Here is a 144179-nt window from a genome sequence, read left to right on the forward strand (position 1 = left end):
GTCACCCAAACGTTCTATTCCTATATTCGTCCAACCTGTAAAGCCTCGCAGTGAGACCACCTCCTTTAACCCCTCACCTGACCAAAGTGGTGTGCCAGTTTGTTCTGCCACCCTAGCGCCCGATTTGCCTCCCTCAAACATGCCACCACTACTGCGGTGTGCGCAGGCCATTTGGGATCAGGCTTCGGCGTGTATAACAGCGGTTCACAGTTTTCTGCCAGCATGGCATCCCAATCTACCACGTACGCTGGCTCGTCTCTATCCGCATATACCACTAACAGCTGCAATGCCCAGTAATAGAGCCCAATATCAGAGACAATCAGATCTCCATCATACACCCCTCTTTGTAGCTTATGAAGTGCTATTCTAGGTGTATCTGCCTGCCATAGCAATTGCCGGGTATCTTCGGCAATCTTTTTGAAGACCGTCGGTGGGACGGGGTAGGGGGTGTTTTGCAGAATGTATAGCAGGCCTGGTAGGGTCATCATCTTAAAAAGAGCCACTCTGCCCGCGTGGGACAGCAGTAAGGCTCACCAATTTTGCCCGTCCATGGGGAGTCTCTCCAGCTGGGGGGTAAGATTCCTCTCCAGAAACAACTGTTGGTCCCAGACAATCTAAACGCCCAGATATTTAAAGCTCTCCGTGCCTATGGGTGCTGCTCACTTCGCTGGCTATCTCGGGGGAGGTGGGGGAGGCCCGACAGCGGCAACACCAATGATTTGGCCCAGTTTATAGGATACTCGGAAAGCTCCCGAATAGCTCCAAAATAGCTAAAAAATATGGAGTACCCTCGCGATAGAGTAATAGAGCCTCGAGAGATACAACAGAATATCGTCGGCATACAGCAATATGCAATCTTCCCAGCACCCTGGTGCCTCAATGCCCCATGTCATATGGTCCTTCCTGATCCAGTGCACCAGCGCCTCCAAAGCCAAGGTAAACAATAAGGGAGACAGGGGGCAACCCTGCCTCATACCCCTCCGCAAGTGGAACCATTTTGACAGCAAACGATTAACTCACACCTGAGCCATAGGGTCCTGATAGAGCAGTCTCAACCATTTGCAGAAGTTGGGGCTGAAGCCCAGCCTAGTGAGCGCTGCAAACAAGTAGGGCCATTCAATACTGTCAAAGGCCATGGAGGTGTCAAGCGCCGTCAGAGCTGTTTGCTGACCTGAGGGTCCCTTGTCATGTGCAGCACTCCATACAATCTGCGTAGGTTATGTTGGGTGCTTCTGTTGGGCATAAAGCTTGATTGGTCTCTGTGAATTAACATGGCAATGACAAGTATCAGCCTATTTGCCAAGGCCTTGGCCAACACCTTTACCTCAACATTGAGCAGGGAAATTGACCATTACCAGCTATATTGATCTGGGGGTCTGCCTGACTTGTGTATAGCCACAATAGTGCCCACTCTCTGATCAGAGGGCAATTGGGCCTCTTCCTGTGTCTATAGAAACATACTACGTAGTGGTGGCACTATTCTGGAAGCTAGGCCCTTGTATAGCTCAACTGGGAGGCCATTCGGGCCTATCGCCTTTCCTGCTTTTAAAGACCCCAATGCCTTCACCATACTCTTCCTCCGTTATCTCGGCCTCCAAGGCCTCACAAGCCTCAGCCGACAACACTGGCAGTGAGAAATCTCTCAGTAACTCATTGCAGTCCCTTTCAGATCTCGTACTCACTGGTGATTAAACACCCTCGTAATAAGATGCAAACGCCTCCGCGACGTCTACACTAGACGCTTGGAGTGTGCTGTCCTTATCCTTGATACAGGCCACCCATGAGTTTGAGTTTGAGTTTAAAACATTTGTAGAGCGCGCGTACACCTGGCGGTTTCATGGCGCTGTGAAGTGCTGAATGAATGCTCTATAGCGCGCTTCTCCAGCCAGCTTGGATTCCTTGTCCGCAACATCATAAAGACGATGTTGCACTGCCAGAACATGTGCACGTGCTGCACCTTCGGCCGCAGCTCTTAGTTTGAACTGACGCAGAGCCAAAGTATGCCGCATGTCTGCCTCCCCTCATGCCGTAGCTTCCTCCTCAATCCAAAGTATTTCCTGCTCTAAGGACCTCATGCGCATTGCCTCCTCCGTCTTTAGGCGCCCTATAAGTGCCTGAGCTTATAGGGAGGCAATTATAGGGAGGCCTCCCAGATTGTTTGGTGTGAGTCTACCGATCCAGCGTTCTCTTGGAAATACAAATCCGTTCCCTCCTGAAGTTTGTCTCTCAGCATTGGGTCCATCAACCGCCACGGGTCTATCCTCGGGAATGCCACCTTGTTGATGTGTGGACTCTGAATTGTGACTCCCACTGGACAATGGTATGAGACACCCCTGGCTATATGCATAGGTGCTAGAAAAGTCCCACCCTATTGCTCTGCGTAAATAGGTAATCTATTCTAGAGAACGAGCCGTGGCACACTGAATAGTATATTTATTCTTGCTGTTGGGGGTTCGCGCATGCCAGATATCCACCAGCCCCAGAGCGGTCAGGAAACTGGAAAGGAGTCTCTCACCCCCTGTCCTATCGGTGCACTCTAGCGGTCCAGCTCTGGATCTAAAATTGGGTTTGCATCACTCCCTACGAAGAGAGTGCCCACTCTTATGAGTATTTTGCTAATCGGTGGGAAGACGATCTTTTGGAGCCTCAGGGGTACATAAAACGATTAGAGGTTTATGATTCGTCCCTCCCATCTCCCTGCCACAGCCACACAGCAGTCCGCTTCATCAGACCAAACCCCCTCTATAATGAATGGTCATGCAGTCCGCACCAGTATTCCCACTCCTCTGGCGTCGGAAGTATACCCTGAGCGCGCCACTAATCTATATGCAAAGCAATCTATTGCCTTGTATTTGTTCCCTCTAAGGTGTGTCTCCTGCATCTTTATGACACCTGGGGAGTGCCTCTTAATGTGCTGTAGGACAAGTGTGCATTTGATTTTATTTTCCGAACTATTCACATTCCAGGTCCAGGCCCGGATTTGCACCGGGCTATCTACTGTCCTAGCCATGGTCCCCAAAATCCGTTTGCGTGCAACGCCCACCCCCCCCCCACCCCCCCACCATTCTTGCATGCCTGATACTTCTCTTTTGGTCTTGAGCAGGAAACATCAAAACAAGTAACAACAATTAAACAATACCCCAACCTCTCCTCCCTGCAACCCTGCTCGGTGAGTAGAAAACCCCCGCTTCCCCAACATGCAGTCTGCTTGTCGCCCTAACTGTGTAATGGTAACAAATAGTGAGGGGCGCAGGCCAGCCTCCAGCCTTAAGGTACCTCATCAAACAAGTGGATAAACAACACCCCAGTTCCCTTTATGAGTGCACCTCTGTGCATATGTCCCCAGTCCAGCATCCGCCAGCTTTCCCAGTTTCAAAGTCTCCCCTACTGCCCTCCAGAGTGAAAATCACTTTGCCTCAGTTTGATAACAGACTCAACTTAACCCTCACCCCCTCCCCCATGGGTAGAATGTTGTCCTTGACAGTCATGGTGCCCCCAACTGTTCACTTATCTGGTCTTTGTCGCTGTGTTGGGTTCTCAAGAACCTGGTCCTCCTCTCTCCGCTCTCCGTCCCGCTCCTTGGTGATGTGTGGGTGTGCCCTGGCTCCTTTGCGCCCAACTGTTCTCCAGCCCTCTAGCCAGTCGCTTACCTCTTCTGGCGAGTCGAAAAAGAAAGTCTTGCCCTCCGCAATGATTTTCATCTCAGCTGGAAATAGCTTCATATATTTGATATTTTGACCGTTCAGGGCCCTCTTCACCGCATCAAAGTACATCGTTGGCGCTGTACTTGGAGCGTTAAGTCAGAAAATAATCCGATTGTGGCATTTTCATATTGCAGATCCCCATGTTGGCGCACCGCTTGTAGGATTGTGTCCCTATCTCTGTAGTTGAGCATACGCACGATTATCGTACGCGGGGCTCCCAGTCGAGGCCGCGGTCCCAGGGCGCAGTGTGACCTCTTGACGGAGAAAAATTTTGATAGGCGTTTCGGGCTTCAGTTTATTTAGCATAAGGTCCTCCATACCCTCAGACACCCCATCACTCGAATGTTGTTACAACAATGTTCTGCACTCTTGGTCATCCAGGCCGGGCCAGGATGTCTGCCTGATTCTTGGTCAATTTCAAGACTTGCTAGTCTTGGACTGTAGATCACCAATGCTGGATTCCACCAAAGTGATCTTGTCCGTCATCTTCCTGAAGTCTGCCCTGAGCAGGTTGACCTCTTCTGTGACCTAGTCCAGCTTTGCTTCCAGAGTCCCACGCAACTCAGATATCACCCGCATTATATCCTTTAGTGAGGTGTCTGGGGCATGATCTTCCCCTCTGTTCATCAGCGTTTCCCCCACTGCGCCATCGTCACGGCCCATATTGACGGTGTATTTGTCGATTTGGTTCATTTGACCCGATTCTACTCCCTTTGTACGCCCCATCTGGCAGCCCCACAATGTTTTCAGCAGACCTGCTTTCCCCTTGGCCCTGGTGTGCTGAGTTGGAATCACTGAGGAGGGGGTGGGGGGGGGGGCAGTTGTCTCGCCTGCACCAACCGGGGTTCCTCAGGATTGTCCGATAGTATGACCTCTTCGGGCAGGCCCAGCCTTCCCTCTGTCTGGGCCCACTACCGTCTCACTGTGACTGTGGCCTACTCAATGTCCGGTTCAGGCTCTGGTCCACTCCGCAAGTCAACGGTACAGCTGTTAGGCCTTCAATCACCTACAAAGGCCCAGGGGAGTCACCATCAGCCGCCTCTCAGGCTCACCGGTCGGACAGGCACCTCCTCACTCGCACTCCTTTTGCTCTCGAGGGCCAACGTTTCGGAGTCCCCGTTTCCAGTGTCTCCACCCTAGGCCGATCAGACTTCTTCACTTAGGCGCTTACCTATTTACACTGCGCCCGCGGCCACCGCCACTCTGATCAGCAGAGAAGAAATGGGGAGGATTGATGGGGCCAGCACCCCGGTTCCAACTGCGCCAGCAATGCTTTACTCTCCAGCCCCCGAGCTCCAACAATATTGGGCCTCTTGCCGAGTCTCTCTGCCACCGCAGCGCCAACAGCCCGTTAGGCAGCGCCTCTCTACTTTTTTTACCCGAATCGGGTATCAGAGCACTTTACATAGCACCAGTTGCATTACATGAGGACAAATTCATTGTTGTTTTTGTTACGCACGGGGAGATTAAGTGATTTGCCCAGAATCACTGGATGTTCAGCCCCATTGCCGAGACTCAAACTCAGTTCCCTAGATTCGGGGTCGACCGCCCTCGCCGTTAGGCCAACTCATTGCTGATCTTGTCACCCCCAAGAGCACAGGCGGGGGGAGCCCTCACATCAGCATACACTGCATATTCGGCTGCGGCTGCTGTTCCGGGCCGTATCCAGTGCTCCAGCCCACGAACCCGGACTCCACTGTTTTCAGGCCTGATGAGACTGCGCCATTTTGCCTGCTCAAGCTCCAGCGGCCGCCGTCTGAGTCCTGGGTCCATCGCTTTCTGAGTGGCCCGTAACTCGTCAGAGGGGTCACCGCTTCGCTCACAGACCTCTCCTACCTTGAAGGTGCTCTCTAAATTTCAGGGTTGTGACAGATAATATGGGCCTTTCAACTGGCAGCTAGCACAGCTCTTTCAGATTGCGGCCATCTTAGCTGGCTGCTGGCCACGCCCCTCCAGCCACATTAAACTGGGCCCCTGAGGGCTGGAGGAGTGTCTGGACTGTAGTAATGTAATCTGATTGTCCTCCCACATCTGGCACTAATCTAGTTTGGGGCTGTCACCATACATACGATAAACCCAGAGACAGAAGTCTGGTACAAAAAAAGTAGGGTTTTCAGTAACAAGACAGAGAATACACAATAATTATTTTGCAACCTGGTTTCCCTTCCATTCCATTACACCCCAAAGTGTTACATATAACCCCAGTAGACTTGTTGTCAAGCAGGATTTGACATTCAAGTAGGATTTGACAAAGTAATGTAAAAAAACATAGGGGTCCATTAGGATGGCGGGCGGATTGCCCCCGCCATCCTTCCCTGTATTCCCCCCCGCCATATTAGAATGGCGGGGGAGACCACGGCGGAGCAAAACACCGCCCCCCACTTTTCCGCCCGGATCGCATTGCGGCCGGGGCGGAAAATGATTAATATGGTGGCGGTGTCTATGAGACACCGCCAGCCATATTACAATGGCAAGAGTGCAATGCCTTTCCGCGGCGGCAATGCCGCCACGGAAAGGCAGGCGGTGTTCACTCTGGGGGCCCACTGTGGGCCCCCAGAGTGAAGGCCCAAGGGGGGTGGCACACGGGGCGGTACCTGTGGTACCCCCCTGCATTTGCATAATCAAAGCGGCAGGCACCGCGCGGTGCCTGCCGCTTTGATTATGTAAATGATGCAAAGCATTTTTAGTATTGTGGGGGGCGGAGCAGAGAGCTCCGCCCGCCACAATACTACAAATACAGGATGTGCCCGCCACTGTGGCGGGCACATCCTAATAGTGCGTGTGGGACCCCCGTCCTTAGGGCGGGCGGTCCCGTTTTCCGATAGGATGGCGGGCGGATCCTAATGAGCCCCTTAATGTTCACAGCCCCACCTTGCATATTCTGTCAGTTTCAGAAGAGTGATCACCTTGTTAGCTCCTGGGATGCACTGTATACCTTTTTACACCTTTTCAAATGCTAATTGCTGGAAGGAAGAAGCGGGAAAATGCAAATTTAGTTCTCAAGGAACTTCAAGCATGGATAAGCAGTGAAGAGGGCTGTTGGGGGGGGGTGGTCCACCCCAGGTGGCACGAGTTCTGGGGGCCCCTGCCATAAACCCCTCTTCCCCCACTCTTTAGTTTGGCCATCGTGGGGGGCAAAGGCTTGGACCGCCACAGGCGGCAACGTGCCTAGCTACGCCACTGGGGATAATGGTAACTTTCTTAAAGTTACTTTTCCTTAATATTTATGTATTAATAATCCAAGTTCACCATTCAATTTGATTTGTAAAAGATATAAAAAATATTTGTTTAAATATTTTTCTAGTTACTCCCATTCCCTAGATACAGTATTAGGATTTTATGTGGTTTTCCACATAAGACAGGAAGGCCTACCTCAGTGAAAAGCAGCTTTTGGGTGCCAGTCACTGTAAGGACATGTTAAAATTATATTTCTATATGTCCCAATTGTAAATCTAGCTGCCTTTTGGTTGACAATACCATGCTAGCTTCCTTGTGGGTTCCTTAATAATATTTCCAATGGAGGTTTTGACATGTCAAAATGTTTTAATTTTGACAGGTTGCATTGCAGTGTTTAAACTGCTACAGTCAGGCTACAATGGTAGGCCTGAAGCCATGTTTTATGCTTTCGCTCCAGAGGATGGTGTAATATATACTGTAGTCCACTAGTGGCATTTAACTTAGACATTTTAGGTATATTTTGTGCCATATACTAGGGACTTACAGGTAAAGTAAATGTAGCATTAGGTACATGCCAATTTAATGATGTTCAAAGGGGGAGCACAGTCACTTCACCACTGGTTAGCAGAATTAAAGTGCACAGAGTTCTAAAGCCAACATTACTATAGGATTTAGCAACAAAGAGAAATATGGTTGACCATGCAGAGAAGGCAGATTTCCTTCAATGATGGACAGAGGTTTTGGATAGGGGTGCAGTTTTGAGCCATTTTCTGCAGGTATTCTGCGGCAATGCCCCAGCCGGCTTATGGACAGAGCAGATGACTTTGAATTTGATTCTGGCTTCTCGAAGTCAATGGACATCTCTCTTGGTGGGCATCTCAAGGTCATATTTGATTAACCCAGAGGATGGGAGTTTCGCAAGAGACCTCTGAGATGTGAGGAGACCTCTAAAGGTCGGATGTCGAAACTCGCCAATGGTACTCGAGCCAAGAACTATGGACTTTTGAATGTTTTTAAACAGTTTTGGAAGGGTAGAATGATGAACTGATGTGGCCCTTCCTTAGTCCCCTTCACCCCTTTGCACATTTGTAGGGGAAGATGTAACTGAGGTATATTTCCATGAGTTTATATCAAATAGTTTGGCCTGGTGTCCTAGGAAACTATTCAAGACTCGTTGTTTACTTTTTCATGTTAATTTTTTGTATTCGCTGATCATCTTTCTAACCACTGGTGTGGATTGGGGAGCACTTCTGATTACCCACTTGGGTTGTGACATTGATAGTGTATTTATTTTTCAGAACTGTTTTAATTATTTGTAAATGCTGTCTTTATATCGCTGCATTGTGCTGTGACCTATTGTGTTCAAACATACAAAACGCCATAGTAATTGTTTCATTCAATGTTGTCAGGTAATTTATTTACATAGTATGTCTGAAATATTCAGCTCATACCTGCTTATGATGCTTGTAAATGATCAGGCATGGCCCATTTGTGTTGTTAAAAATCCAATACCCATAATGGCGGGCCACCACTGCTCTCCAGTGCTTAGTACTGAAAACCTATGGTAGGGGAGTCGGCAGGAGTCCCCTGAGATGTGAACGGGGTTTCTGGCCAATGGCAAACGCGGGAGCATTGGCGATATCAATGCGACCTTAACTTGTTCTACCTTGTAGTATGTCACAATAGTGTGCATTTTAAGTGCTGTGGTGCAGGAGAATGAAAAATGAGGCTGAAGGTGAGAGACAGAAAAAAAGATATGGAGAAAGAAAGCGGTAGTAAGTGAGAAAAGAATTTGAGAAAAAGAGCGAGAGCAAGCTAGAGAAAATGGGAGCTAGAGTGTCCTGGATAAAAATTGAGGGGCATATTATCAAGAAAACTATTGCCGCTATTTTGGCACATATCGCCAAAAAAACAGCGAGTTTTTCTTTGCACTATCTACAAGAACACGCTAATATGCTTCATCGCGTGTTTTCTCAAGATAACTGCTTTTTTTTCCCTGCTTTGCTTGTCAGCGATATTTATCGCTAATGACATGCAAAGTAGCCGTCTCCTCATCAATACTACCTGAAAACAGTTGCAAACCAAACATCGCACTATTTACAATCCTGCCCCGGACACGCGAAGCGATATGAAAAGCCGTGCTAACTGCGATTATCGCAGGAATCTGACACCTGTTTCGAAGGTGACTTGACCACCTTTTGCATGGGAGGTGGATTGTCTGGTTAGGTTCACACTTGCATATTAGCAAGCATTTCATTAGCGCTGAGAAATCAGCGCATGATTTCTCACGCTATTGCTGCTTATTGCCGTATATCGCTGCTTTTGACATCGCCTTTGAGCAAGGCGTTGCTAATACGCCACTAACACGGCGATGTCAACCAGCGATAGACGGCGATACAGGAAAACGCGCTAAGTGCGATTTGCTATTATTATAGCATTCCATTGCTAATATGCTAAGGGTGGGCGGCCAGCTACGCTCCGTGCACGGAGTGCACGGAGTGCCGTCCCCTACGCATTTTGCGTAGCCGGCGTAGCCAGGCGACACTACGCGCGCTCCGCAGACGGTGCGTAGCCGGCCGCCACCCGCCTCCCTCCCGCCCTCCCTAAATACATAAATAAATGAATAAAAAGCTTTTAAAAACACTTACCTTGTCTGCCGCGTCCCCGGGGCTCCCTCTCGCCGTCCCGCGATGCGCGCCGACATTTCGGATCCTAATGCGCATGCGCGGGCGGCCGCACATGCGCATTTCTCGTGAGGAATGCGCATGCGCAGCCGCCCGCGCATGCGCATTAGGATCCGATTCGGTGGCGGCGCAAATCGCGGGACGGCGAGAGGGAGCCCCGGGGACGCGGCAGACAAGGTAAGTGTTTTTAAAAGCTTTTTATTCATTTATTTATGTATTTAGTGAGGGCGGGAGGGAGGCGGGCGGCGCGGAGTGGGGCTACGCGGAGTGCGTGGGTGGGCGTAGTTGTGCGCCCAGTTCACGTAGCTCCGCGGAGCCCCACTCCGCCCACTACGCCCAGGGTTATAATATGCCCCTGAATATTTTGTATTCCCCCATAAAAAAACACACACTGTAAGAAGCATGACTGCATTTGATCTAGAGTGACCACAAGTCTCCATGTCATGTTTTCAGTCCTGGGTGTGCACGTAAAATTCGACTAACATCCCCTTAATAATGATTTAAGATAGGAAAGCCTAGGACTGGAAAAGTATTCCTTCAAAAAATAGAAGAATGCCTGCCAGGAATGAGAGGCCTGTGCTTCCTGCTGGCTTTACCTGGATCTGCCACTTTAATCTTGACTGCAGCTCCGACAAGCTGCGCCTCACCTGTGCATCGCACGGTTTCGGAGCAGGAAGCCAACCTCGGGGTGGGGGCTTTTTCCGTGGTTATCTTTAGCTGCGGTCCCTCGCTGCACTTTCATGTCTGCAAATTGTTCAGCTCGTGTTTTTGGCAGGAGGAACGGAGAGTATCACTTTCATCTCAGCCTGAAAGCTGGTGGTTTTCGGTGCAAGGTTTTGTATGCAAACAGTGTTCGAAAATAGTGTGCAAACAGGCGCCACCCTGTTAGCTGGCCCATTGTTTACAGCCACGACGTACATTTTGTTCAGTTCTCCATGGCTTTCAGGTATGAATATATATTCCCTAAACAAATCTAACCTTGAAAGGTCGACTAATTTGTTGACAATTTCTTCGCCTTTAAAAAACTAAGAAGTCATGAAATTAATGTGTTAAGGTGATGCCTTCACTTCATGTTCCAACCCCAACTTACTAAGTCAATCTTAACTTTTGCAACTGTTGTCACTTGAGAAAGCTTGAAATAAGATGTGTTAGAGAGAATGTTTGGTGTATGCAAGTGTGATGGTGTGTGTGTTGGACATATGAAAGTGGGTGTTTTGGCATATTGTGGTGCGTCTGTTGATGTATGATATGTGGCTATATATATTTTATTGTGTGTTCTGGCGTCGGATGTAGTTAGTGATGTTTTCTATTGTGTGATGCATTGCTTTTTGTTTGAAAAGATGTATGATGTGGCGAAGACCGGGGTCCTTATTTACAAGAAGGTAACGCAGAGCAGTACCGCAAGCCATTTGCCTGCGCCGTGCGGCATCACTTTCGAAGCACTGGGATGCGTCATATTTACAACAATATGATGTATTGCTAAGCTCTCTCTGTATTGGCGCACAATTGTCTGCCATGCGCCAATACAGGCACCCTTGCGCCATTTTTGTGCAGGAAGGGACCCCTTACTGCGCAAAAACAATCACAAAAGGTGTTTTCCTCTTTATATGTATGCTGCAGAATAAAGCATTATTTACAACAAGGGGTGGTGATGGACAGAGTCTCTGAATTAAGCAGAGTACTCTCACCCAGTCAAGAGATCAGGGCTAGATCCAACACCGTTTTTTAGCTCATTGCACCATCCCAGTTTCAGAACCTGGCTGTATGCAAATTAGTCTGTCCCTGGCCCAGTGCATCATGGGAACAGGGCAGACCAGACTACAAAAGCCAATTCTTACACTGGGAAGGAAACAAGCTTCCGGGGACCGGTTTCTGGCATTACAGCCGTCTTCGGCCCGGCTTGCTTGAATCCTGATGGTGCAATGAGCAAGGGACTCATGTCTGAGTATACCCTTCCACGCTTAGGGTGGACAAAATTATTTACAACAAGGGGTGGTGAGGGACAGAGTCTCTGAATTAAGCAGAATACTCTCACCCAGTCAAGAGATCAGGGCTGGATCCAACACCGTTTTTTAGCTCATTGCACCATTCCAGTTTCAGAACCTGGCTGTATGCAAATTAGTCTGTCCCTGGCCCAGTGCATCATGGGAACAGGGCAGACCAGACTACAAAAGCCAATTCTTACACTGGGAAGGAAACAAGCTTCCGGGGACCGGTTTCTGGCATTTCAGCCGTCTTTGGCCCGGCTTGCTTGAATCCTGATGGTGCAATGAGCAAGGGACTCACATCTGAGTATACCCTTCCACGCTTAGGGTGGACAAAATTATTTACAACAAGGGGTGGTGATGGACAGAGTCTCTGAATTAAGCAGAGTACTCTCACCTAGTCAAGAGATCAGGGCTAGATCCAACACCGTTTTTTAGCTCATTGCACCATCCCAGTTTCAGAACCTGGCTGTATGCAAATTAGTCTGTCCCTGGCCCAGTGCATCATGGGAACAGGGCAGACCAGACTACAAAAGCCAATTCTTACACTGGGAAGGAAACAAGCTTCCGGGGACCGGTTTCTGGCATTTCAGCCGTCTTCGGCCCGGCTTGCTTGAATCCTGATGGTGCAATGAGCAAGGGACTCACATCTGAGTATACCCTTCCACGCTTAGGGTGGACAAAATTATTTACAACAAGGGGTGGTGATGGACAGAGTCTCTGAATTAAGCAGAGTACTCTCACCCAGTCAAGAGATCAGGGCTAGATCCAACACCGTTTTTTAGCTCATTGCACCATCCCAGTTTCAGAACCTGGCTGTATGCAAATTAGTCTGTCCCTGGCCCAGTGCATCATGGGAACAGGGCAGACCAGACTACAAAAGCCAATTCTTACACTGGGAAGGAAACAAGCTTCCGGGGACCGGTTTCTGGCATTTCGGAAGCTTGTTTCCTTCCCAGTGTAAGAATTGGCTTTTGTAGTTTGGTTTGCCCTGTTCCCATCATGCACTGGGACAGGAACAGACTAATTTGCATACAGCCAGGTTCTGAAACTGGGATGGTGCAATGAGCTAAAAAACGGTGTTGGATCTAGCCCTGATCTCTTGACTGGGTGAGAGTATTCTGCTTAATTCAGAGACTCTGTCTCTCACCACCCCTTGTTGTAAATAATTTTGTCCACCCTAAGCGTGGAAGGGTATACTCAGACATGAGTCCCTTGCTCATTGCACCATCAGGATTCAAGCAAGCCGGGCCGAAGATGGCTGTAATGCCAGAAACCGGTCCCCGGAAGCTTGTTTCCTTCCCAGTGTAAGAATTGGCTTTTGTAGTTTGGTTTGCCCTGTTCCCATCATGCACTGGGACAGGAACAGACTAATTTGCATACAGCCAGGTTCTGAAACTGGGATGGTGCAATGAGCTAAAAAACGGTGTTGGATCTAGCCCTGATCTCTTGACTGGGTGAGAGTATTCTGCTTAATTCAGAGACTCTGTCCCTCACCACCCCTTGTTGTAAATAATTTTGTCCACCCGAAGCGTGGAAGGGTATACTCAGACATGAGTCCCTTGCTCATTGCACCATCAGGATTCAAGCAAGCCGGGCCGAAGACGGCTGTAATGCCAGAAACCGGTCCCCGGAAGCTTGTTTCCTTCCCAGTGTAAGAATTGGCTTTTGTAGTTTGGTTTGCCCTGTTCCCATCATGCACTGGGACAGGAACAGACTAATTTGCATACAGCCAGGTTCTGAAACTGGGATGGTGCAATGAGCTAAAAAACGGTGTTGGATCTAGCCCTGATCTCTTGACTGGGTGAGAGTATTCTGCTTAATTCAGAGACTCTGTCCCTCACCACCCCTTGTTGTAAATAATTTTGTCCACCCTAAGCGTGGAAGGGTATACTCAGACATGAGTCCCTTGCTCATTGCACCATCAGGATTCAAGCAAGTCGGGCCGAAGACGGCTGTAATGCCAGAAACCGGTCCCCGGAAGCTTGTTTCCTTCCCAGTGTAAGAATTGGCTTTTGTAGTTTGGTTTGCCCTGTTCCCATCATGCACTGGGACAGGAACAGACTAATTTGCATACAGCCAGGTACTGAAACTGGGATGGTGCAATGAGCTAAAAAACGGTGTTGGATCTAGCCCTGATCTCTTGACTGGGTGAGAGTATTCTGCTTAATTCAGAGACTCTGTCCCTCACCACCCCTTGTTGTAAATAATAAGCAGAATAAAGCACGCATAGAAAGAGGAAAAAATGAGGAGAAATAAAAGTATTTCTCCTCGTTGCACATCCTTACGTCGAATAGCACACGTTATTTTGCATGCATTTACAACACATGGCGTTACAACGGGGTCGTTAAAACGACCTCGTTGTTAGTACGCATACCGTTACAACGCAAGTCGGAACAACGACTTGCGTTGTAAGGGGCGCTGGATGTTGGAATAGAATAAATTACTATTCCAACTCCAGTCTGTGTGGACAGTAGGGAAGGTGTTGGATTTTAAACCCAACACCTTCTGCCCCTTTCAACGCAAGTCGTTGTTCCGACTTGCGTTGTAACGGTATGCGTAACAACCGCGTTGTAACGCCAATCGTTGTTTCGCATTACCCCTTACGTCTCCCCTAGGGAGGCATAGGATTCTGACATATTCCCAGGTTTACGGAATGTTGTAAATCTCAGAATGCAGCAGAATCCATTAGTGTTGCATGGTGGTATACCCACAGCAACACCCATTGCATGCCCTTTTACACAAAGTGCTGTGTAAAAAAGGTCTGTACTTAGAAAGCCATGAAAAGCCACGCAGGGTGGCTTTACGGGGCCTTGTAAATATAAAGCACCACATTGCGCCGCAAGTGGCTTGCAAATAAGCCCCAGGATGCTTTGGATGGGAGCTCAGGTTGACTTATTATGTGCAACTGGGACAGGAGCTGAAGGTAGCACCTTTTTATGGCAAAGCCACTATTAACCTTTGAGTCAGACTCAACTCTCTTTCAATTTTTCTGTAGAATTCCATGGGTGTTTTTCTTCACTATTTGTTGATGAGCTATGTGTGGATTAATGATGGTGGATATGTTCAGCATATAATGTTGCTTATGTTGATGTATGATTGTGGAAGTATTGATGTACTATTCTACTTCTGTGGACATATGAAGGTGGGTGTGTTGTTCCATGATACTGGTTGTGTGGACACATGGGCTTGTTGATTGTGTGGACTTATAATGAGTGAGTGGGTGTGTGAGTGGCCCTTTGGATGAGTGAGTGGGTGCGTGCGCAGCTCTATGGATGAGTGAGTGAGAGCGGAAGTGGTTGTATGGGTGTGTGTGGGTGGGAGTCTGAATGGGTGTGTGTATGTGTGATTGGATGTGTGAGTGGTTCTGTGGATGATGTCATCAGTGATGTCATTTGAGATGTCATTAGTGATGTCATCAGTGATGTCACTAATAATTTCATGAGTGATGTAATATATAAAGCCATAAGCAGTGTATTGTGGGGCATAGTTATAGTTAGCTAAGGTGACTATAACTGTCTATAGTTCTGTGCATGTATGATCTGAACCTAACTATAACGTCCCTGTAACCTTTGTTTTTCTTTACATGAATTTCTAAGATATTTCCAATTATATTTCCTAACTATAACCAGGGCTACTGGAACTATGCATCAGGAGTGGGCCAAATTATGCAGCAGGGTACAGTAAATTATGCAGAAACAAAAGGCAACTTATGCAATGTAATGCAACACATCTTTTACTATTATTACTTAATTATTTTGTACTTTTTACACTTGTTAACACTGTCTGACATTGGGTATACACCATTAGTACCGGCTTAATGCCCAAAAATAGCATTAAGCAACAGAAAGGTGACCAGTCAACCTTTACAAAAGGCATTCCACTGCACGGCAACACATGCAGTAGGACCTATATCATGCCCGGCTTTTGGTAAAATTGACCCAATGTCTTTTAGTCCCGTTCTTAACGAGTCTAGACCACCCCCCCTTGAAGCGTTGGATAATGCTCTGGACAGCTTTTCCAGCCGGAGTAAGAGGTCGGTGGGTCATCTCTGCCCTACTGTCCTTCCTAAACTTTCCAGAGATTCCCCTTCAAAGCCGTGGTTCACGCAGGAGCTCAAGACGCAGAAACAACTCTGCAAAAAATTGGAACGCAGTTAGCGGCTGGACTACTGCCCCTTGGTAAATAGGAACCTCAGGGTAGCACAGAAGGGGTATTTTTCCTCTATATCCCAGGCCAAGAGCCTCTACTTTGCTGATTGGATTGATCTGGCTAGAAATAATGCTAAAGAAATGTTCTTGATCGTCCGGAGTTTTACGGTCCCTGGGCAGAATCTATACCCATTCATTTTTCCAATGCTTGGTATGAGGATTTGTCGAATTTTTTTGCTGACAAAATTTGTTCAATCCAAGCATCCTTCACACTAGGCAATTATGCTTCGATCAGGCCCTTGCCCGAGGAGAAGCTACCTACCGTAATATCCTCCTTGGTGGTTTTCTCTCCCATCGATCTTCCAGAGTCTTTGAGAGTGCTTAAGGCCTTAAAATCAGGCTCTCCGGCTGATCCTTGTGCTGCCAGACTTTTGGCCTCGGTTGCTGAAACTGTTAACCCTGAAGTGAACAGATTGATTAACCTGTCCCTCCAAGAAGCCTATGTTCCTACAGTTTGGAAAGAGGCTGAAATGTTGCCTCTTTTAAAAATACATTGTTGGATCCATTGGTTCCACGCAATTATCATCCCATCTCCCTTCTTCCTGCTATGGCGAAAACCTGTGAAAAGGTGGTCAACAGGCAGCTTACTGACTACATCAAGGGGGCAGATCTTCTCCACCCAGCTCCATCTGGTTTCAGAGCCTCCTATAGTACCGAGTCGGCCTTGGTGGAGGTCTCAGAGTCTATTCGGAAGTGCCTGGATTCGGTGGGTTGGGCTGATCTTATTATGCTGGATCTCTCGGCAGCATTTGATGCGGTCCCCCATGCTTTGCTGCTTTCCCATTTGGCGGATATGGGGATTGCCGGTGCTGTCCTGAGCTGGCTCAAATCCTATTTGGAAGGGCGCACTCGACAGTTGTGGCTCCCCCCTTTCTCCTCGGCTCCTCAGGAGGTATCCACAGGGGTACCTCAGGGGGGTGTCCACAGGGGTACCGGAGGGGTCCTCCCTGAGTCCGCTTTTTAAAAATCTTTATGTCACTCCCCTGATTTATTTGGATGAAGAGTTAGGAGCGAAAATAATAGCATATGTTGATGACACCCAGCTTCTGTTTACCTGGGGTAAATCAGAGTGCTCGCCATCTCAAGTCAGAAAATGTGTTTCAGCTGTTTTTCAGTGGCTGTCTTCATCCCAACTCAAGTGCAGTGAGGACAAGTCAGATATTCTTCTCTATGGGTCCTTTCACCCCCGTTCAGGGAATCCTTATGGGCAGATGATTCCCCCTTGCCAGCCTCAACGGGGCTCCCCGCCAAAAATCTTGGAGTCTGGTTTGAGGAGAACCTTTCTTTCTTCGCCCAGATAAAGAAGTTAGTAGGAAAATACATTGGAATACCTAAAATCCTGAGAAAATTCTTCCCACTATTTCTCAGAGCCGGGCCTTGATCCTTTCTCGGATCGATTATGCAAACGCTTTGTATGTTGGTCTTCCGGGCCACCTTCTCAGCAAACTACAGGTTGTTCAGAATGCTGCCACATGGCTGGTTTTCAATATTCCAACGAGAACCAGCATCCAACAGCATCTGTGCTCACTCCATTGGCTCCCGTGGCTCAGCTAGCGTAGTTTAAAGCCTTGGCCAATGGCCCACCTGGCTCTCTATGTCGGTGATCCCCCTTATCTACGGAAGTGATTCCAGTTTTACACCACCATCAGACATCTTCAGCCTTCCTCTTACCTTCTGGCCCATATACTTCATTTTCGACTTTCAAGAATGGGGGGGTTGCTCTCTTACTGTTAAAGCTGCCTCTGCCTGGAACTCACTTCCTCTCGCTCTCCGTATCACTCAAGACTTCTGTCTTTTCAAGAAAGATTCTGAAGACTTATTTATTTGTGTAAACGCTCTAGGCTTCTTCTCCTCTTGCTCGCGCCGGAACACTCCTTGGAGTAGCTGTGCGCGTTATAAGACCTTGTAACATAACATATTTATAACATTGTTTTAAATATGGTGTTCCCTTTTGAAGTTCTTCCTCACTGTTTGAGAACCAAATGTATTTAAACTTGTGAGCAACGTACCCTCTCATTTACATATGATGAATTTAGGTCGAAACGCGTCATGTTGTATGCTATACCTCCTGGAATTAAAATGTGTTTGACTTGTTCCTGAGCAGATGGACTTGTTCTTCACACAGCATATATGCGTGTTTTTACTGATGTTATTTATATGCATATATATATATATATATAAAACTCGCCCTTACAAAGCTATTTTTTTGCCCCTTTGGAATTCATTAATTTAAATGTGCACTCGATACTTTACTCCTGGATGCAATTTGTTAAGAGTGCAATGTAGGCCAAAGAACGCTATGCAACAGAACATCAAACTGGCCACGTTTGCACTATCAACACCGGTGCATCTTGGAACTTGAAGTGCCAGTATGAAGGTCACATGACATGTTATTTAAGCACTTGCATAATAAACCTCACTAATTCCTACCTGTGATCAAGGATTTATTAAGCCGAAATGCATTAGTACTCGAGTGCCTGAGTGGAATTAAAGGACGTGTTATGTTTTGAAACCGGGTTCGGCTACCCTTCTTTTAATATATATTTATTTTGATCCCTATTGATGATCTTCTTACATTAGGGAAACCATGGTACCGCAACAAATAACATTCTTGTGTGTAGACATAGTATATAGCACAGAGAAATCAAACCAGAGGTTTGGAATGACATGTAATAGGTTTGATTCTTGGTAGTGCTGTTTAAAACACAATCTTCAATATTCAATTCAATTACTTTATTCAAATACATATTGCATCCAAAAAAGTACAATTAAAATTCATACAATCTATTACATTAAAAAAGAAAAATTCTTAAACATATACATGAAATATAACTTACAATAATTAAAATGTGCCCCCCCCCCCATCAAAAGTACATAAAGTGCCTAATCATACATCAGACCTATACAGTAGTCATGGAGCAACATGCTCTTAAGCTGCTTTCTAAAAGTTGCCCAGACAAATACTTTTGTCTTCATCTACCACATGGAAAAACATCTAATGTATCTCTCAAATGTCTGACTTCACGTTTCTTTAAAAAACAAACCACAAAATGTTTACAATACATAAGATAAAACTCACAAAAAAGTAAAATGTAACACATGCCGCTGAGTTTTTCATAACCTTTGAAACATTTGAGCTGGAAAAGCATTTTGTTTTGTTGAAATTTGTATGATTATACAACTCTTCAACATCATCAATGAGTTTGCCTAACCCACCAGCGAGTCTACTGACATTCCTCCCTTTATAAGACCTCTGCGACAAACTCAGCACCTTCTTCCACCACAAAATCAAGAGCATCTAAGACAACTTCGACGAAGACTACCAAAACACTGAACCCTCACCAACCACCCCCGACACCCGAAAACCAGCGATTGATAACTGGACAGCCCTCACCACCGAAGACACACTGAAGACAATGTAGTTAATCCACTCAGGGATGCCCACGGACCCCTGCCCCACCACATCTTCAACAGAACCTCCAACACCATCGCACCCACGCTCTGCCACCCCATCAACCGCTCCCTGGCCACCGCCTCGTTCCCAGAAAACTGGAAACACGCTGAGGTCCACCACCTTCTGAAGAAGTCCTTGGCGGATCACACTGACCTAAAAAACTACAGACCCATCTCCCTGCTCCCGTTCCCAGTGAAAGTCATTGAGAAAGCCATCAACAGCCAACTCGCCACATTCATCGAAGAGCACAACATACTCGTCTCCTCCCAATCCGGCTTCAGAAAAAACCACAGTACGGAAACCGCCCTCCTCGCTGCAACAGACGGCATCCACACCCTACTGGGCAAAGGAGAAACAGTAGCCCTCGTCCTCCTCGACTTCTCAGTGGTGTTCGACACAGTCTCTCACCGCACCCTAATACGCAGACTCCTCAACGCAGGGATCCAGGACAAGTCCCTCGAATGGATCCGTTGCTTCCTCTCTGGCAGGACGCAGCGGGTCAGACTCCCCCCTTTCATCTCAGACCCTACATCTACCACCTGTGGAGTCCCCCAAAGCTCCTACCTCAGCCCAATGCTTTTCAACGTCTACATGGCTCCACTCGCACCCATCGTCAGAACCTATGGAGTCAACATTGTGTCAGACGCAGACGACAGCCAACTCATCCTCTCCCTATACATCGAACCCAACACCGCCAAACACAACTTTCGAGAAGGCATGGGAGCCATCTCCAAATTGATTAAAAACAGCTGCCTACAACTAAACACCAACAAAAAAGAAGTACTCATCATGGGCCCAAACCCGACACCTGGAGTGACACTTGGTGGCCACCCTGCCCTCGGAAACCCTCCTACCCCCACGGACCACGCACGCATGCAACCTGGGACTCATCCTGGACTCCGAGCTCAAACTGGACTCCGTATCATCTTCCTGCTTCCACACCCTCTGCCTACTATGTAAGACGTTCAAATGGATCACCCTCAAACACAGAAAGAGCATCTCTCACGCCCTGGTCACCAGCAGACTCAACTACGGCAACGCACTCTACGCCGGAATAAACAAAAAACCTCACCTCAAGCTACAGAACATCCAGAAGGCCGCCGCAAGACTGGTCCTCAACCAGCCAAAACACTGCCACATCTCCCAGCACCTGTGCACACTCCACTGGCCCCACATCGAGGAGAGAATCATCTTCAAGATACTCACCCACGCACACAAGGCCCTCCATATCACCGGACCAGCATACATGAACAGCCGATTCAAATTCCACGTACCCCAAAGGACCCTACGATCAGCCCAGCTCTCCTACACTGTGGTCACCCGCACCAGAAAGACCAGATCGGGAGGCCAAAGCCTGGAACGCCCTGCTGCTCCACCTCAGACAGACAAGATTGCTCCCCCTCTTTGCAAGAAACCTCAAAACCTGGATTTTCGACAGACCCCTCCTTGATGGAATCAATCCTGCCCTTCCTACCCCCGCGCCTTGAGACACTTACGGGTGAGTAGTCACGCTTAACAAACCCCTGATTGATTTATTGATTGATGATGGCAAATGGGGTAAATCTATAAGTATGCAAAAATTGCATAATTCCAGTGGCACTGATTATAACGTCCCAGTAAACTTTGTTTATTTGTTTTTTCAGTGAATTTCTACTTTTTTTATGTTTCTTCCTAACTACAACGACCCTGTAGCATTTGTTTGTTATTGAATTTCAAAGGTTTTTTAATGTTCTTTCCTAACTGTACACTTTGAGAGTGGGTGTGTGAGTGGCTGTATAGGTCAGTAGTAGGTGTGTGAGTGTCTGTATGGGTCTGTGAGTGGACGTGTGAGTCACTGTCTGGGTGTTTGAGTGGGTATGAGGGTCTGTGTGGCTGTGAAAGTGAGTGTGTGACTGCTAAATGGGTATTTAAATGGGTCTGTGAGTGCCTGCAAGAGTGTGTGAGTGGGTGTGGAAGTATTTGTGAAAGTCTGTAAGTGGTGAGTAAGTTTATGCATGGGCCTATGAGTGGGTATATGAGTGCATGCATAGGTTTGTGAGTGGGTGTGTGAGTATTTGCATGGATCTGTGAATGGGTCACTGAATGCCTGTGTGGGTCTGTGAGTACATTTGTTAGCGCCTGCATGGATATCTGAGTGGATCCTAGACGCCTCCCAATCTGGATTCCGCAGCAACCACAGCACAGAAACCGCCCTCCTAGCCGCCACTGATGACATCTGCATGCTACGGAACTGGGGACACACGGCGGCCCTCATCCTGCTAGACCTCTCCGCAGCTTTTGACACTGTTTCACACTGCCCACTCACAGCCAGACACCACAACGCGGGGATACAAGGAGCCGCCCTCGACTGGATCCAATTCTTCCTCGCCGGTCGAACGCAGAGGATCAGACTTCCTCCCTTCCTCTCCGAACCCACCGATATCAACTGCAACTGCAGAGTCCCAATCTCTCAGCCGTACGCTCTTCAACATCTAAATGGCCCCCTCACCGCCATCGTCAGACAACATGGGCTTAGCATCGTATCCTACATTGACGACATCCTTTCTCTCACGAAGAATCCCAAGGACACCAGACTCTGCTTCCAGGAAGGAATGAAGAATGTGGCAGCCTGGATGAAGGACAGCTGTCTGAAGCTCAACTCAGAGAAGACAGAGGTCCTCATCCCCGGACTATGCTCCGACGCCTGGGACAAAATCTGGTGCCCGTCCAACCACGGGACACCACCCACCCCCACCGAACAAGCCCGGAACCTCTGCATCATCCTCGACTCCTCCCTCAGCATGAACCATCAGATCAATGCTGTCACCTCCACCAGTTTCAACTACCTTTGGATCCTTTGTAAGACCTTCAAATGGATCCCCTCCAACTGCAGAAGGATCGTCACCCACACACTCATAACCAGCAGACTTGACTACGGCACCACCCTCTATGCGGGAATCAACAAAACTCTCCTACACAGACTCCAAACCATCCAGAATGCTGCAGCCAGACTCATACTCTGAACTCCACGGTGCGAGCACATGACCCAACACCTACGTGACCTTCACTGGCTCCCCGTCGAGAAGAGAGTCACTATCAAACTCCTCACCCATGCCTACAAAGCCCTCAACAACATCGGACCCAAATACCTCAATAATAGAGTCTCCTTCCATGCACCCAAGAGAAAGCTCCCTTCTGCCGACCACGCCCTGGCAGAGGTCCCCCACAGAAATAAAAACGGAGGAAGAGCTTTCCCACACATCGCAGCCAAGACCTGGAACGAGCTCCCAGTAAACATCAGACACTCCCCGACCCTGTACGGTTTCAGGAAGGACCTCAAGACCTGGCTCTTCGACTGATCCAGAGCCATCTCCCCCCCCCCCCCCCCCCCAGTGCATTCAGACCCTCACGGGTGAGTAGCACGCTATATAAACCCCTGATTGATTGCCTGTGTCGCTCCCTCAAAGGGATTGCAACTGCCTGTGTGATTCTGTGAGTAGGTATGAGAGTACCTGTGTGTGTCTGTGAGTGGATGTGAGTGTCTGAGTGGGTTTGTGAGTGGGTGTATAAGTGACTGTCTGGATCTGTGAATGGGTATGTGAGTGGTTTTGTGAGTATGTGAGTGGGTGTGTGAGTTTCTGTGTGTCTCTGTGAGTGGGCCTGTTAGTGCCTGCATACCTCTATATGTGGGTGTGTGAGTGCCTGTGTGGACCTGTAATTGGGTGTGTAAGTTGATTCATGGGTCTGTGAGTAGGTGCATGAGTACCTGTATGGGTATATGAGTGTCTCTATGAGTGCCTAAATAGGTCTGTGAGTGGGTGTGGAGTGCATGGGTGAGTCTGTGAGTGCTGTTGTGGGAGTGTGTGTCTGAGTGGCTGTGTGGATCTGTGAGTAGGTGTGAGAGTGCATCTGTGGGTCTGTAAGCAGATGTATAAGTGGTTGCATGAGTCTGTGAGTGGGTGTGTGAGTATCTATATAGGTCTGTAGGTACCTATGTGAGTGTATGAGTAGGTCTGTCAGTACCTGCATCATTTTCTGAGTGGATGTGTGAGTGCCTGTGTAGCTCTTTCAGTGCCTTTATGGTTCTGTCAGTGAGTATGAGAGTGAATGTGTGGGTCCGTGAGTGAGTGTGTGGTTTGTTGTGTGGGTCTGTAAGTGGATCTGTGAATGCCTGTGTGGGTCTCTGAGTGGGCTTGTGAGTGGCTGTGTGGGTCGGTGAGTAGGTGTAGTAATTTGTTTTTACTGAAAAAAACACAGGTTTCAGGGACATTACAGTTAGAAATTAGCATTTAAAAACCTTTGAAATTCACTGAAAAAAACATTGTTTTTCAGGAACGTTATAGTTAGAAATTCGCATTTAAAAAACCTTAGAAATTCACTGAAAAACCACAGGTTTCAGGGACGGTATAGTTAGTTGGACAGTTCACTTGTACAAAACCAGAGAAATTTGGCTGTTATAGTTAGTTGAGCTAATCAACTAAATCAGGGCTGCACCACTTCAAAGAGAACAGATTAATAGAAATAGTTGTAGTTCAATAAGCCTCAAGTGTAGAGAATGTCTTCATATTTGTTTTGTTCTTAAAAAGCCACAGCCAACGCGTTTCGTCCTTCTTCAGGGCGTTCGTTATTCGCAATTGGCGAGAGGAAGTTGGTAGTAGCCTTGTGACACAAATTATTTCAAAACAATACTAGCTGCAATCTCGTCTGTGTATTAAAGCGTAAATCCATAATGGGGATCACCTCATAAATCCATTAGATTCCAATTAAGAGTGGGCAGTAATAACCTCTGTAGCTAAACGTGATAAAATAGTCACGCATATATAAACAAAGTGCTGGTACATTAGAAACAGCACCTGTTGTACTTTATAATGGCTATCCAGCCCAACGTGGTGCCTGTCAACCTGCTCCTGCATGTGGTTTGCACGAAACTCGTTGGCTGTGATTTTTTAAGAACAAAACAATAAAGAAGAAATTCTCTCGACTTGAGACTTATTGAACTATAACTATTTATATTAATCTATTCTCTTTGAAGTGGTGCATCCCTGATTTAGTTGATTTGTACGATTGCCGTAGGATAAAAAATAGGGGGGTGCTCCTGGACAGGGGGCACTTACAGAGGTCGGCACACAGGATAGTTCACACATTTTCTGATTTCATTGGCATAATTGTTTGTGATTGGTTCCATACCTTTCTTTATAGTTCCCCTGTCCAAGTTGTGTTGTGCAGTTAATTGAGCTAACTATAACTCGCGCCCCACAATGCACTGCTGATGACGTCACATATTACATCATTCATGACGTAGTCAGTGACATCATTGACGACATCTCAAATTACATCATTGATGACATCACTGATGACCTCATCCATGTGATAATCTGATGCACCTCCTTGTACCCTAATATAACCTTTGATACACCCACTCTAAAATACAGACTACCATTTTTTAAACCATAGATGCACCAATACCAGTTACTACGGTATGTAACCTTTACAACGAAACTTTTACAACGACCTACCATTACAACGCAACTTTTACAACGCAAACTATTACAACGCATTGCTCTGGGGGGCGCTCTAGGATAGGGAATAGGTTAATTTACTATCCAATAACCTTCCCTACTATCCACGGGGACTGGAGTTGGAATAGTAAATTAAACTATTCACTATCCAGCACCCCAAAGCGCTATGCGTTGTAATGGTATGCGTGGTAAAAACCGCGTTGTAAAGGTAGGCGTTGTAAAAGTATGCATTGTAACGTCATACATCCGTTACTACGCATGTGCAGTCTTCCTAAGCTGTATCACAATGTCCAGAAAGAGGAGGAGGCAGCCCGGAGACGAAGCGGTTAGAGGTGTTTTTTTTTATCATTTTAATTTACTGTTAAGGTATTTTTTAAATGGGGGGTGGAGGCGGGCGCCGTAGCGGCGCTACACGGAGTTTGTTGCCAGCTCTGTGGCACTCTGTGTACCTCCGCTCCGCACACTGTGCCTATGGTTAAAATTGATAGCCCCTTTCATACCCAGCAGGTACCTTACTTTAGCTGAGCTACGAAAAGGTATACTAATACAATCTCCTGCAATGTCCTTCCTAGAATGACAAACCCAGCCTACCCTTCTGGCCAGCAGAATTTCATTGAAATGTGTGCTGTTAAGGCATTTATGCTTCTGTAGCAAATCAAACCATTTATTATGCAGCTCTGGCCATAGCTCTTATTGGGTCTCCTTAAGGGGAGGAGCACCAGCGAGAACTAGAACACAAGGGCAGGATGCTGGGGGCAAATCAAGTTTATCCATATTAGGGAGAACAGGAGAAGTATTCTGATTAGACTAGTTAAATTATTGGCAGGGATCTTGCTTGGTTTGATAACATTACCTGTTTTCAGATGGGTTAAAGGTTTTTTCTACTGGATTTCACTGATTCTTGAACAAGCAGACACCATAGATTTCTCCTGTATAGCAACATCAGCAATATTAGCATTGGTTAGAATATCAACTGAAGAATCAGTTTGGGTGAAATTATTCACCTTTATGTGTTGTTGAGAGTTAGATGGTAGTGATGGGTGCAATCTAGGTGATTCATGAGTGGATAGTTTAGAAAAAATATCAAGCAAACATTTCTCAATACTAATCAATTGCGCCCTAATTGGTTGACATTTTCAGTCTGCGTTGATTATGTCAAGGGCTGTTTAAAACACCAATTGCTAAGTTGACCTTGGTGAGTGGATTTGCATTTCCTTGTCCCTGGAACTTTTGGTAGCTTAGCGGCCCGCTTTTTCTTCTTAAGAGCTGGCTCCTGGTCGGAAAGAGTACTTATGGAGCTGTCAGAATTTAGGGAGCGTAAACAGTTGTCAACTTCACTTGATGCTGTTATCACCGAAATAGGAGGAACCTCCTGTTGCGGCAAGTCGTTGGTCAAACATAATGCGGGATTGGCCTCAAACAGGGGCATATCAGCAATCAAGATCCTTGATTAAGACCACACTCAGGAGATAACCTCCTTTCGGTTAAATTAATTTATTTTGTCACAATCCCCATTGCCCTCTCCAGCATACTATCAAAGGTAGTAGTTTGGCCAACTGGTAATCCAGAGATCCTCCATGCTCCTTTTCGCTTTCCCTTTGTAGGCATAGAACAGGTCACACACCGGGTAAACAACCATAGATGATGAAAAGCAGATGAAAGAGGGCAGGCCCAGCCTCGTCTGGCCGCGGGCGGGTGCAGACTGGCCCGCTCTTGGCCCGGTCTTCACCTGGGCCATGCCCGGGAATGACCAGCACTCGACCCCCAGCACAATATATGGTGATCCAGCCCCAGGAAAGAGTCAGTATGACTGGGGCAGCAGGAGGATGTTGTCTCCCCGCCCCAAAAATCGCTGATAACCTCAAGGCATCCCAAGGCAACAACAAACAAGGCACCCCATAATCTTCAATACATCATAGGAGATTAATCGATAATTTGTGACTCTTTTGATTACATTTTTGATTGTGGAGTTTTTTTTGGTCAGTAGTAGTTGAGCGTTAGAAATCTCTTTTGGTTAAAGTAATCTGAAGATCGGATAGATAACCTGAAGCGATTTAATTACTTTTCCTAGGATGAACCAAGTTTTTTGTGATGTTTGGTGGGCTATTTAAATCAAGGTTAACTTAGGAGATTTACAACGGTGTAATAGTTAGACTAAACTTTGTGGTTTGAAAATAATTTGGTTTAATGAATTTGGATAATATTAAAGATGAGGGATAATTGTCTTATTTATTATTTTACCAATAGCACAAGGGATTGTAACCAGAGTTGTGGACTGTCAAGTGAAGATATCAAATCTTGGGTACTTGGAGTATTATATTTTCTGTTATTTGTTATGATTTTGTATTTGCTTTATTTTTTGAGCTGCAACACATATTTTTTTAACAGTGAAGAAATAATTATTAGGCGTCTTCTTATTGACTTGGTAAGCGTTTATTGACTTCAACGCCTGTTTTGGCAGCACAGTTCAACATAGGATAGGACAACCGGAAGTGATCTGTCAACTCCTTCCAAGGTTGGACCACCTGATTAGAGTTTAGCGGGCAACTCAAACTAGGTATAAATAGTTGGAATAAATGGTGGATGGTTTCGTTTGGCATGGTCGTATTATGACTTTGGTCTTACCTTATTTTATCATTAGGTAAGAACAGTATTTTGAATGATTGAGAATGCCAATGTATTTGTTTTTTAGAGTTTGGATAACTTTATGATAAGAAATATTCGTGATTTTTTTATGGTGATGAATATCATCGAGACTGGACAGCATTTAAAGAACATGCACGAGGTGAGAGGAAAATATTGACTGTAATTTTGTATTTCTTTCATATTTCGAATTGGATAGATTATAATGCATTGCATTATTGTAAAAAAAGTCATGTCAGGTAATCAGAATTGGTTGCATATTTTATGGTGTATCTTGGAAATTATTAGCATATTGGTATTTTGTATTATGATGCAAATTTATTATGCCAATTTATCATTTAAATATCTGTATTGTGAATTTGATGGTATAACAGATTGTATGTTATGAACACCATTAGGATTGTGGGAAATTGTTGAGGTAAGTGTGGATCACATACATGTCGACTTATTCGATTTATGGAGTATAGAACCATATTTGGAGAATGATTGTGATATGGAGAGTCAGTTTGTGCGTCTATGTTATTCTTTGAAGGTGTCTTGAATTGGTATTCTCAATGGATTTCTGTTCAAATAGTGAATATAAAGTAATGAGTGTTCATTTGTGATGGAAATCCATAAGATATCATCTCATTCATGAAATGTGGTCATTAGAATTTATATTACATATAACAACTCTAGTTCTCGCGAGGAATTCATAATACTGTTTTTTAAAAGAATGCACTGTTGATGTTTGAAATTGTGATAAAATGTGTTGCCCCTTGAGTATATTTGTGAGAGCATTTCTTTAATATATATTTTTATTGTTTTCTGAATATAATCATTGAAATGGGGATTATTGTCTGACAGTGGGAATAAGGAAATAATATAAAGTTTACACATTATTTGTGATGTTGTTATTCCCCATGGATACATTTCTGATAAAAAAATGTTATCTATTTTTATTCTTTTCTGAACAAAGCAATTCTTGACATGGGAATTACCAAGTTAAGCAATTGTATTTTTATTTAACAGTCCTGAAAAACAAGTGTCGGCTGTGGCTGTATTATGTGAATAAAAACAACCACTTGGATTGGCTATAGGAGAAGTGTCTTTCTCATATTTTGGGCATTTGCCTATAAATATATATATATATTCACTGCAAAAACGAAAGTTTACATGGACGTTATAGTTAGGTTCATGTTTTATCCACAAAAAACATCAAAATTCAGCGGTTATAGTTATATTTATGTTAAGAAACTGTAACTCGTGGCCTAAAGTTACTTAACGGCACTAATCCTTATATATATGATATTCAAGCAGCCAACAAGTTTTGTCCAAGAATGGACTTCTTCAGGGCAAAAAGCAACAAAAGCAGTGTCACAAATAGTAATGTGAATTTTTAGACTATTCTACTGTACAAAATGGATTCCAGATCTCAGTCTCCAAAGCAATTATGTCCTACGGCCATTGAACTCCTCCAGTAATGCAATGTATAAACAGTTATGTCGCTCCTATCCACGCCAAACAGTTCACGTGAAGAAATTCCAAAATATACACAGATGGGTAATAATCAAACCCCAAACCGCAACACCGGTATCATTGACCTTGAGCTGCAGCTTAGCAATCTCGTATCCAAGAGAATCCATTTTGTATGTTGGAATATTCTAAAAATTCACATTACTATTTGTAACACTGCTTTTGTTGCTTTTGGGGTCTGCTGTCATATTTGTGTTTTGAGTTAGTTACTTAACAGCACTAGTTATAGTTTCTATATAGGTGTTCTGTGGTTTGTAAGGCTGTATGGTTGTAGTAACTTGTTTACCTCTAAGACCAAACCAAAAACAATAACCTTGGGTATAAGAAAATCTGTTGGTAGCTCGACATGTGCGCAACAGTAAAGAAAGCAAGCAGACATGTAGCTGAGAATTGCATAAGTAATGCTATTGATGGTTTAATTGAAGAGGTAGAGTCGCTCTCACACAAAAAGATATCATACCAAACTAGAAAAGGGCATCAACCTTGTCTGTAAAGAAATCTAAACCTGAGTGTTTTGAGTTCCAAATCAGATAGTAATAGGGGAAAGGCCTATTGTGGGCCCTATTCCAATGGCAGTGGAAACATACCCACTGCCTGAAGGGATTGCCTTTACATAGAGCCTATTGTTATTGGTTCCAACAGAGTTGAGCCACTCTAGTTTATTTCTACTGAGGTTTCAGCATACAGTAATATTGAGTTGGGAGTGGAGTGTGGTAGCAGATTGTCTTCTTGAGGAGCAGCTACTGACCCACCTTGAAAGTGGTTTGTTGATGTATGTAAATGAATTAGTGAAGAAAAGCAGAAAAAAAGTATCTCAGACAGGCCGTGGGCTGGCTCACTGACCTTCTTGTAAAACCTTTTATTAACAATACAATTGACCGCCTCAAAGGATTAACCATCCCAGAGATCCTTATTTTGAAACATGCTGTACCAATCCTGGAAGAAGGACACGGTAAGGTGGATAGAGCAATTCTGTGTGGGTAAAAACAGCTTTAAGCTCCTCTTGCAAGCTTTCCTATCCTCACGGAATGCTTAGGTGCACCCAGATTTAATTCTATTGAATTGAGACCTGGCTCATAAGATGAGCAAGCAACATCTGAGTGTGATAATAGATATGCGTATTTTGGTAGTAGGTTTGATAGCACACTTAGACACAAAAAACTGAAATAAACTGGTTGTATACTCATTCCATTATGGGGCTCTGCCTCCCAAAACACCAAGTGACTTCCGAACTGACACTAGGGCATGGTCGATTTACTGAAACACTGAATTTATGTTCCACGTCCCAAAACGGAGACAGGGATCATTGGATGATCAAAGCTCATTTAAAAATAAAAAGGTTATTCGATCAATCAGAAGTGTTTGGCAGTGTTGTTTTGTTATTCACTCAGATATACCGCAAGTTGAGCGCAACTCTGATCCGGTGGATAAGTGGACAACATAGAGGCGAGGCTAATAGAGCCAAACGTTGCCCGGGGACTCTTTTCACTTGGCACAGACTTCCATCATTGGAAGCCTCTGAAATTAAGTTTGAAATAAGACCTCTGCAAACCATAGAACTTGTGTAACAAATGTCAAATAACACTAGAATATCTCATAACAATGTGTATAATTATCTTCTGAAAAAGACTTAAGCTCACTGAATGAGTTTGACTGACTTACTGACTTCTATCTGCCCCATTGAGACATTCTGAGGGGACTATTTTACTACCAGTAGGGTTTGTTTTCACCCAGAGTTCCCCCTCGACTATACCCAGGAGATTGTCCAACCAAACCAGTTGCATAGATATTTTGAATCCTGGTCTAGGCACTACACACTATAGTTCCTCTGACATTAATTAAAATTCCATAACTCCACTAATTTCTCTATTAACTAGTATTAATGAGCCGCACAACTCACAGGTCGAGTCCACCAGAATCCTCAACTGGAATATACCTGTAATTAGAGCTAAACTAGCAGATGCTGATGGGGCTCATTCAATAATAACTTTCATCTGTCCTTTTCAAGAGACATGGGCTACTGCTCCAGTATATAGTCTGGGCTTTAAAACCTGTAGTATTGAGGCTCATGGCTCCAAGGTGGAAAGACATTTTGGGGGCTTAACAGTGTGAGCTAAGACAACATTACAATGTAAATTCAATCAAGTTAATACAAAATTCAGATAATATCCTAGGTTTGATTATCAACTTCCCTTTTGGAAAATCTTTTGTTTTATTAAACATCTATAATAGGGTCATTCCGACAAATAAGGAATATATTATTTTTAATACTCTTGGCAATATCTTGGAATATTACAGCACAAATCACCATATCCTAGAACATGACTGCACAAATCACCATACCTTGGAACATTACAGCACAAATCATCATATCCTGGAATATTACTGCACAAATAACTGTATCCTGGAATATTACAGCACGCATCACTATATCCTAGAATATTACAGCATAAGTTACCATATCCTGGAACATTACAGCACAAATAACTATATCCTGGAACATTACAGCACAAATCACTATATCCCAGAAAAGTACAGCTTAAGTTACTATATCCTGGAATATACACTGGTTGTGGAGTGGTGTGGCTCACTGGTTAGAGGCGGCAGACCCAGAAGCAGAGAACGGCCCGGGACCAGGGTTCAATTCCCGATGCGGCAGGGTCGTGGACCAGAGTCAGCGGACTCGATAATTCTTGCCTCGGTGCCTACTCTAACCAGGAATCACACTCGGCAACTCTGGGCATTAGTTTGCCTCATCTCTACAACGGCCCCCCACATTCGCCGGGGATGCCTGGTTTCACCTTGGAGATACCCTGTAGGGACCATCTCACAGGGATAGCCAGGACGGGTTCCCCAGCGGTCTACAGCGCCTCAGGGCAGCAGTGCGCTTTACAAGACACATACATACACATACAATTTTACAGCACAGGTCACTATATGCTGGGATATTACAGCACAAGTCACTATATCCTGGAATATTACAGCAAAAATCGCTATATCCTGGAACATTCTAGCACAAATCACTGCATGAATATTGCAAGTGGTCAAAATACATGCTCTGACTCTCTTGGGGTGGCAATTGTTCTTACTAAGGAGGAAGATGATTTCTGGGGAGTTCCTCCTTTAGCTTTACCGTTAGCTAACCATTTGGTCTAAATAAGCCCTTCAGTTTGTTGTCCTGACTTCTCTTCTTGGCATCTGAGCATGTAATGGCTGCTCTCCTTCAGATGCCTCTACAAATCCTATCTTTAAGAGGGGGGCCCTTCAAAGTAACATTGATTATATCTTTGACCTTCGAATATGAAATAAAATGGTGAATATGGAAGTTCACCTCTAAGTGGTCACAACCCCCTTATACTAACTAGGGATGGGCGGTAAACTCCCCTCTGCTGGTGGAGTTTGAGGAGTTTTGTCACTCTGCGCTCTGCTTGGATCGCGGAGTTCGGCAAAATCTCCCCCAACCCGGCGGTGGAACAGAGTTTTCCGGCACGCTCATCCCTAGTCTCAGTAATCCCGCTGTGAGGGACATACTTGTTGCAACAATATGGGATTGTGGCTCCCAATGACCCTCAGAAGCCAAGGGGACTTCACCCCCTAAACAGAAGTTCACCAGGAGGGCCCTTTGAAGAGTGGTTGAGAAAGGGTCGGGGCTTCCAATGATGTCTCAGCAATCCCGCTGTGGGGGACTTACTTGTGGCAGCAATACGGGCTCTTGACCCCCAACGACCCTCAACAGCCAAGGGGACTTCATCCCCCAACAAGTAGTGCACCAGGAAACCCCTTTGCCGAGTGATTGAGAATAGGGGCAGGGCCTCTGAAGAGGTCTCAGCATCCTACTGTCGGGGATTTACTTGTGGCAACAATAGGGGTTCTTGGCCTCCAGCGACCCTCAGCAGCCAAGGGAACTTCATCTCCCAAACAGTATTGTACCAGGAGGCCCCTTTGCAGTGTTGTTGAGCAAGGGGGCGGGGCCTCTGAAGAGGTCTCAGCAATCCCGCAATGGGGACTTACTAGTGACAATAATAGGGTTTCTTGGCCATAACGACCCTCAGCAGCCAAGGGGACTTTATCCCCCAACCAGTAGTGCGCCAGGAGGCCCCTTGCAGAGTGGTTGAGAAAGGGGGCGTGGCCTCCAACGATGTCTCAGTAATCCCGCTGTGGGGTCTTACTTATAGCAACTATAGGAGTTCTTGGCCCCCAACGACTCTCAGCAGACATGGGGTGTTCATTCCCCAAACAGTATTGTGCCAGGAGGCCCCTTTGCAGTGTTGTTGAGCAAGGGACGGGGCCTCTGAATAGGTCTCAGCAATTCCGCAATGGGGTACTTACTAGTGGCAATAATAGGGTTTCTTGGCCCCCAACGACCCTCAGCAGCCAAGGAGACTTTATCCTCCAACCAGTAGTGCGCCAGGAGGCCCCTTTGCAGAGTGGTTGAGAAAGGGGGCGTGGCCTCCAACGATGTCTCAGTAATCCCGCTGTGTGGTCTTACTTGTAGCAACAATATGGGTTCTTGGACCCCAATTACTCTCAGCATCCAAGGGGACTTTATTAGGGGTGGCTGAACAATACTCCGCCAGCTCACGGAACTCTGCTGAATTTTGCAGAGTTTTCAGCAACTCCGCGGAATTCCATGGAGTGAAACTCCGCAAGCTCTGCCTAGGCCTAACACTAACTTTAAAGGGGGATCTATTCATGGAGCAAGCAGACTTTGCTAGTGATGGAGAAAAAATTATTGCCATTTCTAACAATCATACGAATATTAGACAGTCTAATATAGCTTCCTCGCCAAAAGATACATCTGAAATATCAAGATACATTATTCCTGGACTTTTTAACAACTTCGCTGTGGCGGCTATTCCACCGCAGCGCTAAGGGGGCGGGGGGGCCGTGCCGCGCGCCCATGCTGGTGACGGAACTGCTCCGTCACCAGCCTCGGTTGAGCTGTGCTCATGACGGAGCGGTTCCGTCATGGCCCCGCCCGCTCAATAGAACGCGCCACGCAGGCGTGAAATCAGCGCCGCGCAGGCGCAAAATCAGCGCCGTGCAGGCGCGTCGAGCGGGCCAAGACGGAACTGCTCCGTCATCAGCACAGCGCTACCACGGCTGATGACGGAGCGGTTCCGTCATCAACGCGGAAGGAGTTAACACATTGTAATTCATGGAGGGCGAAATGAACTGATGAAGCCTGAAGTGGATATTCAGCCTCATGAGTGGGAGTCATACTTTTCTGAATTATATGAGACTTACAACATTTTACTAAATGTTCTTATGAATTAGAGCTGTTAAAAGCAGATTGCACCTCTCTGGTTCATTTTGCATTAAAGCCCAAAAACTTGGCAAGGCTCCTGTTCTGCTCAGGATCGCATGATATGAACTCCTTACCTAGAAGTGACAGGGAAAGATTGAACCTTTGCAGAATCATGAAGGGGCATAGAAAGTATCCCAATATGCTCATAAAAGGCATATGTGGCCTACCAAGAAACTATCACACAATAAGCTTGAGTGATAATATGCAAAAGATAGGCAGTAAATAGACACTTGATGAATTATTGTTATGGATTGAAAAGAATCAGATTCTCTCCCACTTCCAGGCAGGATTTCAATCAAAGGCCATCACTGTTTCCAGGTCTTTTGCTTTCTGTTAATCAAGTGGAAGACAAGAGTTATTAGTGATTGCCACCTAAGTGTGGCTTTTGTAGGCCTATGGGCTACCTTTGGTCTTGTCCTGACATCAAAGTTCTGGGAGGTGCTTGCAAAACAAGGAGTACCTTTGAATTTAGTCCCCATAATAATTTTACATTTTGCACGAGTTCGGTAGGGCTTGAAAGTGATCTAACAAGGTGGAGAAAAATCAATAGAGGAGTTGTGCCATGGTTTCAATTTTTTTTAATGAATGGATGTTTTGATTTTTTGTTAAAATGTCACAACAACTCCCCGTGGGCCTCATTTATGAGGCTGTGCGTCACTTTTACTACGCCGGTGCGTCACTTTTTGTGACGCACCAGTGGCGTAAAAAATGCGCCTTGTTGCGCCATATTTACAAAGTGACGCATCTAGGTAGATGCGTCACTTTGTAAACCCCTGTGCCACATTATACCTGCACCAGGTATAATGTATGCAAGGGGGGCATATTGACGCAATATAGGGTCGTAGAAGTGAAATATATGAGATTTCACTGCGTCTCTTTTAGGACGCAAATGCGTCAATATCTTACGCCTGCCTCACAGCAGGCGTAAGACTGACGAAAGCCCTATCACATGGGGCTTGCCCCATGTGAAAGGACACATTGCTGGAGTTGCGTCACTTTTGTGACACACTCCAGCAATGCTTCACTTTTGCGCCCTACAGATACGTCAGAAATATTGACGTATCTGTAACTCCTTGCGACATGATGCGTCATACAGTAAATATGACGCATCAATCATGTCGCAAGGAGGGCGCACTGAGAAGTCACGCATCGCTGCTTTCACGCAGCGATGCGTCACTTCTCATAAATGAGGCTCCGTGTATTTAAGGCCAAAAGGTCCCAGTTCTATACGTTGTGAAGGACACATAATTACTATCCAAAACAGCAGTGGGTCTTAAAAACTGTTTCGAAACAATTTCTGGGTTCTGAGTAAATTATGGTTTAGAAATTAATGCTACAAAGTAAAAATATATAGTGTTCAATCTTTACAGTTCTCAAGGCGCTAGGGGCCAACGTGGAATTCTCATAGTTCATTTAAGTAATTAATTATTACAAATGATTTTCCTTGGTTAGGGCTCATGACCTGATCTATTTGAAAATTAGATAAGCAAATGGTCTTCTCAAATTCTAAAAGTGATCTTTTTTTTTATTCATAGGGCGGTTGGAATACTTAAATTTGCCAACTCCTGGCCCACTTTCTCTGTATCACCCATTGTGGAAATGTAGAGCCAAAGGCTATATACGTTGAAAACATCCGTATATGTTGGAAACACCTAGATAGAACTGGTTTGTAACTCCGCTTTTTTGGCCTTCAATAATGGTGACATTTATACAACGAAAGGTGGAGGCACCAAAGATTGATTTAAAGCATGACACCCACACATAGTGGGAAGCATAATTATTTATGTTAAAACTAATGATATATATCATTTTTCGGTCGACATGTATAGAAGAAACGACATGTATAGAATAAACTTCATGTGAGGATGGAAATGCAGATGCTAGTGCTAATAGTGCATAACTTCAAGTCCCTGTTGTACCATAATGCCAGATATTTATTTAACACACAGAAAGAAATCTACTTTTTTGTGAAACTAAGGACCCCAATATTAACTGTCCTGAGGAAGGTGTGACCGTATCCCTGGTATTAACACCGAAACGCGTCGACGCTTGGAGAAGATAGAGAATCCAATAAAGCCTATAAGATATCAACTATATGTAACCTTAACAATTGTGGTATAAAAATGCAAATTGAGTAAGGCTATTGGATCTCACTGATCAGTTGGAACAATACTCGAGTGAGTATTACTAGTGGGGTTGTTTTGCTAGGTGTCTTTTGTATCGTTAATAGTATTGTACTGTTTTGTATTTGTTCTACGTTGATATCCTCCTGCAATTTTCTTTTTTAATCCAGATAATGTATGTATGAGTCTTTTCTTTTTTAGAAAATGAATTGGTTTATGAAATGTGATGTATATTATTGATACTGTGTACTTTCAGAAGAATTGATTTTCCCTGAAATTTTAATATAATATTTTATCTTTATTTTAATTAAAAAAGTGTAAACGTCATACTTTGGTTTTCTGGTCTTTCCCCTAAAATTAGACCTGCGGGGGGTTTGGTGGCACCACAGGGCATTTGTCCGTCACATAATGCTATTCTGAGTACTATTCCAGGGATCCTTCCTAGACTTACTTTGTATTACATCTCTCCATGGATTTGAGCTCTGGGGTTGTTGGATGCTGGAAATGTTAGATAAAAGGGAGAATAAAATTGACAAATCTTTATTGAAGATTCCGAGAAATCCCTGACGCTGCCATTAAGACGCGACTCCCCCTTAAAATCAATTTCATTCCCTGCCAAATTAAAACCACTCTTGCATTGGATATATATTAGGGTAATCGATAAATTGAGTGCCTTTAGCGAAGTATTAAAAGGGGTCAAAACTCGACCAGGCGCCCTTGAGATTGCGTGGGTTGCCCTTGTGAAATCATCTTTAAATGTCTTGTGCGTGGATACATTTAGGTCAGATCCCCAAGAGATTCCCAACAAGGCAAAAAATATTAAAGACCAAACACAGATAAACCGATACAAAAAAACGGCTGTCATCACCTGCCAACGACAGCTTTGCAGATTAATATTTAACATTCAAAGACGATTTAAAATGCGATAATTTTTTTTATTTTTATTATATTGCTCCACCACAGGCAAGGGCTTTGCATGGTAAATTGCACGTGGCATCCTCCCATTCACTACTTTTACCTATAAATGGATTTCCAATAGGTCCAGCTCTGTCTTTGCCCGGCTTGTAATGTCTCGAATGAATGCGAGGAATGTTTTCTGTTTTTTATGTGGGACATACTGTAATAGATATGCAAATTGATTGCCCTTTTCAGCCGATTTGAGGGATTTTCACATCGAGGGTGGCACTGAAGAAATGCAAAACTGATACTAGTACTTGTAAAGGGATGTATGACATTACAACGCATGGTTTTACCACGCATGACTTTACATCGCAGTTTTTACAACGCATGCTGTTACAACGCATAGTTTAATTTGCTATTCCAACTCCAGTCCCCGTGGATAGTAGGGAAGATGTTGGATAGTAAATTAAATCTATTCCCTATCCTAGAGCGCCCCCCAGTGCTATGTGTTGTAATAACATGCGTTGTAATAGTTGCGTCGTAAAGGCACTGCGTGGTAAAAGTTGCGTTGTAAAGGATGTTCACCCTTGTATAGTATTGGCTGTACCTACGTTTTTCACAGTCAGTTTGGCATATGTGTCTGGGTCATTGCATCGGAGGAAAGAAAGAAAGAAAGAAAGAAAGAAAGAAAGAAAGAAAGAAAGAAAGAAAGAAAGAAAGAAAGAGAGAGAGAGAGAAAAGAAAGAAAGAATGAAAGAAAAAAGAAAGGAAGGAAGAGAGCAAGAAAGAGAGAGAAGGAAAAAATAGAGAAAGAAAGAGGGAAAGAAAGAAAGAAAGAGAGAAGGAAAGAAAGAAAGAAAGAAAGGAAGAAAGAACAAAAGTAAGAAAGAAAGTAAGAAAGAAAGAAAGAGGAAGGAAGAGAGAAAGAAAAAGAAAGAAAGATATAGAGAAAGAAAGAAAGAAAGAGAGAAAGAGAAAGAAAGAAAGAAAGATATAGAGAGAGAAAGAAAGAAAGAAAGAAAGAAAGAAAGAAAGAAAGAAAGAAAGAAAGAAAGAAAGACCTAGCAGTAAATATTTCTTCTACTAAAAGATGTGCCTCGTTTATTTGTGCTCTGTACGTTTCAGTGTCTGCCTCCGGGAGCTCTGCACCCGCGATAGGCTTCCGGGCGCTCGCCTTCTATCAAGAGAAGCCTCCCCGTCACTGCCGTCCATCACATGTTTGTTATTTAAGTGTCTCTGCACGGTGCACCTTATGGCCGATTGCATAACAGCCTGGCTGCAATATTAACATTATGCATGTTTGAAGCAGTTGTTACAGGATTTCCTGTATTCTTTTTAAACATACCAACGTTGCAACATGGGTAATATATCCCAACAATGCTAAGAATGTATTAACCCACTCAGCTATCGTAAACTCTAGAGCAAAAGTTTCTATCATCAGGGCAATACTTTAAAAGGCTGTTAGAATCAATACTGCAGGACTCGACGTGTTCATTTTTGTATACTCGAAGAACCCATACACAGCAACAGCCTAAGACAAAGGAAGTTTCGTGTGGTAGTCCTTCAGCGCCACCTAGTGGTCTTCATGGGTTCTGCACATGAAACCATAAATTGCACTGCAGAAAAGAAGCATTTGTTCTAAAAGAGACACCTAAACCCATTTGTTACAGCGCCCCATGCAGTAAATAGGGTTACACTTTTCAGTCTACATTGAATTAGAAACCAAATGCAACAAAAGTCTCTCAGTTGTGGTGTTGCTATAACTTTACCTCTAATGACGCAAACCACAAACTGATTTGTCTTCAACAACTTAACAGTGAGAATTTCTATTAACATCAATTGCACTCATTCGTCACCCTTAAGAAAGAGGAAAAGCCATGTAGTGTGACACATCTTCAGCCTGTTCTGGCACGTTAAGCAGCAGTACTTTGCAAGAAAGGCTGCCTATAACCTACAGTTTTCACGGTAAAACCAAAACTACAAGTCCCAGAATGCCCAAAGGCATTGGTAAAAAGATCATGGGGTAGATTTACAAACCCCTTGAGCCCCTTTTACGCCGCTGTTGTGTCACTTTTGTGACGCAGCGGCAGCGCAAAAGATGCGCCATGGTGCGGCTCAGGAATGCCCCCTAAAAGTGGCTGAGTGAAATCTACAAGATTTAACTCAGTCACTTTTGAACTCATGCTGCGTCAAAACCCTGCACCTGCTTGAAGCAGGCGTAAGGATTGACGCAGCGTTGTAACAATAGGGCCCCCCAGAGCATTGCTGGAGCTGCGTCGCCCTTGCAACGCAACTCCAGCAATGCATCGCTTTTACGGCACAGATGCGTCACGCATCTGTGCCGTTTTTGCCCCATGGTGCACCGCATTGTAAAAGCGGCGCATACATGGTGGTGGAGGAATGGCGCACAATAACTGGCGCATCCCTGCTGATATGCAGCGATGCACCATTTATTGTAAATCTGCCCCATGAGTGCAGCAAGATGGCACATGTGACATGTAAATGTAAATTGATACTTGTATAGCGCACTACTCACCCGCAAGGGTCTCAAGGCGCTTGTACAAATACCGCTGTGGAACCCATCCTGGCTTTCCCAGTGAGGTATCCACTCCTGGGCACCCCCAAGGTGGAGGCCAGGCATCCTTAGCGTTGTGGGGTCCGTTGTGGAGATTAAGCAAGCTATTGCCCAAAGTTGCAGAGTGGGACTCCATGATTGGAATAGGCATGGAGGCGAGAATTATCAGGTCTGTGGAATTCTTTAGCCCAAGACCCGCCGAGGTGGGGAATTGAACCCTGGTCCCGGGCTAGACCTCTGCATCAGGGTCTGCCGCTCTAACCATTGAGCCACATTTCTCCACCTGTGACTATTTGACAGCCATACTGACCCTTCATTGATTATTGCTCAGATTTGAGCAGCTGTGTCTGTTTAGGGGCAATTGCAGCTTTCAATTGTGAAAGAGAAGAACACAAAAGGCGTGCATACAAACAAGGATTAAACTGAACAAAAGGGAAGTACAGTAGGTTGGTGCACTAACATGTGGAAGGGGCCTGGAGGAGATGCCGAAAGGAAGTGCTAGATTGCTTCGGTGTGTACTCCTAGATTGGAGGTGTGTGTAGTGCTCTAGCGATATATAACGTAATAGCACAGGGTTCGAGGGAGCTAAGAATTAGCGTAGACTTTCTGGTGAACTCCATGACACGAGGACACTTTGGGTGATATGTACAACAGAAGTGGCAGAGTGAGGCGTTAGTCGTCATGACTTAATGCCGTACACTGCCACTTCAGATGGCAAGGCGGCACCATATTTATACAAATATGTGCAGCCTAGAGTTTCCCCTTGCGCTGGCGCTACACTTAGCAATGTAGTGCCAAGGCAAGCACCCTTGCACCATAGTGCAAGAATGTCTGCATGCGGGGGAAAGATTGTTATGTACAGGAATGTCCCCCTTCCTGTTCATAAACAATCTTGAAATGCCATGTTGTCACTTCTATATGTGCTGCTTAATGCAGCATGTAGTACACACAAAGATGTCACATGTAAATACAAAGCTGTCTTAGGTTGGCTTTCTAGCCTTCATTAGAATACCTGTACTTAATATTCCATATTCCATGTTCCTCTATGTTTATCTTGTGGGTTCTACACTTTGGCAGTTAACTGGTTGCTGCTGAGGTGGAGGGTCTGCTCTTACTACTACTCTTAATCTTGTAATAAAGAAACCTTATTACAAACAACTACAGACTCTGGACGTCTTTACCACAATATTTTGGCGACGTACTTCAGAATTCACGGACACTCGCTAATAGGAGCAGACCCGAATGAGATGATCGGCGTTAGGAGCTGTTAAAGCACAACAATTCGGCCAAGAAGACGAGCTACACTCCAAGAGCACTACAGGAGCAGTCAGACAAGACGCGCTACACTCGAGGAGCACTACAGAAGCAGTCGGCAAGTTTTTGTTTACTTAATTACCTTGTCCTTCAACTCCCCGGTGTCCTGCCGTCTTCCCACTACCAGTCTCCTACTCCGCTCCCTGTCTCTCCAGAAATGATGACGTCGTAGAACGTACAGGGAGAGTTGGTGATCGCTACTGTGACGCATTCTCTCTTGATGTCTTCGCGCTCTCTGTCCTGCACTTGAAGACGCACTCAACCGCGCCTGACGCACTAGACGCTACAGAAGCCACGTCACACGTCACCACGCATTGGAGGCCATTTTCTCTATTACCTGGGTAACCGACTCATCTCCAGCAATCTCCAGCAATACAACGACGATGCGCACGTCTTTTGCGCATTCTCCACAAGTAAAATTTCAATTTAATGACAGTATTAGAGATATTTAACAAAACGCTCACCCGCTGAGGTTAGTTACGATATTTACATGAAACTGTTTCTGAATAACATTGTTTAATACTCACCTCAAAAATACCTGATATTTAATAGACTTCGTCATAAATTGGTTGTAACTTGGTTGTGACTTCAGCTATGTCTGAACAAGTAGCTCTACAAAGTGGCAATGTTGTCCTTCCTCCCAGCTTTCTAGCCATTCCAGGTCAGCCCAGTATACCATGGGAAGATTGGTTTCCCATGTTCGAGAATTACCTGGATGCTTTAGACGCACAAGAATACTCTGCCAAAAGAAAAAAAGCACTCCTACTCAGTTCACTCGGCAAAGAGGGTCAAAGAGTTTTCAGATATTTGCCGCTGGCACTTCAAGCTGGTTCTCAAGTTGCTTTAGACGAATATAAAGAGGCAGTTTCACGTCTTGAAGTCAGGTATTCCAAAGAGGAAAACCTCGTAATGAATAGATATAAATTCTACACAAAGAGTCAGAAAATGGGTGAGACTATTGATGATTTTGTTTCCAGGTTGAGAGAGATGTCTGTCAAGTGTAAATTTGGAAACATGACAGATGAACTGATAAGAGATCAGCTCATTGTGCAGTGTAATAATAAAAAGATACAAGAGCGTTTATGGGCAGCAAAAAACCCGAACCTTCAAACAGCAATTGACTTGGCAAAAGTCGTTGAACAATCTGAAGGGTGTATGAAGGAGTTAGAAAAGAGAACAATGTCAAATGATGTCAGTGAAGTATCTTGTCATTCACAGTTTGTCTCCTCTCAGGAAGATAATGAACAAGAAGATATTGCCTTCGTCAAACAGAAGAAATTCTTCAACAAGAAGATAGTTAATATAAAAGGTCAAAACACTATTAAGCCTAATATTACTAGACAATGCCTAAGATGTGGTAGTTTAGCACACACCTCTGACTCTAAATTTTGTTTCGCAGCTAAACAAGAATGCATGAAGTGTGGCAAGATGGGGCATTACGCTCGTGTGTGCAGGGGTAAAGCACGTTCATCAGTATCGTATATAAGCGATATAACTCGAGTAGAAGATGATGAAAATAAGATATTGGTGGTTAGTGACAAAAATGATCATCAATATGAAGAACTCAAGCAGAAAAATAGACCAAAAGCACTTTTTATTATAAATGGTAAGGAAGTTTACTTAATGGTGGACACTGGTTCAAGGTACACAATCATTCCCAATTCATTATATGTCAACTTGTGGGGAATAAGTCCTCTTATTCCCAGAGATATTTCGCCAGGTGGGTATCAGGGTGAACCTCTGAACATTTTGGGATATTTCGAAGCCAACATTAAGTTTTGTACGAGACAAATCTTTGGAAAAGTATATGTCTCAGAGTCAGGTCCTGCTATTCTTGGGTGGATACACCAATATGACCTCTCTATTATTGTTAATCCACGTGCTGATCCCCAAGTCATGGTTGTAGAAGATATAGAGTTACTCTCTTTACTCTCTAGCTTTAAGGATGTTTTTGGAGAGAGCTTAGGCCGTCTTAAGGGCTACTCACATAAAATCATACTAAAACCCAACTCGACTCCAGTCCAGCACAAAGTGAGACGCATTCCCATCGTCATTAGAGATGAAGTCAAAGCACTTCTTGATGACATGTTAAACTCAGGTGTCATTGAGCCAGTAGAAGCATCTCCTTGGGTTTCCCCCATTGTCGTCACTAAGAAATCGGATGGCAAGCTCCGTTTCTGTGTCGACCTGAGGTCCCTTAATCATTGTGTCATAGCAGATACCTTCCCCCTACCTAACATAGCAGAATTAGTCACTACCCTTAATGGTGCCAGATTTTTCTCCAAACTAGACCTCAGGAGTGCGTATCACCAGATTGATTTGCACAAGGACTCCAAAAGTCTCACGGCCTTCATTACGCCATGGGGTACTTATCAATTTACTCGCCTGCCATTTGGTCTCAAGTCAGCAGCGAGCGTCTTCCAACGCATGGTTTCTGGCATATTTGAAGGGGTGTCCAGGGTAGTCTACTTTCAAGACGACATCCTAATCTATGGTCTTACTGAATGTCAACATAATTCCACACTCAAAGTAGTTCTAGAAATATTGTCCAGTGCTGGGCTTACCCTGCGCAAAGATAAATGCTTGTTTGGGGTAGATCAAGTAGACTATCTAGGCTACACCATCACCTCCTCTGGTATCAAGCCCAAAAAGGACTTATGTGAGGCTATTCGATCTGCACCTCCTCCTTGTGACAAGGATCAGTTGCGTTCATTCATGGGACTCATAGAGTACTATTCGAAGTTCGTCAAGAACTTTTCTGATAAAACTGTGTGTATAAGATCTTTGCTAAAAAGGGGTACGAGTTTCACATGGACAGTTGAACAACAAAAATGTTTTGAAGATATCAAAAATGAAATCTGTGATGCTAAAATGTTGTCTTCTTTTGATATACACAATAAGTCAATTGTTACTGTGGATGCCAGTGCACATGGGTTGGGTGCCATGTTGTCACAAATGAAGGGAGCGACAGAAATGACCATTGCTTTTGCCTCCAGGACCCTCACAGACACGGAGAAAAATTATTCTGTTATAGAGAGGGAGGCACTAGCTGCATCTTGGGCTGTTGAATATTTCCGTACATATTTGTGGGGCATGAAATTTATATTAAGGTCCGATCATAAACCTCTCATCAAAGTTCTCTCTCCTGGTGGGGCGGGAAAAGGTTCAGCGCGGCTCATGAAATTGGCTGCCAGGTTACAGGAATTCCAGTACTCCATGGAATACATTCCTGGGTGGAGAAATGTTCAGGCAGACTGCCTTTCAAGACTATCCTTAGATTGGCGTTCTTCTCCCAATTCTGAGGCGTCTCTAGTTTTGGATGATGTTGCTGTGGCCTCAGTTGAAGATGCAGTCTTTGTGGGTGAAGGTGTTTTTTCATCCAGTGGTTGGTCTAGAGAAATGGCTGTTGATACCACTCTTCAAGAGGTCATCAAACTGGTCCGATTAGGATCCAGGCGAGAAAGCACTGTCTCTGTATCTGTCAGACCGTTTGTAAAAGTTCTAGATGATCTTTCAGTAGTGGGTGACATACTCTTCAAAGGAGAGAAATTCATACCACCGTTTGGGTTAAGGTCTAAGCTATTGGCGTTGGCCCATGAGGGGCATATGGGTCAGACCCTTACTCAGAGACGCATTAAGGACCACTTCTGGTGGCCAGGTGTGGATTCACAGGTGGTTGATTGGATTGAAAATTGCACATTATGCAGAGAAGGAGAAAAAAGGTTAAAAACTGGTCCTAAAGTAGTTCCTAGTGCGCACATTCTAAGTCCCAATTTACCCTGGCATACCATATCTCTCGATTTCATTGGTCCCATGGGCGAATTAGATGAATCTGACAGGTTCGCTGTTGTAGTTGTAGACGTCTTCACTAGATGGTTAGTGGTTCATTTCACCAACGACATCACTACACCCAGTACTATTAGATTCTTGGGCAACCTTTTTAAAGACGAAGGGTTACCTTCTGTCATAATTACAGATAATGGTCCACAACTCACTTCCAGTGACATGCAAGTTTTTTTAAAAGGATGTGGTATTTCGCATCATCGTACATCCTTGTACAACCCCCAAGGCAATGCTGTATGTGAGAGGGCGAATAAAGTAGTCAAAGGCATCATTCAGATGGCTTCCAGTGGTGGGCACATTGTTCGGAAAATGGTCAATGAAATGTTGTGGGCCTACCGCACCACTCCCTTAGCTAACGGAGATTTGTCCCCTTTTCAGTTAATGAGAGGGCGTGATCCTGGTTTGAAGTTGTTTCCATCTTGGATGAAGAATGTTGTTACCTTGCAGTCTCAAGGCGATGTGTTGGATGATAAGGAAACCAAAGTTGATACACTTCATTCCCAGTCGATGTCTTCACCTTCTTTTCATGTAGGTGATTTAGTTAAGATCAAATTAGGGAGGTTACAGAAGGGTTTGTCCAAGTTCAAGGGGCCTTTCAAAGTCAAGAAGGTTCTTAACCATTGTGTCATTCTTAATAATGGAGAATGTTGGAATTTCAGGAGAGTTGCACTCTATAAGAGAGAAAAATTGTGTAGTTCTCTGTCTCCTTTACTTAATGATGATTCCACCTCTCATATTACAGTTTCTAGTGATTGTTCTACTAGTGGCTACTTGCTAGCAAATGAGTTACCTTCTAACCCAATCATTCCTGGAATTGATAATTCAGGCAGTGGTGATGCTCCAGTTCCTTCACTAGTTCGCCCTGTCCAGGATGCATCCACATGCACTCGTTCGCTGAGGTCTAGGAGACCTCCTACTTATTTGCAAGATTTTGTTCGTTAAGTTTTTTTTTATATATAAGCTTCCTTTATCAGTTTTTTTTTCTCTCAGAAAGGGAGAAGATGTGTAGTACACACAAAGATGTCACATGTAAATACAAAGCTGTCTTAGGTTGGCTTTCTAGCCTTCATTAGAATACCTGTACTTAATATTCCATATTCCATGTTCCTCTATGTTTATCTTGTGGGTTCTACACTTTGGCAGTTAACTGGTTGCTGCTGAGGTGGAGGGTCTGCTCTTACTACTACTCTTAATCTTGTAATAAAGAAACCTTATTACAAACAACTACAGACTCTGGACGTCTTTACCACACAGCACATATGGAAGTCACATAATTTCATTTGTTTATGTGCAGGAAGGGGGACCATCTTGTATATAAACAATAAAAGTATTTTTGCTTTTTTCATTTGTGCTGCATAAGGCAGCACACATGGAAAAAGCCAACACAAGGAGAAATATAGCATTTCTCCTCGGTTCACCAACTTAAGACCAGGTTTTCCCTGGTCTTTATTTTTGCACTGCCTCCTCTCTATGCTACCCTTGTGCATAGGAGTTAGCATCAAAATCAATGTGTGTTTTGGTGGAACATCCACTGCAACACCCACTGCCCACCCTTTTCACACTAAGCATAGCGTGGAAGGGGGCCTTATTTACAATGCAGCATTAAGCCACGTTAAGTAGCTTAACGCTGCCTTGTAAATAAGGCAGAGCCCCTATCACCATGGAAACATCACAAAAAGTGACGTTCCTGTGGAAATAGGAGCTTGTACATATGCCCTTTTGTTTCCACCTCAAAACCATCACTCAGCCAGTCAATGCTTTGTGGGATTTGTAGTGTTTGCCTAGCTCAGGGGGCGTGGCTTCAGCCCCACCTAAGATGGCCACCTGATTCGGGCATTCCGTCTCTTCAGAGAATTTCCAACGCTTTACCAGCATCTTTAGAGCCATTTTACGGAGAATTCTGTCTCTAGGTTTCGTAATCTGTCCAGATGAAGCATTCCTGCTTTTTTTTTTTTGCATCGCAGCTGCCAGCTTCCTCGCGGCCGACATTTTACATTTCTTTCACCTCAGACACTCAAAATACCTCAGCCACATTAAATTCTTCATCGGCTGGGGTTTGAGGCATCAATATTTACTGTCACACATGTCTGCTGCCTGCTAAGTTATTCTTTTTGGAGTTTCTCCTTTGGAATAGAAACAGTTGTTCTTTCATTATTTTCTTTGAACTTTGCACGTGATTGGAACTGCTGGCTGTGATGAAGACATCTTTCCTATACCGTTAATTATTTAACTGTTTTGGATCTTCTTCATAAACAGGATTCTATATAGCGTTTTGCTGCACATTTTTCCTTTTCCATACTAAGCATTATGGCTTTTTTAGAAATATTCCTATGCTTTTTCTCCATATGTGTTTGGATTTAATTTTGGAACTAGGTTACATACACAGTTTCTTCTTCACTCTATTGCCATATGGTGCTGTCTGAATACACTTAAATCTTGACTTCTACATTGCTACTTTGGAGGAGAAAGCCTTTTTTTCTGCTAACTGGCACAAGAAGTCTGCGGCGCCTTTTCATTTCACTTTACCTCTCTGTGTGTCTTATATGGCTATTGGTGGTTACCCCTCTGATTGTATGCAGACTTCCTTGCTCTCCTGGTGCATGAACAGACTAAAGAAACATCAGCCTGTGTTCAAATCAAAGAAACAGTCTGCTTCCATCTCAACCATATACTCCACCTCTAATAGTGTTTTGATGAACAAAGCTATTGCAGTTAGAGAAATGGTGACTTCTACAACTGATAGTACTTCTTCCGTGCCTAATTCCTCAGGGAAAGTTCAATCACCCTCTTACACCAACGAACGCTTAAAGCAGGATCCTTCTCCATCTGAAAAATCTCCATCTCTTATTTCTCTAGAAATATTGCCTGAGGAAATTCGAGCACTATCAGGCACATGCATCAATATTGCATTTTGCGATTCCTTAATTGCGAAAATTAAGGAATCGCAAATAAGGAATTGCAAGATGCAATGCATCAAGAAATTGCTCAAAAAATTGTGATTTCTTAATATTCCTTAATTGCGACTCGCAATTTGAGAGTCGCAATTAAGGAATACCTCCCCATTCATTCCTAGCCTAGAGGCCCATAGGAATGAATGGGAAGACATTCTCAATTTGCAATTAGCAATTAGCGAATCGCAAATTGAGAATGCGATTTCAAGGGTGCAGGGGTGTCCAAAGGACACCCTGTTGCACCCCTGAAATCAATCTGTGCACATATGTTGTGCACACACATGCCCTAAGGGCATGTGTGTGCACAACATGAAACTTTGAAAAATGCACAAAATTGCATTTTTCAAAGTTTTCGCAAATTACCATGAGGTTCAACCTCATGGTAATTTACTCCCCCTAATTGCGAAATCGCAACTTTTTAAAGTTTCATGCATTGCATTTAAGGAATCGCAAAATGCGATTCCTTAAATGCAATCGCAATTTGAGAATTCGCAATTATTTGCGAATTCTCAAATTGCGAGGGCCTTCACCCATCATGCATTCCAAAAGCAGATTTTGCGATCGCAAACGGCCGATTTTTGCGATTCGCACCGTTTGCGATCGCAAAATCCTTTGATGCATGTGCCTGTATGACCTTTCGCTGAGGAATCCAACAAACGTATCCAAAAGCTCGAAGACAAATGGTCTCTCACGGAAAATCGCGTGTCCTTAATGGAGCAACAGGTAGTGGATTTGCACGAGGGAACAGAAAAGAATTTTCATTTTGAAAAGGAGATTCTCAAACTAAAAAAGCATGCAGAACAGAAATAGGTGAAATAATGTTCATAGTTATGGCCTTCTAGAAGGAATTGAAGGTTCTGACCCTGTCGCCTTTTTCACTTCCTTTCTGCCGAAGTTGCTAGACCTATCTTCTTCTACCATGCCCAATATCCAACGTGCTCACAGAGTGGGTCCTCATCTTTCCACCTCAGCTTCCTCTGCTAAGCCTAGAGGAGTCATTCTTCTTTTATTGGAATGTACTGATTTATTGCAGGTCCTTAATGCTGCCAAATCTAAACAACAACATATTTGGTCGGATGAGATGATCTTCATATCACAAGAGGATAGCTGCCAACATTTCAGATTGCTATCTGTGACATTTTCATAATTTCTGTGTAATTATGAGTGACATTTCAACCGCTATGAGTGACACTTTCTCACAAGCAAAATCAAGCAGTAAAGACAAGGGAAACATATATAAATATCAGAGATTACACACATTTGAGCAACAAGAAACTAACAAAATCTTAAAACTGCTGCAAATCACTAGAAATGGAAGGGCACCAACCTAGTGCCCTTGTAAACTGATCGTAGGTTTGGGAATATGCAATGCATCATTGGTGCAGTCAAGTTCTCTCAACAGGGATATTTAACCTCTCCTTTGTGCACAATCATTGCAGTAGTATAAATGTAATAATGACTTACCTTGTCTCTAGTAAAGTCACAACACTATACTGCTGCACCTAGGTGGGGAAAAAATGCTGGTGTTAATGTCCTTGAGAAGTGTCTCTGTGAGTCTACGCCTGTCACACTCACTGGCTCAGGTGGCTGCATACACTCCCAGCTGCTGTACAGTAGCGAAGTCAGTCTGTCCCCAGTCAGGACGCTGGTGAGGAGCACTCAATGCAGGTGAGGTGTGGTGCAGCGGCCAGGGCAGCCGACTTCGGAGCACAGAGCTCACCGTTCGATCCCCGGCTCCGGCGGCAGCTCAGCTCAGCAGCATGTGACTCTGGGCAATAGCTCACATAGGGCCATATGTATCATCAACCTGATTTGCGATTCTGAAATAGCGATTTTTTAGAAATCGCTATTTCAGGATCGCAAATTGGGATGTATGTACAAATTTGCAATTTTTTTGCGAATTATTAGTATTCCTTAATTGTGATTTGCAACTTGCAAATCACAATTAAGGAATACTTTCCCATTCATTTCTATGGGCCAGGAGGCCCATAAGAATGAATGGGAAATTATTCTCAATTTGCGATTCGCAATTTGAGAATCGCAAATTGAGAATAATTTCGAGGGTGCAGGGGTGTCCAAAGGACACCCTGTTGCACCCCTGAAATAAGCATGGGTGCACATCTGGCGCACATACATGCCCTTAGGCACTTTGAAAGATGCAAAAATGTGCATTTTTCAAGGAATTCGCAAATTACCACCAACTTGAAGTTGGTGGTAATTTGCGATTCCTTAAGGACAATTTGTATTTTTTTTTTTTGCTTCATACATTGCATTTACGGAATCCCAAAATTTGCGATTCCTTAAATGCAATTGCCAAATAAGGAATCGCAAATTTTGCGATTCCTTGTTTTGCACCAGATTTTCCTTTATACATACCATTTGGCAAATTCGCATTCCCAAACGTCAAAATTCTGCGAATTTCGGCATTTGCGAATGCAAATTTACTTCATACATATGGCCCTTAATTTTCACAACGGCCTCAGTGCCTTGAGACTCATAAGGGTGAGTTGTTCGCGCTTTACAAATACAGATTTACTTTTTTTTTTTGCATTTACATGCAGAACTGGTCATAGTGGCACAGCTCGGCTAATGTGAGAGGCACGCCTGCCCTAAATACCACCTGCTCAGCCTCACCCGGACTCGGAGCATGTGTTTATGAAGAGTTCTAGTGTTGCCAGGTGACAGCAACAATTACTGGTGGTACAGGCTGGGGCATAGGCTGAGGGAGGAAATAAACTTTGGAAAGCACCAGAAATGGAAGAGCACTACACTAACCTAGTTACATAGCTCAGTGTAACAGCCATTTATACATGCAAGTTACAGAGACGTGTTTAAAAAAATCTAATTAATAATATTAGTAAAGACATTACCTGCTCTCTCAGGCACATACTGATTTTTCATTATCGTCACTGGGCAGGTGAGCTCGACTGGTGGTACCGCGGCCCAGTGTGCTGGGTGCCGCTCGCATGTGATATTGGCACTGCAATGCCATCAATCATGCTGCAACTGGTGAGCACAGCAGTTTGCTGCACCCATTCTCACGGCGACTGGCCACCGGTGCTGCCTCAGAGACTCATGATTTAGACGCTCTGGGCCTGTCTGGGGCAGACTGGTGCAGGAGGGATCCCATCCAGATTGGATCCAGGATCCATCTTTAGTGCAGACGGCGGTGTCAGCAGCTCTCAGCCTGGCTTGCCCTGCATTGACAATGGCAAAAGTCAGCCGCAGCCTCATTAGGTCAAGTCAAAAATCGATCACTTCATCCCCGCCACCCCGCTGAGCAATGAGGTCAGGAGGAGCTGCACATTTTTATTTTAAGAAGCGGGGTGGCTGCAGGAGGGCGGACCATGACTCACGTAGCCTATTGAGTCTACTTTACCAGTGGGCACTGACTATGACATCAGTTTAAGTAAGACGCCACGTGTATCTGCCCAGGAGTGTGTCTCGACTTGGATACTCGCAGAGCTGCAAGCAGACCCCGCCAGCCCGCTTAGCCTCTGCTTGCTGGGAGCAGTGCGCAACGCACTGACAGCCAACTGCAGGTCAGTCTCCATCATGTGCATTATAGCAGCACTCCACGTGGTGGCTGAGGAGACGCTTTAATGCATGACATTGCCTTTCAGGGTGGTGATGTGGACCACCACAATGAAATGTGTTAGACTAACGCCTGATGCGTGGTACTTGGCAGGGCTGAAGTTGTTTCCAATGCCACAGCTAGCAGAAGGAAAGAGTTTCTCGGTGTTCGCCCTGCATTATGGACTCTCGGTGCCCGTGATAGCCTTTTTCATCCTTATTTTTTCAAGGTATTCTTTCAGAATAACACCACCTCATATGACGATCCAGTTAAACTAAAAAAAATAATTCACTCATATGACAGTTAACATGGACACAGCTGATCCATCGGTGCGCAAAATTTTCTTTAAGCATGCCCGTATTAAATTTTCAACTATTATTATATGTGCATTGTTCTGTGTGATGGTATTCAATGCCCATTGATATTTCTTTCTCTAATTTTAGAGATCTGCAATGTTTATTAATTCCATATGGTCCCCTCCTGATTGTATATCATTCTCCTGTGGTGCGTAGTTTCCCCTTTCGTTGTGCCATCCTCATTTGTGTCATCACCACCCTATTCATCCTTTTGCACTTTTTAGTATTCAGGTAGGAATTTTCTGTCTTTTTTTTTACATGTACTGTCTTTTATTTTTGCTGCTTCTTGTTTTTTCCTCCTTTTACCTCACTCCTTTCCCTGTTTTTCCTTTTCCCCTTAAACTTTGCTGTGTCTATTTTGCACTTATATTCTTATTTGTTTTTATTGCAACTCTCTTGTATATTTAATTGTCCTCATAAGATGATATATTCTGTTTTTGTTGATGCACTCAGAGTAATTACATGGAATGGAAAGGTTTTATCAATCCAAAGACAGAGAGTATTATCCTAGTTGAGTAAGTCGAATCCTGATCTCGTCTTACTCCAAGAGACTCCTCTTACCGAAACTGAAGCCCTTAAACTTAATCGAGGTTGGGTGGGCTATGTATGTGTTTCACCTTCACCCAATAAGAAAAATTGATTTGTTGGGCTATGTGAGAAATACCTTCATTTGTTGTATTGTGGTACATAAATAAATAATACCTCTCTTTTTGAATGCATAAATGAATAACAGATAGCTCAATAAAATAAGAGTCAAGATTCGAGGTAGTAGGAGTTTGCAGGTTTATTACAGCATAAAGGACAGGAACAGGACAACCTGCACAGGAATAGGATGGCAGCGCTGTCTGGGGCAGAATCGGGGTCGGCGTAACATTAAATAACAAGACATGATCATATATACTAAAACAGTTGCATTACAATACATATGATAGGCGGAGCAGTGGGTGTGGTCAATAGCAGTCGCGAAAGATAAGGGTGAAAGTAGGTGTAACATAGGCGTATACATAGACATGTGATGCAAACGTAACAGAATATGTCATGAATGGGGCGGAGACATGGAGGGGGCTACCTAAGGAGCCGGGACCTCTGACCTAATGGTGCGCGCAAACTGGCGATGACGTGTTACTAGGAGAAGCTGGGGGCTTCGAACTCTGTGCTAGGAGCAGAGACTGAAGTCTGGAGAGTCAGGGCGACATGTACCTAAGCAGTATCTAGTATCTGATGTTTAGAGAACATGTTGATATGAACTAAGAGTCAGGAGGGGAGAAGCTAACGGACTCTAAGACTGGAGCATGCATTATTCTATATGTAGTGCGTGATGAAGAATATTAAATGACCATTAAAATGCAGTATTTCTCTAACGTGGAGACGTAAAGGCTAGACAATGACGGAAACTATTGATGCGATTCAGTAGCTTTAGGAATGCAGAGAAGGAGGACTGAACTGATAACTGGAATCATAACATACTCTTGGCAGACTCAGAGGCAGAGCCAGGCTGAGCCGGGCACTGCGAGGCAGGAAGTAAGTGAAGGGTCGAGGATACAGGTGGGGGCTGTATCGCTCCTCAGCGAGGCTTCAGGAGACAGGAGACAGGAGCTGAATCTGGTGTCCAGGCCCTTCTGAGGCCTAGAAACGGGGACTTTACAATGGAATAACGTGCACACTGAGAAACGTGGCAACGTAACTTCACATGGGCCTGATATTCGTAGTATTCACGAGAACTGGAAACTGGCATACTAGAGGTGGACACAACTGTAATTGCGTCTTTAATCGAACATAGGGAATACATATGCATATTAATCATGCACAGATAACATATGATGGATGACGCGTAGGGACACAGAACATGACAAAATTTACTTTTCCACATTCCCTCCTTGTCACTATGTTTCCATCAGGAAACATCAATATTCATGATACCATCTATCATTTCATACAGTATCATTTGCTCGTCTCGAATTATCCTGGAACGGGATTTAGAACGGGGCTTGGGACTAGGAATACAAGAGGTAGCACAAATGCCGCAAATCGCACGGCCACATTGTATACAGAGGCAGCAGCTGAATATGATCGCTACTGCAATACCTAGAAAGGACAAGACTTTCCATCCCCAGGCGGAAACTATGTTCCAGAACCAACCGGACCACGTCCAGGTGCCTGGATCTTGGTGTAACAGATGGGCAATTTTATGGAGTCTGGTTATAGCTGAATAAACAGACGGCGCGTTATTTGGAATGAAAATGCAGCAACTAGATCCGATGACTCTACAGGCCCCGCCCCTATCGGCCAATATGACGTCAAGGACGAGACGATTCTGTAAAACGACAAATCTCATAGCAGATTGCTCTTCGGTTAAGTTACCTAGAGCAGAGGCAGTCTCATTGACTACAGCTTCAAGGGTTCTGGTTAACCTACGGATTAGCTTACTGTTCTGGATAGGTCCTATAAAGAAGAAGAAACCTCTATTGAAATCTGTATACTGTTCTAGAGCAGTTTCAGTATAATCGACAATGGGGGACTCGATCTCCCTTTTATGTCTAATGTGTACTAGATGTGTATTTCTATGATAATCAGATGGGGCTAGGAAAACTGGTGGCAGTAGGAAGGCAATGTAACAGGTTCCCTCCCAATCGAGGGGCAGACGAACATATGCAGTTTGACCACAAATAAAATAAGAATGGCGTGAAGCTTTGAAAATAGATTTCCCACTGTCACTATATTTGACAATAGTAGTACAATCGCTATGTCCTACATGTACGGAACCATTATTTCGGACACATAATTCGCCTTTGACTGGTAGTACTGAAATAGCAGGTAAGTCTGGAGTGGAATCAGACTGAACATTTAGGACCATAAAATTCGAAGAATAATTACCTAAATTGTAAACTTCGTTTTCTAGATCTAACCCTGTTCTGTGGGGAAGACCTTGCTTGTCTGGAAAACATGTACTGTTAAGAAAAGACATATCTGTTGAGGATGACGTTAACGTGGACCATGCTCCACACGAACCATTATGTGAAAATGGATAAGGAAAGAGTGGCAGAACTCCCTTCGGTGTCTGGAAAGGGGGAAGTCGACCACACACCCAACAATTAGTGGCATTGCTGGTCTGGTGTGAATAATGTAACATGCGGATGAAAGAGTTATTACGCATAGCGAGGCGGTAAGAGAGTTCATGAGGAGGTAGATCACTAAACGTGTGCTCTACTGTAGCATTGGAAGACTTATTTACATGAGAAACTGGAAAATACAGGTAAAATGCATAACTGGTGCAGGAAATCATAATACTGAGAAATAATATGAAACATAGAAAAACGATACATCGAATTGAGTTTTGACTAACTCTCTCACTATGGGGGTCTATTTTATACATGTCAGAAACAGTCTAACCGTTTCACCTAGGGGAGGACTTAGACAATCAAACTGGCTGACTTATTTTACTAGACCTTAACTTGAGTTTATATTCCTGTTGCGGAGTTTTCTCTAACAGGGAAGGGTTCGTAGCAATGTCTTTTGCGGGACAGTCCTTAAGAATAGTACTTTGGCAGTCCTTTGAATCCTGGGAAATGTTCTTTGAGACTGGCTTCAATCCATAAAACTTCTTTATATGCGAAAGATGCACCCAGCCTTTGCGTCCCTCCAACTTCACGGCTGTACGGGTGGCGAGGAGGACCTGTCGGGGCTCCTTCCAGCGAGGCTCCAGTGGACTTGAGCGGTCGAAATTACGCACTAGGACCATGGATCCTGGAACGATTTCATGCGGTGCCACCTCGGTATTGTCTGGAAATGCGGCGGCAACCTGTGAACGACAAGAGTTGAGGGCAGACATCAAGGAAGCTAGGTAATCTGTCAGCATATTACTTGAAACATCGGTAATACTTCGGGGTCTAGGTGTACCCCACATGTTAGGGGGGCGGCCGAATACGACCTCATACGGGGACAGACCTGATCTGGAATGTGCGACCATGCGCATGTAGAACAGAGCAACTGGCAGAGCTACTAGCCAGTCTACACCTTTCTCTTGACAAACTTTTGCGATACGGATTTTCAAAGTCTGGTTATGTCTCTCTACGAGACCGGCTGCTTCAGGATGGCGTACACAATGGAACTTCCACTGGTACCCTAACAAAAGGGACACATGTTTCATGAGTTCAGATGAGAATGGCTGGCCGTTGTCAGAATATACGACTCTAGGGAGTCCATAACGGGGGAAGAATTCACGAACCAACTGCTTGGCAGTGGTCGCGGCTGTGTAATCTGGGACTGGATATGCTTCTGTCCACCTGGACAAAGCGCATACAACTACAAGGACATACTTGAAACCTCGACATCGCTCCATCTGAATGTAATCCATCTGGAGGACTTCAAAAGGGTGGTCAGGGGGCTGGAATCCACCTTGTTCCACCGGGACACTTTTACCTGGATTAAACTGGCAACATATCATACAGGTACGGACTTTCTGCTTGGCTGCAGCTCGTAAATGCTTGTTGAACCAAATGTTCTGGATACTATCTAACATAGCTTTTTCTCCTAAATGTGCTGGACTATGTGCGGTATTAATAATGACTTGAACCATAGAGTCGGGGAGAAACCATGTGGCTCTACCCTTTGTTACCCATCCCTGACCTGTCTGGACCCCTCCTTGTTCAGACCATTTCTTGATTTCATCGGGAGTAGCATGTAACTGGATATCTATGACATCTTGAGTAGGGTCTTTAACTGTCATACATGTAGTCGGATCTGGAGTGTGTGTCGGTGTCTTATTTACTGGAATGTCTGGTGTCTGAGCTGTAAGCTTGGCTGTGCGATCTGCTAGATCATTACCCTGGGAAATAATGTCAGTAACTTTCGTATGTGCTTTGCACTTCATGATAGCGATAGATGTCGGTAAATGTATGGCATCTAACAGAGCCTGAATAAGGAGACCATGCTGAATCTTGGTTCCATGAGAAGTCATGAAACCTCTCTCTTGCCAGAGCACTCCGAAGTCGTGTACAACTCCAAATGCGTAACGTGAATCGGTGTAAATATTAACTTTCAAGTTCTTGGCGTGTATGCAGGCTTGTGTAAGAGCAACTAGCTCCGCTGCTTGAGCAGACAGGGTGTCAATGCGGTGTGTTTCAATAACTTCAGTGTCAGTAGTCACTGCATACGCGGCGACTAGTTCTCCTGTACTTGTTCTCATACATGAACCATCCACATAAAGTGTCAGGTCTGGATCTGGAAATGGAATATCTGTCAAATCTTGTCTTGGCTTTGTCATGATGTTAACTATTTCCACACAGTCGTGTGTGGCAGAATTCGAAGTAACTGATGGTAATAGTGTAGCAGGATTTAAAATATTGCAGCATCTGATTTCTATGTGTGGCTGGAATAGTGTCAATTCATAACCTGTTAAACGTGCAATTGTCAAGTGCTGAGTTTGTGTTCGGTTTAAAAGAACTTCCACGGAGTGTGGAACCTGTACTGTCAGGGAGTGTCCTAATACTATGGAATCACTTTGTCTGATAGCTAGTGCTGTGGCTGCAACTGACTTGAGGCACGCAGGCAGAGCCTGGGCTACAGGATCTAATGTGCTCGAAAAATAAGCACAGGGCTTGTATTGTCCTGCTTGATCTTGTGTGAGGACAGATAATGCTGTACCTTCGCGTTCAGTGACGAAAAGTGTAAAAGACTTACTGTAGTTCGGTGTAGCTAGAACTGGAGCTTGACATAGGGCTTTCTTTAACTCATTGAAACTAAGTGTATGTTCAGATGTCCAAGGGAGGACAGTCGATACGGCTGCCTCCTGTGTCGTTAACTGTATCAGCGGTTTAGCTAGAAATGCATACTGAGGAATCCATTGTCTGCAATAAGAAGTAAGGCCGATAAAAGCACGTACCTCCTTCTGGGTCTTGGGCTGAGGAAGACTCGCTATTAACTGAATACGGTCTGGTGTCAACTGCCTACCCCTCTTGGACAGTAAGTGTCCTAAGTAGACCACTTGCTGGACACAGAATTGAAGCTTCGAAGGGGACACCTTGTGTCCCATCTCGGCTAGGAAATACAAGACCGTAAGGGATGCTCGCTCGCAAGCACATTCAGAACGGGCTGTGATCAGTAGATCATCGACATACTGGAGCAGGGCAGTGTCAGTTGGCATGTGAATGTTGTCTAGTTGTCTCTTGAGTGCTTGACTGTAAATACTAGGACTTTCTGTGAAACCTTGAGGAGCTCGTGTGAACATATAGCTCCTTCCATTTAAACAAAATCCGAAAAGGAACTGGCTGTCTGGATGAATGGAAACACTGAAAAATGCGTTCTTGAGGTCTATGACTGTAAAAAATGAGGCTTCGGAATCAATGGCTGTCAACAGGGAAGAGATATCTGGGACAACTGGATACTGCGGAATAATACATTTATTAAGTTCTCGGAGATCAATCACTAATCGATATACTGGAGGTGCATTCGGATCAGTACGTTTCATGACTGGAATGATCGGAGAATTGCATACATTGGAGTCAGTTTTTACAACTACTCCTTGAGCCATGAGCTCGTCAATAATTTTGGATAAGGCTGCTACAGCCTCAGGTGGCAATCTGTACTGTCTGATTCGTGGTAACACTACACCTGGCTTGAGAGTCACACGATGGGGTGTGATTTGCATAAAGCCGACATCAGTTGGACCTTGCGCCCATAGATGCTGCGGAACATTAGACAATCTGGGATCAAAATCTCGTAATACATAGTGACCCTTGAAGTCACGTAGGAACAATCGTATTCCCTCTGGGGAACAGCATATAACTGCACCTAATTCTTTCAGTGTTTTAATGCCTAACAGATTTTCTGGACATGACTTAGTAAGTAACAGATCAGTAGTGCGGGACAATGGACCTACTTCTAGAGTAACTGGCTTTGATATCTCATTTACGATAGGTTTTCCTGAAAATCCAAGGGAAACATTTCTAGAGCCTGAGAGCGGAGCCCCTGGAACTTCGGCGTGGCTGATGGTGGTCCTACTTGCCCCTGTATCAATCAAAAACTTTCTGTCTTTCCCTAATACTTGACTGTGAACATAGGGACCTTCTTGATCTACAGGTATCTCGATGAGAGGCAAGCCTACCTCCCTCTCCAGGCTGTTTCATGAATATGGCTGATACTCTGGATACTCAGACTGTGCATACTGGTACATCTGCTGTGTAACATGCTGCGTTGCAGCGATAGGCTGCGGTGCTGTAACTGTCTGTGGTGCATTCTGTGGCTGAGGAGTCTGTGAAACTTGTTCTTGTCTCGGCAGACGTGGTCTTTCTTTAGTCTTACCGGTAGCTATGTTGTGTTTCAGAACTGCACACTCGTTTATAAAATGACCTGGCTGTTTACAATAATTGCAGTTTCCTTTAACGGGAGCTGCAGGATGACTGGCTTGATTCGGACCCCTCTTCTGACTGTCTTGAGGAACGGATTGTGCAACTAGTACTTTCATTTTCGTGTCTTTCATACGTTTCCTTTCGTGTTCTTGTTCTTCTCTGATTCTATTCTGGTGATATTGAAGCATCTGTAACATTTGGGACGGGGTATTAGCTTGCCAGGTACTTTCGACTTTCAAAACTCGGTTTTTAATTTGCGGACTTGAATTCTCGACTAATTTAGTAACAAAAAGATGAGGGTATGACTCACTACTTGTCTTGAGGCCACTGTTTATGGTAAAACATTTCTCAAATCTGGAATAATAATCACTAATATCTTCGTCTTGTTTCTGTTTACAGGCTGAGATTGCATCCCAGTCTTCCTTTCTAGTTGTCAATAATCTGGGTAAAACTTGTATTAACAATTCTGGTAATTCTTTACATTTATCTCCAAGACCGGTACCTGGTACTCGTGCCTTGTCTTCAGCTTCTAGAACTGCCCAATCGATCTTTTTCTCTCCCACCTCCCATTCTTTTTCCTTGAGTTTCTCATATACCCCTGCGGGCAACAAGACTTTTAACATTTTAATGATATCTGGATATGTGTATTCTCCCATACGGAGCATGTCTTTTAATTCTCGGTGGAACCCTGCTGGATCTTTATCATGACAGGGAATTAATTTTTTCATCTCTAAGAGTTCCATCTTTGTGATCGGGGTGTAAACAAACACTCGTTGCATTTCACCACCGTCTGTCTTAACTGGATGTACTTCTCTTAACGGATTTTGTCTGTCTATGTAAAAGGGTTTACTTTCTGGGGGTGAGACATGAACAAAATGCGGGTTCAAAAACGTTCTGTATTTGTGGCGCTGTTCTAGAATGACACTAATTAAATCGGTACCTAAACCTTTCCATTTATACTGGAGTAACTCATTCAGGACATCGTGTAACGGACCTGGATCAGAATGTTGACCCTCATACAATGTAATGAGGTGCTGGATCATATACATACCCGCCAGTCGTTGCTCGGCTGGGGGCATTTTCAGAAACATTTGTGCCACTATTTCGTCTGGAAAAGTGGTAGAATCAGTAATCCATCGGACTGCTGATCGGACCAGTTCTTGTTCATGCATAGTACTTAACTCACTATAACCGATTCGTGATTTCAGAATGTGATCGGTAGCTTGAAATACTTGTTCTAGAGAACCTTGTTCTGGTGCTGGATGGTGAAAAATTGACTTGTGTTCTAGGCGCAAATGGCGATCTGGAAATCTAGATTTTCCTACATACGCTATTCTGTCGGGATTCTCGTCCTCTACCTCTTCAGTATCAGAGTTACTTTCTTTCTCGCTTACTTGTGCTGCTTTACGTTGTTCGTGTATCCTTATTATTTCTTTACGAATCTTCTTATACATACTCTCTATACTACTGATGGTTCAGTGCTTACCCTCGGCTATATTATCACTCCACTTTGTCAGGGTTCTCATTTCGGTTTGATCTTTGGTCGGATAATCTTGTTCTCGTATTAGACAATTAATCAGAAACTTTAATAGCATGAGCTGGACTTCAGCTTTTCTTTGGCACATGACATCACTAATACTTTCTGGATCATTCCCGGTACGGATGAAACGATATATTCTGTCTAGATCTTCTTTCATATCTGGTAGGGTGACTAGATACTCGGTCACCTTTCTTACGCGTAATGAATATAAAACCATACTATCCTCGCCTGGGACTGGATCATAGCCACATTCATTAAGGGCTTTTCTTATTTCTGCAACAGACTGATGCCTGGGCGTACGCTGTGATGCTTGTGCATGTAATTCGGCTAACGTTAAACGCTTGTGTGGCGGCGGGGTTTGAGGAGTACCTCCCCCTGCGGCCCCTAAACTAGAGTCGTCTACTGATGCTCTTCGTCCTGGCAGAGTGGGAAATGGAAATGCAGGCTGGACTTGTATAGCGGGCTGGACCGGGGGTACCGTAACAGGTACTCCGGTGTCTGGAGGAGCGGGAAGTGCCTGATTTACAGGGACTGGCGGAGCAGGATTTGCATATTCTGGGACTGTGTCGTCCAAATAGGACGAAATGAAAATATCAGCTGCGGTCGGTTTGTGACGTAGCTTGGTCGGAACTAATGGTGGCGGGAAATTACTGGATGCCTCCGGGGTCGCTTTTGGCAAGCCCTCGGCAAGAAGAGGATACATACCCTTAATAAGAGCATGCCTCTGTCTGTCTGACTGTTCAGTTTTAACTCGTTCACCAATCTCGATTAGTTCCCTTTCCTGGGCTCGTTCCAAGGATTCTCTACTTAATTCTGACTTTCTGATTTCTTTTTCGGTTCTTCTATGAGATTCTTTGCGCCATAACTCGATGGCATCTTTCTGTGACTGTCTGGCTTTCTTTTTCCATAATGCTTCTTCTACTCTCATGATGCACTCGGCATCCCATGTACCCGTTACGGGCCATCTATACTTTTCTTCTAACTGTTTGGTATACTCTACCCATAAATCTAGATATAGTATGGCACTTATGCCATGCTTCTGATACATAAAATGACCTGGACTGTCCCTAGGAGGGACAGGAACTGCTGCTTCTAGCAGACTTTTTCTGGTTTTTAACTGACTCAGTTTTGAAAAGAGTGGCATGACTGAACTATAATCTGGACACAATACAATACACAATGAACACGAGAATCACTTCGCACTCATACCACGACATTAAAATACATGAATAACATTCAGAATAACAGTTCGAACAGAATACTACCTGGAATACGGAAAACAGAATACATGAATTTTCTCGAGAACAGAACTGACTGGAACAGAAACTAGATGCACTGCTGAAACAGTACGAAACTTACCGGTCTCATACAGAGACACGTCAGGACCCGCATCCACCGAAGTGGACACTTCGTTTGTGGGTCTGTGTACCACCAACCCACGGACCAGAGTCAATTAGATTGACCCTGTCTAGATACTACCCCAGCAACGGTACTCACCGGGCAGCAAGAACGGAAGGCCTCGGACTGGACTGGACTGCTTCGACGCCGGACGGACGAACTTCGGACTTCTGTTACGGGTGGGCCTCCGGATACCTCGGACCTTGGACTCTCGGCTTGGGCTCTGGTCGAGACTCGCCGCGTTCCTCCACCGCCTCGTCTGGATGCTGGACCGCCTCCTCCGTCTCCTCCGTGGGCCTGAGGGATACTTGAAGCAGAAATATCTGCACGTGCACGGTATGGTTCCGTCACGGCTGCAGAGGGTCAGGGGGCCGGCGTGGCTTCACCGGCGCGTGGGGAAAGGGCAAGTCCCTATTCGGGCGCCATTATGTGGTACATAAATAAATAATACCTCTCTTTTTGAATGCATAAATGAATAACAGATAGCTCAATAAAATAAGAGTCAAGATTCGAGGTAGTAGGAGTTTGCAGGTTTATTACAGCATAAAGGACAGGAACAGGACAACCTGCACAGGAATAGGATGGCAGCGCTGTCTGGGGCAGAATCGGGGTCGGCGTAACATTAAATAACAAGACATGATCATATATACTAAAACAGTTGCATTACAATACATATGATAGGCGGAGCAGTGGGTGTGGTCAATAGCAGTCGCGAAAGATAAGGGTGAAAGTAGGTGTAACATAGGCGTATACATAGACATGTGATGCAAACGTAACAGAATATGTCATGAATGGGGCGGAGACATGGAGGGGGCTACCTAAGGAGCCGGGACCTCTGACCTAATGGTGCGCGCAAACTGGCGATGACGTGTTACTAGGAGAAGCTGGGGGCTTCGAACTCTGTGCTAGGAGCAGAGACTGAAGTCTGGAGAGTCAGGGCGACATGTACCTAAGCAGTATCTAGTATCTGATGTTTAGAGAACATGTTGATATGAACTAAGAGTCAGGAGGGGAGAGGCTAACGGACTCTAAGACTGGAGCATGCATTATTCTATATGTAGTGCGTGATGAAGAATATTAAATGACCATTAAAATGCAGTATTTCTCTAACGTGGAGACGTAAAGGCTAGACAATGACGGAAACTATTGATGCGATTCAGTAGCTTTAGGAATGCAGAGAAGGAGGACTGAACTGATAACTGGAATCATAACATACTCTTGGCAGACTCAGAGGCAGAGCCAGGCTGAGCCGGGCACTGCGAGGCAGGAAGTAAGTGAAGGGTCGAGGATACAGGTGGGGGCTGTATCGCTCCTCAGCGAGGCTTCAGGAGACAGGAGACAGGAGCTGAATCTGGTGTCCAGGCCCTTCTGAGGCCTAGAAACGGGGACTTTACAATGGAATAACGTGCACACTGAGAAACGTGGCAACGTAACTTCACATGGGCCTGATATTCGTAGTATTCACGAGAACTGGAAACTGGCATACTAGAGGTGGACACAACTGTAATTGCGTCTTTAATCGAACATAGGGAATACATATGCATATTAATCATGCACAGATAACATATGATGGATGACGCGTAGGGACACAGAACATGACAAAATTTACTTTTCCACAGTATTATTGCAAGAAAAGTTGATATGGGAAGATGGATTATTATTAATTCCTTAATAGATAATATTCCTCCCACAACCTTGAATGCTTATGCACCCACTGAACCTGATTATACATTTTGGCCTTTAATAACTCAAAAATATACACAATATCTTGACTCATATTTTATTTTAGGAGCCAATTGCAATCAAAATATTGACCCACTTTTGGATCCGCAATCTACATTTCAGTTCATTTGTCATAAGATGCATAAACAATTTCTTTCCACTTTCTTTCCCGGTGTGTTGGTTGACTCTTGGAGACTGTCCAATCCCACAGCTCGTGATTACACATCCATTCATCCTCATGGTACCCTCACTAAACTCAACCATATTGTTGTTTCTAAGTCCCTCTCATACTTTATTATGCATTCTCATATGATTAATTTGAATGATTTATATAGCGCCTGAATAAACCCCATCTTACATAAGCCCCATAATACTTTCTGATCTTGCCATGGTTAATCCGGATTTGAACTTGATTCCACCTCATTCTGACTGACATAGATGGATATTTAACAATTCTCTGCTAAAAGATGCTCAATTCTCTACTTCCTTTCTATCTTTTGTCTCTGACTTCTTTGCTTTTAATGACTCTTCTCAAATTACTCCTGTTCTATTTTGGGACACATTCAAGCTGCAGCACAAGGTTTTATAATAGATTATCTTTCTAAGAAAAAGAAAGATCACCTTAAAGAACATGCCTCATTGGTCTTGTCAATTACATATTTAGAACAGCAGTATTTCACATCTAAATCACCATCTGGTCTCCAAAATCTCATTAAAACCAAATTGCTTTTAATACCCTATCCACTAATTAAGCTGATGCTGTTTACTCAGAAATAGTGCACAATATTATAGTGGAAAAAAAAGCTGGTAAACTTCTAGCCAATTATTTGAAGCAAAAGAAACAAAGACGTATAATTGATTCCCTCATGACATCTCAAGATACTTCAGTTTACACATTATCAAGATATTTTACAAATATGTGTTAAGTTTTATGAAACTTTGTATACCCCTGAATCCAAATTTCATCTCTCTGACATTGAGGAAAATGTACATTCTATCCCTCGTCCTCTTCATTCAGATTTGGACTTTGATTCTCTAGCAGTTAGTTTGGACCTTAATGAATTTTGTACGGCACTGAAATCATTAAAATTAGGCAAAAAAACCTGGGCCTGATGGTTTTACAGTAGAATTCTATCTTAATTTCTCTAATATCCTTCTTCCTTATTTATTCCATTTTTATCAACACTTCATTACTCCTAAATACTCCTCTGGCACCTTTCAAGAAATACTATTTGCCTTATTCATAAAAATGGCAAGGACCCTGCTTATTGTGAAAAGTGTAGGCTCATCTCATGTGGATTATAAAATGTATGATAAACTTTTAGCTCTTCGCTTGGAGTCATTTCTTCCATATCTTATTGGTAAAGAACAGTCAGGCTTCATTAACCCGTTATCCATGGCATAAAATCCGGTGCGGGCGTTTTATTGCGCGGGTGAGGCCGCGTTGCCCAACGGACGTGTGCAGCACTACGGAGGTAGTGCTAAGGACGGCTGTTGGCCGACAGAAGCAGCGAATGGGTTAAAGGTTGACTAGCTAGCTTCTGATGATATGTTATGTTATGTTATAGCGTCTTATAAAGCGCTCAGCTGCCCCAGCAAAGGGGCGTCCCGGCGCTAAATCCAGCCTAAGAAGAAGGACAGGGATCAACAGGTAGGCATATAGAAAGGATTAAATCAGGGGAAAAAGATATGTTTTAATAGCTTTCCTAAATTCAAGCAGACCTTCCATTTCACGGATGTGGGCTGGTAAGGCATTCCATAGTTTTGCTGCTAGGAAGTGAAAGGAACGTCCGCCAGCTCGGATTGGTTTGATCCAGGGTACTTTGACCAGATTTTGACCAGCCGAGCGTAGAGCACGAGTAGGAACATACATGTTCAGCAAAGTACCAAGCATTTTGGGGGTAGCAAATCTCAAGATTTTGAACGAAATGCAAAGGGTCTTAAATTGTATCCACTGAGCTACTGGGAGCCAATGAAGTGTTCGGATGGTAGCAGAGGTGGAACTAAACCGGGGCAGGCCTACTAAGGCCCTGGTCGCCACATTTTGAATGCGTTGCATTCGGGCAATTTCCGCTTGATTGGCCCCTATCAGCAGGGAGCAGGCGTAGTCCAGTCTGGACAAGACCGTGGACTGGACAATTACCTGCCTAGTAGCTGGATCAAAGAATTTTAGAACTGGTCTCAAGCTGCGTAGAATGCCAAAACAAGTGGCAGCAACTTTTTTCGTATGGGTGCAGAAGCTGAGAGCTGAGTACAACCAGACCCCCAGGTTTTTCACTTCCGTCTTAGGTGTAGGAGCTTCACCCAAGATGGTTGGCCACCAGTGATCACCCCATAGGTGGGCATTCTTTCCGACCAGTAACACCTCTGTCTTGGCGGCATTCAGCTGTAGACAATTTGATGTCATCCATTCTACCACAGCAGCCAGGCCGGCCTTGAATCTGACAGGGTCAAGGGTAATGCTTTCCGTAAGGGCGACCACTAGCTGCGTGTCGTTTGCGTATGAGACGATGTTCAGGTACCATGTTTTGGCGACCGCAGCTAGCGGTTCGACGTAAAGGTTGAACAGGGTGGGGCTCAGAGCCCAGCCCTGAGGAACACCCTGTTCAATAGCATACGCCCTGGACAGAAAAGGAGGGATAGAAACACAGAATGACCTTTTGGTCAAAAAGGATCTAAACCAGGCAAGGGCCATGTCCTTGATCCTTGCTTCTTCCAGCCGGTGGAGCAAGATCTGATGGCAAACGGTATCGAAGGCGGCACTCAGTTCTAATAGAATCAGTGCCGCCATTTGACCGTGATCAAGAGTGGAACGAAGGTGCTCCGTCATAGCCAGGAGAGCCATCTCTGTACTATGATTGGTGCAGAACCCATGTTGCGTTTCGTCCAGAATGTTATTGTCGTTCAGTACTTTGGTGAGGATTGAATTGATATGGGACTCAGCAATCTTCGCGGCCCAGGGCAGCAGGGAAATGGGTCTGAAGTTTTCAGGCTTCAGAGGGTCTAAAGAGGGGTTTTTCAGTATAGGAGAGACCCATGCCTGCTTCCATTTAACTGGGACAGTAGCAGATGAAAAGGAGGCATTAATAAGATTGTGTAGTGGGGCTAGACAACATAGAGAAGAATCTCCAAACTGGGCGGGCTTAAGAGGATCAGCCGGAGAACCGGACATAATATTGTTATGTTATGTTATGTTATATATGGGTCTTGTATAGCGCAACGGCTACTCCAAAGGAGTGTCCCGGCGCTTTTGTGCTCCAGACCCAGAAAAGAGACTAAAAAACATAACAACAGACGAGTTAAAATCAAAGGATGAAGACAGTAGAGCTCTAATCAGAGAATAACCAAGTCTTGAGACCCTTCCTAAAGGCCAGCAGATTGGATGTAGAACGTAGAGACAAGGGTAGGGAATTCCACAGCTGAGGGGCCAAGAATCTAAAAGACCGCCCTCCCAGGCGTGCCCTCTTTATGCGTGGAACTGCAGCCAGAGCTAAGGACTCCGATCTTAAGGATCGCGTCGGCCGGTAAAAGGCCAGCCTTTTCTGTAGGTATTTTGCACCCGTGGCATGCAGTGCTTTGTGGGCTAATGTCAAAGCCTTGAACATTATCCTCTTCCGTATGGGAAGCCAATGGAGGGATTGCAGCAGATTTGAGGCACTGGCTCGACGATGCAAGCCGAAAATGGCTCGTGCTGCCGCGTTCTGGGTCACCTGCAAACGCTGTAGAAGGTATTCTGGGAGACCCAGATACAGAATATTAGCATAATCCAATCTGGATCCGATGAGGGCCTGAACAATTATTCTCCGGTGTTCCTGGGACAAAAGAGGGAAAAACTTTCGGAGCATCCGGAGAATGCCAAAACAGGTTCCTGTAAGGGTGGCCACCTGGGAATTGAGCGTAAGTCCATTGTCAATTTTAATTCCCAGGTTCTTAGCCCAAATGGAAGCCTGAGCCGGAGGGAACATGTCGACAGGCCACCAATCATGCCAGTCCGGTTCCAAGGGACATCCAAAGAAAAGTATCTCTGATTTATCCGAGTTGCACTTGAGGCTGTTCAGATGGAACCAGTTAAAAACAGCCCCAAGGCACTCACGGATACTTTCCCCATCGAATTCTTCGCTCTTACGGCAGGTGAAGAGAAGCTGGGTGTCGTCAGCATATGAGACGATCTGGGCCCCGTAGGACTCCACCAAAGTCGCCAGAGGGGTCATGAGGATGTTAAATAAGGTCGGGCTCAATACTGAGCCCTGAGGAACTCCGACTCCCAATGGCGGCATTTCGGCAGATCCAGGAGGGGCCCAGACCGTTTGCCGGCGGTTGGCTAAGAAGGAACAAAACCAGTTGAGCACCGTCCCCCCAAGACCGATGTCATGAAGTCTTATGAGGAGATCCTCATGGGGGACGGTGTCAAAAGCCGCCGACAAGTCTAATATGACTAACATCACCCTGCCTCCGTCATCCAGCACCTCCTTTACAATCTCTGAGACTTCCAAAAGCGCCGTCTCGGTATTAAGTTAGAACGAAAGCCCGATTGAGACGCGTGGAGAAGCTCATTGGACTCCAGGAAGTTTGAAAGCACGCTATGGACGTGCTTCTCCAGGATTTTAGTCAGTGCTGGAAGGAGCGAAATTGGCCGATAGTTGGACGGGACTTCTGGGGCAAGATTGGGCTTTTTAAGGAGAGGAATCACCATAGCCTGTTTCCAGGAAGGTGGCAGAACTCCCTGACTCAATGAGAGGTTAAGAATAGGATTAGCTAATGGGTTGACAACATCTGCCATTCTGGCTAAAAAGTTTGCCGGGCAGGGGTCACACGGTGAGCCAGATTTCAGGTTCCTCATCAAAGCTAAAGATGAAGCAATTGTAAGAGGCGGAAAGTCCAAAAGAGCCGGACCAGAGATAGGCTGGTGAGCTATCTCATTAGACAGGATCGAATGGTCAGCTGTCGATCTCGGAGAGAAAGACTCCTGAATCTGTCTGATTTTGGTCGTAAAAAAATTGGCAATAGTGTCCGCCCAGTTTTCATCTGGAACCTCCTGATCTGAGATCGAACGTGAGGTAGTAAATTCTCTTACGATCAAAAAGATTTCCTTACAGGAGTTAGCTGCTTCCTCAATTTTTTTTGCAAAATAGCACTTCTTAGCCTGTACAATTAAAGCATGATAAGATTTCATCATGGACTTGTAGGTCTGTTTTGCCTCACCGTCATATTGGGCCCTCCATGCACGTTCAGCGGCTTTGCATTGTCTGCGAGATTGGGCGACATCTGCCGTGAACCAGGGGGCCGAGGACCGTTTGGTCCTCGGCTTCCTAGCTAGTTTGTTAAACTCCTCCCAAGAGATTTCAGGAATGACCGACAGTTGGGAGGCAGGGCTGAACCTCGTAGCGGGAGCGGAGCCAGACATAATCAAAGGGGCGAAAGATTGATATATGCCACGAATTTTCTCCACAAAGAAGGACGCCAGTTCCTCACATTGGGTTACAGACAGAGGAATAGGTTTTGGAGATTTTTTTAGTGCTGAGCTCTTTAAGAATCTTAAAGATGACTTTAGCGGGATTGGAGCTCAACTTTATTTCGGAGGCATAATACTCCGCTCGAGTCCTGCATATAGCTCTATGATATGCTTTGAGCTCCATTAAATAGCAGGCTTTTTCTCCGAGGAATAGTCTTTCCTCCACTCACGTTCATACCTTTTGCAGGTCGTTTTCAGGACCGCCAAGGTATCATTGTACCAGGGGTTGGCATCCTGAGTGCGCCCTTTGACCCAGGTGGCTGGTATAAGTGTATCAAGTGCCCGGGTAAGCCATGCACAGAAGGAATCATATCCTGTCTCAACGTTATTGAATGGACCCAAGGGGTCGGATCCCAGCAATGAGTGGAAGTCTTCTAACCGAAGCTTACGCCATGGTCTTTTAAGTGTAGATCATTGGAATTTGAAAGGAGTAGATGTAGGAATACAGAAGGTCATGTTAACTAAAAAGTGGTCCAACCAGACTATAGGAATAGGAGTAGGAGAATTGGGCATCTCAATGTTAGTAAAAATCAGATCCAGCACATGACCTCCTATCTGAGTGGGACTCTTGATTATTTGAAGGAGCTGGAAAGCAGCTAAGTCAGCAGTCAGGGTGCGAATGGTCGGGTCGTGCTCCAGCTCAAAGTGGAGATTAAGATCACCCAAAACGCTAAAGTTTGCTGACCCTACAGCGAAAGCTTCTACTAATTCCATCAATGTATTATTAAATACGGAAACGGATCCAGGGGGCCTATAGATTAATAATCCTGAGAAGGTGAAGTGAGTGTTAACGGCAATGCTAAATTGAGCACCTTCCCCACCTGCCATGTTGACTTTCTCAAAGAGGCAGGAATAGTCAGACCTCGTGATCACGGCAATACCGCCTCCTCTGGTAGCTCTATTTACCAGAGTAATCGAGTAGTAAGGGGGTAGTGCTAAGTTCGAAACGGTTGACATGTCATCACTCATCCACGTTTCTGTTAAGAAAAAAATATCAGGAGATTCATCAGTTATGAGATCAAATATCTCCGCATGATGTTTAGCTAACAACCGTACATTCAGCTGCAACACCTTTAACTGTTGTTGCAGAGGAAGTTTAAAGTAGGCTCCTATGGTGGTAGGTATGGTGAGAGCAAACATGCCGCACGAGCAAGTTAGCGGACCACTCATCGGATGCAAAGGGGCCATACAGCTATGAGACTTAGAGGGGCGCAGATTGAGCAGGTCCTCGCTAGAGTAGAACCCCCCATTTGGCAACTTTTGGTCAGCATCTCTGGCGAGAAGAGACGAACTGGCGCGGACGGGCGCAGATGGGCTTGCCTCTGGCGCGCCAGAGGTGGGCCCGCTGCGCCCGCCCGCTGCGCGGATGGAAGCTGGTGGCCATTTATAGGGCAGGAGGAGGGTGGGAGGATGCCAACAACTGGTCCGCAACCCTCACTATACCCCCAAGATGGCGGCTTACCCCTAGCTAATCCCACGTCGGCACCTAGTCGGCTGCGAGGGAGTCAGGGGGGTATATGCGGCGAAGATGAGGTTGGTGAGCACCAGAGCGTGGTGCAGGTTTCAGTGCACTTTACAATTTTCAATTTAAAAACAAACAGAAAACAATTTTACACACTTTAAAAGATTTCTGTCTTAGAGCCTATTTCTCCCGGCTTCCGCCTCAGGAGAGTCTTCAGGTCTGAATAGATTACTTCTTAATGTACTTAGCAAATCTCCCCTTCTCAAATCTCCCCAAGCAGCAATCACAATAGATGCAAAGAAAACATTTGATAGAGTAAACTGGGACTTTATGTTAAAATCACTAACTTGGCATGGATTTGGTCCTAAATGTATAGCTTTTATTTCCCTTCTTTATCAATCTCCATATGCATCTGTACTAGTTGATGGTAAAGTCTTGTCTTATTTTCCTCTTCAACGTAGCATTAAGCAGGGATGTTCTCTTTCCTCCTTATTGTTTGTGCTGGCACTTGAACCTTTTCTACCATGTATTCGGCTTAACTCTTCAGTATCTGGCTTTTGTTATGGAGATCATCAACTAAATTTGGCAGCTTATGCTGATGATGTTCTCCTATTCATCTCTTCTCCAGAAACTTCTGTGCTGGTCTTACTCCAAGAAATAGATCTTTTCTCTGACTTTTCTGGTTACAAAATCAGTAAAGATAAAACGGAAATTCTACCTCTCAACAAAAATACCACAAAACAACTCTTTATGACGACTGGATTCCAATGGGCTGCATCCTCTTAAATTAAATATTTGGGCATTTGGTTTACTGCCTCAATCTCAGATTCAATAAACATGAATTTTAGAGCTGCTTGCTAAAATAGAAACTACCATCTCTTCTTGGAATCCTTTGTTTCTTTCTTGGTGGGGCTGTTAAGATTCTAGTAAGATATTCTTCTTGTACTCTATCCTATATCTACATTATTAGTTAATAACCCTAAGCACATTAAAAAAACTCCTTGCTTGTTAAAATATTTTGGAATCATAAAAAATCGAGAGTATCTCTCTCCTTCTTTCAAAAATTGAAACTATAGGGAGGGGTCAGTTTTCCGTTTTTTTATAGTTATCATGCAGAATTTGGTTTAAGTCATAAATCTTTTTGAATTTCGGACTTGCTTTTTCCTTTTTAGGTCAAGCCAGGGCATCACATGCGCTGTTCTGCGAGGCATGCTGTATTCAGGTAGGGACTTGAAGCTCCGCCCACTCTCCACTCATATGTTTCATTGGCTTGTGTCATTGTCCACTGTAAACTGTGGCTGTTCATTGGTCAATAGACTTAGTAGTCCCTCCTTAGTACCGCCTTTTCTCATTTTGTAACCTCACATGGCGACCTCCCCTGTGACATGTGTTGTTACTCGGTAGGCTTTAATTACAACCTCCAAGCAGTATTTTCTCAAACAGCTTTGACCTGCCTGCTGTTGCAGGCAGAAAACGCTCTCTCTTAATACTTTTTTACATTTTTTATAGCATGGGCGCCAAACGCATTTGCAATGCAATAGGTCTGAATTTGCGAGTGTTTAAGCTATTGGCATTGTAAATGACAATGCCTTTTAATTGTCAGTTTTAAAAACAACACATAAATAAATGCAATTGACTTTTACAATGTCAATAGCTCAAACATTTGTAATGCCAGACCTATTACATTGCATATGCTTGTTCTTCTTGATGTTTAGTAGTGGAAACAACTCTTTTACATCCTTTTTTTCCTAAATAAGTCTCTTATCTCTCTTCAAAATCCCCTCTTCTTAATTCTCCGAATTTTCATCATACCATTTCCTTGATTAAATCTACATTCATACCCGCTATTTTAACTCCTGCTCTGTTACTTACTATGCCATTATGGTATAACACACTTATTAAGATAAACAATAAACCAATATTGTGGGGTTGATGGAGAGATAAAGGTATTATTTGGATTGGTCAACTAATCAAATGGGATGTTCCTTTCACTTTCACCCAATTTAAACATTTTCCACTGTCCTCAATATTTTCATACTCGTTTTCTGCTGCTTATAAATGTGTGTACTTATTTCTCTTTACAACAATCTTCTATTTCTGTCCCCCTTTCTTCTGACTTAACTACTTTTATAAAAACGGGTCCTAAAATTAATTTAATGTATGAATCTATGGCCTTTCCTGCTTCCTCTTGAACCAAGTCCAAAAATGCATTTTTATGGGAAAAAGATATTGGCGTAAACTGGGACGTCTCTTTTTGGAATAAAATGTGGTCACGCCTTTACAAAATTTCTAGATCTGCCAGTATTTCTCAGTCCATGTTTTTTCTTTATCATAGATTCTATTTCACTCTTATACAGTGCACTAAATTTACACCAGACACTCCCTCCAAATGCTGGTCTTGTGATTTTCCTACAGGTGGCCTTATCAATATGTTGTTTAGATGCTCCAGTACACTTATTTTTTCATAAGGTTTGGTCTCAAATTAAAAACATTTTCAACTTGCAATCTCCTTTCAATAGCTAACATTTTTTTCAAGGCACTTTAACTTCACATGTTATCAAATCTTTTCCTAAGACTAAATTACTGGATATATTATTAGCAATAGATTTTCAACAAATGCTTTTAATTAGAAACCCTCTTCTAAACTATCATATAAGATTTGGTGGGATTGTGTTTGCTCATAGCATAAGTTAGATAATATCTATACTCCTTCATATTTACCTTCTCGTAATGCCCAATTGTTATGTTACCTTTGACTACTTTTTTCAAACCGGGTTGATCGCCTTGTTTCATCTACTACTTGCATAACATCTGAACATTTTCAACCTCCTTGAATATATTTGCTCTATGCTCTCATCCTACATTTACTTCCTTTAATTATTATTAAGGCTAACTATTACTATTTTTAATATATTTAGGTAATTTGTGAGGAAATGTTCTTCTTTCTTGTTATTATTATATTATGTATTTAGTTGATGCATATGTGATTTTCCCTACCCCCCTTTTTATTCTTTTTCTCCCCTACACCCATTTACCTTAAAAATGTAAAGACTTAAGCAAGTTAAACATGGAATTTATTGCTCTTGTCTTTTTATTCTCATTGTTTATCTAATTGTTGGTACATTGGAGTTTTAAATAAAGTATTTCAAACAAGTAGTATGTGCCCTGCTCAATTAAATCATGTCAAAGGGGAAAAAGTAACTTCAAGTATTCTCAAATGCACATTTTCGAAACACGGAGCGGTTGCTATTAAGCGCGCATGTGCATTCAAGATTTATTTCTCATCGATGCATTTGCATGTCGTCAATTGTGCATACAAGATAACAAGCATTCGATTCTCAAAAATGAATAATTTGTCACCAACAGGTACAGACTTTAGCAAGTCAGAGCTGGCACCACCTCAGTGCGCTGACCACCTGAGGGGCTCTGGAGCTCCCTGCAGTGGTCTCCGTACCGCATAGGCCCAAAGAAAAGTGTGTTTAAAATCTTATTATGAAGGCTCCCTTCTCTGTTTTTTGTTTTTCTTTTCAAGGTGTGTAATCATACCCCTCACCTTCCTTCTACTCCTCTCAAATGTCAGTACATAGACGAGTACGAGCAGGTGAGGACGCCAACTTTAGTTTTGCACAGGGCCCCCTCTGAAGAAAAGCCAGATCTGGCCACCAATATATGTGTACACCCCACATGACTCATGAACACGCATATACAGTGAGAAACACGACTGCTGCCATATTCAACACTGCATGACCTTGGTATCCAGCCTAACATTGAATAAATATTGGAAAAAGTAGCAAAACCTTTTTTGGGGGGTAGATGGACCCCCTTCAAAATTAAAATAGGCCCTAAATGTTATGTGGGTCTGCTCTACCCCCAAAGCAAAAATAAATAAAATACTAATTTGGGAATATCATTTTTTAGTTGTTCACAGTAATCACTGGAAGTGACGTAAAAGAAAAAGAATACCCATAAGAGGTGCCATCTGTGGTACTAGTGCAATTGCGGCTTCTAAGGCACAACTAAGCCCTGTTAGAATTTGCCATTTGAAAATGTTGGTAGTTCATGAATAGACTTTTGCCTGTCATTGTAGTGATCTGAGCAGTGCAAGGACTAAGTTCAAAACAATGTCAAAGGCCAAACTCTACACCAAGTGTCTTCTGTGCATGGATGAGGTCTGTGCACAGTAGGTTCACGTGCACAAAAACTGGGCTCAGCACATGGTCAACGCCCTCATCCTGTTCCCTGTTGCCCCTACTATGCAGTGGCATAAATGCAGGTGTAGTATGTTCATGGGCGCAATAACTGAGCACAGGATGTGCTTCAAGGCTTTATCCCATGTTCTTTCATCAAGGATAATACCCATGCACGGGGTGGGTTTGGCGAATGAGGAATGGGTGCTAAGTCTGGTAAAAAGCCAGTAAATAGTTTTTCCAAGATACATTAATAACATACAGAGGTAGGCTTTATATTTAAAAATTTTAGGTGCAGCAGCAGCACCTGATAAAAGATTATGAATCAAAATGTATTGGAATGCACTGGGAGTGTAGTCCTGTACATAGGAGAAGGTTGGTGGTTGTAGGGTGTGAAGTGCTGCGGCCATGCAACCCGTCCCACAAGTAGTGGATGGCAACACTTTGGTAACCACTGTGGTGTCAGGTATGTCTTGGGTAGGATGTTGTACAGTATTATCTTAAATCTAGAAGTATAAAAGACTCTGGCGGGAAATGCAGGGTTGAACCCTAACCAGACGGTGACACTTTAGTGCTTAGGAAGGAGCAGGTCTTCATATTTCTCATTAACATACCAGGATACCCCAACACCTGCTGAACCTAAGGGGCCCTAGAGCGAGCGTGTACGTGCTTGTCATGGTGGGTTTTTACAGCCTGATTCATCAAGCTAAATTGCACTTGCAAAGGGCAAGATTCTCAGAATCTTGCCTTTTGCAAGTGCAATTTTTGCATTTGGGATTCATCATCCCAAATGCAAAATTCGCTATTAAAGAATTCGCACATTTGCGAAGAATTGCATTTAAGGAATCTCTATTTGAGATTCCTTAAATGCAATTCATGAATCATTTTAAAATTGCGAAATTGCAATTTTGGGCCGCTATTTACCGAGAGGTCAGACCTCGTGGTAAATAGCAAAAACTTAGAAAAATGCATTTAAATGCATTTTTCTAAGTTGCATGTTACACACACACATCCTTTGGACATGTGTGTGCGCAACACCAATGTAGATTACATTTCAGGGGTGCTACAGGGTGTCCTTTGGACACCCCTGCACCCTTGAAATCGCATCCTTATTTGCGATTAGCAATTTGCTAATCGCAAATAAGGAACATGTAGGAATCGCAATATTTTTTGCAATTCCTACATGAATCCCGTTTTGCAAGTCCTTAATAGCAATTCCTTATGATTCGCTATTAGGGGCTCACAAAACGGGAGATTGATGAATCAGGCTGTTTGTCTTTTTCTGCTGCAGGGGTGGTCTGTTCCAGTTTAGAAGTGAGCTTTGCACCTGGGTGTTAGTGGCTCCATCAAGTGACTACCTCCTTGTGTTTTGAAACGTGCCATAAATTCAAGCTACCAGCCAGGTCTGGTGTTTTAGTGGACTAATGAGTCCACTCTAGGGGCCTGTGTTTGACCTCATGGTCACAGGTTCAAATCTCAGCAGACCCACTCAGCCTTTCATCCTTCTGAGGTCGAAAAAATGAGTACCACAGAGTTGGGTAACATTAAACATCTGTTATCCAGCGCCAAGATACCCTTCTGGGTGAACGTGCGCTTTAAAAATACTTTATGTATGTTACAATTTGGCACATCGTGAATATTATAAGAATGTAAAAAAAAAGAGAGAACGCAGCTGAACAAGGCTTTGGTTAGTGAGACACACCAGTATAGTTCGAGGGCTGCAACTACAGCGCATGCCTGTTCTGGTTCTTGGATTACAATCAGTGTCTGAAAGACTGACATGGAACTGACTTTGTCTGCTGCCCCTGCTCACTTTCAACAGGAAATGTAAGGGAGTATGGAGACCTCTGAGCACTCTACAGCACTACATGTGACACTCATATATCTGTCCTCTACCTGGCTCTTGGATTAGTTCCTAAACCTAGCACCATTGGCAGAGGTTGGTCTAGTGGTCAGTGAATTATGGAGCGGACCCCGGCTAGTCTAACCGTCCTGCCTCTCTGGCACAATAAGTGTTTTCTTCCCATGTGCTACACAAAAGGTACCAGAAATTAATCAAATAACTCCTGTGCAGTTCTATCTGTTTTAGGACCCGATTTAGAGTGTGGGAGACCAGTTCCCCAGCACTGATTCAATAAACTGGAACATGGCGGATATACCCCATAATGGGTGCACTACGTCCTACTGCACTATACGGCGGACAGGATATCCATAACGTTTCTGACATAGTACCCTTCCGGGAAACTGCGTTTACAACGCTGGTAATACAACGTGGGTAGATAACAACGCGGACGTTACATCGTCCGCGTTGTTACCGCGCTTGGCATTTCAACGACTTGTGCTAGATGGCGCGCAACACCAGGTAATGTGTTGGATTTTAAATCCAACACATTCCCTGCTGTTGTGCTAATTGGAGTAGGAATAGTAATTTACACTATTCCTAAATCCAGCGCGCCATCTAGCGTCAGTCGAAGAAATGACTTTCGACGTAAAGCCATGCGTGGTAACAACGTGAACGATGTAACGTCCGTGTTGTAACCTACTGCGGGGTAATAGATGGCGAAGTAACGTCATATATTCTACCCATCCATCAAACTCTAAATCAGGGCCTTCATTTCTTGTTTGATTATATCCAACATAATATACGAAATAGACAAGTAGGTCCTCCATATGAAGGTGCAGTGTTTGGAGATACTGTGGCAAAGTAGTAAAGGTGCACCGCTAAACAAGCGAAGAACACAATTGTGTGGACTGTTTACACAAGATAATTCAAAACGCACATTTCAATATTAATTCAGGTTTGTTCAATGTGCAATTATTTACCAAGCCAACACAGTGGCACTTGGCAAATGTTTGTACATTGAACAAACCTGAAATAATACTGAAATGTAAGTTTTGAATTATATTCTGTAAACAGTCCACACAATGGCTTGGATCACATTACACTATCACCAAGCACTGCACTTTCATATGAAGGACCTGCTTGTTTATTTTAGTTTATTTTTTGCACGTGATCTGATAAGAAACTAAATCAGAAAAACCTGTACAAACAGATTTACCTTGACAGTCATTTGATTAATCTCTGGTCCCTTGAGTTCCCCATCCGAGGGGACCACTGCTTCATTTTAATAGGATTATACCCAGATTACCAAGAATACCGGGGCCCACCTTGTCTCATTGCCTTCTCTAGAGCAATAGGGCTCCAGACTAGGGTGCTGCTTCCACAGCTAGACATGTTGCACTGATCTAATCATGAAATCTCCCTCATCTATAATCCAGCCACTGGGTCCTGCACCTTGGACGAGTTTGAAGAGTTTGCCAAAGCTGGTTTTAGTTTTCGCTCCAGCCCTCATTTAGGAAGCAAAGAACGGAAATGTATGTTGCAATTGCACAGAACCTCTTTCCACCAGGGCCGGACTGGCCGTAGCGGGCACCGGGCAATCCCCCGGTCGCCCGCACCGGTGAGGGCCAGTTTTGCAAAAACTGCCCTGTAACAAAATCGGCTGAAAACCGGCCCCGGCAAAGAGCTCGGCAGCACCCCCAACCCCCCCCCCAACGGGCGGCTGAGCACTTTGCCAGGGCCGGTTTTGGTTCCCAGTCCAGCCCAGCTTTCCACTATTAACATATCAACAAAAAGGATGGTATATTTCATGATGTTTATGTATGTCTCATCAGGAGGCACTTCAGGATTCCTCTAGTGATGGGCAGTCCACTGGAGGCTCGAGCCTGGCGCCAGGCACATGTCCGGCTCTAGCTCGGCCCAGTGTCCTGTGCTACTCTTGTTCCAAAAGAACTCGAGAAGTCATAGCTTCTGCCTCCCCTGGAAACACAGTGAGACATAAAGAGAGAGAAAAAACAAAAAAATGCCTAACAAAAAATTAATGTGTCCTCATGTAATGGAACTGGTGCTAGGTAAAGCGCTCTGATACCCGATTCGGGTCAAGTTTTCACTATATAAAACTCTTTAAAATAAAATAAAAAATAAAAAAAGAGAAAAACTAGGCAGATTGCAAGATGGAATGAGAATAATGGACATTGAACAAGTGTGCATATGACAAATTTGTGCCCGCTCGGCTCGTTGTTTGAATGATACAGTCAGTCAGGCAGTACCCATTGCTGTGCTCTGCCTCAGCTCGTCCCATTAATTCTCTACCTTGCCCACTCATGACACCTGAAAAAATGAATTTGAGCATCTTCTCCAGGTCTGTCCTAAGCCCCTGGCTCTGGGAAGGAGACTCACTAGCACTGTTGATTGCCACTGCCGGGGCTATCTCCTGTCTCCAGTTAGGGTTGGCACTTGGCCGGTTTTAAACTAGCATGACCAGCATTTTAATGTCTTGGTCGGTACAAAAATGAGAAAAATCACCTAAAGCCGGTATTTTCCGACTTTATCAGTGCATACTTCAAACAGCAAATATAAAATGAAAGATACCTTAAAACATGCTCTAGAGCTGCCTTAATAATCCCTGACTGATAAAGTAAACAAGAACAGAAATGACATGTTACAAATGAGCACCTCTGAACAGCAAAAGACACACAATTGATGGACGGAATGTAGAACAAATCAAAACATTCACCCCCAGTCAAGAGAACTGGGTTAAAGCCATCATTCTTTTGCTCACCATGCCTCCCCAGTTTAGACCTGGCCATATGCAAATCAGTCTTGACCCTGTGCCTCATGGAACAGTCCAACCGAACTGCTAAGCCAGGTCCTCCCTTGCCTGGAAACAAGCATCCTAGGACCGGTTTCACCCCTCTTCAGCCAGGATAGCTTGAATCCAGTGGCACAGTGAGCCTGGGACCCACGTCTGGGCATATCCGGTGCACTTAGGGCGAAGAAGATAAAGAAACGCAATTGATGAACGGAATGCAGAACAAATCAAAACATTCACCCCCCCGTCAAGAGATCTGGGTTAAATCCATCATTCTTTTGCTGATGAGGGCTGAAAGCCCGAAACCGGTCTTAGGATGTTTGTTTCCAGTCCAAGGAGGACCTGGCCTGGCCGTTCGGACTGGACTGTTCCCATAGGGCGCAGGGTCAAGACTGATTTGCATATGGCTGGGTCCAAACTGGAATGGCATGGTGAGCAAAAAAACTCTGGATTTAGTCCCAGATCTCTGTACTGGGGTGAATGTATTACATTGTTCTGCATTCTGTCCATCAATTGCTCTTTTTGCATTTGTCACCCCAATTGGGACAGGTACGCCCAGACGTGGGTTCTGTGTCTTCATGCCACTGGAGTCAAGCTATCCTGGCTGATGAGGGCTGAAATTAGTGGTGGGCAGAATTTGCGTAGTCACGCTATGTAAAGCTCTGCGAAACTGTAAAAAATCTACGCGAGCACGCAGAGTTCCGCTAACATGTGGAATTGCTTGTTCCACCAGTTCTATATGCTTTTTTAGGTCGAGCGACCTATCTCAATGCGCATGCGCATTGAGAGCGGGAGCTCGATCTATTGCGGCTTAAACAGAGCTTACCGAGATCAGGCGATTCCCAGGCGATTTCTTCCAGTGCACGTGAAAGCGCGTGCACAATGCCACCAGCCGCTTGCCTCGCATTACCACATCAAAGGCAAGGCGGCCTCGTCTCAGGCCCCTGCTGCTTCACACCCTCATGCCGCTCTCCCCGCTCCGCCCCCTCCCCTGCCCGCCGTGTCCACTTCACTTTGACGGCCGCAGGCCGTCTCTCGTGTTTCTGCTTGTTCAATCTTGCATCGCCCGTTGTATACTTTGCATCCCTCCCCATGTAATGCATTTTGCCCCCTCTAATTAACTTGCTTATTCACGACAGCCCTTTCTCCATGTCTATTTGACTTCAGATGCCTCTATCTACGGCATCCTTCTACTACAAAACATGTGTCTCTTGTGCGCCCTTGCAGCTTGGCCCAGGTGCACACCATGCCCTATACTAACTTGCACATGTGCATCGGCCTCTGCCCCGACTCACTCATGTGCCTTCCACCCGCACCTCCCTATTTCTCTTCCGCCCTTGTAGAAGAGTTTGTGAGGATTTCTCCCTCGGTGACACCGAACCCCTCCGGTGCACCACGCTCACTAACCCGGCGCCACTATAAGTAATTTCGGCTGAGCCCAGCATCCCCTGCTGCGCTCATCACATCTACCACTAATCGTCTTCCATTCTTTTAGAAATTGTAACACACACACGCCAGTCAAGAGCCTGTCCTCCCCGGTGATTTATGCAACATGGGACCTGAAGCACCTCGTGCATGGCCCCCTGCGGTCTTTTAAGTAAGTCCCCCGCGCTTCTTCACGCAGCCATCCTCGGCGCCTCGCATACCCTCATTAATGCTGTGCCTCCTCCCCAGCTTGCCGCCACCACACTTGGATTCTTTCCCTAAGACGCCTCGGTCTGATTACATTAGACACCGCTACAACCTACTTGAGTCCCTGCGGCTCGTCCAGTAATTTCGTCTCTGGTTCTCTTCAAGCATGCCCCTGCTGTTGGTCAGTCACATATCCTAATCCTACTTATTATCTGCTACAGATCATTTGGCAAGCTAGACCTGCGCTACACTCGCTCCCACCCACTGATTGCTGCCAGCCCCAATCTTTGGAACGACATAGCCTTGACAATAAGAACAGCACCCACGCATTTTTCTGAACTGCTTGGGCAATTGGGGCTGCATCAAAAGAACACTAGATTGGGGTTTCCTCTCCATGATCCAAATATTTTTGCTTTTTTTTTACGTTGAGCCTGGTAGCAGGCATGCGATGCTCTCCGAGGTTTGTTGTATTTAGTCACGTTGGTCAGCCATGCCCACCACTTTCCATTTGTTCCTACTTGTCCATTTCTAACAATTGCTAAGGCATACAATCAAGAAATCGCTGTAACAAAATGCCCCTACACTTGTGTATCGGATCTTTCCCTGTTTGCTCTCATACTATGATTACTTTAAGGTACACGCAAATAGGAAAACAAACAGACTGCATTTTTACTTATGTTTATTTTGTAGGGGTTTCCTTTTTACTGTATTTACTGAAGATTCATAAAATATTCTGAAGAAAAAAATAGCCAGGTTTTAAGGGATTTTCCAAATTTAATTTGGGATTGTTTCTTGGAAATTACTATCACAAGTTTATTCCATTGGCTATTACTTTTTTTGCATTACTTCTTCCCTATGTCTCTCTCCCCCACTCTCTTTCTCTCTCTCGCTCTCTCTCTCCCCCTCCCTCTCTCTCTCTCTGTCTCTCCCTCTCTCTTTCTCGCCCCGCTCTAATTCTCTATCTCTATTCTTTCTCTGTCTCTCCTTAATTCTCTGTCTCCTCCCTTTCTCTCCTTCTCTTTCTCCCCCCTTCTTTCTCTCTCTCTCTCTCTCCCCCTTCATTCTCTCTCCTATCGTTCTCTCTTCTCTCACTCACTCCCCCACTTGAGTTCAATCTGCCATTGCTTCTTCCATTCTTTCTCTCTTGTATTCGCTCCTTCACTTTCCTCCTCTTTGGCATGCAGGTTGTAACAAGCATTGGCATAGCCCATAGGTCTCGCCTTTAGGACCTTATAAGTGTTTAGCCATGCAACAGTTAATGTCGTTGCAGTAAGGATATTGTGCTGCATAACTAAATACTTATAAGGTCCCAAAGGCGAGACCTATTGGCTATGCCAATGCTTGTTCATGTTTGTGATCGCTGTTTGCGTGCTCGGGGGGGAATATCTCGCGAACTCTCATTTTATAAGCGCAAACAAGCAAAAAATCCTGGGAAGTCTCGGATCGCTGATTTTTTGGCAATTCCGCGTTCCCCGCGGAACGCGAAATTTCCCAAATTCCCCGAGCGGAATGGAATTTACCACCCAGGCCTAGCTGAAAACACAACACCGGTCCTAGGATGCTTGTTTCCAGTCAAGGGAGGACCTGGCCTGGCAGTTCGCGCTGGACTGTTCCCATTGGGCGCAGGGTCAAGACTGATTTGCATATGGCTGGGTCCAAACTGCAAAAAAAAGAAGGATTTAGGCCCAGATCTCTGTACTGGGGTGAATGTATGACATTGTTCTGCATTCTGTCGATCAATTGTTCTTTTTGCAATTACCTCTAGGGCCGGCTCTACAGGTGCACCTGGCGCTGAACTCAGGTGAGGTGGGGGGCTAGTGAGGGGGTGGGTGCTGTGTTAAAAAATATCTTATGGGTTTAAAAGCATCACAGCAGAATTACCAGTGTGTCAGACAATTTTCACGCAGTAATAAAATGTCAAGATAACTCTGGTGATTAATATTCCTGCTGGAGAGAGATCCAGTTTTGTCTAGTGGCAGTTCTTATTCATGATAAAGTAGATAAAAGGTTTAAAATGCCTGCTGCAAAGAATATTTACCATGCAGATCCCAGAACTGTATTTTATGTGGATAGCTCAGTGGGTTGCTGCTTTTGTCACAGAGATCCTTTTTTTATTTGCAGTTGCCACTAGTGGAATTTATGAATTTATGAGTCACTACGTACATTGGCATCTGACATCACAAGCCGAAACAGTTGCATCTCAGCGATGCCGCATCATCCACATCGTCACCAGCTCTGCAGTGGCACTGTGGCCCATAGCAGCCCCTGGCCTTTCATTGTTTGTCAGCTGTTAGGCGCCCGCTGCAACCATACTTTGGTGCCTAGCCCTGGCTGGTGCTGCCTGGACGTGGGCTCTCAGCCTTGGCCTGCAGCCTTCGCTCCCGGTGGTCTGGGGAGTATCCTTTGGGCCCTGAGCGGTGGCACCAGGACAGGGAGGTAGCTCGGAGTAGTATGGTGTCCAAAGAACTTAGAAACAACTGTCCCATATCACTGCTGTAGACATATAATAAGATATTGACAAAACATCTTAATCAGTAACGTGTGGCCTGTATTGATGTGCACAAGCTTCTAGACCCATCAGCGTGGACTTTGGTGACTGCACAGTAACCACTAATATAAGGACCAGTGCCCCAAATCACAGGCACCACAGCAACAGATTAATTATTATTGTGTGGTGATTGAGGGCAGCATGAGGTGGTGGAGTGGAGTTGACGATGTCTGGCCCCTCCGCATTGATTGTTTCCGGCTGAAGAACCGGGTTATTTAGGACCTGGCGGTTGGGTTCACCTGTCTTAGAATACAGAGACACGGGACTCTTCGTGGTGACGTCAATGATCGAATTTATTGACTGCAGCCAGTAACAGAAGTCCTAGAAATCATCACGGTATGAGTTCTCAGGAGACTGCTCAATTTTACAAAGCAAGTCCTCCCTTTTTATGCCAAAAATCAAATTCCAGACAAATACCTAATATTTACAAACTGTCCAATCACATGTATTCACACCAAAGGTATCGCATGACAGTAAAACCCACTTTTCAGTTGCCCATCCCATGATCAATCATCGGTCAAACCCAACATTCTTCTTTAGACGGGCCAAATGAACCCATAACAAGGAGGCCACGGCCCATATCATAAATAGACCATACAGAGAGAAAAAGAAAACAGGTAGAAGTAGGATAAGGCATATTTGCGTGCAATAAAACTTTACGATGTCCTGTGCTCTGATCCTTAATCTTGATCAGCTATCGGGCGAGGGAAACTAGTTCATCAAGGTCAGCTTCAGGCAACGAGGTCAGTTCACTTGGTTCATCCAAACTCAGCGCGAACCTCAGCTAAAGGTCATAGGTCTTAAGAAAACTCATTCAGCCGCAGTCATCGGCCTATGTGAGGGCAACCACAAAATGGCTGCCTTACACGGAATGAGAACTATGGTTCGCAATGGAATCCTCAAATACACAGTGAATCCTTGTGTGCAACATGGTGGAAACACTCGTACTTGCTGAACTCATTAGTTACGGTTCACTGCTACCAAAATCGTAACGGAACCAGGACATCAAACACGGGTTCAGAATTCACGGAACCTCAGGCCCTCCTTTTGCCCTTACATAGGCAATTACTCAGTCTAGATCGGAGTTGATGTCAATTCTCATCAGATCACCAAGGTGCTGTTGAAGCATTATCTTGTTTCTCTGTGCATCTCTCGAGACAGGCGGTCCCCAGAAGCACGTAGTAGCACAAAGGCCACATATGGCCGGACCGCACTGCTCACAAAGACAACATGAGAAAAGAACCGCTAGAGTCGCACCAATGATCATCAGAAGCTTCCATCCCCAAATGGATAACAGTCCCCAAAACCATCCAGTTAACGACCAATCTCCTTCGTCCACGTGTATAGACTCGGAGATCCTATGCAACTTGGAAATGGCCTCGTATACCGTCGGACCATTATCTGGGATAAAAACGCAGCAACTGGATTGGATCACTTTACATACTCCACCTCGATCTGCGAGTATGACGTCTAAAACCATACGATTCTGTAACATCATAAGGCGATCCGCTTGAAGCTCAGCTGTCAGATTACTAAGGGCACCGGCAGTTTCGTTTATGGTGGATTCAACCACTCTCGTCAATTGCCGTAAGCCTCTACTGTTAGCCATAGGTCCCCAAAACGGTAAGAAACCCTTAAAGAAGTCTCCCACTTCCTGTCTAGTGGTATCTTCCCGATTGAAGACACCTCTAACAACTCTTGTCTTGTGGTAATCTGCAGCGGCAATATACGTAGGAGGCAACAAGTATCCAACATAACACGTTCCTGAAAAATCAGGGGGCAACCATGTATATGCTCTGTTGTAACAAACAAAATACGTGCCCTTAGCTGCCAAAAACGGCGGGGAAGATTGAGACGTAAGAACATACGTCCGAGTACAAACACTCTTCCCCAGCTGAGCTTTCGGATATTTGCCATTACCTTGCAGACAAAATTGACCTCGGTGGGGTACGACCCAAATCGGAGGTGACCTCTTTCGTTTCTGCTTTTCACTCAGACTAACACTGTATCCGGTCGTGTTCCATCCAACATAAGACGATAACTCTTCCTTGGGAATAGTCCTGTACGTATCGATATCTCTGCTCATATTCATAACTCCCTTTACCAAGGCTTGATTACTCAAGTTATCTCTCATGGAATGCAGAGGATAGACTTCCAGGGCATAAATGAACATTGTCTGAAAAGCCCATAACGACCCATTGTGACTAAACGGTAAGATCAGGTAGGGTACAACTCTATCTGTAGTATGTGGCATAAGACCACACACCCAACAATTAGTAATGTTCACTACCAACTGATGTTGATGCAGTAGCTGTACGAATGTGTTATGTACAAATTCTGACCTTCTAATCTGCTCGTGTTCAGGTAAGATGTGAAAAGAATGCAAAGAAGTAGTAGTAGGAAAAGTCGTAGGTTGAGAAATGGGTGCAGAAGGCACTTGAGTAATAAAAACAATCCAACCCACCAAAGTCAACGTCATGCTAAAAAACATCAGAATACATGTAATCAGAAAATTTTTGCTGTGCATTATTCTACGTAGTTTCATCTTAAAGTTCATTTTCTCAGCAACTTTCTCGAGCTCAAAAAACTCCATCCTCTAACTGGGCTGTTCGCGGCGGTTGTTTTTCTTCTGCTAAGGAGTGCGTCTGTCAGTCCAGGGAACGCCCTAAGACCAACCAGAACCGTCGACCTTGTGTCTACACGGCTGCACTCCGAAGTCTTTACACCGCGACCCTACAGCTGAACCCGGATGGCGGTTGAAAAAAAGGAAAAAGAAAGATCAAAACAGTTTTTCGGCTGAGAGAGTGCGGTTCTAAAATAAAAAAAAAGGAATTATTTATTCATTATTTGTAGGTCGTAGATTATAACGGTTTTTACCAGGCTCTGTCTGTTTTTTAAATAACAGTTCAGGCTCGGTGCTCTCCAATCTCAAAGATGAAGGCACAGCTGCTTGTAAGACATCATCGTTTTCCCTCTCAGACCCTCTCCATACCAACTCAGCATCGCTAAACGGTGTGAACTTCGGCAAGCTTTCAGTCTCAGAATCTGCAATACCATCACGGATCCACTGGTCGTACGGCAGAGGCAAAGGTGCCCTCTTACAATGTACACCGTGGATCCAATTTTTCTTCCCAAAGACCTTTACAGAGTTCTTATAGACAGCAACACTTGATGAGGGCCCGTCCAGCGGGGCTGGTCGTTCTTGGTCCATTGAAAATTTTTCACGAGGACCCAGTCACGGGGATTGATGGTGTGACCTGGGTCCACAGAGGCTGGTGGTAGGTTATCGTGAACCATCAGGATCCAAAAGAGGAGTGTCTTTCAGATCGACTCTACCCTTCGTTTCCTCTTCCATCCTTAAAAAACAATCATGCTGTTCCTGACCATCTGTATCCACCGAAATCGGCAACAATGTTGCTGGATTTAATACATTACACCGCTTGATGTGCACATGACTAGCCAAAAGCGTAAACTCATAGCCCGACAATCTCGCACTAGTAAGGTGCTGAGTCTTTGTTCGATTTAATAAAGTGTCCACTGCATGTGAAACCATCACAACCAACGTTTTATCCATCACCAACCCAGCAGATTGTCGGATAGAAACAGCCGCTGCCGCTGTAGCTCTTAAGCAACTTGGCAATGCTCTGGCTACCGGATCTAAAGTCGACGAGAAATACGCACATGGACGCTGTTTATCACCGAATTGTTGAGTCAAAACTGACAATGCGCAACCCTCCCTCTCGTGGACATAGAGTGTAAAAGGCTTACTGTAGTCAGGAGTACCCAACACTGGAGCAGAACACAACGCATCACGCAACTCAGAAAAACTTTTCTGACAATCGTCAGACCAAGGAAGAGGGTTCGGTATATCCTTACAAGTCAATGCCAACAGAGGTTTTGCCAACAAAGAAAAGTTCAGAATCCACTGTCTACAATACGACGTGATACCCAGAAAAGCACGTACCTCTCTCTGCGTACTTGGCACAGTCATTTGAGCAATCGCTTGAATTCGTTCTGGGGTCAACCTTCTTCTCTCCTTTGACAAGAGATGACCTAAGTAGGTCACCTCTTGGTGACAATACTGTAACTTTGAAGGTGACACTTTATGATGCAAGTCAGACAAATGTCGTAACAATGAAATAGTAGCTTCTTTACAAGTTTCCTCATCATCAGCAGCCACTAATAAAAGGTCAACATACTGAATAAGAGCAGTACCAGCAGGCAACACAAGAGTATCAAGCTGAGTTTTCAAAGCCTAGCTGTAAATGGAAGGACTTTCGCAATAGCCTTGAGGAGCGCGTTTAAACCGGAAGCTTTGGCCTCCTAAAGAGAAGCCAAAAATATCTCTACTCTTCGGCAATTGGAATACTGAAGAAAGCATTCTTCAGATCTACAACCGAAAACCAGGCAGCTGAAGCAGGAATCAAAGTCAGTAAAGCAGCAATGTCCGGAACAACAGTAAACTGTGGCATGACAATTTTATTAACTTCTCGAAGGTCGATCACAAACCTATAAACAGGTGGCTGAGAAGAGTCAGTGCGCTTCAGGACAGGCAAAACGGGACTGTTACACACATTACCTCTCGTTTCTTCAATCACGTCTTTCTCAATTAAATCATAAATGATTGCTAATAGTGCTCTTTCACCATCGCTAGAAATCCTAAATTGGGGAATACGTGGCAATTTAACATTCGCTTTAAGCGTTACAACATAAGGTGGAATCTCCAAAAGACCCACATCATTAGGACCAGTAGCCCAAAGAGTATCAGGGAGAGAACGCAATTCCGGTGGAAGCCGATCTTTAGACAAATACATCGGAGAGATCACTTTCTTACCCAATGTAAGCTGTTCTCCCGAAGGACAACAATGCAATGTTGCATGCAACCTTTTCAACAAATCCAAACCCAACAAATTCTCACCACAACCTGTCGTTAGAATGAGAGGTGCTTCCAATTCACAAGGCCCTATAGAAAGAGACAAGGGGCTAGAAACTGGGTTACGAACTGGGGCGCCAGAGAATCCTACCGAAATATTTGTTAAGCCAGACAAAGGTGCCCCAGGGAGTTTAGAGTGCATGATAGAACTCTTCGCTGCACCAGTATCCAAAAGAAAAGGCTCTACCACACCCGATGTGGCTACTGCAACATAAGGCCCACTCTGATCTACTGGAACCGACATTACTCCCTCTCTTTGTCCATGGCTGTCCTAGCAATCGTTATAGTCAGCATTCCCACTCTCAACATAATAGTCGTCAGCATAGAACTGAGTCAACTGACCAGACGCAATTTTCTGTTGATCAAAACAATTCATAGAATTTTGTGGGGGAAAGGAACGTTCGTTCTGAGGAAACGCACCACGTCCTCTACCCCTAGACACTTGCTGGAAACCACCACGACCCCTCGGGGCCGGTATACCACTCGCGCGCTGAAGTAGAACAGGGCACTCATTTTTATAATGACCTTCCTCCCTACAATACGAACACTAATTCAAGCCCAAAGGTGGCCTTGGAGGGAAATACCCAGCTTTCTGTTGCGGTCTCTGAAACGATGGAGGTTGCTGAAACTGTGGGCGTTGCTGTAACTCTTGTTGATTTGAGCGAGGCGGATACACCTGCTGCAAAAGAACCTTTGTCTTTAAGTCTTTTGTCTTTTTCTCTACTCTTTCTTTCTCGTCCTTATCCCTATTCTCGTAGTACTGTGCAGTCGCCAATATCTGGCCGACGAGGAAACAGCCCAAGAACTCTCAGAATCTTTCAACGTGTTACATAGTTTAGGAAGTAAGTTGAAGACAAACTTATCTACGAACAATCTTTGTCCACCTTCCGTACTCATATCCTGACCACTATGATCTATAAATGTCTCTTCAAACCTAGTGAAGAAATCAGATACACTTTCATCCTTCTTCTGCTTGCATGCTGCTAACTTGTCCCAATTTACTCGTAACGCTGGCATCATTGTTTTCATAAGATCTATAATTCTGCCAGGTAGATCTGCCACTAAAGGCTCAGGCTTAGCTCCACCAACCTGTCTACCTTCCGCGGCAGCGATATTCACCCATGTATCACCTAACTCAATCGCATGATCCTCATGACGAATTTTTGCCCATAGAGGTTGAGGTACTACGTTACCCAACAGCATATCTATGTCGGCTAAGTTCATGATGCATGCGTCAACTGTCTGGGACAATTCTTTGTAATAGCCAGCTGGATTCTTACGGGGATCAGGTAAAGACTGCTTAAGGGCCAAAACTTCTACTCTCTTCCATGGCACATGTACCCATACTCTCTGAAAATGAGGCAGAACAGGCGGATTAGCGTTTGCATTCCCTTCTCTCCAAACTGGGGGAACCTCTCTCATTGGATACTGTCTCACTTTTTTCCTAACGGAAGGATCAGACTCAAACAGTTTCTGAGAAGGGAAATCACTCCTGAACGCAAGCACCATCGCAACCGCATCTTCAACTCCGGGACCTATTATCGTCCCTTTCGCAAACTCAGACTGGACATTTAGTAATTCTACCGGGACTGAACCCAAATCACTATCTGCCCATTCCTCACGGAGGAAAGTACACATTACATCAAACACATATCTCTGCTTGGGTGCTTCCCACTGCAGGAAGACATCTATAACTGACTCTAAATTATACCTTGAAACATTCGAAATCCACCTGCGAGCCAAAAGGTCTAACACGGCCAAAAGAAAAGGCTCTACCACACCCGATGTGGCTACTGCAACATAAGGCCCACTCTGATCTACTTGAACCGACACAACTCCCTCTCTTTGTCCATGGCTGTCCTAGCAATCGTTATAGTCAGGGACCAGGAAGCTGGCTACGTGATTGTTTACGTGCAGAAACAGGGGTCATACTCAAAGACCCAAAGAAAGGAGACAAAATACCAGTAACAGTATCAGTCATTCTTTGTCGAGCAGAAGGAGAAGCTGTCATAAGGACAGGAGACAAAGTATTTTGAGGTGATAGAAACGTAGCAGTAGTAGGGAGAGAAATCGAAGGTACAGGAGAGTAAGATGGAGAAGTTTGAGGCAGAACTGTTAGCAAAGTCGGCGGCCGCAGAGGAGGCTGCGCCGTAGGAGGAGAAACCAACTGGGGAGGAGCTGGCTGTGGAGCAGGACCAGGAGGTGGAACAACTAGAGGCAGAGGAGGTGCCGTAGCACTCTGTGCATAAGGGGGTGGTAATCTCAATAGATGCGACATTAAAGGGTCCTTTTTAGGATCCTTTGTCACATTCTCAAGGAGAGGTGGCAATGCTGGATAGCATTTATCAATAGCCATATTATGTTGCCTATCTGACACCTCAATTGCTTTATCTTCTTCATCCTCTTTAAACTGCTTGGCAGCTTGCATTATCGACAACCCCTTTTCTCTCTTATCTTTTTTAGCTTGTTTGATTTCTCGTTGTCTGGCTTCTTTACGCCAAAGGCGAAAGGAGTCAAACATCGCCGGCCGGGCTTTCTTTCTAAACAATTTTGTTTCTAAATTATCTAAAATCTCAGTTTCAAAACTACCATATTGGGGCCATCGTAAAACCCCATCTTTTCTAGTATAACGGATCCATACTTTATTGAACGTAATGGGGCCCATGCCGTGTTTAGAATAGAGCTCATAAGTCGGTGTTCCAACTGGAGGTATCGGACATGAATCCTCCAATCGGGAATCCTTGTTACAACCACAACAAAATATTCTCCTAATTTTTCTAAGACTAGGCATCTTCGCTCACTAATCTAGCTTCAAACTTCAAGGGATTATTTGCAACGATAGTCTCACAAATATACGAATCCCTCGGCTTTGGAAATTGCAATACCCAAATCAAAGACCCAAAAACTAAGTATTCATAGAACCAAAAACAAAGAACAACAAAGAACTGGGAGCGACCCACGTATACTTAACTAAGGTATAAGTCACGTCACCAGAAGACCCGTCTATCGTCTCGCCTTACAAAGCTGCACAAAGGGGGATCCAAGACAGGGCGACAGTCAGGGCAGCGGTCCTTCGTAGCCGCCTAGAGTGCGGGAAACCTCGCAGCAAAGACCTTCAGTCCACGTTCGACATACCGGGGTCGATGGAGTGAGGGCCCTCTTCCCGAATTTCCTCACGAAGCTCCTCACGATCTTCAGACTTGGACCGGTACCGCTTGATGTCGCCCCACGTTGGGCGCCAACTGAAGAACCGGGTTATTTAAGACCCGGCGGCGCCAGGGGCACTCCCAAAGTCTTCGGGTTCACCTGTCTTAGAATACAGAGACACGGGACTCTTCGTGGTGACGTCAAAGATCGAATTTATTGACTGCAGCCAGTAAAAGAAGTCCTAGAAATCTTCACGGTATGAGTTCTCAGGAGACTGCTCAATTTTACAAAGCAAGTCATCCCTTTTTATGCCAAAAATCACATTCCAGACAAATACCTAATATTTACAAACTGTCCAATCACATGTATTCACACCAAAGGTATCGCATGACAGTAAAACCCACTTTTCAGTCCCCCAGCCCATGATCAATCATCGGTCAAACCCAACATTCTTCTTTAGACGGGCCAAACGAACCCATAACAAGGAGGCCACGACCCATATCATAAATAGACTATAAAGAGAGAAAAAGAAAACAGGTAGAAGTAGGATAAGGCATATTTGTGTGCAATAAAACTTTACGATGTCCTGCGCTCTGATCCTTAATCTTGATCAGCTACCGGGCGAGGGAAACTAGTTCATCAAGGTCAGCTTCAGGCAACGAGGTCAATTCACTTGGTTCATCCAAAAATCAGCGCGAACCTCAGCTAAAGGGCACAGGTCTTAAGAAAACTCATTCAGCCGCAGTCATCGGCCTATCTGAGGGCAACCACAAAATGGCTGCCTTACACGGAATGAGAAATATGGTTCGCAATAGAATCCTCAAATACACAGTGAATCCTTGTGTGCAACATGGCGGAAACACTCGTACTTGCTGAACTCATTAGTTACGGTTCACTGCTACCAAAATCGTAACGGAACCAGGACATCAAACACGGGTTCAGAATTCACGGAACCTCACGGAATCCCCCTTCGCTCTGGAGGCCCTCTGCCACAGTGACCAGCTCATCAAGTAGGGGTGTAGCCAGCTTAGATCCCTGCAAACCGGCGATCATAGTCTCACTGGACGCCTCTATGGCGTTCGATACCATCAAATGACCATAACTTTTTGCCGCGCTAGCAAAGATGGGGTTTGGGCATGGGTTTATTCACTGATCAAGCTCCTCTACTCGGAGCCCATGACACAGGTTGTAGTGAACAACAAAAAATCTGAAGTGTTTGCGCTTGGTCGGGGGACCGGTCAAGGTTGTCCGCTGTCCCTCCTCCTCTTTGCCCTTGCCTTGGAACCCCTGGCAGCATGGGTTCATAGAGATCTAGTTATACGTGGCCTACGTTGGCAGGAACATGGGAAGACCGCATCTCGCTATATGCGGATGACATTCCTCTGTTCCCAGCCTCCCCAAATGTGCCATTGATCGCAGTATTTGACATCTTTGAAAGCTTCGGCAGATTCTATTGATACTCCATCAACTGGGGTAAATCTCTTATATACGTCCTCAGTGGGGACCCGCCTGCTGTACCAACGGGTTGCCCCATACAAATTACCACGGTGGGCTTTAAATACTTGGGGATTTTCATGACGTCGAACCAACAACTCCGTTATGATCGCAACCTGCTCCCACCACTACAAAGATTGAAGCTAGACATATCAGCCTGGAAGGCACTTCCTCTCTCATTGTTGGACAGGGCATTGCTTTCTAAGATGATGTCCCTGCCTCACTTCCCCTATGTGCTTCGAAACTACCCCAGCCCGGTACATACACATTACTTCAGGGAAATAGAGGGTCTGCAGATGGACTCGCTGTGGGGAGGGAAACCCAGAATAGCACTGACCAAACTCACCTTTAACTGGTATGACGGTGGGATCAGCCATCCCAACCTTAAGAAATATTACTGGGCGGCTCACCTTGCGGCTATTACTCACGGCACATATCGCTGCATAGACGACCAGGGCTATAACATGGACTGGTGGCTCCGCCCAGGAGGGAATTATAACAGAGCCCTTTATTCTAGACCACAGCGGTTCCCCCTCACTGGGCTGACCAGGCACTCGGTGCAGGTCTGGCATGCAGCAACCAAAAGCATGGGATGGGAGCGGAAATTGATGCTAGCAACACCCCTCTGGGACTCAGAGATGCTGGGGGATCTATGGAAGTTGAAAGGGTTTAATAAATGGGATCTCATCGGGATCTCAAATATCAGAGACAGGTGGGTAAAGGGTGACTTGGTGACAATTGCTTCCCTACAACAGAAACACGAGCTCACTAACCCAGAATACTTTTGTTACCTCCAAGTCCGCCATGCACTACAGTCTCATCTAACTAAAGGCTCCTCTCCCCTCATCTTTACCCCTCGAGGATAGACTGCTCGATGGACTCCTACCAGAGAAAGCAATCTCCATGACATATGAAAAGTTGATAAACAACACTGCAGACCCCCTCCAGAGTACCAGGGCAAAGTGGGAATGGGATGGCCTTGAATTGGACAACGAGGAATGGCAGGCAGCACTGGCCTCCCCAAGGGAGGTTGCAATTTCGGCCAGACTGCGACTCGTTCAGCTCAAAATGTTGCATAGGGTGTACGTCTCTGGACCTTGCCTGGTCTGCATGGGGAGGGCATTGGGGGGAGGGGGATTGCAGATAACAGTGTGGTTATGAGGGCACGTTTATGCATATCCTGTGGGAATGTGATGTTATTCAGGTATACTGGCGTAAAATACATACTGTTCTTAGCGAAGTGTTGGATTTGGTCATCCGCCCTGAAGCGAAGAGGTGCCTTTTTTGAATGCATGGGAACCCACGGACCTGAGCAGAATGGGTAAGATCAGGGTCACGCTAGGCTTCATGGTGGCAAAAAGAAACACCGCTCAGCTGTGGGGAGCCTCAAACCCACCCACCATAGCAGAATGGAAGAAATACATGGACTGGTGTATGTTCCGAGAAAAAAACGGTGTATCTTGCAAGGGGTTGCCCCAAGAAGTGGTCTAAAATCTGGGAGCATGGAACACAAACCGGGGGGAGATCTGTAGTCCCCCACGCAACTCCCTTTCTGATTGCCTGCCCTCACCATAAATGCTGTATCCCACGATGTTTCATTGCTCTGTCCCAGTAGCTAATGTGATTATTACTGGGTTGTTGAATGAATTCCTCTTGTCCGTCAATTGTCAATCTGATTCATGTTACCATGCCAATACATGTTGTTTAATAAAAAAGAAATATAAATGAAAAGTTTCCCAAAGGTACCAATCCTGCTAATGGGAGATTGTAATGCTAAGATTCCACAGAATTCAGCAAATAACGAGTCCTAAAGGGAGAAAGAAAACACCCTGGGTGTCCCGTGCCAGCATTTGGAGCGTCACTGGGGGGGATGGGAGAGTGAGGAAATCGGCTCTGCGGCTCGATAGTTTAAATTTGACTGCTGTAAATGATAGATGTGGATAGATGTGCCAGGGACCATCAGCTCAACATATCTTTGATAATGGGAGGGTGTCCAAATTGATAGATTATGTTATGATCTCCACCGAAGAAATTTGGTATGGTCAAGGATTTAGCAGTAGATGACTTAACAGGCATTGGCCATAAACTCCTAATCGTTTGAATGCATAGGGATATATACTCAAGAGACCTGTGACTAAATAGCACACCAATTCACAATTTTAATGAGTGTAGACTGGTATGGACTGGTAAGCAGAAACATTATACCCAAAATATAATGAAGGAAGTATTGAAAGTATAATCTGCCTTATCGCCACAGCTCATGGTGCAGGAGTATGAGATTTTGGTTGCCTCCATGAGCAAAATGGCAACAGAAGGCTTAAATTGTGGTCGGGGCAAGAAGGGCTAAAAAAAAGTCTAGGGAGGCACTAAATAAGAACATAAGAGGGGCTTATAAAAGAGGCAGATGAATAAGGATCACCTAATTAAATGCTATAGGAAAAGCTATAGGATAGAGCTCAGAAGAATAGCCTGGGAAGATAAGCAGAGTACATGGACTAAAGCAATTTCCTCCCTGAGATCGGAAATATTAAGGGCTTTTGAAATATCGTGAATAGGGTGTGAGGGTGACCAAAAGTATTGCAGCAGCCCCAGTCCCGGAAGAAACATGGGTGAGCTGTTTAAGGGAGCTGTACAAACTTAAAGAGGTAGATAAGGGAGGTGTGGAGGGTAGGTAGGTTGGTGCCTCTGAACAGGGAGCAGTGGATAGCCATCAATAGGGGATATAGAAACTATTATAAAAAGCCTAAAAAGCTCTAATCCCCAGGGACCTGATGGCCTCACCTCCGATATAATTAAACTTATCCCAAATTTGTGGGCCCGAGCCCTAGTACCACTATTGGATGGAAGCTGCCTAAACAGTAAGCATGGGCTGAAAATTAGTTCCGCTCGCGGAATTTGCGGTAGCACGAAATTGCCAAACAATCCGCAATTCGCAAGTTTGTGATTTTTTTTGCTTGTTCGCGCTTCAAAAATATAATCTCACGCGCGCTGTGTTGACTTACCTTGATTCTGAGTTTGCCGAGTTGTTTTCCTCCCATGAACAAGATGGCCGCGCCCAAAAACGACTGCATGGGTAAGTTCGCGGTAGCCGCGCTGAAAAAAACCCGTGAACACGCAAAAATGAAAAAATCCGCAAGTTCACACAGATTCGCAGATTTTGCAGACCGCGAATTCGCTTTCGCATGAATCCGCGTACCGCAAATTCACACATTTTGCCCCTACTTACTAAACAGACAGGGTCAGACACAGTTAAGTGTCCCTTTTGTCAAAGTATACCATTAACCTTTCTGCACTTACTCATAGCCTGCTCATGTTTTAATGCTAGTAGAAGAAAATTGCTCTTACCGGCTTTTAGAAGGACACAGGTCCATCATACAAATGATTTAATTGAATTCATTATATTAATTCCAAGATGTGCTAATATATTGTGCTGTGTGGCAGGGAAATTCCTGTTCATTGTTTGCAAACAGTTAATTGAGCAGAGTGGTCTACCGCACTAGGGATATGGAATGGGTACACTGAGGTCCTCGAGTTTCAATTGCTTATTTGAACAAATAAGAGTATTGTATGCCGCTCTTTCACAGTTGTACCATTAATAAAAGAGAGGGTATTTTATATAAAGTCAATACCTATTGTGCCTAATAGCACTCTGTATAATTAGAACTGTATTTTGTAATACTGTCCCTCTATTTTGCACATAAGATATTGTATTTTGCACAATAACCATTGTTTACATTGTCTGGACAATCCGAATGCTCATCTTGCCCTGTTGCATACAGTATAAAAATGATTGTAGAGTTATAATTGTATTTTGTATTACTGTAGCGTTCTATTCCACAGAAGAAATTGTACCTTGTACAATGTTGTTTACCCAATGTCAATATTGATCAATCGTGCACAATATAAAAATCAGGGGCAGCTCCGCTAAGGCGGAGGAGCGTTGCCCCATTTTGCTCGCAGAGCAGACAAAAAAATTAAAATGATAACCTTATTATTATCATTTTCTTTTCTATTGGGCTTGGTTTGGGGGGGCTTGGCTGGATGAGGGTGGGCGGGGCTTGTATCACAGGGGGAGGAGTGGTTTGCACACTCCAAGTGTGCATGACTGCTTGGCCAGCCGTCTCTGGCCAGCCAAAAAGTCATGCGCTCTTTGCATCTTCATCACTAGGCTGTAATGCACAGCCTGCTGAGGAACATGCACAGACTCCCTGTCCCCATCTGAGCACCGAACCACAGCGCTCAGGCCAATCACAATGCTTTATTGCAGCATTGTGATTGTCAATGGGGAGCCTGGGAGATTCCTGGTTCAGACGGTGAACCTCACCAAGAAGAGCGGCAACGCGACAGCGAGATGGCGGCCATTTAACAGTTAAGTGTTATTTTTTATGGGGTTTTTTTGTATGTTTTTTTTTAACCCCCATCCGGCCCTCTACCCATGTTCCTTTTGCCAATGATAAAAATAACTATATTTGCAATGCTACCGCTCTATTTCGCACACAAGTAAGTTGCATTTTGCACGGTGGCAATGTTTACCTTGTTTGGAAATATGATTGACACAATATCTTTGCGAAAATGGGTTTAAGATAAAGTGTTATAGCGTGAACATGAAGCAGAAGTTATTTTAGTGTTTTAAATATTGATCGGATAGTGGGTAAAAATATGTTGATTTTAAACATCTTTTGTGGGGGTGGGCAGGGTTCATTAGTAATAGATATTTTTAGTATTTCAAGATGACTGGGGCTTCTTTTTAACGGCTTAAGCATGGTGGCAATTCCGCCGTGGTGCGGCGGTTTAATTGAGTGGGTGGGGCCGCGTCGCCCAATAGACGTGCGCAGCACTACGGAGGTAGTGCTTGCGACGGCTGCTGGCCGACACACGCATCGAAGGGGATACATGGTATGTTTATTTTGTATTATGTGTGACTATGAACTGTTTGTATTGCCTTGTTTGGCATGAAATCAAACTGTTAATAAAAATCAAATCATTTATTTTCAGTTCATAAGTTACAATCCTATTATAGCACAGTGATCTATGGACTGTGATCAAAGAGCTGCATGCAAACCACAGGAGATAGGGTTGAAACATAATATTTTCATTAACATAATGTTCCTAAAAAGTCATTGTTTGAGGAGAATTACATTTTTATTAGAAAAGACAATCCCAATCAATGTGGTACATTTAAATTTAGAGTTTGTGCTTTTCCAGACCAAACATTCTCAAAATGCTTTTGAGCTGCCTTAATGATGCCTGACAGTGACTGATATAAAAACAAGAACAGAAAAGTCGTGTTACAAAAGACTACAGCTGATCGTGGCCGGCCTTAGAAAGGTGCCTACTATTATGGATGACATGGGATTCCTACACCCTGTAATCCTCATTGTCTTAATTAATATTCCCTATGGACTAATGTACACACGTGGAGTAGTGTGGCTCACTGGTTAGAGGCGGCAGGCCCGAGAGCAGAAGTCAGCCTGGGACCAGGGTTCAATTCCCGACGCGGCAGGGTCGTGGACCTTGGTCAGCGGACTCGATAATTCTCGCCCCGGTGCCTACTCTAATCAGGGGTTCCACTCGGCAACTCTGGGCATTAGCTTGCCTAATCTCCACAACGGCCCCACCAATTCCAGGGATGCCTGGCTCCACCTTGGGGACTCCCAGCAAGGGACCATCCCACAGGGAAAGCCAAGATGGGTTCCCCAGAGTTATACAGCGCCGGGACGCCCCGTTGCTGGGGCAGCTGTGTGCTTTACAAGTATACTACATTTACATTTACGTATGAAGAATTGTCTCTGTATAATGTGTGTGTGTGATGTAAAGTGCTACACTGGTATGAGCGGCACTGTAAAACAAATGAAATGCATGTGACAGAGGGTCTATGAAGAGAAGAGGGGCACTGTTGGAGGGTGGAAGTGAGAGAATCCATTGACAAGGAGGTTATTGTGGAGTGGGGTGCGTGGGGGGCTAAAAATATTGTTGCACCGAGCGTCACTAGCGCTAAAGTGGGCCTGGATGCTATTCAAGTATCACGGCTGGGCCTTTACAGACTCTTAAAACATGACTAAATGGCCAGCATTTTTCTTTTAGAAAGGTGGGAATCCAGGAAATCCACTCTCCAAGCAAGACCGGATACGAGACCTTTTCTTTTCCGTCACTTACAAACTGCAGTTCTTAGAAAAACCACTAGATGACAGTCTTTCCTTCCTAATTGCTCACCACGCGGCCCCTTTTGATTCAGGTCCGGACCTCTGCTTCCTTCTGTTGGTCTGATAAAATGAATTAAACAATCGATATTGTTTTCTTTTAGTATAAATGTTAAGCATTAATAAAGCATGGTCGAAAAGTGCATGGGAAATCTGTAATGGGGACAGCAGTAGACAGCACAGTTATACATCTGTAGTTGTTCAAATATTTCCTCTTCATATTTTTGCATGCCCCGTTTACTGACGTTTACAGCTTGAAGCACAGTCATAGAATAATTTGCGCAAGATCACACCCTGTATTACATTGACTTTCATAACTCACTCTTCCTTCCTTCAGATACAAACAATGACCACACGAGCAGGATTGTTCGCCCAAAAGTGATCTGGTTAGTAATCGTGAGGGCTGTTTACACAATATAACTCAAAACCTCTATTTCAATATCAATTCAGGTGTATGTTGTTTGCTGCAAATAGTGTATCAGCTGGTTGTTTCATTTTCAAAAAATCCCCCCTGACAAACCGGCAAAGAAGAATGAATGTGCGAAAAAATAACAACGTGATCTGGGGGCATATTATCAAGGACAGGCGATACATTATCGCCGCTTTTATCGGCAGGAAACTGCTGATAAAGCGGCGATAATGGCCTTGATAATATGCTCTATGAATTCCAATCGAAGCCCATGTTAGATGTGTTCACATCTAACATGGGCTTCGATTGAAATTCATAGAGCATATTATCAAGGCCATTATCGCCGCTTTATCGGCAGTTTCCTGCCGATAAAAGCGGCGATAATGTATCGCCTGTCCTTGATAATATGCCCCCTGATTCTTAAAAGAATCAATACATTCTGAAAATACAAAATGGTTCATAAAAAAGTATTTGTTAAAATACATTAAACAGCAAAAAAGAGATTTTCAAAAGTGAATCTGGCAGGAAATTTTCCCACAATTAGCAAGGCGGCCGTTTACAGTGTGAATGCCCGCAAACATACTTATTTGAGGGCGTTCACAAACTTCCAATGGTAGCCATGCCTCGAGGCGCCTAGTTTCCTGCAGCTGTGAGTCACATTTATGGGTGCAGAGAACCCCATACTCGTGGCGGAGTACTCAGTACACATAAAAGGGTTTGCACTAACCTAGAAACCCTTTGTGAATTCCTGGCAGGTGTAAACATGTAAATCCAGTCATAAACGTATGCTAACTACCAAATTTGCCATTGTGACTAGGACCCATCATGTACTAAACTATTATGGTTTATACAAATGTATATGTATATTGTTGCAAATATTTTTGTTATAATTTCATTTATTTATATTATTACAAATTATTTTGTTATATTTTTATTTTTGTGTTGTTTTGAGGGTGTTGGGTGGGTAGAAATTTACAAAGAAAAAAATGTAATTGATAGCATTTTTGGCATGTACTTTTAATTGCTTTTGTGTTTAATTATTTAAATAGTTTTCTGTGTTAATTTTTGGAAATTGTGGTTTCATTTATAGATTGTGAAGCTTGTTGCGGGATTGGATGGATAGTATATTTTTAAACTAATTTAATAACATTTCATATTAAATATTGGGTTTAATAATGTTTAGATTTATTGATTTATTTTTAATTTGTTTAAGAGTTTGTGAGTTCTCTTGGGGGAGTGAGTGGATAGTGTTTAATATTTAAAATGATTAAATTAAATGTGTATCGTTGGTAAAAGTGCCATTAAAGTGTTTCTGAAATATTATTTGATTGCATTTAAATGTATAAGGAAATAAATATTACATTGAATACATTCATTAAATTGAAGAAAGTAATTAAAATTAAAAACAATTGGTATGTATTTGTGTGTGTTTTTTAATTGTGTGGTTATTGTTTTACATGTTTCGATTTATATATGAAACTCCAAAACATAAGAAAAAATATGATTGTAATAATAAAATTAAATGATTTGTTGATAATACAATATAATAAAAGAACATTTCTATTTTGTAAAAAATATTTTGGAATTAGAGTTATAATGTTTCATGTGAATTCTCGAATAATTCACTTTCTACATTATTTCTGGGATTGGAGGTAGAATATTAAACCTAAACCCCCCACCTCGCCATCCTCCAAATAATCACACTTTCCACACTTCGGGGCTGATTATGATAGCGGTTTTTCCGCATCCTCCGGGCCGGCGGAAGTATCAGCTGGCCCGGAGGATGCGGAAAAACCGCTGCAGAGACTTCAAAGACCCCCCGACAGATTAGGATGGCTGGGGGGTCAGGAAGACCGTCTGCCGCTTTTCCGCCGCGGTCGCCTTCCGACCGAGGCGGAAAAGCTCTAACATGTCTGGCGGTGTCTATCAGACACCCCCAGGCATATTAGGATGTCTGCTGTTCCATGCCTTTCCACGGCGGCATTTCCGCCATGGAAAGGCATACGGACTTTTGTTTGGGGGCCCGTTGTGGGCCCCCTGGGGAGAAGGGGAGTGGGGGGTGCACATGGGGGGTACCTATGGTACCCCCCTGCCTTTGCGTGCACGAAGCGGCAGGCACCGAGCCGTGCCTGCCGCTTTGTGCATGCAAATGCACTGTTGTAATTTTTTACATTGCGGCCGGTGCTGCTTCAAGCAGCACCCGCCGCAATGTAAAATATACAGGATGTGACCGCCAGGGTGGCGGTCACATCCTAATTGCCATGGAGGGACCGCCGCTGCCCATGCGGACGGTCCCTCATACTCAGGGGTGGCGGACGGACGCAAGTCCGTCCGCCATCATAATCGACCCCTGTGTGCGGATGGAGTTAGGACAATGATGTTGACTCATCCCAATATATCAACTTTCCCCAGTGTTTGTGGGGTTGGAGCTAGTAAATGTGCCTCCCCCCCAAAAAAAAATATAAATGCACTTTCCATGATGTGTGTTGGGTTAGAGTTTGAATAGTTATTTTGAGCCCCCTCTTGCCACCTCCCCCTCAAAATATGCACTTTCCCCATTGGAAATTTCTTTGGAATTAGAAGGTTTGCTAGATTGTAAAAGAGTTTGAAACGGACCCCCCCCCCCAAATATGCATGCACTTTCCTTTTGTTTGTTGGACTGAAGTTAGAAAAGTAAATCTGGAACCCTCCTCCCCAATATATGAATTTTTATTGGACTGGAGTTAGAATAGTAAATCTGACCACTTACCATCACCCCCATTGCCCCCAAAGGACACACACCTTTTACAATGTTCCACCCAAGGCCATAGCGTTCAGGGCACCTCGTGAGACGCCCAAGACCCACGTGTACCTCCAGTGTAGTCCTTCTCTACACCGTGGGAAGCATGAGGCGCCCTTTTCTGCTCTCAGGGTCGTACTGGCCTATAGGACACTCAAGCAGTACCCGAGGTGCTGCTCTAATAGCTCAGTGTGTGGGTCTGTTCTTTGGCTGTCTGTGGCCTGTTTTATGCAGGGCGGACTGGCCATAGTGGGCACTGGGCATTTTCCCGGTAGACCGCTAGGGTGGGGGGCGGTTTTGGGCACCTGGGGGCCGTTTTTGTTACTGGGAGTCAGTCAGCAGTATCGTCCCCCTGTAATAAAATTGGCCAAAACAGGCCCTCGCAAACTGCTCAGCTGCAGGGCCCGGACTGAGAACCACAACCGGCCCTGGCAAAGTGCTCGGCCGGCCCCCCTCCACACTCGGGGCTGTTGGAGGTGCTGCCGAGCTCTGTGCCGGGGCCGGTTTTCGGCCGATTTTGTTACAGGGTCGATGCTGCAAAAACGGCCCTGTAAGAAAATCGGCCCCCAGGGACCCAAAATCGTCTCCCACCCATGCGACGCACCGGGGGATTGCCCGGTGCTTGCTATGGCCAGTCCGGCCCTGCTTAGCTGCACTCCCCCTCATCCCAGGGTGCGCAGGCTGAGCAGTTTGCCAGGACTGGTGTCTGTTCCGAGTCCGGCCCTGGTTTTATGGTCTGCTGGGCTGGATTTTACCATTCATTTCACTGATATTACCACAAGCATTGCTTGCACAAGCTCAAATCCATGCAGTCTCCCACGCCTTGCAAAACACTTCTTCAGCATATCTTTACAAGTGAAAACTGCCCCAATTTGCAAATATGGGCCACTTTTTTAGCTATCTAAGACACTAATGGGGCCCACTTACCTGGGCCTATTTTCTTCCCAAGTCTGTCCCTGCCTACTCACAGGCCAGTGTCAATAGTATTTCAAATCCCAATTAATGGAGGAGATGCGAAAGTAGCACATGGGTTGGGATGTGCAAACAAACAACAGTGTGTGTGTCTGTGTGCATGTGTGTGTGTGAGAAAAACAGAACATTTTCTTTCTCTCAGAGGGGAGTTTGTAGCTCTATGCTCAGATGGTAGTGAGTGTGGAGATTGCTTAGGAGCAATATGCCTAAGGAGAGATGTGAAAATGTGGTCCAGGGATTGGTGGTTGAATGTACCGATTTCAGGGGGGGTGGGTGTGAGAACTGTCATTACTTTGGAGGAGAGGTCGCAGCAGCCCAGGCCCGGGAGGGGTGTGGGATTGGGAGCCCTACAAATTCATGGCTTCAGTTACACCAATAAAATCACACTTTCTTTCATGACTTTGGATTTATTGAGCAGCCCAGGATCAAAGGACTTGTTCAGCTCCGAGCTGGGAGGGCCGAGCTGACAGCAGAAACTTCATATAGAATGGCCGATTTACTGCTGGCGACGCCTTTCATTTTAATCAACTGCAGCCCCTGGACCGAAAGGGGTTTGCAAACCCAGGGGCCTATTTACAGGCCTCTTGCGCCGCTGGTGCATCACTTCTAACGTGGGAAAAAAGTGACGTAACGGCGGCGCAAGAGGCTTGTAAATAAACCCTCCAGTGTGCCCACCACAGAGCCCGATGGATGAGCAGCGCGGGCCTCTCCATCTAGATGCTGTTCATAGGGCAGTGCTTCATGTAGGGGAACATCCTTTACAACGCAACTTTCACTCCGCACTACCATTACGACGCAGCTATTACAACGCAAGTTGTTACAACGACTTGCGCTGGAGGTCGCTGTAGGATAAGGAATAGTTTAATTTTTTATTCAACACCTTCCCTACTATCCACGGGGACTGGAGTTGGAATAGAAAATTAAACTATTCACTATCCAGCGCCCCCCAACGCAAGTAGTTGTAACGACTTGCGTTGTAAAAACTGCGTTGTGATGTCATACATCCTTCGTGTAGCGCTTGAAGCAGTATCGCCCTTTGTGCAGCACAAATGTGTTCTTTTGCAAGGGAACTGTGTATAGAATCAGAATATACTTTATTCGATTTCAAAACATGTAAAAATCATAAAAGTCACAGTATTAGAAATTCATTAAAATAGAGGATTAAAAAAAACAAGAATTACATAAACTGTTTTTAAAATATATAAACACACACTGTTATAAGGCTAAACAGCGTATAGTAATTCTACCTCAAACGCTTCATTAATATGAATAGGGTGTGAACTGCACGCCAGATTTAATAGGATTTTGCATACGGGTTGTGTCACTTTTTTGCGCAGCCCGGATGCAAAATCCATTTGGGGATTTACAAAGTCATTCAAATCCTGATTGGTGTAGCTTTGTGTGACTTTGTTAAAACATTTTTTTAAAGTAATGCAGTACATAGTGATGCCTTGTGTTACCTGCAACAGGTAATCATTACACGGGTACTGTATGGGTGTTTTCGTGTATCCGCCCATGTATTTTGATGCAAATCCATATTTACAAAGACGTGTAAACATCGGTTTGTGCCAAAATGGTGCCCCTACCTGAGTCTGGTGCAACAAGGAAAAATATCTTTATTTCTCCTCTTTACCACCTCTGAGCATGTGTGCATAATTTCTTCCTGAACAAAAACGAACTAGACCACAACGCAGGCACCCTTGTGGCATAACACAAGGGTGCCTGCATCAGTGCCAGGTAGACACAAGTGCACCAGCGCTACGAGACACTAGAACTATGACATATCTTTGAAAATATGCTCTCGCTGTTTCATTCAACACAGCGTTCTCCATTGCATCAAATGTTAGCAAATATGCCCTCTAGTGTTTTTAGAGATCAGTGTTGTGCACTGATCTCTGTTGCAGATGCACAACCCACTCAGTTGTCCTGCAGGCATATTGAGATAATCTGCGTGGCAGTAATAGGAGAACTGGTTCAGCAGCTCCCCCTATTGAATGGTGCCCTAGTGAGAAGTCTGTGCAGCTCTCTCTATGCAGTCAAGTAAATATGGCCTTTGCTGATGGGATGACATTTTTGCTGTATTGTGTTTCTAGGGTCAGAACCGGAAGTAGGAGATCGACAGCTGCAGAATACATCAAGTTCAAAAGCCACCTAGGGAAATACATTTACGCTTAATAAAGGATGTGAATTTAATCTTTATTGTTTAGTTAGTTAAAACCATAACAAATTTCCTTTACAATACACAGCCAATATTAAAAATAAGATCATATAAAAAAGAAATAAATTTCCTCATAATAAGGTCCTAATGATAATTCTCCTAAAAGCTAAAATTGGAATAAAAAGAGAGAATAGAAAGGGTGGAAAAGTCTTATTAGGTCTAAAAGTACTAAATTGCTTTCAAGCGTTTATCAAAGGCCAGCAAGAACTTTATCATCTTGCAGTTGATTTGGGGAGCTGTAGAGTCCAAGCCAGCAATGACTGCCGTCCTGCTGGTGCGTAGTCTCTTGACCCGAAAGATGTTCTTTAGGAAGAACATTCGCTCCTGGTTCAGCTTCTTGCAGTGGCATATAATGTGAATTAAATCTTCCTTCATATTGCCACAGAGGCGACAAACAACTGATTCAGTATGTTTCCAGGCAGGCTCGCCGGACAAGGTTGGATATTTGCCGAATCTCAAAGCCATCAACTAATAAATAAAGGATGTATTTTGGGTGCCCGAGTCCATCTTTTGTAGCATGCCATGAGGAATTACTTGTGACAATGACTCTTGCTGCACTCTTTTGCCTGTGCATTTTCTTCCATGTATCACTTGAAAGAAATTGTGTGAGCACAAACTCAGGACTGAGCACAATTTGCATGAAATCTATGACTGGAAAACTTGGTGCATGTGATATCTGCTCCCTGTGCCGCAGGACGTGTGGCATCAAATAAGTATTTGGACGCTTAGGTCACACTTTGACTCTCAAGAGACTGAAAGAAAGGTGTTGGTAGCCAGCCAAGGATGATCAGGAGAAGTGGATTGTGGAATGTGAGGTGTCAAAGAACTCAGAGGAGCATTCAAAGTGGGTTTAGTGGGTTTGGATGAAGAACAACACACGTGTGTGAGACAAAATGTGTATGAGAGAAAGTTTCTTTGGACTTTATTGCTGACAGAGCGTGAAAGGTACGCTGCCAATATGGTAGAAGCCAAATTTAAATGGAAGGAGTAATTATGAGAGATGTAACTACTCGGTCCTGTACAGCTGTGTTAGGGGAAGTTTTAATGAGGGAGGAGATTCCTTCTCTCCTAGTGACTGATGGTACACAATTAACTTTGGCGGAAATTAGTGAGTTTTTACACTATATTGGGGTAAGGCATGTCTGCTCTGCTACATACTATCCACAAGATAGTGGACAAGTGGAGAGGATCAGCAGGTTGGTTTAGGGGACTACAGAGTTGTCGAATAGTTCCAGGTTGAATCTTCAGGATGTCATTAAAGACATGTTATGGACCCATCACACTGCAGTGAATCTCAACACTCGGAAATGGCCTTTTGAGGTGATAAGAGGAAGGCAGGCGGGAACAAAATTGGTCCCTTTATGGATGCGAAACTTGGGTTCATGCTCACAAAGTCATGTACGACAAAGCGTTCAAAGCAGTTCGTTCATAAAGGTGGGGGATTGGGTGAAAGTCAAACCAGGTGCTGCTCGACATGGGTTATATATATTTCGGGGCCCTTACAGATTGCAAACAGTAGGAGGTCGTTGGGAGAAACTGGAGAAAGGACAAACGTGGAATTTGACAGTGGGCAGTGGAATTTGAGAAGTATTGTGTTGTTTCAAAAAAAGGAGGCGATGTCCCAGAAGAGAAGGAAAACGAAATTGGTTGTAGTGGGTGGTTTATTACTGATTCTGATTTTCGAAGACAGGGGATTACCAGTGCAGGTAGATTTCAAGAAAGAGGAGCAGGGGATTCTGATTCTCCTGTTTATGCCTGCAGAGGTTTGGATAATTTACCTGCCATTAGGGGGGTGGCTAAGTCCAAAAGACCACTGGGGGATTTTACCTGTGTCTGAGTTTTCTTCTTTGTTTCTCACTATTCTTCTCAACTATATTATTTCATAGTTTGTCAGGGAGGTGTTGTTGTTTTGCTAAGCAGGTGAGTCTATTTTTGCGTTAAACCGCTTTGCTGCTTGAGTTGTGTTTTCTGTGTCCATTTTTGACCTTTTTGCTTCAACCATTTTGGAGTTCTGTTTATGGTGTGTTGTTTTTGTCTTTGTGGGGGAACGGAGATGTGTATTAATGTTAGCTTATCTGGATGTTGACTATGTAATGGCGCTACTGATTGTTAACTATTTTTTGGATTTTATCTATGTAATGGAATCAATATTATGTCATTGTTTGTTCCATGTAATGTAATGTATTGCGACTTATATAGCGCACGTATCACCCCAAGGCATCAAGGCGCTTGCCTTGGGAACCCGTCCTGGTTTTTCCCTGTGAGATAACCCCTATTGGGTATCCCCAGGGTGAAAGCCAGGCATCCCGCAGCGGGTGGGCCGCCATAGTGGATTTTAAGCAACTATTGCCCAGAGTTGCAGCGTGGGACCCCATGATTAGAATAGGCACCGAGGCGAGAATTATCGAGTCCGTGGACATTTTTGGGCTCAGGACCCTGCCGCGTCGGGAATTGAACCCTGGTCCCGGGCCAGACCTCTGCATCAGGGTCTGCCGCTCTAATCAGTGAGCCACACTCCTTCCACGCTTCTTTATTTCAGAAAGATTCCGGTCAGTTATTGTTGTGATTCCTGGCCTATGGTGTCACAGGGATGCTGCTGATTAAACCTACCTACAATAAAGACAAATCTACTGTCACGCGTTATTTACTACACCATGCCCATGTAGGCCATACTGATGTAGATTGAACATGATACTACAGTAGGCTGTGTCATCTCAATACAGCATTCACGACTTAGACACATTGGGCCCGATTCACAGAACTAACTTAAGACAAAATCCTAAACTTACTACTTTTGGTATTCACAGAAGGCATTTAGTAGTAGTAAAGTTAGGATTTTGTCTTAAGTTTGACTTAAGACAAACTTAAGACAGACTTAAGTTAGGATTTTGTCTTAAGTCTGTCTTAAGTCTGTCTTAAGTTTGTCTTAAGTTTGTCTTAAGTCAAACTTAAGACAAAATCCTAACTTTACTACTAATAAATGCCTTCTGTGAATACCAAAAGTAGTAAGTTTAGGATTTTGTCTCAAGTTAGTTCTGTGAATCGGCCCCAGAGGGCCTAATTTATAAGACAATGGCGCAGATTAATGCCACAAGAAAATGTTCTGCACCGCGCCATTGTAAAAGTGCAGGAATGCACCATATTTACAAGATTACGGTGCATTCCTCTAGGGTCCCCTGCTCCAAATAAGTAGCTTAGCGTCAAAGCAGGCACCCTTGCGTCGTGTTGCAAGGGTGCCTGCGTTGCGGGGACCATTGATTTTGTGCAGGAAGGGACACCTTTCTGCACAAAATCAATCAATGGAGATGATTTCCTCCTATGTGTGCTGCCGAGTGCAGCACACATGGACAGAGGGAAAAACGAGGATAAATAAGGAAATTTCTCCTCGTTGGGCCTCCCTAAAGCCACCCCTGGGGTGGTGTTAGAATCTGACACATTCCCACGTTTAAGATTACTCATAAATCTGTGAATGCTTCAGATTCCATGAGTGTTGCGTGGGAACACCCACAGCAACACCCATGGAACGCCCCTTTCATAAAGTGTTCTGCATGAAAGGGGCACATATTGACAAGGCCATGAAAAGCTACTCAAAATGGCTTTGCTTGCCCTTGTAAATATGCTACGACACATTGCGCCACCGGAGTGTCAAAAAAGTGACTCTCCGGTGGCGCAAAAGTGCCGCTAGGGCCTCATAAAGGCGGCTGTGTGTATTACGCAACTGCGCACAGTCGCAGACCATGACACTTGTTTACTACAACCAGGGTATGGCCGCAGGCCACGCTTGTCTGTGCCTATGTGTACTGTGGAGAGGTACTGTGTACTAGGCATTGATGCAGAGCCTATCCACCGGATGTATCTGAGTGGAGCACACACAGCTCAGCCTCAAACCATGCACTTTGGTTTCAACACATAAGAAGTAGACACGTTTGAAACTGAGAGTAGACAGCGATTGTCACATCTGTGTGGTACATACCGTGCACGTTTGCGGATCAAGGTCTGATGCTACAGACTTAATCTGCAACCAAAAGGTTTGACAACATGGTAATTAGCAGAGGTGTGCGCATTCTGTTGCAATGGTGCTTGTACATTAGCAAAAAACTCATGAGCTATAACATTAGAAACCCCATGAAAATCACAGATAACACAATGCATGAGTGTGCGCGTGGGAGTGTGGGTGCGTTCTGCGCTGCAGGTGTTAGCCTCCATCATTGATCAAGGAAGGAAAAATCCAAATGTATAGTGACTTTTGAAGGTGTTATCCAGTGTAGAGAAAAATAATAGTTCTCTTCACTCAGTCCTGCATCTCTAAAAATCACCAATAGGCGTGCTAGAATATTGCGTGCTTGATGATGTCAGCTGGGATTTTGATGGTACATAATGCTACTCCTAGTCCTTCTGCAACGCCATTCTCTAAAGTAATTTACATGATGCTAAAATCCATGATATATGTCTCCATCCTTAGCTGTGGTTTTTCACTCTTGGGAAAGTGTAAAAGCTTAACCAGGCTGACTGGTGGTAGAACCTTTAGATAGGGAGGCTTGCAGAGGTCCTTCATCTGATGCTTTCACCAAAGGAGCTATTTCACAGGAGTTTTATACAGCTCAGAAAACCCTCTTGCTCCCTATAAGTTAGAAAAAGATAGCCAAGATGTTCCTTATGATCTTCAAGGTCTACTGCAACAAATGCTAACATATTTGAAAAAGATGGCCCAGCATGAGTAACCTTCTCTCGGCATCTCTGCATCTCGACCCTCATGTGTAAAACACTGCAGCTGCGGCTTGAGGCGATTGGTACCCTGAGTGCCCAACTGAGAGCAAAAGCCAATCAACGTTGATTCTGACAACTTCTTACAGCAGAGCCTTCTCCTGGACCCACAATTGAAGAAAGTAGGATAGTGCGCTTCACCTGGTGGCGGTAATTACTTACCATTTTTGCTTTTGTCTTTTTTCCTTCTATTCATCTCAGCACTCCAAAGTTATTGTAAGATGATAGTCAGCGCTTTTCAAAACACCAAAATGAATACATTATTTCCACCTTATAAGATACCATGATTGAAGAGGGATTCAAAAAGGCTGCAGTTGCAAACACATCTGGAATATTTTGCCACAAGATATTGAAATGCCCCAAAAAATACATATCCTCTTAGTCAAAGAGGGGAAAACATAGGTGATCCAACCACGCCCCGGTCACTGGTTCCACTCACCTACAAGAGGGAGAATTAGCCTTAAAACACGAAGCAAAATGCCTTGGGTGGAAAGGAAGCTAAAGGTCACATTGAGCTTGTGATCATGATATGATGTTCAGTATTTGAGAAGAACAGTGAAGTGGACAGCCAAGCGGCTATTGGTGGTGTTGACTATTTGTGCACCATTGCACAGCAGACAGCACAAGAACTCCATCTGTGATCTTAAGCCATCGGGGCGATACTTGTGTTAGCACGCTTGCATGGCCAAGAGACCCAGATACTCATACCTATCTTTCAGAAGTGGGAGCATGTCCATAATTGACCTGTTGCTCACAGATTAAGTCAAAAGTTTATACCAATCCAATAAACTATGACAAGATGTTGCATACAACAAAATTGATGATACCCACAAAAGCCTCAAGTCCCCTCTTCTTTGTTAGGTCAGTGTGGTAGCGGTTGTGTGTCAATCAATCAATCAATCAAGCATTTGTAAAGCGCACTACTTACCCATGAGGGTCTCAAGGAGCTAAGGGGTGCCTCTCTTGAGCCTCTTCACTGATTCGTAGCACGCTATGAAAACCATAGCTAAGATTTATATTTTCCCACGTGACTGGAGTCTCTAGAATTTGTCTCACAATTATCTTCTCAATACAATTCATCACATAGCTGCAAGTCATGCTGTTTGCAACAGGGAAGATCTTAAAGGCTGTCTTCTTCAGGTGACAGTGTCCATCACATGTAGCTTCTGCTTACCATCTGGTACTTATGGTACAACTCTTGCTACTTCTGGTCGCAGCGGGCTTGATAGTAGCTGCATGAGCAGAAGTAAACATGAACCTGAGTCCTTTTTTTTATTGCTACTGAATTTCTCCCAAATCAAGCCCGCACTTTACTACCTACAACTACTGAATTGTGATTGTACTTTATATGTCTGTAACTTTTTTTAAAAAGCCATTAGTTTTAGGAAAAGTATGGACGGATAATCTTGCTGTGAATGTTTTAGGTGTCTTTTTAACCAATATAGTAATTTATGTATCTTTCTTAACCCTATATTGCTCATGCCCTTAGTGCCCGCTGTACCTTCTTTTTTTTATGTACTGTATATTGCGTCTTTCACTTGCCTTATGGTACGTATTGTTTGGTATTGTTTTTAAAAATTGTGTACTTATGAATTGTACTTTTATGATTGTAAAATCTACAATCGAATAAAGATTTTTGAATTGAATTGAATTGCTACAGAATGCTTTAGTTTTTTGCTAGTATTTTGTTACCAATTCTTTTAAATATACATTGAGTGGGTTTTTGGTTTTCCCCAGAGGAGTATTTCTCTCTCAGCTCATGCTGTCGGCCTGTTTCGTTTATCATTTTTTTTTTCTACCCAGTGCTTGCATTACAGTGTGCAAGCGAGTATTTTACCTCTGAGGAGTAAACTAAAATATTACACTTTTTGTCACATTCACATCTTTATATCATACATGCAAAAACATTGCAACTACTATTACTGTCACCACCCATACCATCACCACCATCAATACTGCGACGACTAGCGCTAGCGTCAATATCATTATCAATACCACTGCCATCGTAATGTCCACTAATAACAGCAATACAAATAAACCACAAATAGTACCAATACCACACAACATGACTAACACAACCAATTCCACCACCATCCACCCACCAATAACACACCAGCATTTATGCAAAAACATTACCACTACCAATACTTCCACCACCCATTCCATTACCAATATCATCAACACCACCAATACTGCGACCATCTGCCTACACCAGCATCCATGCCACTACCAATACCACCGCCATCAGTTTCGCCACTAATAGCAGCAATACAAATACCACCAACAATAATATCAATACCACACACTATGAATACCAACTCCAATTCCACCAACATCAACCCCATCAATAACAGCACAACCAACAACAACATACTTTCACTAATATCACACCACCACCAATAACACCACCACCAATAACACCAATACCACTACCACCAACACCATACCACCATCAATATCACAAAAACTAATAACACATCCCCAGCAACACCATCAATAACATACCACCAGAAACAATACCACTAATGCCACCATCACCAAGACCACCACCATCAATACCACTGAAAGCACCAGTAGCACCATAAATTACACCACACCGCTTGCATTACTAACACCACACCACCATCACCTCTACCAATACCACAATACTAATACCACCACCAATGCCACCTCCAACATCAATACTGATACATCCACGACCAGTACCACACCACCACTAATAGTACTGCCCATAGCTCCACCATTAACACCAGCCATAGTAATACTACCAATACTACCAAGTACTAACAAAGACAATATATCTCACTTTAATATGCAATTTAATGCAAATACGTTTGTTTTTGCATGTATTATCACCTTAAAACCAGACCTATTGTTTTTTCCAGTGCTTTGTTATTTTCTGAAGTTTCAACCCTTGTCCTTATATGGTACACCACATGCAAATAAGAGGCTGCTCAGAAGCTAACTGTGAAAAATGGAGTCTTGTCTGTGAAGTTATTGGAGGAGTCAAAATGTGCATGATGTCACTCGTGGATGTCGGTCCACCAAAATAGCAAGGGAAGCGGAGGTGAGATCATCCTCCCTTTGACCCCCTGATAACATCACATTGTTCACTCCTTGTCCCATGCTTAGCCACCTAAAAGCCTTCTATTTGCTGGTGAGGGGTATGGTGGTGGGCAAGGAGTAAAGCTACAGAAAGGGGAGCCATGCTTACTTCCTGTCCCTCCACTGTCCAATGTTTGAGGCTCAGACTACCCAAATACAGCGCCTTGGGTACCCAAAACAGGCCCTGAGTGGCCACCGCTCCCCCTGGCGGCTCCTATTTTACATCCATGATGCCGCTTCAGCGAACCCCGTCAGTCTATTGGACTGACAGGAAACAGCCTTTACAATGTAAGCATTACAACGCATTCCATTACAACGCATGTCGTTACAACGCGAAAGGCTTGTTGCAGGGGGTAGAAGGTGTTGGAGTTAACTCTCTCTCTGAAACACTATACCAACTTCCAGCACACCCCCGATAGCAATTCGGGGTAAAGGTATGCGTCGTAACGGCATGCGCTGTAATGGCATGCGTTGTAACGGCATGCGCTGTAATGGCATGCGTTGTAACATCATACATTCGGACTGACACCCATGATATGGTTTCTCCACCGATGCTGTCCAGATGCTGCCGCCTGTCTTGCCAGCAGTGAGGTTCACTCAGGTCTTGTTAGAAGCTGTTTGTGATGTTGAGAAAACACACAAAGTCAGGGGACTGCTCAGAACAACATTCCAAATAGCCATCAACATGACCATCATAGTAATTGCAGATTTAACTGGAAAGTGCTTGTTGATATAACGTACTTCTCCGCCATGTCTTTTAATAAAGGCGCATCATACTAGTGGAATTTTGTTTTCATCTCTTCATCTGTTTCCCAGATTTCCTGCTGGACGCAGAAGATGAAATATGGCTCAAGAGCCATATCTCTTGTTTGGGTTCACTTTATGTGAGGAAGAGACGCCTTGTCTGTCATCAAGGGATATTGTCTTCAATGACTGTATACAACAATTGTCACATGTTGTGAAGACGTGTAGAACAGCCTCGATGCCGCATCTTCAGAAGAACCAAGCAGGTCGTGTCTGGACCGGAAGTCCAGCTCTAATGACGTATGTAAACAAATATGGCGTTGAAAAGTGAACTGAGTTCTAAATGAGGAATCTATTTATAGTCAGAGCTTGTGGGATGCAGATGTGCTGGGTGAGGGAATCAAGGGAGAGAACATAATGTCTCCACTCACTCACTTCCTGCACTAAGTCGGATGGGAAGTCACACCCTAGTAGCGAAAGTGATGTAAAGGAAAATGTATGAACTTTTCTCAAACTTCAAGATGTTCCGTAAGCTTACGAAATAAAAAAGAAAATACAGGAATAAATATTCCACATCAATACATTTTGTGAGACAAATCTACGTAAATCAACTTTTCATGGAGCAATTTTGTTACAAAAAAAGATTTGTGGGGAACTGTTTTATCAAAACTTGCAAATTTAGTTGTGGTGCTGAAAAAACAATCACAGCATTTTACACAAATTGTTGTTTAAGTTCTATTCCAAAGCTAATCAAGAACATCAAAACAAGTACAAAATGGCAATATTATCCTATTCTGAGTAAGGTAACAACCCTACCTGCCTAGGTCCTTCTAGTGGATTCAAGATGGCTGCAGAGCTGCCATAGACCAACCAATCAGTAAAGCTGTAACATTTGATCAAAGGAATAGGGCAAGAAGTCACACTCTTTTTCAGTGGCGTAGGCTTGCTCTGTAGACCCTGTGCATGTATACATGAGTGACAAGTGAAGAGGGAAATGGCCATCTCACTAGAACTTCCCAAACGGACCCTCATGAGAGTGAGTCAGCTCTCTGCTCCTTTACTACTGCAATGGCGTAGCTGAGACTGTCAAACCCAACTACTACCACTGCTAAAGCTGTAAATGTAGAGAACTGCAGTCGAAGGGAAGAATGCAGCATTTCTACCTCACCTAGGGAGATGGAGGGCACTGGTCCAGCTTCCAAACTCTAGGAGATAAAAACTAATCACATTCTAGCAATCACCTCCCAGGGCTCTGCGTTACTTTTTAAGAGCCGCTAGACCTTTGTTGTACCACCTGCACGCCCGCGCCCCCTCTTGACCTTTCATTCCTTGACCGGTGCTACAGTATCCGGGCTATAGTTGGTTCTCTGTGGAAACACTTCATGAGGACACTCAGGATAGTTGGGGCATTGACTACTTCATTGCAGGTGCTGAGGAATGCTCCTAGTGACCTCCGATGGAAGACAGTTTATGAGCGCTGGAACGCCACCCAGGATTGGCAGTCGGCTAGAGTCGAGTGAGTGATACAGCTAGAACTGCAGAAGGATGCTAGGGTCTTCCACGTCAACACCCACTTGGAACAACAGGTCAAACGTGTGACCTGCTGTGTGCGGGTTGCTTCAGCTTTTAGGGATTCCCGCATTGAGCCCACTGCCAACTAGGTCTTAGGGTAGTTTACTCAGCAGATCATCAGCCAATGGATATACATCCCTTATATACACGTTGACAGAAGATAATGGACGGAGCTCTGAAACTTTTCAGACACTCACCCCCAGTCACAGATCTGGGTTGAATCCATCATCATTCTTTAGCTCACTTCGACACCTCAGTTCAGACACAGCTATATGCAAATCAGTCTTGACCCTATGCCTCATGGGAACAGTCCAGCTCGAACTGCCAAGCCATGTCTTCCCTGGACCGGAAACAAGCATCCTGGGACCGGTTTCTGGCTAATCAGCCGTCATCAGCAAGGCTAGCTTGAATCCAGCAGTGAAGTGAGCAAGGGACCCACGTCTGGGCATACCCTGCCAACTATTCAATCTAACCAACACAATGAGGACCAAAGGGGAGCATTTAAAGACCCAACTCAAGTGAACTGTCTCTGCACTGTCCTAGTAAAGAATTCATCCAGAAGTTAAGTATCATAGCCGGAGTTCGATATATATTTAAACCATTGGCCAACTCATCTTTCCCGTTAATAACATTCTTAGTCTTAGTCTTGGTCTTAAGGACTGATTTAGATGTTGGTGACAGGTTACTCCATCACAGCGATGAAGGATATCCTGTCCGCTGAAATGTAAATCCCATTATATCCTATGAGATTTATATTTCGGCCGACAGGATAACAGTCACCGTTGTGACGGAGTAACCCGTCCGCCAACATCTAAATCAGGCCCTTAGTCTTGAGTAGCTCTATCAGGGCTTTATTCCTTAAAATTGATTATTTAAGCTTCCAGAAGTAATGCTGTTGTCTCACTGAGCCCAAGGCCAGAATTACTAGGTCCTGATCTGGGGTGTGTATGCTGCCACGCTCCATAGTCCGTATTTACTCTAGAATTGTCATACCATCAAGAAAATAGTCCAATTTGCAGTGAGTATCACGGTAAGACGAGTAATATATGAAGTCCTGTTGGATAGAGTTTTCCAACCTCCAAATGTCTCAAATCCATAAATTTTTTGATGCCCTTTCTGTTTTTTATGTCTATGTATATTTTGTTTAATTCAAAATATTAACGGGTTCGCCTGTTTCCTAAAAACAGACGAACCCTCATGATGACGATGAGGAAGAGGATTAAAAGGGTAATAGACACGTTTAGATGGTCCTTTCTAAATGGATTGCAATTAATTCGATATTTCTGTGTATTATGATAAATCATTGATTACTTAAAAAGGTAACCACGAATAGAAACAAATCGATTACAGAGATATTTAGGAATATCTACCTGAAAATATACAAGTGAATATCAATTAATGCACCTGATTTTGAGAAGTGCCTTAGAGGTCTGAGAAATTAAAAATCTTCCTTCAATGTTCCATAAAATTCATGGCTTTTGCACTTTGGCAAGTTGCAATGTGTATTCAGTTCGTGTCACATTTTTGCATGAGAATTTTCTCTTAAAAGTTTGTTTTTGATTTTTTCAACCTAATAAAACTGCTTGTAAGCTTTTTTCATCTGCTTTGCCTTTTTAAAGATCTGGACACATTCGCCGACCGTGTGTAGTCTGCAGTAGACGGTCTGACTAGAATCAGGGCTGACATAATATTTTGTCTGTACTTGGGCAATAAAATACATTTATTGAAATTAGACAAATTCACTGCCGTTCAGCGCCCTTTATTGTGTGTCGAGTATTATGTGTTGGGTGGTTATAATGTGTTGAGTATTCTAGGCAAGCCAAGGCTGTAGCTTTATTTAGATGGTGCTGGGTTTATGGCATGTAAAAGGACGCCATGTGTAAATATTTGGCCTGGCATGTGAGGCTCTGCTATTCTTCACTGTCACGTGACTTTATGGGAACACTGCAGACAGTGGTGTTAATAGTACTGTCTGCATTGACTCTCAACTTGCCTTAGGTTGTCCTTCTGTTTATGATTGTTTGGAAGCCCAGAGCTGTTGTTAATGCTTTTTATTGAGTAGTAGCTCATCATTGGTGGTTTTCTGTGAATGTGCTCCACCACAGTGACAAGCTACTCCAGAAAGTGATTCGCAAGTATCGAAGCCCAATGCCAAGCAGAAACATCCCTGGCGACAATATCCACGTAGTCAAAGACACTCAGAATAGGCCCTGACCCCCGATTTCGAAGACACTCGGGGGCAGATTTACAATAACTGGCGCATCCCTGCATATCAGCAGGGGCGCGCCAGTTATTGTGCGTCACGGCTCCGCCACCATGGATGCGCCGTATTTACATTGCGGCGCACCATGGAGCAAAAACGGCACAGATACGTGACGCATCTGTGCCATAAAGGTGGCACATTGCTAGAGTTGCGTCACAAGCGCCACGCAGCTCCAGCAAGGCTCGGGGGTGCCCTATCTTTACAATGCTGCGCCAATCCTTACGCCTGTTTCAAGCAGGCGCAGGGTTTTGACGCAGCATGGGCACAAAAGTGACTGAGTGAAATCTTGTAGATTTCACTCAGCCACTTTTAGGTGGTGTTCCTGTACCAGAACGCCCCCCCTGCGCAAGAAAACGCCAACCTCTGGTGCAGGGCTTTACAATGTGACGCATCTCCCAGATGCGTCACGTTGTAATTACCCCACAGCATGGGGCGCGGCATAAAAGAGGCGCAAGGGGCTTGTAAAGCTGCCCCTCAGAATAGGCCCTGACTCCCGATTTTGGGGCAAATCCCTGTGCCTGAACTGAGATTATATCTAGTGTGTGCCCACATGATTTTCGCTTGGTAAAATGTGGCATTAATCTTGCTGTGAAGCTATGCATCTTACTGGTTTGAGTACCAAAGAACTAAGTAAAGCAGCTGCGATAAACAGGTTATTGCCCATCCCGAAGCTGGAAACTTAGATGATGCGTACATTGTGCACCCAGCGAATGCCATGGACACTGGCATCCGTATTTAAACAACACCACAAACGTGGGTTCATATAGGGCCAAGTGAAAAGTGTGGGCCAGGGAGTTTGTGCCCGAATTGGGATGATAACTAGGGGTGGGCGAAGAATTCCGCTCCACCAGAGGAGTTCACGTAGCTTTTCCAAATTCTGCAATCTGCGTGGAGTTCAGAATTCCCAAAAACTCCCCGAAATGACGCAGAGCGGAGTTTTAGTCTCCAGCAGCTTATTAACATTAAGTTGGCCAGGGCTTGTGAGAAAAAAACGTATGTTAGACCTCCCAAGGTGAGATTTCTCAACACTGGCGGTGGCGGCAGGTCGGACCCCTAGTGTTGAGAAATCTGCCACTCACGTTGAGGAAGCTGCCATTTGAGTAGAATGTCTACTTGTGCGGCAGAAAGCAGCAGCACCCTCTGGCACGATGCGTAGTGCAGTTTGCGCTGATTTGACAGCACAGGGCAAACTCCTCGCACTAAAAATCGGTGTGAGCAGCAGAACTTAACAGACTTTGCTGCTGGCAAAACTCCATGGAGCATGACACTTTGCTGAGTTCCACAAAGTAAAAGTCCACAAACTCTGTCCAGGCCTAATGATAACTCGTGCACTAATTGCGCACCCCACAGGGTTTTGGAAGCAAAATTACCCTCACGTGAAATGTGGCACAAATGTTGCTAAGAAACTGAACAAACTTCGAGTTGAATGGACCAAAACACGTGCTCTTGGGATATTTATCTGAATCCCTTATCCAATAATACTCAGACATAATTGTAATTTCATCCAGTTAGGTGAGCCCAAAATCTAAATTGTCGATTAGTATAAAGGAGTACAATGCAGATACATTACTTATCCAAGCATAATAATGCGAATACAAAAAAAGACTAGTATGTTTCAGTCCTTAGAAAATTCTTAGAATAATTACAATATCCATTTCAAGGAAGAGTCAATAAGGTCATCCAATAGAATTTGATTATTTATTCAAAGCGTTTTTTCATCTATTCAGTATTCAGAAGACATATATCCAACTCAGCCAACACGTGATTCGCCCTGTTGTGGAAAATTAGCCTAGAGCTTTTTCAAGGCTGAAGTAACAAGACATTTTTATCACACTTATTTCAAATATAAAACAAAAAGGTAAGGTAACAATTCATGACTTGTACTAAATCTAAGGAGGCGATAACTTCCTGCGCAGTGTTTGTCAGAGGCAATATGGTGCTGACCTGCTGGACCCCAGCCCACTACTGTTGGGGTGCAGTGTGCTACCTCTTAAGGCACGGTGGAAGGGCGTTATTCCTTAAGGTAGCATAGGTCTTGGGGTCAGTGGCTGCACAAGCTGGTTCGGTTTTACCCAACATGTGCTTCTGTTTCGTAAACTACGCCTTCCCTTCGATAAGCGAGGCGGGGGGCACTTGCAATGCGTACAGAAAGTTTTGACGTCGTTCTTGCTTCCATAAAGAGAGTGAGTTTCGCAATGAAGCCCTAATTTACATGAAATTGCAGGGCAATGGCTCAGAAATGTGACTCCGGTAAAAGGCCATCCCTGATACGTTTTTTGTGGTAATTTAATGCAAATTCCTGCTTGCAAACAAGCTCTCATCTGCAGCCCGTTATGGGATCGCGAACCCCTTTCTGATGTTGGCAGCAGTGCGTGGTGCAGTCAACGCTTCCTCCTAGAGACCTTGACATGGTAATGTCCAACATACGGTGGTGCACAAAGACATGTGTGCGGAGGGAAGGTCTGGAGAGAAGACTGAGGCCCTCCATTGAAGCTGCCCACAGTAGTAGAGAGTGGTCGCCAATGCTGATGTCCAACAGAACCATCCCTTCAGGTAGACGTTCTGACCTTACTCCAGGTGAACCCTTGGCCTTTACTCACTTTCATCCACTAAACTTTACTCTTCATTCATTTATTCTTTATTGTTTGATTAATTAAAATCTTACAAGGTGATAACAAGCGTTCCAGCTATAAAATTCCGGGTCAAAAAGAGATGAAACGAATAAGTTGTAAAACCATGAATAAATGAAGCAATATTTTTAAGTAGATTAAATTTAATAATATCAATTTCATAATACTATTTACATATCTATATACATCATACAGTACGTGTCAATTTAATTTTGCTGGTCTAATCAAACCTTTACTCCATGTAACCCTGTGCTCGTAGAGGGAAACATCCTTTACAACACAACTTTTACCACGCAGTGCCTTTACGACGCAACCATTACAACGCATGTCATTACAACGCATTGCGCAGGGGGGCGCTCTAGGATAGGGAATAGATTTAATTTACTATCCAACACCTTCCCTACTATCCACGGGGACTGGAGTTGGAATAGTAAATTAAACTATTCACTATCCAGCACCCGAAAGCGCTATGCGTTGTAACAGCATGCGTTGCAAAAAATGCGTCGTATAAGCATGCGTGGTAAAAGCATGCATTGTAATGTCATACATCCCTCGTAGATCATGTCAACACTCAGCTTTTACTCCATATTAACCCTCAGCTTTGACTCCATCTGAGCCCTCAGTTTCTACTCTATTTGATCCATTCACTTTAATCCATTGACCTTGGCTCCAGTGTGGGTTCTCAGCCTTTACTCACTTTTGTCCATTAACCTTTACTCCATATAAACTCTCAGCTCTTACTCAGTGGCGGCTGGTAGGGAGCGGGCGTGGCGGAAATGGGTGTGTGAAAAAGATTAAATATAAAAAAGAACACTTGTCTCTTCACGGATGCCGTCTTCTCCATCATCGCTTCTCTTCCCGACAAGTCCCAGGAGCAGGAAGCACATAGGCTCCCCTAAGCCAATCACGACGCTGCTGTCAGCAGCGTTGTGATTGGTCTGAGCACCATGGCTCAATGCTTAGACACGGACTGAGAGCCTATGCATGTTCTCCACCCAGGCTGTGCATTACTGCCTAGTGAAGAGCATGCTAAGTGCGCATGACTGTTTAGCGGCCCAAGACGGACTGCCAAACCGTCATGTGCATTTATCATGCACAAACCGCTCCTCCTTGTGACACCAGCCCCACCCCACCCTAACCTAGCCCCATATCTACGACAAATAAAATGATAATAACGTTGTTATCCTTTTATTTTTCACTTTTTCACCGCTCTGAGAGCAGCAGTGGTGACTCTCCTCTGCCTTAGCGGAGGGGCCGCCACTGCTCTTACTTCATGTGAACCTTCTGCTCACTCCATGTAAACTTTCCACTCTTCCTCCATGCCACCCCTCGGCACTCATTCCTTTCGAACTCTCAGCTCTTACTCCATGTGAACCATCAGCTCTTATTCACCTTCATCCATTGATATGAATTCCATGTGGGTTCTCACCCCTTTACTTCATGTGAACCCTCTTCTTACTCCGTGTAAACCCTCTGGGCCTTATTTACAACGTTTTGACGCATGCAGAGCAGCAGGCCTTCCTGCTGCGCTGCATGCGTCAAAAGAAAGGGGCAGGAATGCGCCCTATATACAAGATACGGTGCATTCCTGTCCTTCTCCCCTGTGCCTGCACACAATCAGCAGCCGTGCAGCAATGCAGACACCCTTTTATCATGTTACAAGCGAGCCTGCATTGCGGGGATGATAGTTTTTTGTGCAGGAAGGGACACCGTCCTGCACAAAAACAATAATTGATTGCATTTTCCTCTTTCTAGGGCAGCACGCATAGAAAGAGAAAAAAACGAGGAGAAATAAAAGTATTTCTCCTCATTGCAACACTCCTACGCCTACCTAAGGGAGGCGTAGGATTCTGACGCATTCCCAGCTTCACAAAACGTTGTATATCTGGGAATATGTCAGGTTTCTTGGTTGGAAACGCCCACAACAAGACGCATAGAATGGACATTTCACGCAGAGTAATGCATGAAAGGGGCCAATATTTACAAGGCAATGAAAAGTCAGGCAGGGTGACTTTACATGGCCTTGTAAATATGGGCAAGCCTATTGCGCTGCCAGTGCATGAAAAAAAGGGAAGCACCGGCGGCGCAATGGGCTTGTAAATGAGGCCCTTAGGTTGTACTCCATGTAAACTGTTCCCTCTTACTCCATTTACACCCTTCGTCCTTACTTTATGTGAACCCTCACCCTTACTTTATGTAAACCTCAGTCCTTACTTTATGTGAACCCTCAGCCCTTACTTTATGTAAACCTCAGTCATTACTTTATGTGAACCCTCAGTCCTTACTTTATGTGAACCCTCACCCTTACTTTATGTAAACCTCAGTCCTTACTTTATGTGAACCCTCAGCCCTTACTTTATGTAAACCTCAGTCATTACTTTATGTAAACCTCAGTCCTTACTTTATGTGAACCCTCAGCCCTTACTTTATGTAAACCTCAGTCATTACTTTATGTGAACCCTCAGTCCTTACTTTATGTGAACCCTCAGCCCCTACTCCATGTGAACCTTCCACTCTTACTCCATGTTAACCCTCAGCCTGCACTCCATCAGAACCCTCAGCCCACACTCCATGTGAACTCTCAGCCCTCACTCCATGTGAACCCTCAGCCCTCACTCCATGTGAACCCTCAGCCCTCACTCCATGTGAACCCTCAGCCCTCACTCCATGTGAATCCTCAGCCCTCACTCCATGTGAACCTTCAGCCCCTACTCCATGTGAACCCTCAGCCCTCACTCCATGTGAACCCTCAGCCCTCACTCCATGTGAACCCTCAGCCCTCACTCCATGTGAACCCTCAGCCCTCACTCCATGTGAACCTTCAGCCCCTACTCCATGTGAACCCTCAGCCCTCACTCCATGTGAACCCTCAGCCCTCACTCCATGGGAACCCTCAGCCCTCACTCCATGTGAACCCTCAGCCCTCACTCCATATGAACCCTCAGCCCTCACTCCATGTGAACCTTCAGCCCCTACTCCATGTGAACCCTCAGCCCTCACTCCATGTGAACCCTCAGCCCTCACTCCATGTGAACCCTCAGCCCTCACTCCATGTGAACCCTCAGCCCTCACTCCATGTGAACCTTCAGCCCCTACTCCATGTGAACCCTCAGCCCTCACTCCATGTGAACCCTCAGCCCTCACTCCATGTGAACCCTCAGCCCTCACTCCATGTGAACCCTCAGCCCTCACTCCATGTGAACCCTCAGCCCTCACTCCATGTGAACCTTCAGCCCCTACTCCATGTGAACCCTCAGCCCTCACTCCATGTGAACCCTCAGCCCTCACTCCATGTGAACCCTCAGCCCTCACTCCATGTGAACCCTCAGCCCTCACTCCATGTGAACCTTCAGCCCCTACTCCATGTGAACCCTCAGCCCTCACTCCATGTGAACCCTCAGCCCTCACTCCATGTGAACCCTCAGCCCTCACCCCATGTGAACCTTCAGCCCTCACTCCATGTGAACCTTCAGCCCTTATACTCCATGTGAACCCTCAGCCCCTACTCCATGTGAACCCTCAGCCCTCACTCCATGTGAACCTTCAGCCCCTACTCCATGTGAACCCTCAGCCCTCACTCCATGTGAACCCTCAGCCCTCACTCCATGTGAACCCTCAGCCCTCACTCCATGTGAACCCTCAGCCCTCACTCCATGTGAACCTTCAGCCCCTACTCCATGTGAACCCTCAGCCCTCACTCCATGTGAACCCTCAGCCCTCACTCCATGGGAACCCTCAGCCCTCACTCCATGTGAACCCTCAGCCCTCACTCCATATGAACCCTCAGCCCTCACTCCATGTGAACCTTCAGCCCCTACTCCATGTGAACCCTCAGCCCTCACTCCATGTGAACCCTCAGCCCTCACTCCATGTGAACCCTCAGCCCTCACTCCATGTGAACCCTCAGCCCTCACTCCATGTGAACCTTCAGCCCCTACTCCATGTGAACCCTCAGCCCTCACTCCATGTGAACCCTCAGCCCTCACTCCATGTGAACCCTCAGCCCTCACTCCATGTGAACCCTCAGCCCTCACTCCATGTGAACCTTCAGCCCCTACTCCATGTGAACCCTCAGCCCTCACTCCATGTGAACCCTCAGCCCTCACTCCATGTGAACCCTCAGCCCTCACTCCATGTGAACCCTCAGCCCTCACTCCATGTGAACCCTCAGCCCTCACTCCATGTGAACCCTCAGCCCTCACTCCATGTGAACCCTCAGCCCTCACTCCATGTGAACCTTCAGCCCCTACTCCATGTGAACCCTCAGCCCTCACTCCATTTGAACCCTCAGCCCTCACTCCATGTGAACCCTCAGCCCTCACTCCATGTGAACCCTCAGCCCTCACTCCATGAGAACCTTCAGCCCCTACTCCATGTGAACCCTCAGCCCTCACTCCATGTGAACCCTCAGCCCTCACTCCATGTGAACCCTCAGCCCTCACTCCATGTGAACCCTCAGCCCTCACTCCATGTGAACCTTCAGCCCCTACTCCATGTGAACCCTCAGCCCTCACTCCATGTGAACCCTCAGCCCTCACTCCATGTGAACCCTCAGCCCTCACTCCATGTGAACCCTCAGCCCTCACTCCATGTGAACCTTCAGCCCCTACTCCATGTGAACCCTCAGCCCTCACTCCATGTGAACCCTCAGCCCTCACTCCATGTGAACCCTCAGCCCTCACTCCATGTGAACCCTCAGCCCTCACTCCATGTGAACCCTCAGCCCTCACTCCATGTGAACCCTCAGCCCTCACCCCATGTGAACCGTCAGCCCTTATACTCCATGTGAACCCTCAGCCCCTACTCCATGTGAACCCTCAGCCCTCACTCCATGTGAACCCTCAGCCCTCACTCCATGTGAACCTTCAGCCCCTACTCCATGTGAACCCTCAGCCCTCACTCCATGTGAACCTTCAGCCCCTACTCCATGTGAACCCTCAGCCCTCACTCCATGTGAACCCTCAGCCCTCACTCCATGTGAACCCTCAGCCCTCACTCCATGTGAACCTTCAGCCCCTACTCCATGTGAACCCTCAGCCCTCACTCCATGTGAACCCTCAGCCCTCACTCCATGTGAACCCTCAGCCCTCACTCCATGTGAACCCTCAGCCCTCACTCCATGTGAACCCTCAGCCCTCACTCCATGTGAACCTTCAGCCCCTACTCCATGTGAACCCTCAGCCCTCACTCCATGTGAACCCTCAGCCCTCACTCCATGTGAACCCTCAGCCCTCACTCCATGTGAACCCTCAGCCCTCACTCCATGTGAACCCTCAGCCCTCACTCCATGTGAACCTTCAGCCCCTACTCCATGTGAACCCTCAGCCCTCACTCCATGTGAACCCTCAGCCCTCACTCCATGTGAACCCTCAGCCCTCACTCCATGTGAACCCTCAGCCCTCACTCCATGTGAACCCTCAGCCCTCACTCCATGTGAACCCTCAGCCCTCACCCCATGTGAACCCTCAGCCCTCACTCCATGTGAACCCTCAGCCCTCACTCCATGTGAACCCTCAGCCCTCATCCCATGTGAACCTTCAGCCCCTACTCCATGTGAACCCTCAGCCCTCACTCCATGTGAACCTTCAGCCCTCACTCCATGTGAACCTTCCACTCTTACTCCATGAGAACCCTCAGCCCTCACTCCATGTGAACCCTCAGCCCTCACTCCATGTGAACCCTCAGCCCTCACTCCATGTGAACCCTCAGCCCTCACCCCATGTGAACCCTCAGCCCTCACCCCATGTGAACCTTCAGCCCCTACTCCATGTGAACCCTCAGCCCTCACTCCATGTGAACCTTCAGCCCTCACTCCATGTGAACCTTCCACTCTTACTCCATGAGAACCCTCAGCCCTCACTCCATGTGAACCCTCAGCCCTCACTCCATGTGAACCCTCAGCCCTCACTCCATGTGAACCCTCAGCCCTCACCCCATGTGAACCCTCAGCCCTCACCCCATGTGAACCTTCAGCCCCTACTCCATGTGAACCCTCAGCCCTCACTCCATGGGAACCCTCAGCCCTCACCCCATGTGAACCTTCAGCCCTCACTCCATGTGAACCTTCAGCCCTCACTCCATGGGAACCCTCAGCCCTCACCCCATGTGAACCTTCAGCCCCTACTCCATGTGAACCTTCAGCCCTCACTCCATGTGAACCCTCAGCCCTCACTCCATGTGAACCCTCAGCCCTCACTCCATGTGAACCCTCAGCCCTCACTCCATGTGAACCTTCAGCCCCTACTCCATGTGAACCTTCAGCCCTCACTCCATGTGAACCTTCCACTCTTACTCCATGAGAATGACAAACTCTTACTCCATGTGAACCCTCAGCTTTTACATCATGTGAACCCTCAGCCCTCACCCCATGTGAACCTTCAGCCCTCACTCCATGTGAACCCTACACTCTTAATCCATGCGAATGACAAACTCTTATTCCATCTGAACTCTCAGCTATTGCTGTGTGTGAATGTTCTGCACTTACTCCATGTAAATCCTGTCCTTACTCCATGTAAACTTTCAGGGCCAGATGTACGACCTGCCAAATAGTGCCTCGCAAATTATGTCGCATTTGCGACTCGCAATTTGCGAGGCGCTATTGGGCATGTACAACAGTGTGTTTAACACTGTTTGCGATTCCCAATGGGGTCGCAAATTGCGAGGCTCATGAATATGAATGAGCCTCTCGCAATTTGCGACCCCATTTGGAATGACAGGCCCTTCCAGGGATGGTGGCCTGCTGGGCTTAGCAGACCACCATGTTTGGGACTGCTTTTAAAAAAAGCAGCTTTTTTTTTTAAAGCCAGCCCGTTTTCCTTAAAGGAAACCGGGATGCATTTAAAAAAGAAAAAATGAAACGTTTTCGTTTCACTTTTTAAGGGCAGGCAGTGGTCCCTGCCCTTAAAAAATAATATTGCATGCATTTGCAGAGGGGAAGGGGTCCCCTAGGGACCTATTCCCATTTTGAATGCAGTACCACCTACTTGAAGTAGGTGGTAATTTGCGAGTGTTTTGCGGCTGCAATTGCGGTTACAAAACATTGGTACATAGCTTTGTGACCGCTATTAGGAAGGAAACACCCCTTCCTAATGGCGAGTCACAAAACAGTATTTTGCGAGTCGCAATTTATTTACGACTTGCAAAATACTGTTTGTACATGTGCCAATGCTTTTCAGCATGCGCAAACATGTCTAAGACACGTTTGCGCATGCTAAAAAGAGTCGTACATCTGGAAACTCTCCACTCTCACTCCATGTAAACCTCAATCCTTACTTTATGTGAACCCTCAGCCCTTACTCCATGTGAACCCTGCACTCTGAGAACATGTGAATGATAAAACTCTTACTCCATCTGAACGCTCAGCTATTACTGTGTGTGAATGTTAAGCACGTACTGCACGTAAACCTTTTACTCTTACTCCATGTGAACCCACAGCCCTTACTCCATGTGAACCTTCAGCCCCTACTCCATGTGAACCCTCAGCCCTCACTCCATGTGAACCCTCAGCCCTCACTCCATGTGAACCCTCAGCCCTCACTCCATGTGAACCTTCAGCCCCTACTCCATGTGAACCCTCAGCCCTCACTCCATGTGAACCTTCAGCCCCTACTCCATGTGAACCCTCAGCCCTCACTCCATGTGAACCCTCAGCCCTCACTCCATGTGAACCTTCAGCCCCTACTCCATGTGAACCCTCAGCCCTCACTCCATGTGAACCCTCAGCCCTCACTCCATGTGAACCCTCAGCCCTCACTCCATGTGAACCCTCAGCCCTCACTCCATGTGAACCTTCAGCCCCTACTCCATGTGAACCCTCAGCCCTCACTCCATGTGAACCCTCAGCCCTCACTCCATGTGAACCCTCAGCCCTCACTCCATGTGAACCCTCAGCCCTCACTCCATGTGAACCCTCAGCCCCTACTCTGTGTAAACCTCAGTCCTTACTTTATGTGAACCCTCAGCCTGCCCTCCATCAGAATCCTCAGCCCCTACTCCATGTAAACGCTTAGTCCTTGATTTATGTAATCCGTCCACTCTTACTCCATGTAAACCTCAGTCCTTACTTTATGTGAACCCTCAGCCTGCCCTCCATCAGAATCCTCAGCCCCTACTCCATGTAAACGCTTAGTCCTTGATTTATGTAATCCGTCCACTCTTACTCCATGTAAACCTCAGTCCTTACTCTATGTGACCCCTCAGCCTGCACTACATCAGAACCCGCAGCCCTTACTCCATGTAAACCCCAGTCTTTACTTTATGCGAACCCGCAGCCATTACACCATATGAACCCTCAGCCCCTACTCCATGTAAATGCTCAGTCCTTGATATATGTGAACCCTCAGCCCCTACTCCATGTAAATGCTCAGTCCTTGATTTATGTGAACCCTCAGCCCCTACTCCATGTGAACCCTACACTCTGAGTCCATGCAAAAGATAAACTCTTACTCCATCTGAACTCTCAGTTAATACTGTGTGAGAATGTTAAGCACTTACTTCATGTAAACCATCTACTCTTACTCCATGTGAATCCTCAGCTCTTACTTTATGTGAACCCTCAGCCCTTACATTCATGTAAACCCCGCCCTTACTCCATGTGAACCTTCCACTTTTACTCCATATGAACCCTCACTGGCTGACAGCGCCTGAGCTATTTAACCAGCACTGATCTGAGGAGATTCCATTGTCTTAACTCTGCGCCTCTTCTGTTACCCTATCCTGCAGATCTCCTACAGCGAACGCCTGCGCTTACCTAAGAGGCTCTTTCCTTTACTTAAAGAGGGTAAGCAGCATATCCCCTTTAAGTCATGAATGTTTCTCAACACGCTAAACCTACTTATATATTTATGTGTTTGTTATGTTGGGTGCGTCCTTGTGGTCCTGCTAACAATGTAATAAGTTTCTTTGGGCACATGAACGCATGTCACTCACACTTGATTTTTTGACAGTGACACGCAGCGATGGTATAGTCACCATACTGCGCCTCCAACATGTCTTTTTTATTACATGCTGATACTGTTTAGCTTCTACACATCTCTTGTGGTGGCTATATTCTTCCCTTATTTTTTCTCCCCTCTCTTTCAGGTTGTATATATATATATATTTAGGTGACTGGCCATCTACGCTTTTTCTTGCACCTAATTTACTAGTCTTAGCCCGACTAGGACACAGGTGGGTAATCTTTTAACACCGACTACCTGATCTTCACTCTCCTGAATCAGGATAGGGATAGATTTTCCTTTTATACATACTCAGCCCTGATGAAATGCTGTGGATTTCTTCTGGACCAACAGGGCCTGAAACATGTTGACCCAATCCACTTCACCTGCACCCATGACTAAACTGAGTTCCCTCATTGTTGGGAAGTAAAAGTTTGGCTTCTGTTTTAACCTTACCAGGTGGACCCATAACTACAAATCTTCTTTTATTGGGGATCACTGCGGTATTTTTAACCCACCAATTCACCAGCGCCACACACTTGCACTCACCATTATGGCATTTTTTACTTTAAAAGATCTCCACCAAAAAGCCCTCTCGCGGGGCACGTGGGGTATTACAGCGCGGAACCCACGAGGAGTAAAAACGCCCAATGATGAAGCATGACACCGTCACAGGTGTGTGAGCTCAGCACTTCAAAATAAGGAAACTCCCCCCTACTTTAACATCCTTCCTGAAAGAATAAAAGCCCCGCCCCCCCCACATGTCTTTATTCCTCTAGAAACAGCTACTCCCTTGTGTTTTACATACTTGCGCTTGGGAGCTGGGGTACTGGACATCTTTTTCTGCTCCCCGTCCCCATCTTTTGTGGTATTGTGGTGCACAAACTGCTGTATTGCACCAACACAGGCACCCTTGCACCATGGTACAAGGGTGCCTGTATTGCAGGCGGGATTGTGTGAGTGCAGAAAGGGACACCTTCTTGCACAAAACAATCTTCTGAGGCATTTTCCTCTTTCTATGTATGCTGCATAATACAGCACACATAGAAAGAGTAAAAAATGAGGAGAAACAAATATATTTCTCCTCGTTACTACTCCCCTGGGTAGGTGTAGCATTTTGACCCATTCCCAGGTTCACCAGTCTCTGCCACATGGAGGCGTTTCATGGGTGAAACGTAGGTGTTCCCACGCAACCACCCTTGCTCAGAAAATTAAACTATCTGGAGGGAACAGACCGGCCAGGAGTGCAAAGGAGCTGGTATTGAGACCAGCCATCTTCCGGAAGAAGAAAACTTACGATAGAGCTTTCTCAGGAGCAGCCCCCAGAATTTGGAATTCACTTCCTCCAAAGATTAGAAAGATTCCAGACACAGCATCCTTTAAGAGGGAAACTAAGATCTACCTAATGAGTAAGTTCCTTCCATAGGCAAGGCTCTGGACGACAGAATACATGATCAAGGACTGGAACTGAAAAATGCACAGGAAATAGACACTTAGGATCGATCGATTCTGTTACACATTATATTTAGCTATATACTAAACCTATGTCATACTCTATATATATATTCTTTGTATAAATGTAATTGATATTATCACTCTATTGCTGTATATGTACCTACCTCATAATACTGTGAAAGTTTACTATAACAATGCTTGACTATAAATACCTCATGTAATGTGAAGCGCTCGGATACCCAAGGGTCATGTTCGCGCTATAGAAAACTCTTAAAATAAAATAAAATAAAATAAAATAAAGAGTAATGCAAGCCAGCCACTTGGGCTGCCTTGCGGTACTCCAGATTTACTCCAGACTTACCAAGCCACACAGGGCCATGCAATGTGGCCTTATTTGGCTTGGCAAATATCATTACCTTTCGTGGCGCAGGGTGCCACAAGCCTTTATAAATATGTTCCTTAGGGCCAGATGTAGGTACAAGCAGTTTAGCGAGTCCTTAATAGCGATTTTTAGGGAATTGCTATTAAGGAATTACAAAATGCAATGTAGAAAGGAATCGCAATATTTTTTGCGATTCCTTACTATTCCTTAATTGCGAATTACAAATTGCGATTCGCAATCAAGGAATACATTCCCATTCATTCCTATGGGCCTAAAGGCCCATAGGAATGAATGGGTATTGCAGACGCAATTTGCGAGTAGCCAATATGTACTCGCAAATTGCATGCACAATTTCAAGGGTGCAAGAGTTCCAAAGGGACACCCTGTTGCACCCCTGAAATGTGCATGTATGCACATGTGGCGCACATACATGCCCTAAGGCACTTTTTATTTTTATTTTTAATTATCTTGTCCTCATCTGCCTGACACTCGTTCCATAAATGCAGAAAAACACACCAACCACCTCGCTGCCTTCGGGAGCAATGCCCTGATAATTAAGCGCTTCACAAACTAGGCAGAAATTATTGCGGGTTGGCGGGAGATGTGGTGCATCTTGTGAACACTCCTCTAGGCAACTACGTGCCTGTAGGGCCAGTACATAGAAATCGGAGTCGGGGCAAAACCACTAGCCTGGGCCATGGAGTAGATGGGCATAATCATCGGACCTTTGGGGGGGGGAAAAAAAACAATTGACCCGAAAATAGTAAACAAGAGAAAAAAAGAAAAAAAGGAATTCACTTCCAATCTATCAGGAATTTCCAAAAAGTTAGGCACTGGGTACTACAAGATCTAGTCAGATCCAACTTGGATGTTTCATAGAGAGACGTGAGCCAGGCGGAGTGTGTGCGGGGAATGGTGTCTACCCAATGCATACATATCTGCCGTCTCGCCAAAAGGATAGCATAGAATAAGAAGGACCGCGCCACCCCGATAATATTCTGATCTAAACCAAAAATAACTAATGATAGGGTGAGAGGAATGTTGGTTTTAAGAATTGAGTCTAGGGAGACTTTAACCTCATTCCAATAGGCAGTTATGTGGGGGCATTCCCAAAACATATGAGTATCTGAGGCTGCTGGAAGTTGACATTTATTACAGCATTTCCCTTCCTGGTATTTAGATAGACGTAGAGGGGAAAGATATGCCCTGTGCAAAGTAAACAGGTGATTTCGTCTCAGCCAGGCAGGTTTGACAAGTCTGTATAAAAGTGAAAAAGACTTTATCCACAGATCCTCAACAGATAACACGATTTCATTTCCCCATAACTCCATTGGGAGGTTGAAGTCTCCATCTATCTCCTCCAGGATGGACCAATACCAAACAGCAACCTCCTTACCTCCTGTCTGTTTTTCGACTAGAAGCTTTTCAAGGGGGCATGGTCTCCCAATATTGGGATTTTTCCTGGTTATTTCTCTGGCCCAGCTACAGATTTGAAAGTATTTAAATTTTGACAATGTTGGCCCTACTTTCTCCCTGAGCTCCTCCCACTCTATCACGTCTCCATTAAATATCAACTCCCCCCATCTTGAGAGCCCAGCATCCATTAGGGGGGCTGCCAGGCGGTCTTGTAAACACATTGGAAGCCCCGGAGAGTCCCATATCTGAGCATAATTGTAAAAATAAGCCAGCCCCACTCTAAGTTTAATTTGCACCCAAGACTTCAAAATTGTTAAAAGAGTCTTAAGCCTCACCTTTTTGAAAAATTTTCGGTCCCCAAACTTAAATAAAAACCCATCTAACGGAAGGTTTGCCCCCACCAGCATTGCCTTAAACAGTCTCCCATTTGTAGAATTATCTGGTGTCTTCAAGAGCATTCTTGTATGGGAGAGCTGGAATGCCCATGCATAATACTGCACATCTGGCGAGGAAAGCCCTCCTTTTTCCCTCCTCCTCCTTAACTTTTTCCAGGCCAACCTTGTAGCCTTATTGCCCCAAATAAAAGAATGAATTTCCTGCTGACATTTATGAAGTTGTTTAGTATCAAAAGCCAAAGGGATGGAATTAAAAATAAAAGTCACTTTCGGGAGAATAGACATTTTCACTATATTGACTTTCCCGAAAATTGACAATCTAAGTCCCGCCCAAGATTTCAAAAGGGCCCTACATTCTTGGAAGACCAGGTCTAAGTTGGCCTTAGCCAAGGTGTCAATATCTTGCGTTATTTTAACTCCAAGGTAACGAATTGAGGATGTCACCACAACGCTTGGATTGGTAATATTCCACGTCATAAGCTCAGTCTTCTCTGCGTTTATATCGTAGCCTGATATATGTCCAAATTATTTGGCCCTTTCCAACCTCTATGGGAAAGGCAGTTGCTGGATCACTGGTGTAAATAACTATATCGTCAGCATAGAGCCCTACCCTTTTTTCCCAACCACCAAATTCAAATGAGGAGATTCTTGGATCATCCCTAAGAGATTGTGCAAATGGTTCAATGTAAATATTAAAGAGTAGGGGGGATAGAGGGCAACCCTGTCTCTTTCCCCTACTGATCAGAAAAGGCTGAGAACATGTACCATTCACCAAGATAGTCGCGCGAGGATTAACATACAATAGACCTATAGCCCTACAAAAATTAGGCCCGATAGCGAATTTTCTCATGACTTCAGCTAAATATGACCAGTTTACTCTATCAAACGCTTTTGTAGCGTCGAGGGTCATAATGGCCAGAGGAAGGGAGAAAGTTGAAGCGATGTCTGCTGCCCCGATTAAATCGTACGTAAGATCCGAAAGCTGTCTGCCTCGGATGAAGCCCTTCTGATCGGTGTGAATAATTGAACTAACTTCTCGTCCCAACCGAGTCGCCAGCACCGCCGCAAAGAGCTTGTAATCACTATTCAAAAGTGAAATTGGCCTATACGAGCCACATTTGGCCGGATCTTTCCCGGGTTTTGGGATCAGGACGATTGTTGCCTCCCCCCATGATTTAGGTGGGGTGGCACCCTTTATGAGGATGTCATTGAAAAGATTAGTAAGTACTGATATGATTTCGGGTGCCAAAACCCGAAGTAACTCACCGGGAAGACCGTCTGGGCCGGCCGCCTTACCCTGCTTCACCTTTTTTATAGCTTCGCTCACCTCTGTCTCCGAAATTGGTCTGTCAAGCCGGTCGCGTTGTTCTAAGGTGAGAGTGGGGAGACTTATCTTCTCTAACCACTTGAGCCTAGTCACCGGGTCATCCGAGATCTCCTCCTTATATATTTGTTGAAAAAAGCCAAGAAAAGCTTCCCCGATGTATCTGGTAGAAATTCTTTCATTGGTCTCCCCCTCTACATTAATAAGTTTGATATGTTTTTTGGCCTGGGCGGATTTGATTTTCCAGGCAAGGACCTTGCCCGACGATTCTCCGTATTCAAAGTTTGAAAGTTTACTTACTGCCCATCTCTTTGCGACCCTCTCTTGGAGGATACTTTCTAACTTCCCCTTTAATTCCTTCCGCTGTTTCTGATCTTCGTTTGTACCGGTTCCAGAACCGATATGTTGATCAAAGAGAGCAATTTCCTATTCTATACTAGAAATCTTTGCCCTATAGACTTTCCCTCGATGAGAGGCCCTATTGGTGATGTGACCTCGTAAATTTGCTTTATAGGCCTCCCATACAATATCTAGTTGAGCTGAGTTTATGTTTATGTCCATAAAAGACTTGGTTTCTTGAATAAGTAGGTCAGTTTCCTCTTCCTCTAGAAGAATAGTACGGTCAAATGACCAAGACGTATGGGGGGTTTGCTGATCTGATTTAAAGGAAAAAAATATGGCCGAATGGTCCGATAAGTGTGAGGGCAAGTAAACTAGTTCCTCCAGGGGATCTATTAGTGAGTAACTAAATAGGGCATAATCAATTCTAGATTTATGGTTGTATTTAAAGTTATGATAGGATATACCCATTGCGTTACCCGCTCTCTCCCTCCATAGGTCTGCCAATCCAAGCGTTGACATGATCACCCTAAGCGTTTGCCTGGATTTCTCATAAATTAATGCCCTAGAATTGGAGGATTTGTCCAGTTTAGGGTTTAGTACTAGATTAAAGTCACCCAACCAAATTATTGGACCTTGAGTTGTTAAGAGGTGGCTCTGAATTTTATGGAGGTACGTATGGTCGTCCTGATTGGGGCCATAATAACCCACTAAGTTGTATGGAATACCCACTAGGCTTACTTTAGCATATAGCCACCTACCACTAAGATCTTCCTCATAATCTATAATCTGCGCCCTGGCTTGTTTTTTAAAGATGATAAGGAAGCCCCGAATATTTGCGCTGTGATTGGTACAAATAAAGCTATCAACCCATCCAACTTTCTTCAACATATCCTTCACTTCTTGTTGGAGAAGGTGTGTTTCCTGGATGACGATGACCTGCGCTGGGGAGTCCTTCAAATACTGTAATATTCTATGCCTCCTCCCCCTTACACGCAGGCCATTGACATTCCAGGACAAAAATGTTATCCCCGGCATCTAAAGTCATTCAGCTTGATAAAGGGTACACTACTCCCTGGGCAATTTAAACGGAACTGAATTACCTTTGATGAGAATTGTAGATTTGGAACAATGTCTGACAAATGAGGATTTTTTTGCGATTTTACCCTTACCCCCCCTCCCCCCTCCCAGGAAAACCCACCCTTACTTAACCTGGCCAGTGATGCCAGATATGTCTCTCTGAGGAGCCCCCTCTTCCCGGCCCTGTTACGTGTTGTTAAAACGAAGGATGTAGTCCGACAGAGCCGAAGTTAATACCATTTTGAGGAATCTCATAGGAAAAAGTATCCGGGACAAAAAAGTGCAAGGAAAACAAAAAAGTGGAAATGAAGTTAAAAGTAGAAATAAGTACACCTCGGAGAATTCATCTCATTCTTAAAGCTTCTCCTATAAGTCACCCCCACCCCCCCCCTCTTCCCGACCCGTGCCATTGCTTTGCCTTTTTTTTTTTTATATATATATATTTTTTTTTTCATTGTTTTTTTTTTTAAACATTATTTGTTTTTTCCCAAAACACCCGCCCATGTTTTTTTTTTTCCTTAAAATTATGCTCCTACTATACCAGCTGTCAATAGAGTTATCATATGAAGATGTCAAGATTGAGTTCACTGCTACGATGCTATTGATATTGACACGAACAAGCAGCAACTAAGAAGTGCTAAGGGGAAGGATTTTATTTGGAGCTTAATCTCTTGGTCTCTTAGTCTTTTAGTATCTTAGTTACTGTCGGGCTCCCTGCTCATGTTCGCTAATAGAGACTAGGAGTTCATCCGCCTCCAGAGGGGAACGGATATTATGCATTTTGTTATTATACATGACCCTCAGGTAGGCGGGGAACCTCATCTGAACAGTGGCCCCCAGACCCCTAAATTTCTCCATTCTCTGGCCTAGCTCCCATTGTCTGTCGAGGGTTGTTTTAGATAAGTCAGACCTAACAACAAAGGTGAAATCTGGGGCTTTTAAGGATGTAGCTTTAAGCGGCAGATTTAATATTTTCTCCTTGGTTGAGTAGGTTAGAAAGTTCACTAAAATTTTTCTGGGTTTTGATCTCCCCGAGCTTAAGCGAAATGGGTCTCTGTGAGCTCGCTGAATGTCCCTTTCCAACTCCTCAGCTGATTCCTCCAAATTCAGGGTCTCTTTAAGCAAATGGACAATGAATTTTTTCATGTCTCCCCCCTCCTTTCCTTCCGGGACCTTCAGGAGTCTGATATTGTTTCTCTGTGAGTAGTTTTCCAAAGACTCCACTCTTTCCTTTGTTACCTCTCCGTCGCGTCTTAGATGTTGTATCTTTTCTTCTGCAACTTCCAATTTAGCTTTTAATATACCTACGGTACTTTCTAGAGTATCTGTCCTCTCGACAAGCAAATCTACTCTCTTGTCGAGGGCATCGAACGCTGCTTTGATCTCATGTTGGTTGCGTTTAGATTCTGCAAATCCACTTTTGATCTCTTGAATGAGTGTCTCCAGAGATATCTCTTCCCGAATTTCGGGTGCTGGAGGTACCGACTCATCGCTACTCCCACTGGCAAGTAGATTTAGAGACCCATGCACCTCTGAAACGATATCAGCAGATTCCAAAACCGCCGGGAGTGGGGGCACGGTCCCTTGAGTATTTTCTAGGTCACTCATCCCTTTCTCTTGAGGGCTACCCCCCCCCCCGCTGTACACGTAACTTCTAAGACCTGTGGCAGTACCTTGAAGAATGATCTAAGTGAGGGGGAGAGTCGCACAGCGTTGCTGTATGTATTCTTGTTTTTTTTTTTAGCCCCAAGCCTAGGATCATAAACCCGGTCAGAAAGCCGGGGAGTAGTGGCAGTATGTTTGCCGGAAAAAACGAAGATGGAAGACCCAGGAGTGCCCCCCTTAGTAATACCTTCTACTTCTACTTCATTCACTACGCTGAGACCGGGCCCTTGAACCGTGGCTGTGACTATATTAGTGCCTGTAGTGTCTATAGCCCTTATTTCACTGAGCCCGCCCACAGTGATATCATTGGCACCCCCATGCCCGATCACCTTACTTGGAAGATAGTCAGGATCGGGGTCACGATCACAGCTGATGTTGGCTGTACTTGCCGCTGCCCCCTCTGTCGCAGACCTTACCTCAGATTTAGGTTTTAGGCGACATGCCTGTGACTTTGACTTTGACTTATCTGTGCGAGGTTCAGTCCCCAGCTCGACTCCCAATCGCTTTGCCTTTGATGGGTCCAAAAAACCTCCTTTCAGTGTAATATTTCCGCGTGCCGCCGCCCTGCGGCTCCGTCGTAGCTCCACGGCCGCCACGGCCCACCGCAGCAAAGAGGTGGGAGGTAGGACCCCGAGGCCGCACATCCACCGGGCAGGCGTTCACTCCTCTCACTGACCTGCCAAACAGCTGAGACCAAGACCGAGTATGCTGCAACCGCCGCCGTCGCCGATGCTCTGCACAACAACGCCAAACCAGGTCCGACAGAGAACAAGGACGCCCCAAAGAACTCGAGCGCACCAAGCGGCAAGGCAGCCCAGGGGAGGCACCGCCGCGCAGCACCGCAGTGCCGCGAGCCGCGCTGCGAAGAGGCTCAGATGCAGCAAAGGCGCCCGGACCAAAAAAAAAAAAAAGGTAGGAGACGAAGGGCACCAGGAGCCTTAGCGGTATGAGATTCAGATTCAGGTTCGGGTTCGGATTCCAGCTCTGCCGAATTATACCACTATATTTTCACCGGGTACGGGAGCTCCGCTGGAGAGACGCGACCTGCCCTAACCGGCGGCCGCCATATTTTCCCTGCCCTAAGGCACTTTAAAAAAAGCAAAAAAGTGCTTTTTTCAAAGGAAATCGCAAATTACCACCAACTTGAAGTTGGTGGTAATTTGCGATTCCTTAAGGCAATATCACAATTTGCGATGCCTACTAGCATAACATTTTGGGAATCGCAAATTGCAATTCTCTAAATGCTTGTGCAAAATAAGGGATCGCAATTTTAGCGAATCCTTATTTTGCGAGAAGGAATTTGCCTTTCTACATTGCACACAGCTGAATTGTGATCACAAACTCCGAAATTCGCAGAATTTCAGCATTTGCGATCGCAATATGGCTTGCTATATCTACCCCCAGTGATTAAGACTGGCCTGCCTAACTATAACCCTAACAGCCATAGGAAATTAAATTTAAGGCAGTTAAATTAAAAAAGAAATATTTCTGTGTAAAGCATCTCTCCTAACATCTTATCACATCTTCCCCTTCACCCTTCACCCTTCTCTCTTTACCTCTCTCTGTGACCTTTCTCTTTCCCTAGCTTTATACTTCTCACTCTGTAATCCCTATCTGTTCCTCAACTCTCTCCCTAATGCACCCCTGAGTCTACCCCAGTGCTCCTTTTTCCATCCCACATCCATGAATCTCTCACACATCTCCTTCAACTCTCTCAGCCTCATCTCTCTCTCTACCTTACTGCTCTGACTCTCTTCATCTATCTGTACCGTATCTCTCCCTACCTCACCACACACTTTCCCTCACCTCTCTCTAACTTCTCTTTCAACCTCACATTTCCCTCACTTTGTGATCTCTCTCAGACCCACTGCCCTCTCTCACTACTACTCAATTTACCTCTTCATTCGCTTGCTGCCTTTCCCGTCCACCTCTTCTGTCCCTCTCTCTCTTTCTACCTCTACTCCATCTACCTCACCTCTCTCATTACCTTGCTCCCTTCTCCCTCCATCTGTTCCTCTGCCTCTCCCTCTTTTTCTCTATTACTAACTCTACTGTCTCTTTCGCATCTTACTCTACGCCCGAATCTCAGCTCTTCTAGTACATCTGCCTCTCTATATCTCACCTCTCTGTGTTTATTCAACTCTGTACCTCACCCTGTCTCTACCTCTAATTCTATACATCACCTCTCTATATCACCATCCCCTGCTCCACCTTTCTATCAACCTCACCTCTTTCTCTAACTCACCTATGTCTCTAATTCCTCTGTATGTTTTCTTTTCTTTCTACCCTACATCCCTATCTCTGCCTCACTGCTCTCTTCACCTGATCCGCTGTTCTATACCTCACATATTCTTCCTCTCGTTATACCTCACACCTCTCTGCCTCTCTCTCCCTTTCCTCTCTCAATGCATCACTCAGCAGTTCTAGTCTCTATTTCCATCTGCCTTTACCTCCATTTAACTCATCTCATTTTCTGCTTCACCTCTTTTCACTACCTCCATCGGTGAACCCCAGTCCTCTTACTGCCTCTACATGTTTTTCTTCCTCTCTCAAGCTTGCTCTACCTCTTTGTTACACTCTATAACTTTATGTATCTCTGTTGCTCTCTTTCTGTACATTCTGATTCATCCTTATACCTCTCTATATCCCTCCTTTCTCTTTTTAGGGCTCGGACTCCTCCCCACTGTAAGTGGGGGAGGAGTTTCGAGATCCTAATGTTAGAAGAAAAAAAAGAAGTATCTCCTAGGGCCTTGGCGAGAGGAATTCCACACATTCCTTAGCGTTTTCTGTCATCTGGCCAGTGATTCGTCTTCCTTGTGTTTTCTTTTTAATAGGCTTGAAGTGATAGGGTAAATGTAGTTTTGTTCCGCCATTTTGGGCATATTTCGTTCGTGCTCGCGCAAAGAAGTACATAAATTATAATTAGGAGCTGTCAGGGTGCCTCCGTTAGTGAATCCAGATGGCCGGGCGCGTTCACAATTCTGCAGCGCTCAGCGCGCAGCTTCCTTGTTCTTGTTTTTTTTACAATTGGATCGCTTTCGCGATCTGTGGTCCGGCGTTGTGAAGCTTGTTTGTTCGGGGATTCTACACGCGTTCAGTTTTTCATCGGAGGTACATGCCGAGTTGTTATGAAGTACATGGGAGCAGTTTAACAGGATGTGAGCACTCGGATAACTCTATTGTGCGGACCAGGCATGTGAGTGAGCACGAGCTTATTGCCAGCGCGCCGGAGATGCACCTTAACCCTGCGTGTAAAGAAGCGTCGCTGTGTCAGGTACCGAGAACTCCGACTGCTCTTCCGTGGGCTTCTATCCTGACCCCCCGCATCCTTATCATTGTACAGGGGCGCCATAGCTCAGGCATTGGGCCTCAATTCTGATTCCAGGGAAGCCACTCCCTCTGCTCTTTCATTACTAGGCGCGCACACCACAGCTGTCGGTGCACCTCAATCCCGACCTGCCACATCGTCTGCTATTTCAGTTCCGGAGCGAGCTTAGCTCCGGCAGTGTACCTCAATCCCGACCTGCCGCATCCTCTGCTATTTCAGTACCAGGCGTGCACAGCTCTGTCAGTGCACCTCAATCCCGACCTGCCGCATCCTCTGCTATTTCAGTTGCGGAGCGAGCATAGCTCCGGCAGTGTACCTCAATTCTCACATGCCATGCACACTGCTCTTTCAGTACAGGGGTGCACAGCGCCATTTTCTCCTGTTTTTAGGTCCGGGGCGCACACAACTCGGTCAGTGTACCTCAGTCCTGAACTGTTGACCCTCTGCTATTTTTGTACTGAGGCGCATCCTACCCACCTCAATCCAGACCGACCGCACCCTGGGCTCCAGCAGTCCCGGAACGCCGCAGCTCTGCCAATGTGTCTTAATGCAGAGCTGCCGCCCCCCCTGCTGTGCAATACAGGGCGCACTCACTTCAGCCAACGTATCTCAGTCGGGACTAGCACAGCATCTGTTACAGCACCACCACACTGTGCCAAAGTACCTCGACCCAGACCTTGGCAGCCTCTGCTGTTACACGACTGACGCACACTCTGCTCTTCCGATGCACACCAATCCTGACCCGCCGCAGCGTCAGGTATTACAGTACTGGGACATACTTAGTTCTGGCAGTGCCCTCTGTACAGACCCGTCGGACCCTCGGCTCTCACAAGCACACACTATCTCTTCCCTGTGGCTCCCCATCTTTTTCAGGGAGACACCCACACACTGCAGAGTGTGAGTGCAGAGTGTGAGTGCAGAGTGTGAGTGCAGAGTGAGAGTGCCGAGTGAGTGTGAGTGCAGAGTGAGTGTGAGTGCAGTGTGAGTGCAGAGTGAGTGCAGAGTGAGTGTGAGTGCAGAGTGAGTGTGAGTGCAGAGTGAGTGCAGAATGCAGAGTGAGTGAGTGCAGAGTGCAGAGTGAGTGCAGAGTGCAGAGTGAGTGCAGAGTGCAGAGTGAGTGCAGAGTGAGTGCAGAGTGAGTGCAGAGTGAGTGCAGAGTGAGTGCAGGGGCAGAGTTAGTGCAGAGTGAGAGCAGGGGCAGAGTGAGTGCAGAGTGAGTGCAGGGGCAGAGTGAGTGCAGAGTGAGTGCAGGGGCAGAGTGAGTGCAGAGTGAGTGTAGAGTGCAGAGTGAGTGTAGAGTGCAGAGTGAGTGTAGAGTGAGTGTAGAGTGAGTGCAGAGTGAGTGCAGAGTGAGTGCAGAGTGTAGAGTGAGTGCAGGTGCAGAGTGAGTGCAGAGTGAGTGCAGAGTGAGTGCAGAGTGAGTGCGAGTGTAGAGTGAGTGCAGAGTGTAGAGTGAGTGCAGGTGCAGAGTGAGTGCAGGTGCAGAGTGAGTGCAGAGTGAGTGCAGAGTGAGTGCGACTGCAGAGTGACTGCAGAGTGAGTGTCACTGCAGAGTGATTGCAGAGTGAGTGTCACTGCAGAGTGACTGCAGAGTGACTGCAGAGTGACAGTGACTGCAGAGTGACTGCAGGGTGACTTCAGAGTGACAGTGACTGCAGAGTGACTGCAGAGTGACAGTGACCGCAGTGTGTGTGTGCAGGGTGAACAGTGTGTGAGAGTGCAGGGTGAACAGTGTGCAGAGTGAGTGTGAGTGCAGAGTGAGAGTGAGTGTGAGTGCAGAGTGCAGAATGAGTGCAGAGTGCAGAGTGAGTGCAGAGTGCAGAGTGACTGCAGAGTGACAGTGACTGCAGAGTGACTTCAGAGTGACAGTGACTGCAGAGTGACTGCAGAGTGACAGTGACTGCAGTGTGTGTGTGCAGGGTGAACAGTGTGTGAGAGTGCAGGGTGAACAGTGTGCAGAGTGAGTGTGAGTGCAGAGTGAGAGTGAGTGTGAGTGCAGAGTGCAGAGTGAGTGAGTGCAGAGTGCATAGTGAGTGCAGAGTGCAGAGTGAGTGCAGAGTGAGTGCAGAGTGAGTGCAGGTGCAGAGTGAGTGCAGGTGCAGAGTGAGTGCAGGTGCAGAGTAAGTGCAGAGTGAGTGCGAGTGCAGAGTGAGTGCAGAGTGAGTGCAGAGTGAGTGTAGAGTGAGTGCAGAGTGAGTGCGACTGCAGAGTGACTGCAGAGTGAGTGTGACTGCAGAGTGACTGCAGAGTGAGTGTGACTGCAGAGTGAGTGTGACTGCAGAGTGACTGCAGAGTGACTGCAGAGTGAGTGTGACTGCAGAGTGACTGACTGCAGAGTGACTGCAGAGTGACTGCAGAGTGACAGTGACTGCAGAGTGACAGTGACTGCAGTGTGTGAGTGTGCAGGGTGAACAGTGTGTGAGTGTGCAGGGTGAACAGTGTGTGAGTGTGCAGGGTGAACAGTGTGTGAGTGTGCAGGGTGAGCAGTGTGTGAGTGTGTAGGGGCAGTGTGTGAGTGTGCAGGGTACGAACACTTGAACTAAGTCCACCACACACACACACATAAGACCACACACACATCACACACACACCACATACACACACACACACCACACACACACCACATACACACCACATACACACCACACACACACACACCACACACACACACCACACACACCACACACACACACACCACTCTCTCACCACCACACACTCACCACCACACACTCACCACCACACACGCAACCACACACACACACCACCAGCCGTCAGTGCACGCTTTCACCAGGCACAAACACCACCAGCCATCAGT

The sequence above is a fragment of the Lissotriton helveticus genome, chromosome 9 (genome assembly GCF_964261635.1).
Source record: "Lissotriton helveticus chromosome 9, aLisHel1.1, whole genome shotgun sequence".
Taxonomy (NCBI): domain Eukaryota; kingdom Metazoa; phylum Chordata; class Amphibia; order Caudata; family Salamandridae; genus Lissotriton; species Lissotriton helveticus.